The sequence below is a fragment of the Cibotium barometz genome, chromosome 55, assembly GCF_041138505.1.
Source record: "Cibotium barometz isolate CiBa-2024 chromosome 55, ASM4113850v1, whole genome shotgun sequence".
Taxonomy (NCBI): domain Eukaryota; kingdom Viridiplantae; phylum Streptophyta; class Polypodiopsida; order Cyatheales; family Cibotiaceae; genus Cibotium; species Cibotium barometz.
In genome coordinates, this window is record NC_141100.1 from 10,158,565 (window position 1) to 10,302,743 (window position 144,179).

Below are 144,179 nucleotides of genomic sequence, written 5' to 3' on the forward strand. Positions count from 1 at the left end.
CCTCTTCTCCGATAGCTCTCTCCTCTTTTTTAAGGCTCATTTCCCATTTTTAAATATAGAATATATAAAAGCCATATTTTTGGTGACCACCACCCACCCCTAGATCCCCTATTAAACATTTTTTAGACAATCACCATATGTAAAAAGATTGGGAATCTTAGAAAAATATTTCCTCTAATTTTTTATAACCTTTTTTTTTTCTAAATTTAGCCAAATAAAAAACCAGTGATGTGAAGGTGGAAGTGATCATCCCTCAATGTATCATAATTTATTTAGCTTGGTAAATCATATGTAACTTAGATTTACTTTGACCTACTTAACCACATTGTGTTTAAAAACTTTACAAGTAGATCATACAAAACCTTTTGTTAGTACAATGTCCTTATAAAGATGATCACTTATGAATTATCACCTTTTTGTGGCATGTGATGTCTTCTTGAAGTACTTATAATTTGGCAAAGGAACATGGCCTTGTTGCATCCACCTTATAGATACAAAGGTCCACATGGGACCCTCACATTGGTTTTCATGCATGCATTGGAATGTGATAAAGAAAAACACATTTCCACATATAATCCACTAAGAAAAACATAGAAAACCCAAGTACATCAATGATGCACAATAAGTGGATCATGAATAACCTCAATTTATGCAAGGATAAATTAAGTGGGTTGTGGATAACCACAACATGTGCATGAATAATTATTAGACACCTTTTTCATCATTGCATATGTTAAGGTTATGATGTGTGTTGCAATCCTTAGTGATAAATAGAATAGTTTGACACACTATCTCAAAAGAAGTAAAACAAAAATATAATCACTCTCCATGATTCGGTTTTCATTTGTTCAAAGTAAAGGAAATTCTCCACATGCGGGAGGTCAAAGTGGAATCAATAAGATGCTCTCTTTATCAATAAGATGCTCTCTTTATCATTTGTGAAGTAATGATGATGCATATGCTTACCTTCATGCTTAAAATGATGATGCATATGCTTACCTTTGTGCTTGAAATTGCTTGAGAGAGACCAACCCTTATAATGGTTGACTTTGACAATGAGTGAAATCTAGATCTAAGAAGCATCTAAGGAGCCTTGACAAAAAAACCAAAAGGGAGGGATGTTGTTAGTTTTTTTGGAAAGTGCAACGAGCCTAGGAATATCTTACCTTTGTCAAAAAGATTTTACTAAGGGGTTCACTTTGCTAGCGGAGAATATATGGGGTGGTCAAAGATAAGGTAAAGCAATACAACTCATGTGGATGAGCTTGCTTCTTGCAAGCATTAGTTTCATAAGTGGTTAAAAAAAGATACATGTGTCATGTTGAACTTAAAGGTGTTATGTGTCTAACAAATCTATCAAGTATGCATGAAGTCTTACACTTCACGTTTAGAATGGTCTTCAACATAATCTCATATGATGGTAGCAATCAACATCATAATTTTGACCTTAATGGTGTGACCATCAAATTAAAAGCATAGAATACACGGTCTTTCCTTGAGGAACCAAAAATGTGAACACTTGTTTATCTACAAAAGGTCTATCTAGAAACTAAGGTGTTACATCAAATGAAGGAGATGGTATGGAAATAACATAACGTTATAAGACATATGCATGTTTCAAACGGTCTATCTAGAAACTAAGGTGTTACATCAAATGAAGGAAATGGTATGGAATAACATAACATTATAAAACATATGCATGTTTCAAAAGTGGTTGTAGATGGATTGTTTCAAGGCCTTGCTCTTCTAGGCTTTCCTACTTGGAAAAGAATCCCTAAGAGGTGTAAATATTGAAGCATCCTTGCAGTGTTCAATCTTCACATAAATTCACACTCTATGTTCATAAAGTACTCTTCATGTGCTTTTTTCTTGGATGCATTGGAGTTGCCACTAAAATTAAACATTGAAACACCCTCATACTATTCAAGCTTGACACAACTTGATACTCTATGTTCCTTAGAAAATTCATAAAATTCTCCTCATGCTTTTTGCTTGGATGCACTTGGGGTTGCCATGTGGTTTAAAACCACTATATGTTCCCAACAACCTTGCAAAACAACGCCAACAGAAAACGGTGCCCATCTTAACTATATCATTATTTTTATACCAATTCTATTGATTTCTACTTTTTCTCGAAAGAAAAGAAGTGCAAATTTGTTCAAAAAATTTTAACAAGAGAAGGATTCTCTCCTTATCTTAAGAGAGAAGGATTATTTTTCAGAAGGCTTAGAGAGAGAGAGAATCATAAAAGTTGGAGGAGGACAAAAAGGAGAATGCTAATTTGTAATCTATTGCTATAATAATTTCCTTTTTTGATTAAGACTTGTTTCTTAAGCAAAACAACGATCGCTTTTTAGAGTAGGTAAAAAAAACGATTGCTTTTTTATTAAGACTTGTTCCTTAAGCAAAAAAATGATCGCTTTTTAGAGTAGGCCAAAATTTAAATAGGGTTAGTGAAGAGAACCCGTTTAGCCCAATGGAGATACAAAATGGAGATACAAGGTGTGTGTGATATAGTTAGCATAGTAGAAAGGCTTCCGGAGACGTAGAATAAAGTTGGTATAGTAGAAAGGCTTACGAACAGTGCTCGAAAAAAACATATTTTTCAACCAATCAAAATAAGGAGAACTCTTAAATCTATTCGATTTTTGTTTTCGAAATCTCTACTGGATGCCGGTTTTGCAACTAAAATGTATGAATAGCACTACTTATGAAGACTTAGAGTAAGCTGTTCTCGTTTGTCGGTTAGTTCATGGACGACTTCGAAAGTATGGGTGAGACTTATCGAGTCTTGCTAGAACTAACCAATGTGAGAGATGAGCATGTAATTCATCTCCTTTAGTTTCCATACGATCCTAGCACCTACTCTACGCAGGCGGAGCGGAGGTGGAGAGTGTGCATACCATATTTTGAATAAAATTGTCCACTTGTGTTCGAATGCAGCAACAAGTTTGTCTCCGGGAAGATGTATATATAAATCGGCTCACAACACAGTACCCCCGTCGCGCAGCTCGATGGCATTAAACTCGGGTCCTCGCAATGGGACCCAACCGTTCTACCGGCAACAAGTTTGTATGATATATACCCACATCAATACTTTGAATAGAAATTGTCCACTAGGATTTGAATGTAGCAACAGTTTATATGATAATCTCCACACACCAATGGTAGAGCAGGGGCCTATAGTAGTCTAAAACGGTAGGACACCCTGCTAACCAGGTCAATATAATTTAATTGGGAAAATTTGAGATTTAAAAGGGACTTTAATTTTTTTAAAGCACATTTTTCTTTTATGTGGGCTTCTCTCGCTCGTTGCTTTTTTCCTCGAAAGAAGCTTCGGTTTTCTTGTTAGCTTTTTTGACCTTGCCCGCCCCCCCTCCCTTGCTTTCTCCATCAAATGGCCTGCAGAAAAATCGAAGAAAATGCGCAGAGACAGAGAGAGAGAGAGAGAGAAAATTAGCAGCCCACGACTTCAATCGGTGAGATCCTGCCCCCCTTCTCTATCCCTGCACCTGCTTTTTATATATATTTATTTGGGCGCTTCCCTGTTCACCTTCATTTACCTCGATCGCCATCTCTGCGCTGTCTTTTTGCCCATAGCTTATTTGGGCGCTTCTCTGCTTATCGCCATCTCTTTACCTGCACTTCATTTTCTGTGCTTTTCTGATAAAAAGTTCCCAATTTACCTTTTCTTCGCCGCCATCGCCATTTCTTTGCTGCTTAATTGGGTGCTTCCTTTTTCGGTGCTTTTTTCATGCAGTGTCCCCTCCTCTCCCTTTCCCCTTTTTCCGTTTTTCCCACTTTACAGGACAAGTCAGGCCTGTCAAACAGACATATGGTAGCTTACCAAAAAATGGGCAGGGGCGTTGTGGAATTCTGGTAAGAGTCTTCTTCCATCACCATCGCCATCTCTGCACGATTTAAGTTTTTTTTCTTTTTCTTTTTCCCGTTGGGCCTGCCCTGATTTCGTTTGAAAAAAATGCAGGGAGTCAGGCAAATTCTTAACAATCAGTTGGTAAACTTGCGAGATCTAGATTAGGCTTGGCTTATCAAAGAATACAGTGCCTTTGCTAATTCGTTTGCAAGCACGTCCAGTGGGTTCTCGCAGGCAGGGGCTTTTGCCCAGTGGATCCTTGCAGGTAGGGGTTTTGCCCAGTGGCTATTTCTAGGCAGAGTGTTCAAGCCACAGATTCAAGGTTTTTTTTGCCCAGTTTGGCTAATCGTTTTGCCCACTGGATCTTTCCTCATATCAAACAAGGTCTTCTTGAACACCATGGGTTCAGGAAGAGGAAGCAGTGTAGAGACCATAAAAAGGGCCTTTAGAACGGTTTTTTTCATGGTGATCATGGTATTATCCTTGCTGGTGTCGTCGGCGCCGCTTCTTGTATCCATCATGGACGTGATTACACCATGCATCTTGCTTTCAACATTTGCATGTTGTAGCTCTTGCTTCAGGGTGAACCGAGATTGGGTGGCCTACAGTTTCCGAACATCCCTAATGGATATCCCCCTTTTGTCTCTGATCAGGTCTTTGGCAATCTTCTGTAAGTACTTGAGCACCCACCTAGTTCTGATATATTTTTGCACAGTGGTTATGAGCCTTGTATAATTGTGAAGGTTCTTGTTTTTGTAGGTGTCTATTCAGTATGTGGCATACCTAGCTTGACATACGGACCTTATTTGAGCGCCACTGCCATTTGTGGGGTGGCCTCTGCAATTGTCCTGGTCGTGAAAGCATGTGTATTTGCCGACCACGACCTGAGAGTTTTCCATATGAAACATGTATCCATGGATGCTCTTCACATAAAACATGCATGGGGGATCTTCTCTCTGTTCTCTTGTTCAATGGCTTTGGCTCTAGGGCACATCATTGTTGCATATAAAGTAAAGTGCCAGGCGCAACGGAAGATGCATCTCTACCGCTTGGATCCCGAAGCAGTAAATGGTCTGAATGCATTTTTGTACACACGGGTAAACGAGAGATACCGCAGGCTGCCAATTGAAGGTGGATGGGAAGATTCTCCAACTCAGAAAGACTTGAGTCTAAAGTTTCTGGCTAATCAGGCAAAAGTGTAAGCGCCTTGAGGTTATCATGTGGTTCGCCTATATAAGTCACAGCTCCTGAAAAGAGAAACCAATACGATGCATGGTGATAACACATGAGCTCTTGCTAAAAGGCTAACCATTGTTGATCAGCTGAGCCCCTTGCCAACAAGGTCTTCTTCTACAAATCAAAAAGGTTGATGTTTTCTGGTTGGCCTTTTTGCATATACAGTGATTGCAACCTTTTGCAGGGAAAGAAGGCCTTGGAATGCGTTTCAAGGAGTCTGCGCTGCACACGTTGCCTTCAGACTTTGAAACTTTCCAGGCATGAGCTGAACATTTGGAGGAGCATAACAAGAGCTTTTATACGGCCTCAAGGCCTCTGGCTGGCAGATGTATGTGGAAGGAGGTGTGCTTGGTACATGGCTGCTGCAATAGTCAGAATTGTGACTGCATGTTATCCTTGCAAGCAAATGTACGGTTAATTGTAGCCAGTCACAATCGGTCAGCCTGTCTATTGTGAAAGCAGTGTGACCAGATGCTTGAGGTTGAATGAGTTGTAGTTGGTGTATGGTCTCATCCAAGAGTGCAGCACCAGACCCTGCAGGGGCACTTGGTTCCAATTGCAATGTACTACAGTAGGGAATTCAAAGAAAAATATTATTTTATAATTATTGTTATTATTTGTTGGGAGTTACAATGCCAGACGCAATTTGACCTGGTCCAAAGGCATTTGGGTGGCTTGAGGCCATCTAGTCCCTCTAAGGCTCCCCCACATGCCTGAGATCATCCAGCTTTCCCAATTCTGCAATAGTACTTGTATGCATACGACTGATTTCATATGTCATAAATAGAACTCAAATTGTCACGCATTTATCATACATATTCATTTTGTATGTGTATATTTGAATCTTATGTTAGACATCTCAAAGTGTATGTTGTACATATACATGAAAAACAAAAACTTGCATATACCAAGTTTTTTAGATGTAGAGTGCCTTACAAGTGCTCTAAAATACTTGAGCTTTGTGAGTGGGAGAGGTTCTCTATATACAGGTGGCAAGGGCTCTTTGGTGGGTCTTTGGTGTATCTCATTTTCTTAGCTACAAAGCTTGAGGTGTGCCTCTTGGTTTTTCTTCTCAACTTGTTCATGGCCTTCTTAGTTTAGAGCTAGCTATCCACCCTCGTTGTCTTGAAGTCTAGTTGACTCTGTTGTAGCTCTCTTAATAAATATTTGTTCACTTAACTTGGTCTTTCAATTGCTTTGTTTTTACTCAAGCTCTCTTCTTATGCCTTGGCTTTGATCCTCACCGAGTCTTGCAAAGATGGGGCAAAAGAGGAAGCGGAAGACTATGAAGAGTGCTTCATCAAGTGATATGCTCATATTACCGCTCCTCTTATCGACAAGCTTAAGAAAGAGGCTTTCTTTTGGGATGCCATAGCCGATCAGAACTTCCAAGAGCTGAAGGGAATGCTCACAACAACCCCATACTTGTATGCTCGGACTTCACAAAGGCATTTTACAGTTCAAGCCAATGCACATGGAAGAGGCATTGGGGTCGTTTTGTTTCAAGATCATGGAGTAATTGCATTTAGGAGCTAAAAGCTTGATGAGAAAGAGATGGTTATGCATTTTATGATCAAGTGGCATCACTACTTGTATGGGAGTCACTTCTTTGTGAAGAGTGATCATAGAGTGCTCCAATATTTTTTTCTCTCCCAAGCAAAGAAGATGGGTGGCTACATTACAAAACTATGATTTTAAAATCTCTTACATAAAGGGAAAGAGAATGTTGTGGCGGATGCATTGTCATGTATATGGGCATGTACATGCATGGAAATTTCAAACGTATATAAAGATTGGATGTTGGATATCCAAGAGGAGTGCTTATTGGATGACAAAATGGTGCCAATATGGCAAAAATTACAGCCCATGATGATTTACTGCAATTTGAGTTTCGCAAATGGACTCGTTCACAACAAAGACAAAGTCTACCTTGTGTCTAAATCGAGCTACAAGAAGAGGGTGTTAGAAGAGATGCATTCTTATCCGTTATCGAGCACATGGGGCTGTTCAAGACCTTTGAGAAGGTGCATAAGAGTTTTTATTAGAAGGAAATGTGAAAAGATGTGTATGGTTTTGCTTACCTTGCCAACAAAACAAGGATCCCACACATAAGCCCGATGGTTTGCTTTAGTGTTGTAAGAGTGTATCAAACTTTTCCATCTTCTCTTTTGCATTAGGATTCTCCCCTTCTTGCTTTTGAACCATCATTGGCATATTTACTTTGTACCCATAGAGTGCCTCAAAAGGTAGCCCCGTGATGAAATCCATAGAAATATGTGTCCATTTGCCATCGGGTATGGACAATGCAAGGCTAACATGTGGAAATCTCAAGAAATAATGAGGCATTATGAAAATGCCTCATAGGAGGCCACTGGAGTTCGATGTGGGATATGTTACTCTCAAGGGAAAAACAAATACCAAGTTAGCTAAACGCTACTATGGGCCATACAAGGTGGTGAGGCGTGTTGGTGAAGTTTTTTATCGATTGGCACTTCCATCAACCTCAAAGATTCATGATGTGTTCCATGTGTCGCATCATCTCAAAGCTTACCTTAGGCCGAAGGTATTTGTGCAAGATGAGCTACCTCTAGTGAATGAGGAGGGCATGATTGAGTATGTGCCGGAAGCAATTTTGGGAACGAGGGCAAGAGTTCTTCACAACCGTACATTAGTGTAAGGATTACCTCTAAGGAAGAAGCTTCTTGGCAACTCGCCTCTACATTTGAAGGGTTTGAAGCTTGTTGGATGCATTTGGGAAGTCTAACGAGGGTCAAGAACAATGAATTATCTTGCTAGAAATTCCTGTAAATTCACTTGGGACTGCCCTCTACCCTTTGGTATTGGATGCATATTGTGCGGGGGCTTCACGAGGCTCATGTGGCACTATGGAGTGGATGTTATGGCATGTTTTGAAGGTATTTGGAGCAATTTGTAGCTATATACATGCAATTTTGGCTTCCCATACATGATATGAGCATGAGCTTGAAGTTTGTCATTAACATAAACTCCATCCATGTTAATTGTGGTTGTACATATCAATGGTTCCGAAGACGAAACCTCTTGGATGGGGATGGTTTATAACAAAGTGTGGTCTCATGTATAATAGTGGGCTGAAGACTAATAGAACATGCCCATGGACAATATCAACCATAGTGTGAAAAGGGTGGTCATGGATATATACCAAAATAAGCCATAACACTTGGATAATGAGAAATTACTCTTTTCTTCCCTAAACTTTACACTAGTCCTTGTTAATCTTTCCTAATCCATGTTTTCTAGACAATCCTAGATTAATCTAAGATAATGAGGCTAATCTACTCTCTTTCAAATAAGAAGATTTTGAACTGAAGCAAGTATGGGGCCATGATGTGGTTGATGAGGGTAAGGGTATCCACAGGAGACCGGCTCATGGTTGGCAATGTGTTGAGGTCAGTAGCCTATGAGAGAAGCATGTCTAGCTTCCATTGGTCGTCAAGCCCTGCCAATGGGGCAAGGGTCTGCATGTGATGAATTTTGGCATGTGCCTCGGCAATCAAGGTTTCTTTGTGGAGAAGAAGCTCTTGGTAGGTTGCTTCCCTAGCACTCGCTTTGCTCCCTGTGGCAATGTGTTGCAGTCAATAGCCCATGAGAGAAGCATGTCGGTAATCAAGGTTTCTTTGTGGAGCAGCAGTTAGTAGGCTGTTTCCCTAGCACTCGCTTTGCTCCCTGTGGGGTTGTGTGCTCCTCTTAGAAATCAATGAGAATTTTGGTGGCTGTATGTGTTTTGGCGAGGGTAACATCACACTCCTTTTGGTGAATTGTTTAGCCGCATGGACCGCTTGGGCCTCTTTTGTTTTGACTTGCTTGAGCTCATCGAGGCGTTGGTCTCTTTTGGCTTTATGTGCCTCTTGTTTGCTGGTGCCACCTTAGCAGTCTCGAAGCCTTGGCCTTGATGGTGGCAAATGGCATTCATGTCATGCTCGTGTGTGTGGTTAAGCTCCTCCTGGGTGTCTTCTATGTCATAAGCTCATGTTGGAGACGATGGATTTCACACGTGGCCTTCTTGAATTTAGCTTTAAGCATGGCACTCTTCTGATCATGGGCAGCTTGAAACAGTTGTTGGGCATGGGTAATTTTCTGGCCCTCTTTCTGAGATGTAGGCATCCCAGATCTTAAGCTCTTATTATGTTGCCATAGGATGTGGCACTTGGAAGTTTCGACGACATGGCCCAATAAGCTCAACCCACTATTGAGTGTCAACATTGATGAATGGGAGGGGGGTGGGGGGGCCTGCAAAATCTTGGGCCGGTGTTCTAGGGGAAATACATGGTTCGTGAGAGACCAATGAATCGCATCCTTGAGAGTGTCACAAAGGTGGGTAGGGGGGGATATGTCCACGGGTAGAAGGTCGACCAAAGAGGGATGTGGTGGAGGTTGGGATGAAGTGGGAGATGAGTGATGGATTTGGGGAGGGTGGTGGGAGCTATTTCATAGGTCATTGGGTGACTCTCTTCATGGGTATCAATAGCTTGGGTTCCACATGTCCCCCTGGTGGATGTGGGTTAAGGGTGAAGAAGTCTTACGACTAGAACCAAGAGGAGCTTCTTTGACTGGGGTGGGCTTGGGAAAATGGAAGGTGTAGCGACAGGAGGTTGAGGTTGTGGTTGGGTTTGGTTGGAAGCTAATGGTGGGGCGATGACTGGCCAATCGAGAGTTCCTCCATTTTGTGGGCCTTGGGAAAGAAATAATGGATTATGAGATGGTGCCCATTTGGGTTTCTTTGAAAGAGGATGGAGCTTGGGGGTATTAGTGGAATGAGGCATGACTAGGCGCAAACATGCTGGGCAAGGCACAGAGGCAAGAAGCTCTTTTTGCCTATGGGTAGGTGACCCTAAAAAGGTTACCGAGGGGGGGGATTTGACCTGGGCATGGAGGGGAAACCTTGGATCGAAGCATTTTCAAGTCTAGAGAGCAAGAGTTGTCCTGAATGGTGAGGGACATTTTGGCGAGAATGGATTGGAAAGATCCAAAGGCCTCTTTCGGGGCTCTCGAGATGATGAAGGGGTGGATGAGGTGGATGTAGCATCTTCCAACCATGATGTGTGCACAAAAATTCCTTGTGCTCAATAAGGCCTTATGTTTTGGGTAAGTGTGTGGTCATTATGTAGTGACTGCATGTTTGGGAGGTGTTTTGGATTGTTTGGGAAGATGCGTTTGGACTTTCTGGGAGGGTACTTGCAAACAACCACAGCTATACCAAATCTACCCTCTGTGGTGGGGAGCGCTCAACCCACTGAGTTAGGGAGCGCTCAACCCACTAAGTTGGGGAGCCCATATAAGCAATAAAAGGAGGGTGAAGGAATTACTTATACTTACCAATTTTTGAAAAGACATGGACATTGACATTGCATTAATTGTTACTTATCAGCTGGATGACGGCATTGTAGCATCGGTTGCTTCATGCCATTGGTAGTGTCGCCTTGTTTGTCGATATCGGTTTTGGTATGCTTCCCCTTATGCTAGCATCTTGATCTTCTTATCGGGGTGCTTGTAGGTCATCCGGTTTCTTTTTTAGGAAGCCGAGTGTGCGCTTTTTAGTTCTTGCCGATGACAGATATGTCTGTCTCAATAAAGTTGCCGATGGGATGGGGCATGGCAGTGATGGTGTTAAAGAGGTTGGTTGGCTAGTGTTGGTATGTTGGTGGAGGGTGTGGGGTGTGGGGAGGTTGTTCTTGCTCTCACATACACAATCACCCCCTACCTTTTAGCCACTTCTTTCATGCTCTGCTAGGCACTCTTCACTTACCCTCAACCTCTCTTACTCTCACTCAAGATCTCTCTCACGAGATTGGTCACTTGTTCTTTGCCTCGTGGCACAACATCTAAACGAGTTACATTATGATTGTCTGGGCTCAACCTCTCATAGGGGAAAACCTGATATTGAAATGATCAAAAGTAGTAGGCAAGATATTTACGCTAGATGTAACATTCCTAGTTCATGCAAAGAGTTTCATGTTATGGTTCAAACCATGATAGGTAGAAGAATCAAGGTCCTCAGGTCAAACAATGGAGTTCCTTAGGTCAAAAGACTTCAACAAATACCTTCTTGAGCATGGCATAAGAAGGTAGCTAACCTGCAGCTATACACCTCATCAAAATGGAATTGTTGAGAGGAAGAACAGAGTCGTGTTTGCCAGATGTATGCTAAAGGAGAAAAACCTCTCCAACACCTATTAGGCTGAAGCTATCAGCACAGCATGCTACCTTATGATGAAAAGATCCCCAATTGAAGCACTCCACGGCATCACCTCATATGAAGCTTTTCACGGACTCAAGCCTCATGTACATTATCTTAGAATATTTGGCTATTTATCTTTTTCTCATATTCCAGATGCAAATAGGAAGAAGCTTGACGAGTCAAGAAAGTGTGTGCTTATTGGATATAGTAGTGAGCAGAAGGCGTACAAACTCTATGATCTAATTAAAAAGGAAACATTTGCATCAAGGGATCACATATTTGATGAGACAGCCAACTAGACATCAACTCGTCCATTAGATGCAGACACCCCTTCTTCATCAGCTATCCTCAAAGGGGAGATAACACCTTCGAAGGACTCCATTGAAGAACTAGAGGAAGAAGATGATGACCACCAAGCAGCCCTCAAGAGGTCTACCAGAGACAGAAGGTAGTCTCAAAGGTTAACATATCATAGAGGTAACAATTCATACTTTGACCAAATAAATTATGCTCTCTTAACATCACTGATGCACCATGATGAACCCCTCTTCTATGAGGATGCCTATGATAATAAAGTATGGATAGATGCAATGGACAAAGAGGAGATGACTGCATTGCACAAGAATCACACAAGGGATTTGTGTCAGCTTCCACCCAACAAGAAAGCCATAGGTTGCAAATGGATCTACAAGCTGCAGTACAACAAGGAAAGATAGACAGGTACAAAGCAAGACTTGTGGCTAAAAGTTTTACTCAAAAACGGACTTACTCTAGTAGCCAAGATGAATTCCATCAAGCTAGTCCTTTCTCTAGCCTCTCTTCATAACTCGAAATTGTGGAAAATGGATGTCAACAATGCCTTTCTCAATGGCCAAGGGGTTGATTGTGAAGAGACCTTTACACTAGTTAGCCAAGATGATTTCCACAATCAGGTTAGTCCTTTCTCTAGCCTCTCTTCATAAGTAGAAATTGTGGCAAATAGATGTCAACACTACCTTCCTCAATGGCCAAGGGGTTGATTATGAAGAGACCTTTACGCTAATAGCCAAGATGAATTCCATCAGGTTAGTCCTTTCTCTAGCCTCACTTCATCATAAGTGGAAATTGTGGCAAATAGATGTCAACAATGCCTTCCTCGATGGGCCAGCTTGAGGAAGAAGTCTACAAGCAACAACCTACAGGTTGTGTAAAAATAGGCATGAAGCATAGTTTGAAATGAAAGACCTTATATACCTACACTATATCCTTGGGATTGAATTAGCTAGGACCACTATCTTCATCTCTCAGCAAAAGTACATGCAGACTATTCTCAAGAATTTTGATATGGAGACGTGCAAGCCATTGTCTACACCAATAAAATCCACTCTGAAGCTGACAAAGGATGAAATAGGTCATCCTTGTGATACTACTTTGTACAGGAAACTCATTGATTCATTCATTTATTTGACTATAACTAGGCCTGACCTCCTTTGTTTTGTAGTAAATAGTTTTGCTCAGTTTATGCAAACCCCCAACTTATCTCATTGGATTGTAGCCACATTCTTTCTTGGTGCAGGAGCTATTTCATGGTGTTCTAAGAAGCAGAATACAGTTAGCCTTTCCTCCACAAGGCTAAATGCAAAGTCTTAACCACCTCAACCTCTGAAGCTATATGGCTAAAAAGATGTTTGCAGGAACTTGGTCTTTATAAAGTTGATGATCCTACTCCTATTCTTTGTGTAACATATCAGCTCAAGACTTAGCCAAGAATCCAGTCATGCATCAAAGAACCAAGCATATTGAAGTCAGAGAACACTTCGTCAACAGCAGGAAGAAGGTACACTTAGGTGACATAGTGTTGCAGCATTGTAATACCAAAGAGAATGTTGTAGACAACTTCATTAAATCCCTAGGCAGCAATGAGATCTTTTTCAAGCATAGAGCAAGCCTTGGCATGATGGAGTTTCCCTTAAGAGAAGGTGTTTAAAGACAACTTCATTAAATTTCTAGGCACAGCAATGAGATCTTTTTCAAGCATAGAGCAAGCCTTGGCATGATGGAGTTTCCCTTAAGAGAAGGTGTTTGAAGACTAAGGGAAGGCTCCACAGTTGCTCCATGCTTGGAGCAAGGGAAGGCTCAATAGTCTTCTACAAAATAAACATGTTTTAGATTTTTTAATTTTTCATTTTTTAGGTCTGAATCAGCTATTTGAATTAGCTGACTGAATCATCCATCAAAGCCAATAACTAATTGAATCAGCTGTTGTTTGAATCAGCTATCAAAGTCAACTAATTGAATCACCTGACTAAAGAAGATGCTGGAGTCAGATTCTGACCTATGGAGTCTATTAGAGTCAGCTTTTTGAATTAACTAACTAAATTAGCTAACTGAACCAGCCTATCGGGGCTAGATTTTGACCTACAGAGTCAGCTATTTAAACAAAGGTTTAGAGATGTTGCTGATCTTGAGGGAAGGTGTTAAAAGATGCAAGATTCACACTATCTAAGGTTTGCAAAGCCTTGGAGAAATATGACGCCTAGTTGGTGAATAGAACTCCTACATCAAAGGAGGAATTGCAGGTCGTTGTCTTCTCGAGAGAACTATTGCGAGTTAGCTGAATGAAGCTACAGAATTACCAGTCACACCTACCTGATTACATCAGTGGCAGTAATATTTTAGAGATGAAACTGCAATCACGACTCGTCTATCTACCATCGACGAGGACTTGGATCATTATAAAAGCTTGTCTTGTATACAGCTGTGCTGATTGTCAACATAGTGAACTGAAGTGAACAAGACAGTGAACACAAGCCACCTACTAAGTGTAGCACTCTGAGCCTGACACTCATAGTAATGTATGAATTGTCAGATCTAAGTTGTTTGAGCTCCTTATTAGTACTAGGATTTGGGTTTTTGGGATTAGTCCATCCACATATTAGAGTCAGAATTCATCACTCTTGTATCTTATATGTTTCAAAAATATAAACAGTGTTGATTCAGTTTTAACTTGTTCATTCAATAAGATGTGTTGGTCGTTGTGTTGCATTTCCTCTTGTCCTCGCAATTTTAACACCTTTGCTCCTTGAACCAAGAAGATATGCACCACTAAACCCGAGCACTCAAACTTATGCTACTGTGGAGGCCACAAGTCTTACATCCTAGATCAACAAGAATCACTTCTGATGACCATATCCTTCCTAAGGCATGAACACTCCAGGTTTGCACTAGATTCTTGTGATGCATACGTCTAGAACAAATGTGTTGAGATGTCAAGCTTAACATGAGCTGACACTCAACACGTGCCTAGGTGACCATTCCACCTTTACACCACTGGCATGTTTGGACAAATCTTCACCATTGATTCTACAGTTGGGGACTACACCTACCTATCCAATTGATTTATGGCATACGTATCTTGCCAGCTTACCTACTTAGCGTGCACATTATGGACCACTTGTACATAGTAATCTAGTACTTATGTTGGTTTTCACTTATCTTTTGTAGACCTCTTTTTGAGAGCAACAAGTAGAAGAAGATTTTAGCCTTCCATCTCTGTGTGTGTCCTCTCCATTGTTGTGTGAGTGTGTGTGTGCTTGCAAGAGTTCAAGCTTTCTCTCCTACCCCAATCTTTTTATGGTATCAAAGCCTAGTTTAGGCTATAAGGAGCTGAATGAAAAGTAAACTAAACTATGAAGGCAAAGAAATGAGAGCTCAAGCTTTCTTTCTCCTTTCCCAATCTTTTTATGGTATCAAAGCCTAGTTTAGGCTAAGGAGATGAGCAGCAAGCAAAGGAAGCTATGAAGGTAAATGAAGTAGTACACAGGTAAGAGCATCATTGTCATCTCTTCCCCTTCTTGTCTTGGTAAGACACCCCCTTCGTAGCTCTTGGAGCTACATGTCCCCGATTAAAGAGCTATCTTCGCAAGGTGTGGAGGTACTTGTATTGTGCGTAATACTTTGCATTGAATGTCTTGTGGTAAAATTCATGTTGTTTCAAGTGGGTTCCAGCCTCAGTTTAGCCACTGTAAGGTGTTTTCATGCACTTTTGGAAAGTTTTTGTTTGAAACTATCTATGTCCACCAAACTTTGGGTGTTGTTGCAGTGCAACAATGCATTTTGGGTGGGCAAATAGTGATTGTACATGTATTATGGGTGTATGTACGTGTACTCTGGTCATGTGTTGTGACATACAGATTGTGTAGAAGTACTACTACAAGAGTTACAACAGATACTACTATGCTGCAGTTGCATATAGAAATTATCTGTTTGTAGATTTTTGGTGGTTGTTTTGCAAGCAAAGATTTATGGCAACACATCAACCAATTTTTTAGTAAGAAGCTTGACAAGAACAACTTCCATGCATGGAAGTTCAAATAACCAATTTCCTCATGAGAAAAGGATATTGGGACTATGTAAGGAGACAATGAGGAGTCTAAAATTGCCTAAAGAGAACGTAGAGATAAAGGTGTTCAAAGATTGGAACTAGGGTGTAAGGAAAGTCATATATTGGCTTTCAATTTTTGTGTGACACACTACGATAGGGCATATACAAGATTCTAACACTCTAGTAGTTGTATGGCAAAACCTGGGGATGGTCTAGACAAACACACAAAGGCAAGGAAGTTGTAGCTAAAACAAGAGCTGAAGAAGAACATGTCTATCAATGAGTATAAGTTGAAGATAAGGGTATCGTTGAATCCCTTGGATGTATTAATGTCTCAGTGGAAGATGATAACTTGGTGAGTGTCTATTTAAATGGGGTTGGTAAAGAATACAAGCCATTCAAGACCTCTATTGTTGTAAGGAAGAATGTCTCCAACTTTCAAGATTTGGTATCTATATTAATCATAGAAGAGAAGTCTTTGGGTAAAGACTCTTCCTCCCAAAGTAAGAACACTTTAGAACAACCCTTCTACTTAAATTTAGATAGAGATAGAGGTCACATAGTTGAGGCCAAGGTGATGGCCATTTTGAAAATCAAAATTATGGGTAGCAACAATCCAAATAGATGTATGGGGGCCAACAAAGACGACATCAATGGGAGGATATCATTACTATGTATCATCTCACCTCACTTACACACACTCACTAGCATGCATTAGGGAGATAGATTAGCAAGAGGATTAGCAAGAGCAAGAGTCAATTGCACAATGGGAGAGTATCTTGTATTATGAGAGAGATTCACTTATATATGTGGCCATAAGTGTTTACACACTTAAACTATGGCCAACTGGGCACTTTAAGCTCATAAGAGGCCTAATGCTATTACAATGACTACTCTCATAATATATCTATGAAGTACATCACTTAGGACTTCATCCTAACTTGCTACCACACGCTTTTGAAGCGGGAATCGCCATAAATACTCCGTCACACCATTAACGGGTGCCCGTACAAGTTGTAGCTTTAGACACCATTGCTTTATATCTTGAATGTATGACCCTTTGGTGTATCTATTGTGACTCCTTGATGTAAGATAATGGTGGTAGCTCTTGTTAACCCTAGAATTAGGTTAACATCCCCCCTTCTTGGGGCGATTGTGTCCTCATGATCGCGTTAAAGACCTTTGTGTGACAAGCTTTGTTGATGGCTTTGATGTTGAGTGACGTTCAATGGTCTTTGTCCCTGCGGAAGGAATAAGAAAATCTAGTTAGTGAATGAAAAGGTTAGTGGTTTATGGGGAGTTCCTAACAGGGTGGGAGGTGGGGTTTTTTTGCGAATGATTGCATATTTGTGTGAGAAAAAAAAAGGCTTTTTGCTCACTTTGCTCACTTTTTGCTCACTTTGTTACATGAGATTTGTGTTAGTGGGGATGCTAAGAGATGTTAATAATGGAAGAGAAGAGAGGGAAGGATCCAGAGGAACGTAGACTTAATCTTCAGAAACGAGATGGTGATTCTCAGTTCCTCATTTGATTTAATAAAGCGACATTCATCATTATTATGCATCTTTCTATGCATAGAAATTAAATTTAATAAGAAAAACACTTTTATAATACAAAATTTTCATTATGCATCTTTCTATGCATAAAAATGAAATTTAATGCGAATAACACTTTTATAATAAAAAAATTCCATTGTGCATCTTTCTATGCATAGAAATTAAATTTGATAAGAATAACACTTTTATAATAAAAAATTTCCATTATGCATCTTTCTATGCATAGAAATTAAATTTAATAAGAATAACACTTTTGTAATAAAAAAAATCTATTATGCATCTTTCTATGCATAGAAATCAATTTTAATAAGAATAACACTTTTATAATTAAAAAAAATTCCATTATGCATCTTTCTATGCATAGAAATCAAATTTAATAGGAGTTACTCTTTTGGAATAACATAAAAATAAACTTTCTTTTTCATAAAATTTTAGAAAATTTTGCCATAACCTTCTTTGTATGGCTGACCATTTCTCATTTTTATCATTCTTTATTTAACTTAAATTAACCCAAATTAGATTTATAGAACTCTAATCTACATAATTTTCTAAATTCAAGAGAGTAAACAATAAGAAGATTTTAATTAATCCTTTAGTTAATCTTTCTAGGATTAAGAAAGGCTGGAATGTAAAGAAAGAAGGGGTGGCCTTTTCCTCAAAGGCATAGCATTAGAATTTAATTCAATCAACTGCAAAACATAAAAATCAAGAAAACCATAGATTTAAAATTCATAAATAAGTAAAAAAATTAGCTTACATGAAGCTTGTAAGCTCTCCTTTGGCTTGAGCGATTGAGGGTTCTACTCTTGTTTGAAGCAAGAGTGGCCACCAATTCACTTTGTAGAGGATTAGGCCAAAAATAATTGAATTATTAAGAAATTCAATGTAGATGGCTCAAGACAGGAGTAGAGTAACAGTGCATAAATACCATTAAGCTTTTACAAAGGGGAAGGTTTCTTTTTATAGGAAAAAGTGAGCCTCTAACCAAGCAAACTGATTCTAGAATTTTTCAGATCAGTTTGGTCAAATTTTGATCATTTTTGGGTCAGTTCAGCTTATTTTTTGGATCTAGTTTTGAAACATGAGAGAGGAGAGATGAAAATATCTCATTTTTTTAATTAAGAATTGGGGGTAATGATGAGAAAAAAGGTGCCTCCTTCATAAGGGAAGATCCCCACTCTGAGGTGTCAAAATTCAGTTTTTTAATTGTTTTCTTTGGTCCTTAGTCCACTCTTCTCTTATGTGAGTATTTACTCATTTTTGGGGGCCTTTTCTTTTATTCTTCAATTTATCTCCTCCCTACATTTGGATTAATCTTATTGGTCCATAAGAACCTTAATGCAAAGTTTTCAAAAAATCTTGACCCTTAGGCTAAGGTCTTTTGTGCACATTAGAATTTATTTCTAATGCACCTTAGGAATTTCTTTTTAAACTTCTGTTTCGGGAAAATTTATTTTAATAAGAAGGGAAATTTTTGCATCCAAAGATATCTAAAAGCTGAATTATCTCTCTCTAGAATATTTTCTCTCTCTAGGCCAAAACCAGGTAGAAACAAGATCTTTTATTATTCTGAAAAGGGGATTGATTACAGGAGATGAAATTGGACATCTTGAGGGGTTGGGGAGGAATCTTACAATTCTATCCAATCCGGAAACATTCGATCAATGTTGTAACGAAGCAATATGTTTAGATGACAACATGTTGAAAGATGATCATGCTACGAGGTGTTCCTCATCTAAACCAAGTGAAGCAATGGCAAAAGAAAAATCGATCCTCTCAGAATTGACATTCCTAGAATTCTATGCAGCCTTGCTTAAAACCTTTCCATCGACATCTCTAAGAGAGGATGAACTCCTTCAAAACCAGACATCCTTAATGCCTCTATAAGTGAGGAACAAAATGCCTTGTGTTAAGTGCAATCATTACGACCATCCCAATCCCCATCTCTAAGAGAGGATGAACTCCTTCAAAACCAGACATCCTTAATGCCTCTATAAGTGAGGAACAAAATGCCTTGTGTTAAGTGCAATCATTACGACCATCCCAATCCCCATTGTGCATTTAAGGCACCTGTTCAACCTTCTATCTATAACAAGGAACTCAAAGGAAAAGCCCTAGAGCCTATGCATCTTCCTCGACAAACCTCACCAAAGGAGACAACCACATGCTCAAAGGCCTCGTCATCAATAGCCACTCCATAAGAGACTCTAGCCTCATCATCATCAACAATCCCATGAGTCTCAAACCTGTAGCCTCCATGCCAACCAAAGTCAAGGAGGGCTCCAAACCTTCCACATCAACCCAAAAGAAAACTCCACCAAGACAACTCACAATCAAGGTATCTTAATAGAATCAAGATGTGGGTGGAGAAGCAGCTACTTGTAGCTCAAGGCTACTATGAAGGTGCCAATCAAGTTTGGGTGCCTCGACAGTCAAAGCCTCTTCCTCAACGCAGCACTCAGAGGCCAAGGAAAAAGAAACATCCTCCACAATACCGTCCACAAAAGCCTATGCGAGCTCCTCATAGAACTCCACCAAGTCAACAAGTGTGGGTAGCAAAAACACTACTGCAAGCACAAGGGTACTCCGAAAGAAATACTGAAGCTTGGATCCCCAAGCACATCACAAAGTCTCCTAAGCTTGCACAAAGACGGAAGCCTTAGCACCAAGCACATCTGCCACCTGTTTATAATGTTCATCAAAGATGGGTGCCTGTGCATGTACTTCAATAACAAGGATACTATGATGGTAATCCCCTCATATGGTTGCCAAAATCGAACAATGTGAAGAAAGCCTCACCACCGACTTCAACCCCAATAGCTTCACCTAAAGTTCGACAAGAATGGAGACCCAAGCAACAACAAGCAAAATCACTCAACCACTCTCATGCATTCAACACCAACACAAGAGCTTGTGTGTTCAAGCAAATAACCAGCAGTCTTACCTACTGTCTCATAAACATTTGAGCAACAAATTCAAGAATCAATACCCACGTTTACAAAAACGGAGACTTATGAGCGCATCAAGGACAAATTAATAATGCTCTTGTCACCCCTTTGGATGTGAAAAATAAGTGGACAAAAACCTATTGCTCTCAAGTCATGCCCTAGCTGACCCATAAAATCAATTAAAATAAAAAACCATCGAGGTCAAAACCTGTAATTTCACGGAATTCAATCTCACGGAACTACACTACGGAATTCCATCTCATGGAATTACCTCTCACGGAATTTCATTTCATGGAATTTCATTGCATGGCCTGCACTTTCACGGAAACACCATTGCATGGGAGTAACTTTCACGGGATTAGGCCCTTTCATGGAATATCCCTTCATGCAGCCAAAAAACCTGCAATCTCACGGGATTGGCCATTTCACGGAATACGGCCAAAAAACCTACAATCTCACTAGTTCAAGTCTTGCACGAGTTCACAGTTTCATGGCTTAAGAACCTACACACTTTCATGATTTATGCCATATCACGGATTAAGAAATCTCTTCCAGATAATCTTCAACCACCATTATATATTGTTAAGCTTTTTTCTTACTATTCTTTTGGCTAAATTAATGTAGCAGCTGCTTCATGAGAGTACATATCCATACTCATGCACTGGAGAACATTTGCACCAAAGCCTCACCATCCACAACTTCCAAGTAAATCTCTGGATGGGGGGGCCATGGTGGACGAAAGCCTGGTCAATGGTACAACCCATCACCTGGAATTTTCCTTCGAATTACAAACCTCTCCAAATGATGGTACCATCTACACAAATCAATGATCTTCAATCCTTAGTGAAGATATTTATATCAGCCAAGACGACGTAATTCTTTCAATCCTCACCAATAGGTGGCTACTTCAACACAAAGTAGTTTAATAGGAGTCTATATGACTCAATTCTTGTTCTTCATGTATATCTGCTTCATAAGAGCACTTAAATATACATAAAAAAAATAAAAAGCACATGGAAAAAAGAAAGTAGGAGAACAGGTCCTACTCGACAATATTTGACAAGAATCATGCCACACGAGGGGCCATCATCGAAGGCCAATTCCAGTGGTTGGTGGGTGTTTGCTAACCCATGGGCCACTGGAATCAGTGGAGTTTTAATAATTAAATTGAAATAATAGGAATACGCTTAGAATTTGAGTAGTTAAATAAAAACCTGAAGAATTTCTCAAATGAGTAGATCAACGGCGGCTGTGCCTAATTTCGGTTAGGAAAAAAGCCTTAATTTCCTCAAATGATTAGATCAACGGCTATGCCTGATTTTGGTTAGGAAAAAAACGTTGATTTTTTCAATTTAAGTCAGTGATAGTTTTCCTTCTATTTGGTTTAATCAGGTGAAGGATAGCTTAGTCTCTTGACCCCGTTAGAAAATTCGTTAAGAAAATCAAAAAGGTGGAATCGCCCTCGTTTTTTGGGCAAGGAAAATTTTTTCGGTTTCAGTTTCAGAATGACCACCAAATTAGTCTCGTGTCCAGACATTTGAGGGCGAGGCCCTGAGTGGGAAACCCTGCCCCGTGCAAGAGGAAGTTACTTCCGCTGTGCTAGCAACCGGGAATCCGGGTGCGCAGAGGGGGCAAAGGGTTCCCACAGTTGGTATAAGAGCACTATTGTAAACTTATGAAACTGCAGCAGAAATTGCCTAAAATTTTGAAGTAAATCTGGGAAATAATGTTTTCACTTGTTAAGATTATATTGAAATGAACTTCATAAATTAAAAACTCGTAAATTGAACTGGATTTTTAGATGGATACCCCAAATCTGTCTAGCATTCCTGGACTCTCCCAGAGTTAGGATATGATCGCCTTTGCCTTCAAAAATCTCATCAACTCTGCTACAACCCGAGAAAGCAGAGTGAGACTTACTCGTCACTTTGAGGATCTATACTTTCCTGATCCAGTAGAGCAACGTCAGTGTATGTGGTTCTCTGGGAGGGTGAAGTATTCGTGTCAATACCAATTAACGAGAGATACTCAGACATTGGACTTTTGGAGAATGTGAAACTCAAAATCTTTACGTTTTGCTACCATCATACATTTGTGGTAATGGACTTCCTACACCAACCTAACTCATAGGACATAATATTGGGGAGACCCTTCATGAGAGAATCCAAATTGGTGCATGATTGGGCATTAGATCACGTGTATGTGTATAGGGATTCGTAAAATTTAAAGATAGATCAGAGAACGTGGAGAGCACACCCCATGGAAGGGAGGCTATTTGGTAATGATTCGATCACAATGGAGTGAACCACATCGGTACAAATATCCCACGCCATAGTAGAAAATTCCAAGGAAGAAGAGGAAATGAAAATGTATGCATGACTTCCTCCTCTGGACTTCAGTGAAAACTAGATGTATATGCTAGCTACCATAGATGTGATGCAACCTAGGGGGACCCAATATGTGGAATCTGGAAGTGTCCCTATGACCTCTATCCATATGGTTAATTGGCAAACCATTGATGAAGAATCAGAAGAGGAGGCCTCTAGCATAGAAGAGACCGTAACACAAGGCCGTACCAACGCTCAACGCCTCAGAAGATGGCGAAAATAAAAATGATATATTTCCCGACGAAATGCCCTATTTACGAAGAGAACCCACGCATGCCCAGTGGTGGTTGAGATACTTTAAAGCCACTAAGGTACACGATGAGTTTTCTAAGGATTGGGGTGAGGAATTGAGTAAGATATCACTATAGGGGAAACACAAGGAGAAAGTCACCCTTCTCAAGAGCCAGAATCACCTAAGTGTACGAAAGCTGGGTCGAAAACGGAACAAAGCTTTGGTAGAAGCCGAGCGTGAGGCTAGAAAATCCATGGATAAAACAAAAAGTGAGAATGAGGATAAATCAGACTTGCTCTTAGTACCAGACCACTTCATAACTTACACTGTTGTTGACGAACGGAAAGTGGTCCACCCGACTGACAACAACAAGGGTTAAGGAGGATGGGCTGTCCACATCATACGATGGCCTGGTAGAAGTCAAGGAAGTTGATATTATAGGACCAGGGGGGGAAGCCAGACCCATATATATTACTAAGGACTTGACTTCAACTGAAGAAGATGAGCTCGTTGCCCTCCTTAAGGAATTTAAGGACTATCTCGCCTGGAACTACAAGGAGATGAAGAGTGTACCACCTGAGGTAGTGTAGCATATGATTCCAATCATGGAAGGATCAAGACCAACCAGGAAGAAACCATACCAAATGAATCCTGAGTATGCGGCAATTGTAAAGGAGGAAATAGATAAACTCATTTGCTGTGGATTTCATCTATGAGATAGAACACATGGATTGTTTGTCACCAATCATAATAGTGCCAAAAAATAATGAAAAACTTAGGGTGGTATGTGTCGATCTTAAAAAGGTCAACACAGCTACTAGGAAATACCATTATTCACCATTACCCTATATACAGAACATGGAGAGGGTGGTTGGTGAAGAAGCTTACAGCTTCTTGGACGGATTTTCAAGCTGCACTAGAAGACCAGCATAAGACAGCTTTCAATACAATGTGGGGGATTTTTGCATATAAAGTGATGCCCTTCAGTCTCACCACCCAGCAACATTCCAATGATTGATGTGCGCAGCCTTCAAAGATTACTTGTTGAAGTGGTTGGAGGTGTTCATTGATGATCTGTGTGCACACTCTCGATGGTGGACTATCCAGCTTGCTTAAGAAAGGTGTTTGAGTGATGTTGATTATATCATATATCCCTAAACCCTTTAAAGTGCCAATTTTGGGTTAAACATGGCGTGATATTGGAACACATTGTCTCAAAGAATGGTATATCCACGGATAATAGCAAAGTTAAGTTGATAATTGAGCTACCACCGCCCACTAATTACAAGGGTGTGCAAAGATTTATGGGCCACATTGGGTATTACCGCCGCTTTATAATTTTCTATGCTGAAATCGCCAGGCCATTATACAAGCTACTCATTGTCTTTGAATGGACTGAGGGATGCCAGACAACATATGATCGATTGAAGCAGGCATTGGCTAGCGCGCCAATTCTACGACCCCCCAATTGGGACCTCATATTTCATGTGTATATTGATACATCAAACTTTGTTATTGGATACGTACTAGCCCACCCCGATGAGTTCAAATTGGATTATCTAGTCTGCTTCCCTAGTCGTCGTCAATTGAATGATGCAGAGGTGAAGTACACCACCACACAGAAAGAGAAGAGTTGGACATGGTTTACAGTGTCAAGAAGTATCGACATTACCTATTAGCCAACAAATTCGTATTCTTTGTGGACCATCAAGCCTTATTATACTCAGTGAATAAGCCTTGCACCACGGGAAAAATCACATGCTGGTTGCTATTACTATTAGATTTTGACTTTACAGTAATGGTAAGAAAAGGGACATAGCATGTGTTAGCCAATCATATGTCAAGAATTCCAAATGGGAACCAGCAACTAGTGTTGATTATGACCTCCTTGATACTTGTTTGTTCAAACTGGACATGGTACCCGAATGGAGCGAGAAGATATTTGATTATCTAGCTCATGGTTTTCCGCAGGAAACACCCTTGAACAAAGATAAAATGCGGCGGCTTATTAAGCTTGTTGCACCTTATCAATTAATTATGGGAGAACTATATAAGCTAGGTAAAGACAATGTTCTAATAAGATGTGTGAGAGAAGATGATTTCGTCAACGATATTAGATGCAGCTCATTCAGGGATAGCAGGAGAGCATTTTGCTGGAGAGATCACGGCTCGCAAGGTACTTCAGGCAAGATTATGGTGGCCTACATTGTTCGGAGATGCCATAGAATTTGTGAAAGGTGAGAAGAATGTCAGCGATTTGCTATCCCCCACAACAAAGGGACAAAATACCGCTCACCCTATTATTGTAAGACAACCCTTCGAAAAATAGGGGTAAGATTTTGTTGGACCTATTAGTCCAGCGGCACATCCATCACAAGCCCAATATATGATCGTGGTGGCCATGGAATATTTCACCAATTGGGCAGAAGCCAAAGCCTTGAAGAAAGCTGATGCACGAAAACAACAAAATTCTTATATGAGCAAATAATCTCGAGATTCGGTTGTCCCATTAGAATTAATTAGTGATCGCAGCTCACATTTTATTAAATGAGGTGATTGATCATTTACTTGCTAGATTCTTAGTAGTCCATCGGAAATCATCACCTTATTATCCACAAGCTAATGGTCAAGCAGAGAGCACAAACAAAATTTTGTGTACTATCTTGACGAAAACCTTGGAAGCAAGTCGAACGGACTGGGAACATAAGTTGACAACAGCGGCCCTATGGGCATACCGAACATCATATAAGGTAGTGATGACGGGTTACACTCCCTTCTGTCTAGCTTATGATGGTGAGGCGGTGATGCCTATGGAATACCTAGTTCCGAGCTTAAGGATTGTGGTGTTGAGGCAGTAATGCCTATGAAATACCTAGTTCCGAGCTTAAGGATTGTAGTGCAAGAATGTCTGACGATGAATGCATTAGCTGAAAGGCTAATCGATTTAGAGAAGCTTGATGAGACCAAGCTAATTGCATCCCATGGAATCGTGGTCGAGAAACTACGTAGAAAGCATTGGTTTGATAAAAATTTGAAATAAAAAGAACTGGAAATGGGGGACCTTGTCCTCATGTATGGTATAAGAAGCACCAAGAAAAAGAAACTCAAATACTACAGAGGCCTAGGACCCTTCCGAGTGTCTAAGATCACACCTTAGGGGTCGATTAGAACTGGAAATGGGGGACCTTGTCCTCATGTATGGTGTAGGAAGCACCAAGAAAAAGAAACTCAAATACTACAGAGGCCTAGGACCCTTCCGAGTGTCTAAGATCACACCTTAGGGGTCGATTAGAATTGAGACAATTGACACGTACAGATGGAGGGTTACGTCAATGGAAGCAAACTCAAAAAATATTTTGGACCATTGACCCAAGAGATGCTCTTGCAAGAACATCTCTTAAAACAACAAAAACAGCTCACAAAGGAAAAATCCAGCAGGCTCAAGAAGAGGCTAAGGCAAGGGAGGCCAAAGCTAAACAATTACTCCAGAAGAGAATGTTACTACATGTGAACAAGGCTTCCTTGACTCTCCTGGACAAAGAGGAACTCAACATTGAGCCAGTAGCACGACTCAGGGTGGAACTCTCTACAGCTAAATGCCATGCAACAAGCATTGCACTAATAGACACGGGATCAAGTCATAACCTGATCTCATTTGAGACATGGGTAGCCTTAGATAGACTGCACCTTGAATCCACCAATGCACAAGTACATAGCATGCACTTGATAACTACGAAAGCTGAGGGATTTTTAAGTTTTAACATTTCCATCAGAAATAATTCCTTGGTTGGAAAGATGTTTGTCATGTCTGCATGTTCCATGGAAGAGAAAATGATCCTAGGACGATCCTGGATTTGCTCTAGCAAATGTAATATCCAATGGGAGAAGAGGGCAGCACTATTGAACGGGGGCAACAATATCATGTCCGTACCCTAGTGGAGCCTGACAAACACAAGGAGACATGTCATGATTGAGGACATAACAACACCGAGCACGGTGACATCAACTCTTAAAACAAAAAAAGCATCAATTCCACAAACCCTACACAAACAATATCCAAAGTCACAGGGAACACAGAAATGGGTGCCCAAGGTTCAACTCAAAAACCAGCCCCACAAGGAGGAGGAGGAGGATAATACAGAGACAATAAGAAGGATTCAAAAAGGGCCAAAAATCAGAATTGGGCTTTACAAGTAGGTTGGCAATACTGCAGCCAAACAACCCAACACCCCAAAACGCACTCGTAAGCAATGGGTCCAAAAGGATTTACTATGGCACAAGGATACTACCAAGGTAATATGGCAGTGTGGGTGCCCAAGCCCCACCTAGTGGGGCCACCGTCACAAACTGCTCCGATAACAAAGGAAAGGGTAGTAAAAGCATGCAGCATCAAGTCCCAACTAAAACCAATGCTCAAACTGCACAAACATTGGTATGGAGGAAGAAGACAACTCAACAAGATGGGTTGAGGCTTGCCAAAAGCAATGTCACTAACCACTTCCATCAAGGAGCTAAACAAGGACCCTGAAGGTAGAAACAAAGAAGCAAAGAGACATGGATAAAAGCCCCCAACCACAGGACCCAGTAATAACATTGTTCAGTTGGGTGGAAGGAAGAATCAAAAACTCCCACATGGAGCTAAAACGCATGCAGCAACACCTACCAAGAAGTGCCAAGTTGTCACCTTGATTTTCATGGCAATAAAAGATGAAGGTATCCATTTGTTGCACAATGGATACAAAGTAAAACTGGGTATCATTCACTCATTTAATGCATGTTTGAATGACTGAGCATGAAGAAAAAAAATAGAAGGTATCAATCTTGCACACTCATGATCCGGAAAGGTTCACGCCGTGAACCAATCCAAAAAGGTTCACGCTATGAACCAATCCAAAAATGTTCACGCCATGAACCAATCCAAAAAGGTCCACGCCATGAACTCGTTCAAAACAGTTCACTTTGTGAACTGGTACAAAATGCTTCACGTCATGAAACAATCACTTCTCCAAGCCAATCGTAAGATGCCACATGGCATTCTTCATTAAGGCTGCTGCCCAATCCGATGGCTGCACTATAAATTAAAAAATTTTTCCTTTTTTGTCATTTTGCATCGTGTGCTCCAACGTAATTCGCCATCCATCTTGAGCTCCCGCATTCGATCATGCATCGCATTCCCGATTTCCTCTCCAACTCGAATCTACATTCACACATTAAGATGTCGACCTCAGACACCGAAGCCGTAGAGACCCCCGCAGTAACCCACGCCAGTCCAATAGGCTCTCCAGTGAGTCAGAAGAAGAAACCAATGTGGGGACCAAAGATGAACTACTTGGGCCCATATGCCCAAGCCTTCCATGGGGCCATCATCAGCAAGGAGATCCATACGGCCCATGGAAAGGTAGCATTGCAGTATCACAGCCCGGAGTGCCTCCAAATCCTAGAAGAAGCAGAAGTAAAAGAAAAGTTGGAGAAAGTGGGCCTAAGCAGAATGGCGTAGATTCTCCCAAAGAACATCGACACAGGGAGCTCTATGCTTAGTGCATCAAGACTTATGACAAAGCTACCAAGCGGGGCACAGTCAAACAAAGGCCGATGGTGTAATAAAGAAGATTCTAATTCACAGAGAAGGACTAATCGGTGAAACTCTGCAACTCCCACCAACAGTCAAAGTACACGCCCATGCCTTTGACAAGATGCCCTTGGACGCTATGCTAAAGAAGAGTTCATATAACTCCAATGGGGCAAAGTATGAGAATATCCGGGATGAGGCCACAGAGAAAGCATACAGAGCTATGTCACTGATCATGCAGGTGAAGCTAGTGGACTGCTATACAACAGGGTCCCACTAAACATAATTGCAAAAGTGCATGAAGAGAAGGAAGGGGACTGGGCATACTACATACATATGGAGATGGAAAACTATCTCAAGGCCCATTAGTCCAAGATATGAAACCCTTACTTGTTGACACAGGTCCTCAACCATTTGGCAAACAGGTCTCTTCTAGAACCCGACCAGCAGAGCAAATACAGTTAGCATTACTGCCAGAGCAACCAACGCTGACAGCTACAGAGATGCAAGAGGGCCAAGCCGTCCTAGTAGAAACACAAGCCATAATGAAGGAGATAAACAAAGGGAGGAAGAAGAAGACAAAAAGGAAGATGAGGAGCATCATCACGGACGTGGTTGCAAAATCATAGAGAATAGAGGCTGAGCCGGCACAAGAAATTAGATCATACCAGGAAGTACTGACACTAAAGGAAGCCACTATCAGTCAGGCAACTCAAGAACCACTGTAGTAGATTACCCCTCCTCTCAAAGCCCAGCATAGCTTATCTTCATGAACCTGTCCTCCCTACTCAAGTATTCTACCTTGGCAAACACACTTGCAAAGACAAAACCAAAGCCAGCAGCATCAATTCCAATGCCAAGTGAAGAATCACAAGAAATTGAGACAGCAGCAGCAACAACCCCAATGCAAGATCCAATAGCCCAATTGGATACAGGTGAAAGACCAAGGAGTGAAGATCCATCGAGCCCAAGCAAAAGAAGGCTTCTAAAGGATGAAGAAAGACTTCCCCAGCTATCCTTCCTACAAAATATTGATTATGAACAGTTCATGCAAGAAACTATGGAAGATTTGGATGGACTATTAACCATGCCGTATGCTGGTCTGGAAGGGGTTGCAAGTACAAGTGCACCACTATGGGAGAGCAAGAGCAAAGGGTATGGCGCTGTCATCTCCTCACTACACACATGCTGCATGATCGTAACACTACACTCTGGAAATAGGTTCACGAGTCAAATACACAAGTACAGACCTTAAAGGAATACTTGGCAGTAGTAGAGGCCACACATCGGGATATCATCGTGAAAATTTTGAAGGCCACTAAGGAACACGAGACCAGATGCAAGTCACTGGAAAGCAATAATTTGGTTTTAAGCCAAACTATTGTTCAAAGAATCAAAGAGAATACAGACCTTAAGGCAAAGCTAGAACATGCTAAGGAGCAACTCCAGAAGGAGGTTACCCACAACCACGAGCTCACAGCTATTCATGCCCAACAAGTATAAGAACTCCAGCACAAGTCCATGGCCAAAGAAGAAGAGCTGCAAAGCCAGATCTAGAGGTTATCCTCAAGTCTGAAGGAAGTAGAAAGTAAAGCCATTGCTAGTCAAGTTGAGATGCAAAGAATGATGATAGCACACCAAGAGGCAATGGCACAAGTCACCTAGCAGTTACAAGACAGTCAAAGGCTGACTGCCGAAAGACTTCAAATAATCACAGAAGCTCAAGAAAGAGAGGACATGCCCAAGAGGAAGCATCCTGGCAATTCGAGGAGTTGGATGCTGCAAGGATGATCCATGAAACCATAATATCAAACCTCCTCAGCACCAATGACTCCCGTCTACACGAGTTGGAATGCCAATGGCAATACAGGACCAAAGTCAACAGCAAGAGCCTATGGGATGACATGCGCCTACTCCTTGAGCGAGCCTCGAAATAGGTCAGTTGTTGCCAGTAACCCCTCAGGCCCCTCCTCAAACTCTTACTCTGTTTCTATCTACACTACCCCTCTCCTTACTTCAATAAGGTATAAATCTATCTAAGGACCTAGGCCTAGGTGAACTAACTCTCATTAAGCAGAATACTGAACGCGATGTTGACCCCACTATTATAATGGAAATTTTGTGGGGAGATATAGTATTAACTAATCCACATGATATCTACTTTTATCCATTACATCCTATTGTGTTAAACCTATGTAGTTGTTGTCGGGTACTACAAAATTCTAAAATTTTGGGCAACAGTGTCGAAAAATCAGACCTGCTTATTCCATATGACATTCTCGAGACACCAGCCAACTACGAGGTGGTAGCACAAGGCTATCAATGGATTATAAGCCATGGGTGGCTCGAAGTCTACAATACTCAACAGCATTTAAACTTATGTGAGTCTACCTTATATCACCTTTTGGAATTCTAAAACTATACTCTAATATCTACAAACACTTAGAATCCATGTTAACCAATGGACTCTACACTTTTGATGCCACCCATATTGAATATCCTGACATAAATCTTGAGGATATCCCTAACCTTGAAGAGTTTATGAAATCTTACAAACCTAGCCACCCACCCCCCAGCTCAGGTCATGGTCACAGGAAGAGGCATCATCTTCATCTTCTATCTCCACTTACCCCGTATATTCTAATGTTGCTAGTAAACTACTTAATCCCTATCCTAATGCCCCATCTACTAACCAATCTTAGGTCGACTACATCTTCTCTACTTTCACTCCTCAGATAGATTTTGCCACTAACCCTCTCGCCCCCAAGGAGATACTGGCACCTCACCTATCTCCCCAACGGCAACCTCAAGAGGTATGCTATATTGTTCCCAAAGATAATATTGAAGCTTTTACTGTGATGATACAGTTTTGGAGTCATTGTCTGGTGCAGAATATGAAGGCTTCATTCGAGCTAGCAATCCACTATTAAAGCCGAAGAAGCTGATGTTCAAAGGTGTTAATGCAAGTAACAACATTTGGGCTAACTCGAAGAATTCCACCAAAATCTTACTCTGAGGTCACACCAACAAAATAGCCTTATGTACCATACCCTCTACGAGCACCTCACCCAGATTTAGAAGAACTACTCCCTTTGGCTGGAGAGGGTACATTGTGGTCTAATGTGGCACAACATACAAAATTAGCAAATCCACAATTGGCCGACTTGTTGGAGATCTGAATTGTCACCTTCATGATCAGTTATTACTTTCGTAGGTGGAGAAAATCTCACCCAGTACACACACAAGGGGGCTATGCCACTTTTATCACAGATGATGCACATCCCAAATTAGAAGATTTTGGAATACAGCCGGATTGGAGAAAAGAATACTTAACAATTCCAGAATACATCCAAGTCTATATGTGCGCGCCACCAACTCAGCGAGTTGACCCATTATACATGCCACTAAAGAGAAGATGGACTCCACTCGAGTTTCAGGAGGACAAGCAGCGTGACTCCCATGTCTGTTTCCCAGTCTTCATGCCAGCAACCTTTACAGACATATGGGAGCAAAGAAAACAGATGCTCACTTGGATCCAGGTGTGGCGTTGTATCCCAGACCCAAAGATCGTGGCCAGTGTTTGATTTTTGAAATTGCTCATGGTCCTGATTGATCAACCCAAAGAGCCTTATAATGGATATATAGCTGAACAACTGCAATTCGACCATGAATCAAAGCCAATCTGTCAGGAGTATGATGCTATATTACCATCGTCTACGGTGTCTTCCAGCATACATGCATGTGAGGTGTGAGCGACTCTGGGTGATAGCATGGAGGTGGAGCTTAACAAGTGAGCTTGGAGGCCTCAAGGGACTCAAGTTCAAAGCATTAGTAAGTGCCCTACGACAGTTGTGTTCTATTGCTCTTCGCGTTTACACTCAGCATTCAGAAGAACCCTCAAAACGCTTCAATCATGCTGAAACTTCTACTCTCATGAGTTCGGTGACTAGGTCTTTAGACCTCGATAACAGGTTCTAAGGACAGAACCTACATCAGGTAGGGGGGGATGTTAATCCCATTTTGGATTAACAAGTATGCTCCTCCAATTGAGGACATTAATAAGTATCATGAAAAGGCACTAAAAAAGTTGTACATTATGAGATATTGGCTACCCAAGGCCTTAGTTAAGTAAGTTTTGGGCGCCCAAGTGTGAATAAGGGCCAATTGTATATAAGGCATTTTCTCATAATGAAAAGACACAATCCTCCTTTGTGCTATTGAGAGCTCTTCTTTGTCTTGAGAGATATTGAGGGAGAGAGCATTCTAGCATTTGTGCCTCTTCTATGCTTGTATGATTCATGCTTGTGTGGGAGAGTGAGAGAGAGTGATTGCCTTATGCGAGGTGTGAGCGACTCTATGGGTGATAGCATGGAGGTGGAGCTTAACAAGTGAGCTTGAGGCCTCAAGGGACTCAAGTTCGAAGCATTAGTAAGTGCCCTACGATAGTTGTGTTCTATTGCTCTTCCTTTAGGTGAATGCATTGAGTTCCCTCTCTTGGAGGTGTGGTAGCCCATAAACAGAATATCCCAATTCTTGTTGCATAGAAAGCCTGAGGAGAGACTTGATTTCCAACTCTATTGGTAAAATAGCTTCAAATCATAAGTTGGTTGAAAAGCAATAAAACCTAATGATCCTTTATGAGTGGTTCAATAAGCCCATAAAGTAAAAGGTAAACCATTAATCCTAATCATTCTTCTTCTCTTGGGTCAGTTTAGAGATGATTTTGGATTAGTTTAGAGATGATCCAGCATAAAAATGCCATGTGGTTATTTCAACTAGACCATTACATTGAGGATATTATGGTGAAGAATACCTTTGTTATACCTTGATTTGAGCCACTAATCCTTCCAAAACCTTTCCTCTAAATCCTAGCCCTTGATCAAAAAGGATTTATGTGTACATATTTTTGTTAAAAAAACTTAACTCATTGTTTCCTTCTTGGCGATTGAGATAGCTTTGGCTTCTACCCACTTGGTGGCATAATCCATGGCTACAAGAACATATACCCTCCTTGAAGAAGGTCTTGGTAAGGGACCAATGAAATCAAGCCCCCACTTAGGGCCGAAGGCTATGACAAGGTGTAGTTGTAACTAGATATGTCCTAAGCATTAACATGAGTGATAAGATTTACACCAAACCATAACATCCTTGTGCATACTAGGCCAAAAGTATCCTACAAGTGAAATCTTACTTAGGGTGGCTTCTTGTGCATAGTGACCTCCACAAGGCCCTCATGACAAGCTTCCATGGTGTTCCTAGCTTCCTCCTATTGACTACCCTTCTCAAAACACCATCAATACCTTGTTTATACATGACCTCATCTAGAATAGTGTAATTTTCCACCTTTTTAAGAAAATATTACTTTTGATATTTATCCAAACTAGATGGAAAACTTCCTTTGTTTAAGATATAAGCAATATTATCCATTTAAAAAGATGAGGACATCAGTACCTTGTTTATACATGACCTCATCTAGCATAGTGTAATTTTTCACCTTTTTAAGGAAATATTGGTTTTGAGATATATCCAAACCAGATGGCAAACTTCCTTCGTTTAAGATATAAGAAATATTATCCATTTCAAAAGATGAGGACTTGAACATAAATACCTAAGCATCCTCTTGTAAACTTGAGGTAGCTAAAAGGTTAGCTTATGTAGTGTCTTTCCTTAGTTTAAAGCAAATAATAACCTTAGCCTCTTTGACAAGTACCTTTAAATTTAAATCTTTGAGCACCACCCTAGTACTACCCTTACCTTTTGAAAAAGCCCCATCAAAATACAAAATATGTACACCTTCCATATGTTCTTCTTGGCTACTATTAGAAGCAAAAGTCTTACCTTTAGTCTTTTATTGCACTTCTTCTTGAACCTCCTTATTATGAGTAAGAAGATCAGCCAAAGTGGCACTAGTTATTTCTTCAAGGAAAAAAGAAAAATCATACAAGATGAGGACTTGACCATAAATACCTAAGCATCCTCTTGTAAACTTGAGGTAGCTAAAAGGTCAGCTTGTGCAATTTCTTTCCTTAGTATAAAGCAAATAATACAATGTGGAATTAGTGATGGTTTCACTATCACCTGATTATACAAATGCTTAAGTGTGTCCCTCCTTACCTACAACTATTGTACTACTAATAAGGCATCTTCTTTGATTACCAAGGATTGAACTCCAAAATCCAGACATCTTTAAAGTCCAACTAACAAGGCCATGTACTTGCCTTTATTGTTAGTGTGAATATCTTGTATAACCTTAGCCTCTTTGACAAGTACCTTTAAATTTGAATATTTGAGCACCACCCTAATACTATCCTTACCTTTTGCAAAAGCCTCATCAAAATACAAAACCTGTGCACCTTCCACATGTTCTTACCCTTACCCTTACCTTTTGCAAAAGCCCCGTCAAAATACAAAACATGCACACCTTCCATATGTTCTTCCTGGCTATTAGAAGTAGAAGTCTTACCTTTAGTCTTTGATTGCACTTCTTCTTGAACCTCGTTATGAGTAGAAGATCAACTAGAGTGGCTCTAGTTATTCCTTCAATGAGAAAAGAAAAATCATACTTGTGGAGCTCCACTAACCATTTGAACAACTGAGCTTTCTTAGCTAGAAAAGGCATGAGCTATGAAGAACTTAAGAAACTAAAGTGCTTAGGCAATAAGTAAGATCAAAATTTTCTTACTTGTAAGATCATTGACAACCCCACCTTCTCCACACCCATGTAGTGAAGCTCATGAGTCATCATGTTAGCAAAATATATAATATCCCCTTTCTCCCTTTTGAAGAAGAGTGGTACCAATAGCATATGTACCCACACAAACATCAACATAGAAATCATCTAGCCAATTAGGAGGGCTCAATACTAGAGTTTAAGAAACCAACTTCTTAGCTTCCTTGAAAGCAACCTATTGATGCTCCTCTCCCCCCCATAAAAAAACCTTTCCCTGATGAGTGAGTGATGAAGTGGATGGATCGCATGTGTGCTAGTGTCCTTGAAAGCAACCTACTAATGCTCCTCTCCTTGTACAAAAACCTTTCCCTGATGAGTGAGTGGTGAAGTAGATGGATTTCCTATGCTAGCTTCCTTGAAAGCAGATGGATTTCCTATGCTAGCTTCTGTTGGAATTAGGGTTGCAGGAATGCACACACAACTTCAAGAAGATGAGGAAGCTTGAGCACAACACAGTAGTGTATTATGAGTGCCAAAAATGAAAGATTACAAGCCCTAGAAGATAATGGGCGTATATACAATGCACGGGGGAAAAAACCTCCTAGTGAGGGAAAAAGTGCCCCGGCGGTCCTAAGTGTGTTCACACACATCACTACTATAATATGGTAACAAATCCCCCCTGGAGTGATGCGGTGAACAAGAGCTAGCACTCATGTATAGGGAAGTGTCTAGCTATGTGGACGAATCCACAAAAGGGAGTAAGCCCAAAGCTTTGCGAAAAGCTTCGAACTTCTCACGAGGCAGAGCCTTTGTGAAAAGGTCTGCAAGGTTATCCTGTGTTGGCACATAAGCCAAACTGATCTCTCCTGCAGAGAGTCTCTCCCTGACATAATGGTAGTGCACCTCAATGTGCTTCGTACGAGCATGGAACACTGGGTTCCGCGCAACTGCCAATGCGCTCTGACTGTCAGTGAAGATGGTGGTGGCAGATGGCTGCCCAACACCCAAATCAGCCATAAGGCGTCTGAGCCACACACACTCAACCGTAGCTGTGAAAGCTGCCCTGTACTCAGCTTCACAACTAGAAGTGGCCACAGTAGGCTGCTTCTTGCTCAACCATGATATGCATGAGCTTCCAAGCATGAAGCAAAAACCACTCGTGGACACGCGTGTGTCATAACAACCAGCCCAGTCAGAATCTGAAAAAACATGTAAATCTGGCGGCAATGATCCCCCCTTGGGATAAAACAACCCAAGATGCCGAGTACCACTCAAATAGCGAAAGATACGCTTCACTGCCTGCCAATGCTTAATGCCTGGGCTATGCATAAATCTGCTCACCTGTGAGACTGCAAACTGAATGTCTGGCCTCGTAATGCATACATAAATGAGGCAACCAACAGCTGTCTGATAGAGTGTGACATCAAAGTGATCTCCAGCATCATGAAGACTCAACTTCAAACCTGTCTCCATTGGAGTAGCAATAGGCTTGCAGTCTTCAAGGCCAAATCTCCGCAACAATGTTTCAATATACTTTGTCTGACACAAAGCAATACCTCCATCACACTGCTTAAATTGTATCCCCAAATAATGATGCAAATGCCCCAAATCTGACATCTCAAAAGAGGCATTCAAATCAGCCTTAAAATCAGCAATATGACTCTCATTTGGTCCTGTGAGCAGCATGTCATCGACATAGAGAGCAATGATTAGATGTACACCATCCACACGTTTAACATACAAAGTGCTTTCTGTTGGACTATTCTGAAACCCATGTGCAGTCAAATATGCATGTATTTTTTCATACCAAGCTCGTGGAGCTTGCTTTAAACCATATAAAGCCTTTTTTAACCTGCACACTTTGTTTTCTTGCCCTCTTTGAACAAAACCACGAGGCTGCGATACATACACCTCCTCATGCAAATCTCCATTTAAGAACGCAGTCTTTATGTCCAGCTGATGTACATTCCAACCATTATGAGCTGCTAATGCACAGATGCTACGAACAGTGGTCATACGACATGTGGGAGCAAAAGTCTCATCAAAATCAATGCCCTTCTCTTGAGCATAACCTTTTGCAACAAGCCTAGCCTTATGGCGATCCACTGTGCCATCAGGCTTACGCTTCAATTTGTATACCCACTTAGTGCCAATGGCCTTCTTGCCAGGGGGCAAGTCACATAAAGACCATGTACTATTCTTCATAATAGCATCGTATTCTGCTTGCATAGCAGCCATCCAATTTTCTGAACTTTGTGCCTCATCAAATGAAACAGGCTCACTTTCATCGCACATACTAGAAACAGCCAATGCATAACAATCTGACGCATAAGAGGCACCATGAGAGCCAGAACGAGTGCGACTAGACAAAGGGGCATCCAACTTGCTGTCACGCAAAGTCTGCACCAGCCATCTAGGCATATTCCTAGAGCCCTCAATCTCTTGTCTCTCATCCTCAAGTGCATCATGCACATCTGCATCAGATATAGGCTGATCTGTGCCATCATTTAAAACCTGCATAGGCTGAAAAACTGCCTCATGAGGTATTGCACTTGACTGTGCACCACTGAAAAGAGGCAACAATGTATCATAGACATCACGTGAGCTGATATCTGTCTCCTTAGTACATGAAACCAAGGGCTGAACTGCATCTTCCACAAATACAACATCACGGCTAACCAAAATGCGCTTTGTCTGTGGATGATACAAACGATAGCCTTTGCTCTCAGCACTATATCCAACAAAAATACATTTGACAGCTTTGTCATCCAATTTTCTGCGATGTTGCACAGGCACTAATGCATATGCCAGGCAACCAAAAACACGTAAATGGCCAACAGATGGCTTGCGGCCATGCCAAGCCTCATATGGAGTGACAACCTGTAATGCTTTGGTGGGACACCTGTTTAGTACATAAGTGGCACACATGACAGCCTCAAGCCAAAAACCATGTGGTAGACTTTGACTCTTAACCATACATCTTGCCATTTCCATGAGAGACCTGTTTTTTCTCTCAGCCACACCATTTTGCTGTGGTGTATACGGCACTGTACATTGGTGTTTTATCCCACGCTCAGCCAGAAATGCATTAAATTCTGAAGACATATACTCCCCCCCTCGATCTGAACGGAGGGTGCCCATCTTACTTTCTGACACATTTTCAGCCATAACCAAAAACTGTTTGAAGCACAAAAACACTTCGGACTTTGCCTTCAAAGGATATACCCATGCATGCCTGGTAAAATCATCAATGAAAGTCACGAAGTAAAGGTAGTTTCCAAATGATGGAGTTTGCATGGGTCCACAAACATCACTGTGAACAAGCTGCAATCTGCGTTCAGCTCTCACTGATCCATCTTTGGGAAAGGAAGCACGCTGCATTTTACCCAATATGCAGCCCTCACAAACATGCTTGACAGGTGCCTCAAGCTTAGGCAAAGAAGACACCATTTCAGATTTCTGCAGGCGCAGCAAACTTGCAAAATTCAGATGACCAAAACGTGCATGCCACAGTTTTGCATTTGAAATAGCCTGCGTATCCATAATAGCACATGCTGAATCCTCTACACATTTGCCATCCATATTGAGCTTATACAGCCCTCGACATAGTGAACCAGATGCTACAATGATGTCACCACAAGAGAGATCATGAACAGTACATCTGTCATCCACAAATTTTACAACCAAACCTGTTTTGGCAAATGCGGAGACTGACAGCAGATTCTTTTTGATCCCTGGCACATACAATGCATCAAAAAGTGTAAAGGTGTTGCCATTTGCAACATTCAGCACAATCTGTCCAACTCCTTCAACGGGATAAGAGGAGTTATTGGCACAAGTGACAGTATTCCCTGTGGGAGCAGACTCAAGGAAAGTGAATAAACTGCGCTGCGAGGTGATATGCTTAGTGGCACCACTGTCAAAGTACCATACATCTGAATCTACTGCAGACATACATGTGTCATGCAAAGATGGGTCATAACTGCACTGCGCATTGAATGCCCATTCTGTATCTAGCACAACATTAGCAGATTCATTGTTAGAAGGAGAGGCATCTGCAACAGCCATACCAGCCTCTTTCTTCTTAGCCTCTTTCGCAGCCAGCTTAGGACACGCTTTGATGACATGATCATTTCCCTTACAGTACTTGCAAAATGTCTTCTGTTTGTCACCCTTCTTCTCATCTTTGTCTTCCTTCTTTGGTTGCGCAGCATTTGCAGATTTCTGCTTACTAGAAGAAAAGCCAGCTTTACCTTTCCCGCTTCTCTGACTAGCAACGAAAGCTTGATCTGCGACACGCATATTATTCCTGTTTTGCCTTGACTGGTCTTCTTGCAGCAAAACAGAAACTAACTCCTCAAATGATAAGGCATTGGGATTGCCTTTCATCATCAAGCGAAGAGTGGAAGCAAAACCCTGATAAGAATCTGGTAGACCATTCAAAACAGTCTGCACAAGTGAACTGTCTGACAGGATTTCATCTGCAGAAATGAGCTGCTCTTTGAAATCCTTGATCTTTGTCAAAAAGCTATCCATAGAATCACCTTCGTTCATATGCTCATTCTCCAACTGTTTTCGGAGGTAAGCAACACGAGCCTCATTTCTTGCCTGATACAATGTGGCAAGTACATCCCAAGCATCCTTAGAAGTCCTGCAGGAGCGAATATGTGGGATAATGGTACGTTTGACAGACAGCGCAATCAAGGCATGAGCCTGCGCATCTCTACCATCCCAACGAATCTGCTCTGCTGAAAGTGGTGGTTCTCGAATAGCTGCTACAGCACTTGTGCCTGCACCATCATCTACAGTACCTGTTTCTGATGTGTTTGCAGCATTCCCAGCCACAATAGGACGTGCATCAATACCCTGCACAATGTTCCATAACCCCTTTGCTACCAATACATGTCGCATCATATATGCCCACAATGGATAGTTGGTGCCATCCAACTTATCCTCAGCAGCCAACATGCGGAATACATCATTGTTGTCAGCCATGGCCAATGACTGTACTACTAGATGTAAATGCTGTCTGTAAGAGGTAAACCTGTATAAAATCGACCTGTGCTATGCAGCACAGCCCAAAACAGACGAATGGGCACCTGTCCTGCAGATTTTAATCTTGACAGAAAATCTGCACAGTAGGACGATTTTGCCTGCGCAGTACTTGGAATGCAAAAACGGAGGGCGAAATGACTTCAGATCAAAATTCTGAAACGACCGAGCCCTACGGGCCTTCCCACGGCATATACTAACCTGCAGACGCTCGTGAAACCTCGTTGCAATCGGAGGAGATGAAGCGGCAGGTGCCGGTGATGCTGCCCGGGAGAAGGAAGCCTGCTCTGATACCAATTGTTGGAATTAGGGTTGCAGGAATGCACACACAACTTCAAGAAGATGAGGAAGCTTGAGCACAACACAGTAGTGTATTATGAGTGCCAAAAATGAAAGATTACAAGCCCTAGAAGATAATGGGCGTATATACAATGCACGGGGAAAAAAACCTCCTAGTGAGGGAAAAAGTGCCCCGGCGGTCCTAAGTGTGTTCACACACATCACTACTATAATATGGTAACAGCTTCCTTGAAAGTAACCTGTTGATGCTCCTCTCCCCATACAAAAACCTTTCCCTAATGAGTGAGTGGTGAAGTAGATGGATTTCCTATGCTAGCTTCCTTGAAAGCAACCTGTTGATGCTCCTCTCCCCGTACAAAAACCTTTCCCTAATGAGTGAGTGGTGAAATGCATGGATTGCCTATGCTAGCTCATATAAGAAACTACTAAGTTAACTAATATTTTGTAGCATTGACTTGAGTTGTTTTAGCTGTGGAGAGTGGTTCCAAAGCTAAAGTAGCTTGACTTTGTATGGATCCATTACTGTACCTTCTTGAGATACATGTCCTAACAAGGTAACCTTCTTCTCCCCTATATGACACTTCTTGGATCTAATGAACCCAAAGCATCATCTAACCTTTTCAAAGCTAGGTAAGCTTTTCCAACATGAGTTATGATTGGCCCAAAAACTTGGTTCATACAGATTTGGAAAGTGGCACTAAAATTAGAATTAAGATTTGCATCTAGAGTTGAATAGGGTGTATAGAAATGGATTAGAATCAACATCGTAGTAGCAAGCCAGAAATCAACAAAGAGATTTAACACTAATGACAATGCTAATGATAAAAATGAAGCATAATGACAAGGCAAGGGCTTTAGCTCAAAAGCTCATATGTTTTATCCATTAGATATAGTGCCTTTTTATAGGCTTGTTTACATCTCCATTAGGCATTAAACATGTCGCATAAGCTTGATTAAGCATCCCCTTAACTTTTCTAGAGTTAAGCACTTCTACCTTGAAGTTAGCACACCCATTTGGCATCTTTTCCCGCTTCTTCTAAAAGCGCCTACTTTTGGCCTCCACATGGACATTGTTTGGGCTCCCTTTGAACCATAGTCTATGACTTATATGAGCCTTACAAATGTTTGAGGGTCACATGCCACTTCCCCTTGCTCTAAACATTTAATCCACATCACTTGATTTTTTAACAATTGGTAATACCAGCATTACCCTATAAGCAAAGGTGCCCGATAGTATTAGAAAGGTGGTTTTTTTTCTTTTGTCTTCCTCAGCAATACGAATATGAAAATATCCACTAAATCCGTTACACATTGCATACCTTTTATGGCCAGCAACTTCATCTAGGATTTCATCTTGGAATGGTAGAGGAAAATGGTCTCTCTTTGTACAAACATTAAGTGGCTTGAAGCCAATACAAATTCTCTACTTCCATCCTTTCTTGGGTGAAACCATTGCTCTATTGAGACCCACTCAACATAGTTTCTTTCATTCTCGAGAAGATAAACCCTACATTCAAAAGCTTATCGACCTTGATCCTCAAAGCCTCTCCCTAACTGGCCCTAATATTGAACCACAAGTTTGGAGCCTTCCTTGAGATTGATGTGATGCTCCACCCCTTCAATACCTCTCAAATCCTCATATTTAGTAGCAAACAGTCTAGGAAAACATTCCAACACATTCACATACTCTTCTTTCTTTGACGAGAAAGATATTCAAACAACATCTTATCATACATCTTCTTCCTATCCTCAAAAGTTATCTTTAACTCTTCATTACGAGCATATAAAGAGATTCCAAGAACTTCCACAGAACTCATACCAAAGTCACGTTTAGATTCATCTTGTCATACATCTTCTTCCTATCCTCAAAAGTTATCTTTAACTCTTCATTACAAGCATACAAAGAGATGTCATAAACTTCCACAGAGCTCATACCAAAGTCGTGTTTAGATTCATCATACTCATTGGAAGAGGATGAGGTGTCATGATGTTGGATTGTTATTGTTAATCTTCTTATTACCAAACAATGAGGAATTCCCTTTGACTAGTGACATTGAATTGGATCAACCATGGCCTCCTACGTATAAGAGGGTAAGGCTTAACATGTCGAGACTTCAAAGCAAATACATGACTTCAAAGAAAATACATGAGAAGGGAGGTTACAAGTGAAACCACCTATCTCCACTGCCACCATTGACTTAACGTCTCCAAGAGTTTGAACCTTCTTAGTACCAAACTATCTAATTTGTTAACATCACGCTCTGAAACCAAACTCTCCATATTCTCTTTAGTCATGATATTTATTTTTTCTCCTCCATCTATTAATGCCCCTGACGCCCATATAGTCGTACACCATTTACATATACATCAACAATTTATTTGCTCCGCCATCTATTAGCGCCCCTGACACCCATACAGCCATACACCATTTACATACAAATCAACAATTGGAATACATCTGATTATCTTAACTTTACCTCCCCCCTTGTCCTAATCAATCACTTTTACCTCCACTTCTCTAACCCCCTCTTTCTTCTTCCTATGGACATCTCTCTCCTAAGGGAAGAAATCAAAACCAAAAGCCATGGTAATTTCATATTTACCCTCATGTTCCTCAAATTATCACATAGATCATATGGCTCCTTACCCAAGGAGAAATTTTGCATAGCTATGTACTCATGTTATACCTTATCCTCCCCTTTTTATGAGCCTTTTTCTTTATCCCAATCTTGTCTTTGTCTTCTTTAGAAGGGTGAACCCTCTTATTAGTTGAAACATCCACCTCTTTAATTTTTAGCTTTTCACTTATCCATCTTGGGTTTCGTAATCTCAAAGCAACTCTAGGTCTTTATTGATATGGATTCAATCTGGTAGGTGGATGTGGTATAATTTTTGGCCTCCTTAAAATTCCTAGAGTAGCATCAAGAGATTGAAAGTTTTTTGAACGATCTTCCCCCTTATAAGTTGGACGTGGTAGCCTTCTTGGGGACATTCATGTTGCATATGACCCAATTGGTCACAGTAATAATACTCTGCACCATGTTTCTTCTCAAAAGGAGGATGATAAACTGGATGAGGTTTGGGTCTTACCTGGCCTTGGAGTTGTACCAAGTGTAGTTTGAGATTGGAAAACTCCTGAGTAAGCATGTCAAGAGCATCTTCAATTGGAGTGACGTCATTGAGGCTGAACAAGGATTGTCGCAGCCTATTGACTTCTAGGAGAGTCTTCGAAGCAATCCCCATTAAAGCTTCTAATAAAATCTTATTCTCTACCAAATCCACAGTAGTTTCATAGGACATTGGATCCCTTGGTTTCACCTTGACTTGGAGATTAGGGTCTACGGAATCCAAAAATCTTTCTAGTTTTAAGTGCCTACTAAGAGCCTCCACCCAACCCTTGGTTTCACCTTGACTTAGAGATTAGGGTCTAAGGAATCCAATCAATTGAAGTTCTTAAAGGCTCCACTTGACCCTCATCTCCTTACTCACCTCAATAAGTCCTTCCTCACCTCAACCAAGCCTTCACATAATTAGCCCAAACTACATCAAGCTTAAGGTAGCCATCATCCCTCTCGAGAGTAAGCCTCTACCTTCTAAAGCCAAATCCCCACAGATTCTTGTCTTCCATACTTATGCAAGAGAACCCTCTTGAGCAGAGCCCAATCCTCTTTCACTTCCTAAACAAAAGCTTCAAACCATATTGAAGTTGAAACATTAAGATAGAGAGGCAAGATCTCACTCCATTCCTTCCTATCCCTAGTTTAGGCTCTATCAAACTGCTTCAAAAAGTCAGACACGTTCTCTGTTTCAAACCCTGAAAAATACTGAACAAACCATGTTGATTATATACAATAGCGCTTAAAGAAATAGAAGGATTAATGGTACCTCGCATCACCAAAAATGGATGTGTGGATTAATTTATATACTATTTGAGGAAGAAATACATCCATTTAAAAAGAGGCATTGAACCTTCCTGATTGTCTTATACAAGCGTTATGTTATGCAAGAAGGGTGGCACCAAACAAGCCCTTCTATAGAATGACATATTGCCAAGTGAAAGTACTTTATTAATTTATTAAAAGAACATTTTCGAACTGTACAATCTTTAAAAACTCCTTGAATCTTGTAATTGACACCTAAGTACTCTTTCTAGTGGAATGTGTGACTGCTTCTTTAGTGGTGTTTATAGGTTTAGAGCAAGTATTGGATTTATTTAAAGTTTTGTAATAAACCAATTTTGCATTGTAAACTTTTTGCATCTGAAACTACCCTCATTTTTGGCTTTCTTGAATGAGGCATGTGATGTATGTGCTCTCTCTCTTTCATAGTATATATACAATACAGACACACTTGGCCATAAAAAACCGCATTCTAGGAGAAGATCCTTCACAAACATACGTAAAAAGAACTATTGTGTATGACCGGTATTGATAATGAAGTTTACTCCATGATTAGACACACATTGCTTTTAAGATCTACCATTTGATTAAAATTTCACCTCCCTTTGGTTTTGTTGGGTTGTTTGTTCTCCTGTATTCTTCAATGTTCTTTTCTTCAATCTTCTTGGTACTTGTAGTTTGACTAGGTGGAACTAGCTCATTTGCACTTGAACATTATCAATTTTACACCTTCAATCTTCAATCTTCTAGTGTTTGTAGTCTGACTAGCTCCTTCAAACTTGTATCATCATGCTAATTGAAGCTGACATTTGAAGCCACCTGTATCTCCTCCACAACGAAGCGAAGCCACCTGTTGATGTCTCTAGCTCGTGATCGTCTATAGGTAGGTGGGGAGATGGGTGGGTGGCAGGCCATTCCAAAAGAGTATGGTGGTCACAAACAGGGAAGGTGACAAAGTTGATAACACAGGAGGCTAGTGATGTTGCCAGAGGGAGGTTACGCTTGCAGACGAGGACTTCCTGAGCATCAGAGAATAGCATGTCCAACATAAGGAAGGAAAGGTGACAGAATTACGAAAGCACTAGAGCACGGGGCGCATGAGAAGCTTCAAAGGTAGTAAAGGTGGTGATCAACTGAAAACAGCAGTGTGTGTATAGAGAAGGTCAGGCTTAGAGCGGTGAAGGGTAGATACTGTTGTCAAGACAAGGTGAGTAGGAGCATGGAGAGCAACACCAGCTCCAAGAAGCATGTAATAGGGGTGTCATGACTTTAAAAAATGGCCCCTACAGGTGGCTTGGTGTCACCCTTACATGTGTCAACAAAAGACAAATATGGGCGGTTGAAATGTATCCTTGATTGTGGGGGGGTCGTCGATGATGCTGAAGGTGGAAATGAAAAAGAAGCAGCATGCACTCTAGATGGTGCACATCATGATGGCACATAACATGATGAAGATGAGGATAATGACTCCTGAAGTAGTATGGCAAACATTTTGGATATGAAATACCCATCTATAGCCATATCCCATATGTATACACCTCCTAAATCCCTATCATCAAAATGTAAATCCTCCTAACTCCTCACCTTCAAGAAAACTGCAGTCAATTCAGCTAGAGTGTTGACCAATTTTCCATTTCTGGTAAGCTTAACTTTAAATTCAGTTTGCTGCTCAAACTTAGGCAAGAGGAGGAGACTCCCTGTCCATGAGAGAATGGTTAAGAGGGGGAGATCCCCCTCTTGCTTAAGTTTAAATTCACTGCTCAAACTTAGGCAAGTGGGGGCAATGAATTTAAAGTTAAGCTTACCAAAAATGGAAAATTGGCAAGCACTCTTTGACTTTAAATTGACCTTAATACTGTTGCTATTGCAGCTTGTGTATATTCTATTTGAGTTTGGCTTACAAGAACACAACTCTAGCTCCCTTGGAGAATTAAGATCCTTCCTTGCTACTTCATCTTGTGTTTACAACATGTCTACCTCCCCTTCGAGTGTTCAGAATCCTTTCTTGCTCAATGTACAAACCATACTGCTTGTTTAAAGGTAATCCTTTGAAGGGCTTGTTGGTATCTAGGGGATTTTAATTCTAAGAATTTGAGTTTCATTTTTTAGGTTTTGAATTTTACTTAGGGTTCGAGTAAGGTTTGTTGATTCAACTTAGTTAGGATTTTATGTGAATCAGGTTTTTGGATTCATAGGATCTCTTGATTATAAATCCATGTTAATCGTCTTGTACATGCTAATCTCTAGTAAACTCTTTATAGATGTTATAGATGGTGTGAGTATGAAGATTTTGATGTAAAGGTATTATTACTGGCAGTTGGGGTGCTTTTTCACCTCTCTTCCATTGCCTTGCTTGCATATCTCTCCACTACTTTGTTTATGATCACCTATGTGGATAAAAAGCATGATGTAGATCTTGTGCCACATGCAGTGCTTGAACCCCCCGTTCTCAATATGCAAATAAAGAGAAAAAAGGCACCCTGATAACTTATAGCAAGAGTCGATGGAAAACATGATCACTTTTTCTTATAGCTATTTTAATCTTGAACTATCTTAAATGTGCAAGTACAAAAAACTAAAATTATCAAATGAATTAAAGCCATAACTATAAGAAAGAGTCAATGGGAAACAAGATCACCTTTTCTTATAGCTATTTTAATCTTGAACTGTCTTAAATGTGCAAATACAATAAAATCATCAAATGAATTAGAGCCATAGCTATTTGAAATAATCACTTTGATCCTCATCTTCTAACACATAATAGAAGGGAATGGCATAACCACATGGCATTGAGACTAAGTGAAGATATATCTTACTAAACACATATGTCCTTCTCCTCCACAAAAAAAGGAGGACCAATAAATCACACCCAAAAACCAACATCAACACCATGTTTAACCTTTTAAGACATGGCTTATTCGCCAGGTTTACCTCGTTATAATAATAATTTTACATGTTGCTTAGAGCCCCATGTAAAATACATAGTTAGCCAATGTGAATTAGTTCTATAAGGTATAGAACCTTGCCTAATGTTTTTTATTATCTTAAAATCCTATTTATATTAACCTTAAAGTTGCTCTTTATAAGGTTTCTCATTTATTATAGACATTTAACACTTGGAGAGTTAATTCACTTACTCCTAATCTCAATCTCTAAATGTCCTACAGCATAACCCATGTGAAAGTACCTCTTTGTAATGTCGTCATTTTAAAACGATGCACCTTCTCTCCTTTTGCCAACCTCAACACAAACTTTATAAATGGGTCATATCTAGCAAAGAATGAGCTAGAATGTGATTTGGTAGTCCCTAGTAATCAAGTTAGAGAGGTAAATGATGACTGTGATATATCTTAGTCCCCAGTAATCTAGTCAAAGAGGTAAATGACTATGATGCACCTATGGACTCTTGCAAAAACACAGGCTACACGGAATGAGAGAGGAATGGCTCATGTTCACCTCCCAGCTGTAGAGCAAGAATGAGGGATCCCACCGAGCTATATGTAGGGGGGCCTTCCTGCCCACACTAGTCTAGACACCCGTGGTACTCCAACCTGGGCATCTCACCCCTGAGCCTTGGACCGACTCCTTACCCGCTCTCTAGCCTACGGTCTCGTAGTCTGATCATGCCCACGTACACGTTACGTGACATCCTCCCCCTTAAGAAGAGTTTTCATCCACAAAAACAAACTTTGGATAGTTCTTGGTAAGCATACTCAAGCGTTCCCATGTGAACACTTCATCCTCTCTATCCTTCCACTTAACAAGTGCCTCTCGATACACAATATGCCTCATCTTCCATTCTCTAAATTAAAAAATCTTCTCGGGTTTATGCAGAAGAGACAATGAATCAACAAGTTCCACCAAAACGTTACGAGTTAACTACATTCTCCTTATTGTTTTTTGAAGTCTACTGACATGAAAAATAGGATATACTCAAGAGCTCTTTGGCAACTCAAGTTTGTATGTACGCTATCAATCTTCTTAAGGATTTTAAATGGACCACAATATCTGGGAGAAAGTTATTGACACTTTCCCATCTTGAGAGTCTTTGACTTCGCAAGGACTTTCAAAAAAACAAAGTCACCCACTTCAAAGGTCACTTCTCTTCGTTGGCTGCTCTGTACTTTACAGGGAAGCAAACTTTCAGCTCTACTTGGTAGCAGGACTCGGGTTGGTTTACATAATGCAAGAGAACACGCAAATGTTGCTTGCATAAGTACACTTTGTGATGCAGATGAGCCAGATTCATTCGAAGAGGCTCATGAGGATGAGCATTGGGATGCAAGCCATGCAAAATGAGATGAATTCTATCCATAAAAGTAGCACATGGGTATTGATTGGTAGACTTGCCGCTAGCAAGAAGCCCATTGGCACAAAGTGGGTTTACAAGTCAAAAAGAAAGTCTGATGGTACCATTGATGTGATAGGTACAAGGCCAGGATAGTGGCCAAAGGATATGCTCGGCAAAAAGGCATTGATTATGATAAGACTTTCGCACCTACTTCCTGTATGGCCACAATTATGTGTTGTTGCACTGGCTGCCCATCTTGGATGGAAAGTGCATCAGTTAGACAAAAAATCAGCTTTTCTCAATGGGGATTTGCAGAAAGAAGTGTATGTAAATTAGCCCATTGGTTTTGTGATACATGGTCATGAAAACAAAGTATGCAAGCTTCGAAAAGCTCTTTATGGTCTCAAACAAGCTCCTCAAGCTAGGTATGAGAAGATACATACTTATTTGACCACGCAGGGATTTTGCAATGGTCCAACGGAGAGCACCCTCTATGTGAAATAGGATCATGACACTTTGATTATGCTCATTCTTTATGTGGATGACATGTTGCTAACTGGGAATGATATAGATAAAATTTCAATATTCAAGCTGAATTGCAAACGTCATTTGAGATGACAGATTTGGGATTCTTGCATTATTATTTGGCCATACAATTTGTGCAGACAGATATGGGGATTTATGTACACCAATGAAAGTACATTCAAAAGCTGTTGCACAAATTTGGCTTCGAAGATTGTAAGCCCATCTCTACTCTGATGGAGCCAGGGCTGAAATTGAGCATGTATAATGTTGGAGAGCCTTTTGATATGAGTGTTTACAGCCAAGTAGTGGGCTGCCTCATATACTTATGCAACACACACTCGGATATTCATTTTGGGGTTTCCCAATGTAGCAAATTTATGCACATCCTAGGTACAAAGCATTGGCAAGCAGTGAAGCGGATCTTTCGCTATCTTCAGGGCTCCCTAGATCTTGCGTTGGTATATCCACGCTCAAAGCATGTCCTCTAACACTTAGTTGACTATGTTGGTCTAACCATCAGACTGCGCATGATCAGCCATACTCATACTTAGATTAGTGTCCAACTTTTTGAAGAATTCCCTCCAAAAGTGACTATCAAACTTTCTATCCCTATCCGAAACTATATCTGCGGGGCAGGCCATATAGCTTGTATAGAGATGTTCGATAAACAACCTAGCTAACTCAAGAGTTTTCACCTCCTTTTTAGTACGTATAAACTAAACCATCTTAGTCAACCTGTCAATCACTACCCAAACCAAATCATTCCCTCGATTCATTTTAGGTAAACCAATGATAAAATCCATGGAAATACTCTCCCATTTCCCTTTGGGAATATCCAACGGATGTAGCAAACCTCCAACCTTGTGGTGTTCATGTTTATTGACCTGACACTTCTTGCATTTAAGAACAAAGTCTCGAACTTCCTTAAACAAACTAGGCTAATAAAATTATCTTTTATCTAGTGCAGTATCCCAGGATGACCAACACTCGGGCTATTGTGACTTTCAATAAGAATTTGGGGCCAAGAGTCACCAATAGTTAGTACACAAACTCTACCCTTGTAGAGTAGGTACTCATCATTAATGGAATAGTGTCTATACTTTTCCCCTGATGAACTTTATCACACCCAAGTGAACCAATGTCAAGTGTTGTGAAGGGTCACCCCCGAGCTCTCCATCTTGGTACATACATTCGTGTTTATTGACCTGGCACTTATTGCATTTCAGCACATAAGTCTGGACGTCCTTAAACAAACTAGGCCAATAAAACTGTCTTTTTACTAGTGCATAGGTCTTCTGAATCCCGGGATGACCCGCACTTGGACTATCATGACTTTCTTTAAGAATTTGGGCCCGAAAGTCACCAATAGTTGGTACACATACTGTACCCTTGTAGAGTAAGTACCCGTCATCAATGGAGTAATTAGCATATTTCTCCCCCCGACAAAGTTTATCACCCCCCTTTGAAGCCGTGGCAATCAAAGGTGATGAAGGGCCTACGTCAAAGCTCTCTGGCTCCAAACTATACCCGAAAGACACGGCTAGTCCCTCCAGACTAACTCTCGCTTCCCTTCCCATTGCACCTTTGGCCGGTCTCTCCAGACTAGCAATCCGTGCCAACGAGGGAGGTGGTCGCATCTGTGAAGAAGTGCGTATCCGTACAGCGCGCTAGACCTCTGTAAAAGATGGATCGTGCACACATAAACCACATAGTGACTCCAAGAAATCATTCTTGAAGACTGTGAAACTAAGTTCATTAATTTGTGGCATGCGACTAAGTGCATCTGCCACCATGTTATACTTACCTTTCTGGTAACGTATCTGAAGGTCAAACTCCTATAGAATCTCCGCCCACCGAGCTTTTCTACCCTTCAGTTCACTTTGACTTGAAAGCCATTTCAGACTTTTATGGTTCGTCTGGACCTCAAAAGAAGCACCATATAAATAGTGTCTCCACTTTTTCAGTGCATGAACTATCGCTAGTAACTCTCGCTAGTAACTCTCACTCGTAAGCCGAGTAGTTACGCTGCGCACGATCTAACTTTTTACTCTCAAATGCAATTGGGCGTCCCCTTTGCATAAGTACGGCCCAATTGGCCTCATTACTAGTGTCTGTTTCCAAGACAAACAGCTCATTTGGATCGACAATAGTCAAAACAGGTTCAGCTGCTACGGTCACCTTGAGCTTATCAAAGCTCTTCTGTTGGGCTTCCCCCCAACTAATGTTTTTAGTTTTTGACCATAATTGGGCAGTCAACGGGACTGCGATCTTCGCGTAGTCCTTCACATACTGTCGATAGAATCTCAACATGCCAAGAAATATCTGCAATTCCTCGAGATTCTTTGGCGCTGGCCATTTAAGAATAGTTTCTACTTTTTCTGGCTCCATCCGCGTACCATCGGCGGATATAATATGGCCAAGGTAGTGAATTTCTGTTATAAAAAATTCACATTTGCTCTTCTTTGCAAATAGTTTGTGCTCTCGCAACAACTCGAACACTAGATGCAAATGCTCTATGTGTTCTTTCTGTGTCTTATTGTACACAAGAATATCATCTAGGAAAACTACTATGAATTTTCCCAGATATGGACGTAAAATGCTGTCCATCAGCGTCATAAACATCGCTGGAGCATTGGTTAGCCCAAATGGCATAACCAAAAACTCAAAATGCCCGAAACGGGTCCTAAATGCTGTCTTCGCAACATCTTCTGCTTTAATTCTAACCTGATGATACCCTGATCTCAGGTCTACTTTTGTAAAGTATCTTGATCCATAGAGTTGATCAAACAACTCATCCATGCGTGGCATTGAATACTTGTTCTTAATCGAAGAGCCCTATAGTCTATGCACATCCGCATAGATCCGTCTTTCTTCTTTACCAGAAGAATAGGCGATGCCTTGAACTAGGCCGAATGAAGCCTTTGTTCAAATATTCCGTCAATTGTTTTTCCACCTCCTGAGCCTCAGAGTGGCTTAATCTATAAGCAGGTTTGCTTATAGGTTTTGATCCTGGCATAACTTCGATGCCATGGTCTACTTCTCTAGATAGTGGTAAGCCATATGACAAATCATCAGGAAAAACATCCTAAAATTCATCTAATAAATTCATTAAAGTATCTATGTACTTTTTCTTTAATGTCTCTTTCGTCTTGGATTTTTTCTTTAATGTCTCTTTCGCCTTGGATTTTTTCTTGTTTGAATCGCATGCATGCCAAACAAGGTTTTCTTTAATGTCTCTTTCGCCTTGAATTTTTTCTTGTTTGAATTGCATGCATGCCAAACAGGGTTTTCAAACAGTGGGTCTCGTCCAAGGCTATTTTGTTTTCCTTGTTTGTCTACGCAAACATCATCTATAGTTTCATCTACGGAAACAAAATTTAAAAGAGGGTAACAAGCATATACCTCTGCTATCTGGCCTCTGCGGACTGCTGTGCACAGCTCCATGGGGAAAATAAGTGGTGTGGCGGGGACAGTACGGTCGCCCTACAGGGTAATGACTCTACCTCCATGCTCAAAACGTAGTGAATTATGTAGGTAACTCCGAGCTAGACTAGCGCCCACAAGCCATACAGCCACTCCCTACCTAGATATACGTCTGCTCTAGTTAAGTGCATGACCTGAAAGTCAAGTGGAGCCTCGTAGTCCTGCTGCATAGATAATGGGACCCCCAATACTACGGTATTCCATACCGTTTTGTCATACCCGTTGGCTAGGCCAACAGTATACTCATGATCGCTCTGGCCCCAACTTCTTGACTAACAAGTAGTTCAAGAAGTTGTGGCTAGCTCCATCATCGATAAAAACTGTGACCCTACGGCCACCTATGATGCCGTACATGCGCACCATGTCATGCGGACCTACAGTATGCTGCCACATCGCTGGTGTCACTGAACAAGCATGATGCTCATCACAATGACACACTGTCACCTCTCTGAACTCTGCGGAACTGAGAGGGAGTCTCTACACTGTATGCAACTGTCTAGAGGATTTACCGTCTCTTTTGGGCTCGTTGCCGCTCGTGCTGGCTTTAAGCTTTGGACACTCAGCCTTGTGTGCCCTACATCGTTGCAATTAAAGCAGCGATTTTCCTTTCGCGCTTTAATATACTCCTCTTTTTTTGGACTTCGCTGTCTTTTTTCTTTTTGGATGGTCGCGGTTTTTTAGACCAATGACCACCCTATCCTCCCTGGTCCATTCTATCCCCCTGCTTATCACTGCTGCTGCGGAACCCTTTTCTCTTAAGGCTTGACCTCCTCTTCTCAACCCTCGGCCCTGCTCGAACCACCACGTGCATCGAATATCTGCGCATACTTAATTGCCTCTGCTAAGTCTTTAGGCTGTAAGGGCTCTACGTACTCAAGGTAATCATCTTTGAGGCCTCTTTTAAAGCCTCGCAATGTCTGAAATTCATTGATCCCCTTTAGCTTGAGTACTATCTCCCTATAATCTGAGATGTACTGAGTCAGGGATTTGTTCTCCATCGAGCACTTGTCCCATAACTCCCAGCTTCTCTCCACCTCATTAACAGGCAAAAACTCTTTTCGAAACATCGTTTCAAACTCTGTCCAAGTGGCAGGACGAGTTGTCAAACTCATCCATCACTTGTACGCTTTGCCGATTAATGAGAGGCTAGCCTCTACGGGCTGCATCCGGCTAGGCTGCTGTCGTCGCAGCGTGTGCAAGTCTGACCACTTCGCTAGAAATATGTTGACCGAGTCCTTGTTTCTCTCCTTTTCCTCACCACCAAAACTAGGCGGCTTCAAGTCTTTCAATAACGACGACGAGTCTGTCTCTATGAACGGCCCCGCAGGCGTATTGGTCTGTACTCCTGCAACCACTGGCGAGGCTACGCTCATCCGTGCCACAGGAGCTCGTCTATCACGAGGAGTCGGAGTACTAGCCGAGGCGGTTGTCAGTGCGTCTAACCGTGTGGAGATGCTCTGTAGCATCGTGACTAAGTCAGCCTGGACGTTACCCATATTGTTCAGTTTTGCATTAAGATATTTAAAAAGTCCACTAGAGAGCTCCGTCTCTGTCAGGACGTCGGCAGGGTCCAATAGGTCATAATTGTCGTCGTCATATTCCAAGAGGTCCTCCTCGGTCCCCTCGGCGACGTTGGTGTTCATGTCATCTGGCTCATCGGCCCAGAAAGGGGTCATCTGCTACTGCGGGCGGCCGCTGCGGGCTCGCTGGGTCCTAAGGCGGGGTCAACGGACGAGGAGGGCGCTGGCGGATCACGCATGATCGACGAGCGCACTCCGGACCGGCCTGACAATTCGGTTGGGGTCAAATCCACGACCGAGGACAAGAGACCTGAAAACCCTAGAGAAGTAGAAGGCGGTGGGGACACACTACACCTAGCAGACATACTTTAATTCTTGCACAAATAAAAATGCAAGAACTCGAAAATTACAAAAAAAACGCTTGTAAAATGAGCAGTGGAGAGAGAATAGTCACCCTCCTTACGGTCACCTGTCGACTATCGTCGATTGCCGATTTGTGTTGCACTGCGAGCCTCTACAAGTGTTGCACTGCGAGCCTCTACAAGTGTTGCTACTCCGTGATGCTCCGATCCGAGAGAAAGGTGCCTGCAACTCATTAAAAAAATTATTCCCCACGGGAACCTGTGAACCACCCCAGATTATCCCTCCATCGCCGGGAGAGAGGTGTTCGTTGGATTTTAAAAAAAACAAAAAAAACAAAAAATCATGGCTGGCCGCCGGCACTAGTTTGGCTGGCTGCGCTGGCCTGCTGCTGACTGGCCGCCTGTGGGCTGGCCGCCGCCGCCCCCACTGGTGCTGGCCTGGCTAGCCGCTTGTGGGCTGGCCATCGGCAGCATCAGCAGGCAGACAGGCCTCCCGCTGGGCAGGCCGTCGGTTCCCTCCACACAGTCGACAGCACCAGACAGCCGCCATTACAAGGTTCCCTCCACATACGACCTCTTCTCCCCCTGCAGACAAGCTCCAAAGCCAAAAAAAACAAAAAAACAAAAATTGCTTACGTGCAATGGAGAGCTTGGGTGTGTGCAACGGAGAGAGAGCGAGAGAGAGAGCTTCCTTCCAGCTATGGCCGCCTCCCTCTACACAGTCAATTGTACCCTGTAGAGAGATAAGGATAAGATTTTTATTGAATGGTTGAAAACCATTGAGTGGGCTCTAGTCCCCGGTCACGCACGGACCCTGACCAAATGGAATTGACACTCTGATACCAATGTTAGATCATCGTAACACCACTACGGGTGCTACCACAAGAGGGGACGGTCGGCCTTTGGCTCATCACCACCTAGCAATAGAGGAAGAATGAGGATTGCCCCTCATCCCCCAGGCTATATAGTGTGTGGCCTACCGTCCACACTAGCCTGGCCGCCCATGACTCCGCATGGGCGTCCTCTCTCACTGAACCCCGGATGGCCACGTCCTCGGCGCTCCGACCGAGGCATTGACACTAAACCCGTCTGGCCATCCGGTTTGCCGTCGTCGGTCATTCACAGGCGTTACAGCCTACGTGACAAAACCCCTCTCATTTGGTGCATAATTCTCATCCTCCAAAACACGAGTTTTTTGCTTATCTTTTTAAGGGGTTTGATTGCTTCGCCCATTTGCATACGATTGTGAAGCCACCCTCGAACACATCCGAAGACAAGTTTTAACATGGTGATGAACTTGTTATTGTTGTCTAGAGTATATTAACGTAGAGGCATTTGTTGGAATTAAGGTTTGGAGAGCTTAGGGTGGAAAGATGTGGTGATTAACCATGGTGATCATTGCTAATGAGTATGATTAACACTTAATGCTACTAGTAGAAGATGTGAACACACATAAAGGATAGAAGTGAGAATGAGCCAAGAACCACAAGAGTGTTTTCTCTATTAGTGGTTAAGCCTTATAGACAATAAAACTACATAAAAGTACGGCACTCAAGAATATTCCTCAGGATGCCCGAAACCTTCAAAGCTTTTGCACACACTCTATTTGTTGAGGATGATTATTTGCTTATTTCTAACACTCCCCTTCAAATGATTATTAGTCCCCTTCAAATGATTATTAGTCACCGTAGACACTTGTGGATTTACAAAGCAATCTCCAACTTTAGTTTCACCACCTTAGCCTTTGACATGTTTGGATTTACCTAGCCATCTTTGGCTTAGGTTTCACCAACTTAGTCATGGTGAGGCTTTACAAAAGACTAAGGATATTATGTGAGTGGTTTTGGGTCAAGAAAGCCTTTTAGAAGGCCGATTCATAAATTTTTGATGAGATTGACCTCTTCTTTGAAGGCCGGTTCTTCTTCATTGCTTGCATTGCTAGAGCTGATGATGATAGCTAGGTGATGATCTCCTTTTGATGGAGCAATCATTTTCTTCATGATTAGGCTTTATTCTTGTAAAGCCCTTTGTTGATGCTTTTGTTAGAGCAGAAGACTTTATCTTCATTTGGCAAGTCTAGAGAGCATTGCCATCAAAGCTATCCAAAATTAAATAACGAGGTATTGTTTTTTTATATGGGAAGGGTCTTACCAATTGAGATTAACTTCACTGGTAGTGTCTAATCCCTTACAATAGAGGCTCAAGGCTTAATGACACACCTTAATGATGATTAGTTCAAATCTCCCCCCTGGTCCACTTTGGACATATGCAAGTGTTTGTCGACCCCCCATGGTATACTTTTGTCTTTATTTGTGTTATCACTGAATGCTAGTGGGACATGTGGTTAGAACACATCTTCTACTAGTAGCATTAAGTGTTAATCATACTCATTAGCAATGATCACCATGGCTAATGACCACTTCTTTCCACCCTAAACTCTCCAAACCTTAATTCCAACAAATTCCTCTATGTTAATATACTCTGGACAATAATAACAAGTTCATCACCATGTTAAAACTTGTCTTCCCATGTGTTCAAGGGTGGCTTCACAGCTGTATGCAGATGGGTGAACCAACCAAACCCCTTATCCACTTTGGACATATGCAGGTGTTTGTCGACCCATGCTATAGTTTTGTCTTTATGAGTGTTATCACACTGAATGATCACACTGAATGCTAGTGGGACATGTGGTTAGAACACATTTACTTGGAGTGGACGCTGAAGGTTTCAATCCCACATTGGCCCAGTCTTTTGCATGTTTGGAGTGAAAGTTAAAGGTTTGTATCCCACATTGGCCCAAAAGGTCTTCGACGCTTTCTTACCGGACAAGGTTTTTGAAAAAGCTGGCCGTGACTTTTTGACTCGTGGTGGACCTCCCTTCGGTGTGTGTGCTAATATGGGTGCCAAATTTTCCTTGGCAGCATTAATTAATTACTTGAGAGAAGAGAACCTTAGAAAAACCACGTGAATATGGGGGCCAAAACCTTGGAAATTAGAGTGAATATGGGTTTGATGTGTGGCCAGTGAGGAGCCCCTCGAATGGGTGCCGTGTAAAACGTGTAAGAGAGGGAGAGAGCGTGAAGAAAGAGAGATGCTGCCCGACCTTTAGAGAGGGGAGATGAGCGCGGGAGCGAGCCTGAGAGACGGGGGGAGAGAGATGACCGCGGAGGGAGAGATGGCGAATAAGCTCGAGAGAGAGGGAGAGAGCGTGCGAATGGAGAGATGCTGGGAGAGAATGCGCAAATGGAGAGATGTTGGGCGAGCTTGAGAGAGGGGTAGTTGAGCGCGAGAAAGAGCATGGGGACGGGCAGGTGAGCCAGACTAGCGCACTTGAAAGAGAGGGGGGCCTGAGAGAGCGGAGAGAGAGAGAGAGAGAGAGAGAAGCGAAGGAAGGTTTTGACCTTCGCTTCTCATATTGATTAATTAATCAGGCCTGATTAAGTAATTAATAGATCTATAGACTGAATAATAGTGCGTGGAGAGGAAAAGTGTCCATCAAAGGGAGGTTGTTATCCATGCATGATTTCAAAAAGTGCAAATTTTATTACATTAATTTCTTGCTCCAGATTTATTTTTCGATTTCAAAAAAGTGCAAATTTTATTACATTACATTGAGGTATAATTAATTGCCTTCTATCTGTTTGCCACGTGGTGGTCGATAAACCGTGACAAGCACTGTTTCATTGTGGCTGCAAGCCATGGCTCATGTTCAACTCCCCCAGAGCCATGGTCTTTACAACCTTCACCGTTCCCCTTTTCTTCCTCTTACGCACAGGTTCGCTTGCTTCAGAAGCAGAAGCAGAAGCAGCAGCAGCAGCAGCAGCAGCAGCAGGAGGGTACTTCGCAGCTCTAACGCTCGCATTTTCTCCATCTTAGCGTCTTCATCTGCAGTGGCCAATCCGATCCAACAAGCGGAGTCTGACCTGATCGATGCTCTCATCGGCATTCAGGGCCGAGGCCGCGGAGTTTCGTCCACTAAACTTGAGGTAGGCTATGGCCCTTTTCCACATCAAACATCTCGCAGTTGTGAAAGGGATTGTGCAGAAGGTTTTGCAAACCCTATATATTTTTTGAACGGAAGTGTGCAGAGAAATTTTCGCCCTAGCTAACGTGACTGCTGTATACCCTAAAAGTTTCTGCAAAACCTAGCTTGCATAGCTTTATGGGGTAGGTAATGGTCTCTGGGAGGCCAGTTTTCGAGACGTGGGTGGTCGGTGAAGCCAGGAGCCCTTTTCTGGGAACCGGATGAACCAGGGCTGTTTCCAGCAGTCACGGATGCCACGTCAATGTACAGGCAGGCTGATGGTGGTAGGCGAGAAAGTCAGTGTACACCATGTAAGATTCTGGACAGAATAGCAGGATTGGCAGAGAATAATTCTGCAGACCAAATGTCCGTGATGGTTTTTTCCACATCAAGTAGCTTGGAGGAGGACTGTATGCAAAGAGATCTGCAAACCCTCGAAATTCAAACTCTTGTTTCTGACACAACTCAAAGTAGGCAATGGTTTTTTCACCTCAAATAGCTTGCACTTGTGGAGAGAACTGTCTACAGCAAACACTTAAAACTCTTGATTAGAAATGGCCTTCATTGCATCTGTGAGGAGAAGTGTGCATATACAGTTCTTAACAATACTCAAGGTAGGTAATGGTCTTTGTTTACACCAAATAGCCTGCATTTGTGAAGAAAATTGTGCAGAGGCCTGCTTAAATACTAACAAACACAAGCCTCATTGGTTCATCAAGTGCAGGACATCTCTGATGCTGTGAAGTCCCTCGAAGCCATTGGTGGCATCGAGGAACCTGTAAGTTTGTCTTCATCTCCTTCTGTTTCATCAGGAAGAGTCAAAGTCTGTTTCTGATATCTGAATTTTAATGTCCTGATTTGGAGCAGACAAGCTCTATCTTGATAGAGGGGACATGGCGCCTGATGTTCACCACTCGGCCTGGCACTGCATCGCCTATTCAGGCAAGCTTTATGTTTCTTAACAATGTGTGACTAGTGGATTTCGTCAGATTTTTGAACTGTTGTGGTTTGCAGAGGGCATTTGTGGGAGTGGACACATTCAGCGTCTTTCAGGAGATCACTTTAAAAGGAACAGATGACCCCCGCGTTTGCAACATTGTCAGGTTTTCGGAGGCAATAGGGGAACTGAAAGTGGAGGTATTTGGCGACCTCACTTTTACTCTCAAAAGACGTTATACATTATCTCCATTGGCAAGTTACGTGTGTAACAGCCTAAATGTGTGGTGTAGAACATTGCTTTGGCATCGTTGTGTATCTAGGAGTGTTTCACAAAACACTTGACTATTAATGCAATTAAACACTTTAATTGGCCACAACCTTAAACATATGCCACTTAATTCCATAAAATTGTAAAAGAGAGATGTGCACATCATGAAAGTTCCAGGAATATGCCACTTAATTCCACAAAACTGTAAAAGAGAGATGTAATAAAAAAGCTCCATGAAAAAGCTAGGAATATGTTTATTCCGTGTGGATACCGGCCAACATAGCCTACATAGCTGTCCATAAACCCGTATGGTTGATTCATAAGTCCATAAAGTTGTCCATAAACCAATATGGCTGAATCATAAGCCCATAAAGCTGTCCATAAACCAATAAGGCTCATCCATAGACCCATAAAGCTGTCCATAAGTCAATATGTCTGAGATACAATACCCCATATCAATAGCAAGTGCCCAATGGCTCAATTTCATGCCCAATGGCAATAACAAGCGTCCAATGGCTGTCCATATATAACCAATTTGTAACATGCGGAAGCTTCGTGGAAGAATCGGTAACTTCAATGCTCAGAATTCAGCAATCGTTCGCGAACGAAGATAACGCACAACATAGAAGAAGATGTGCAGAAATAGAGAGAGAGGAGGAGAAGAGGACATACTATTGGGTCCCGAATACCGTCTGTAGGGCCTCCACCACGAATGGTGTATTTGCTTTATTAGAATGATGTAAATGTGTAAATAAAGACTGGTTCTTCTTGACCTACACTTCTTCACCTTGGCTGAGCACTTCCCCTTGGTTGTCGTGGGCCTTGGAACGCAGCAACCCTTTGTGAATAATGAGATGAATCGGTATTTATACCCTTTTCATGAGCAAGTCGGCTGGTTCTAAAGTCTCTCCACGACTTGGTCTTTTTGCAATTAAATGCTTTTACTATAGCGTTTTCATATTGTAGTCCCTGGCTGGCTACATTGCGCATTTATGGCTGCTGGGCAGCCCCCTAGCCCTGGCCGAGTGGGTGCTGGGCAGCACCTAGGCCTGGCCGTCTGGCTGGGCTGGCCCATAGACTGTCGGCTGCCTAGCCAGGCCCCTTGGGCTAGTCGATAGCCCTTCTTTGGGCTGAGGGACAAAGCTTGGTTTGTGGCTCCTTGGGGTGGCACAGAGCTTGTCCCATGCCCAATGCAAGAGTATAACACTCTCTTATGGGGTAGCCTTATGGGTTGGATCCCATCCTATATGCAATTCGTACATGCTTCTGTGATAAAGTCTGCAATCATTCAAATACCTTACGTAAGCAAGATAAGTGCTCCTTCCATGACGAATGAATGTAAAAATCATCCAAGAAAGCTTCCAAGAACTTTCTTAGAAAATCTTTAAATGTAGTGTTTTTCGTTAGGCAAAATGGCATAGCACGATAGGCATGCACACCATCTTTAATGTGATAAAAGAAGTTCTAGCTTGATCCTCAGGTGCAATAGAGATCTGATTGTAGCCTCATTAACCATCTCCAGTCGCAAACCCAACACAGATCATCTGACATCATTCTAGAGGGAGACTCACAGTATGGTTGGCTTGGCACTGCTTCATGTTTAGGACAATGCACACCTGACCTCGGACGCGTAGAGTGGAACCTTGGCTGACTTGTCCCGGACTTGGCTGACGGACCAATTTCGACTCCAGGTCTTGCATATTCTTGTTGAGATATGTCCACGTGGCATCCAAGTGTTGGATGCACGTGAGATCCCCTTCTGCTTAACTTGATGGAAGCTGCATAGCCTCCAAATAGTTCGTCAATAAAGCCAGATAGTCTTCGAAGAATTCTTTGTCAAGCCAAACCGCTTCGTGAGTCCCTCGGTCTTGAAACCTCGTGAGAAATTGAATTGTCTTTGTCTTCGGCTTGAGCCATGCTTGAAGCGGTGCAAAAGGATGTGTTCTGGAGCCATCACTTCAGCTTCATCCACTATATCTGGTTCCGCTTTGTCTTTCACTTTTGAAGGGATTGGACTTGCATATGGTTTTAGCCAATTGACATGGAACACATTATGCATAGTCTAGCTTGGAGATAGCTTTAACTTCATTGAAACCTCGTTGATCTTTCTCTGGATAGGAAAAGGTCTGAAGCTTTTGAACGATAACTTTGGGCATCACTTGCCCACCTGTTTCAGTCTTTGCTTCATAATCCGAAGATAAACCCAATCTCCTTTCGAGAACTTCACATCCCTTCGGTCTTTGTTGGCATGTTGAGTGTAGGCCTCCTGTGCTTTAGTCATCTTGTCCTTAACTCATTCCAAAATCTCTTGGTAAGACTCTGTCATTCTGTTCGCTTCAGGTACTAAAGACGAGGTTCTGGTCAATAGCGATTCGAATGGTCTTCCCTGGTTGGTGACCAAGGGTTTGCTGTCTTTATTGAGCAGTTGGTGACTGCTTTGCTCTGGTTGGTGACTGAAAGCTTGTCTTGCTTTGTTTTTTCACAGATTTAGATAAATCTGGTGCTGTCAGAGGGGTGGAACTCCCGGGCACCCGCATCTTGTACAAGAGAATACTCTGTTGGTAATAAAGATACCTCGGGGGGGCTGGCCCAACTTCAGCCCCTAGTGCTATGTCATGTGCAAGATTATCTTATGTGATTCTTTCAAGATGTATATGTTTATGATGCTTGTGATGACAGATGTATTGATTCATGCTCATGTTGTGATGGATGTTGAATGTATGCTATGATTTGAGGCACTGGTTTTCTGTATTCACGTGTCGGCCTGTGACATTGGTATCAGAGCAAAGGTTTCTTTCTCTGCTTGAGAAAGGACGATTTTTGGTCCAAGTCGATGTCGATATCTAGGCACGAGATCTCTGTTGCCGAGCACACCACGAGGATATCCAAGTCGATGTCAATGTCTAGGCACGAGATCTCTGTTGCCGAGCACACCACGAGGATGATCCACAAGTCTCTCTCACTGGGCTAGTACCAAATCCAATATCCAAATCCAATTTGGAAAAGCGGCTTTTAGCTTTTTGGTTTGGCTCAATCTCCTCTTGCCAGTGGGGTGCCCTTGGCTCACGGTCAACCCAGTTTGACTTTTTGCTTTTTCTTGCTTTTGGACAAAACATGGTGCTTTTTCAAAAGCAAACCTTATGGTCCATGTCCCCATGCCTTCTTCTACGTGTCTGGTGTTCGGGCAAGGGTTCCATCATGTGAAATAGAGCTAGGAGGGTCAAATAGTTACACCTTTCTCGAGCAAGTCATTTACCTATGCCATAATCTCTTCTTGTTGGCTAGCACTTACCTTGTATGAAGGCCCGTTGGACGGATCACATCAATACGCTGATCTTCGGGACACTCAGGTGGTAATTTACCAGGTAGCACATCTTGAAAACAATCACTATAGCGGTGCATGAAATCTACTCGCTCTCGAGTTAGTTGATCAACATTCACTCTATCATGCTCAGTACTCTCTCTTACAAAAACCAAGTAAGAACAAGTGAATTTCTTTATTACCTTATTGACTTGTACATGGCTAACAATAGGTATGGTACTTCCTAGAGTACCAGCATCTATAACAATCTCTCTATCTCTATAAGAGCATGCCAAGGCATTCCCAGCAAAAAATCACAGCCAGTGAGAGAAGCAACCATAAAGCTCTCATGATCAAGATAGCCATGTATGTGAATGCGGAGCTTGCGAATGATTGGTGTTACATTCACTCCTTTACCCTGAAAAGCTACATTTGCATCCATTTGAGTGCCATAATCTGATACATCCAACCCTATGGTAGCAGCCATATGCACAAAAATGAAATTGTTCGTGGATACCTCATCAAAAGGAAATAGTGCGGGTTGATCTTTTAGTTGTCCCCATGCTTTACATATGAGTCTTTCAGTTGAAGTATGTCTTGTGTTTCCCAGTACATCTGGCACAGCATTTACATGAGGCTTTTCGGTGCCACTATCTGCATTTTTCGGGTTTCGTGGGCACCCATAATACAAGTGATCTTTACTTCCACATCCAAAACATTTTCGATCATGTGCATACTCAATCCTCTACTGTTTTGATAGTCCCATGATCATTGCGTTTGCCCCACAGCTTCTTGAATGAATGTTCCTTTGTACCCTGGGCATCTTTTTGATCACTTTTTAAGGGCTGTTCGCTCTTTTTGTGGTCATATCCAGCCCACTTCTTAGCCTTGGAAAAATCTGAAATTGGCTTAGATTTGTCATGTTTTATGTGCAACGTCTCCGCTACTGTAGCCAAATGCGTTAACTACTGAAGGGTTTAATTTGGGTACACTTCAAGGCTCTCTTGAATGATCTGATGCAACCCAGACTCAAACTTTCTTTTCTTCTCTTCATCAGAGAGTGTCATGAAAAGGGCAACTTTTAGGAGTACCTTCCAATATTTGACGATGTAAGTTTGCACTGACTCCCCTTCTTCCTGTTTCAACCAATCCCATTCTTTACGAACATTTTTAGTAAAATTTGGCGGTAAGAATTGGTCATAAAACTGAGTTTTAAATTCAGCCCATGTGCGGGCAGCATTGTGATCCAAGAGTTTGGCCATCCACCAATCACTAGCTGTATCTCTTAGATGCATACCCACATGCCTCAGTTTTGACTTCTCTGAGAAATCTTCATTGCAAAAAGCTATCTCAAATTGCCAAATAAAAGCAAGAGCTTTGGTAGCTTCCATCTTCCCAAAGAAGGTCTCAAATTTGATGTCCTTATCCCTTGATTTAAACTCTTTGGCTTTCTTCTTTGAATGAGATTTGCCATGCCCATCAGTTTTAGCCATAGGAGACTCATGTCGAGCTCTCTTTCCACTATCTTGAGCGGAACTCGTAGATCAAGTGGAATCAGCATGATGAGAACCCTCTCGGCGTGGAACAGTATGATGAGGATGAGATATGGCCTCTTGTGAATCATCAAAATGTGCATGTGCTTCCCAGCGAGAAACCTTTCTTCCACTGAAATCCTCATATACATCCTTTTGTCCTCTCAGATAAGACTTGGCCGATTCACGAGGATCTTTATATCCCCATCTCTGCTGCCATGGCCTCAAAGGCTACATCATCTAGAGAAACTTTCCTTTTTGTACTGGACTTTTTACACATCAAGATTCTTTATCAAAGATCTCCATTGCATTGTCTCATTAGAGAATCGTCTAACTTGGCGCCTCAAGGCCTCCAACTCAAACCTTACATCAACAAGATCTGAATGTGCAGTACCAGCAGTCTCTCCTGCATATGCCCTCTCTTGCTCAAGAGGAGTATGAGCAATTCCAACAGATCCCTCGAAATGTGCACTCTCCTACTTAAGAGACTCAGCTTGAGTGCTCATGTTATCTCTTCTGTATGCTTAGCTGAAAATTCTACATCAGCATATCTGTTTGTTTTGTATTCATTGATTGTATTGATCCTTGCCAGCGTGCGTGTGGATTGCACATTCTTGACAAGCTGGAAGGTGCAACTTTCGTAAGTCGAATTGATCTCAATCAAGTACGAGTGGCATCGCAGGATGTACATAAAACCACTTTTTGAACGCAGTTTGGGCTCTCTGAGTTCTTGGCAGTGCCGTTTGGGCTTACCAATGCATTGGTACGTTCAGTCGGATGATGAACATGATTTTTAGAAAGCAGAGACAATTTATTGGGACCTTCTTTGATGATATCATTGTGTTTTCCAAAGATGAAGAACAGCACCGCGAGCACTTGGCTAGTGTGTTCGAAGAGCTTTTTAGTCACAAGCTCTACATTAATGGTAAGAAGAGTGAATTCTTCTTATCAGAACTTCACTATCTTGGTTACATTGTATCAAAGGACAAGGTACGCATGGACCTGGTCAAATTGCAGGCAACCGCATCTATCGATCAGTATCTTACGCATGTGAAGGACCTACGAGAGCAACTCATTAACATTGATGAGGTTTTGATAGATAGCTATCTTGTTCAGACAGTTTTGCGCAACTTGCTTGACTCTTATCAGACATTTGGCACCACTTTGCGGTTGTTGGCTGGCAATGCACCTAATGCGGTCACTTTTGACAACCTTGTGACTCTCTTGCTTAGTGAAGAGCAATCTCGTTCCAACAGGAACAACATGATGTCTGTTGAGTCAGCAATGGCTGCTCCTTTTCGTGGGAATAAATTTGGGCCTAAACCTAGCCCATTGAATCCTCCCAAGACAGAGGACAAGCCTGAAAAGAAAATTGCAGGAAAACAGGGCACACCATAGAGGAATGCAGGAAGCGTATTGAGAGTGAAAAAAAGAAGAAGCTGGCATCTTCTTCCACAGTGCAGATCAGGCCAATTTGGCTACACGTGTCAGCCTTGACACTTAATCTTCATTGCTTGCAGAGATGTCTTCTGATGCCATTGTGATCCGTTTACCCAGTGGCCACGTGCTAGGCGCGTGACCGCATGTTTCTTGGGGCACCTTGAGCATGGGACAAGTCAGGTCTCTTGGAGATTGGATCGCCCACAGGCAGTTAGCCCTGGAGGTGTAGGAGAGAGGCCTTACAGGGATCCGGGGTAGAGATAGGCTTAGCATCGACATTGACTTAGCTATCCCTCAGGAGTGGTTGACTCCCCTAGACCCGAACCCCCCCCCCCCCCCCCCCCTGTGCGGCTAGCCGTGTTTACCAGACACAATATCCTTGTGGCGGTCCACGGAGCAAATGAGGACAGTTGTCTGCTCACTTTCTCTATTGGATCCCATGGCAGTCTAGAGAGATTTGAGCTTACCTTGGAGGATTTTAATGGCTGCACCTCGCAAAGGGTGAGGGTGATTGGTTTTCGGGCACGAGAATGGCATATTGATCCAGCACCGGCCAAGGTGGCCAGGGAGAGATTATGGCAGCTATGGATATGGGAGTGCCGACCTCTCACGTGCCTTCAGTGGGACCCGGGAGAGTGGACTTGGCATGATCTAGGGGATCGGGAGGAGACTCTGGATGCCCCCTTCTTTGCATATTCTGCGCGGCTAGGCCGCATGATCCAGATGTGTGAGATAGATGGCACACCGGCAGCAGCACATTGGCAGACTCAGGGCCTCTCACAGCGTTTCCTTTCAGACTTCTGGAAGGGACTGCAGGGCAGCTTTGTCTTCTGACATATTTTATTGCATGTGAACATGTGGTAAGTGTGGCATATTCATTTATTTTAAATGTTGCTATTCTAACCTTTATATTTATATAGTCATGTATTCACATTTATTAAAGTTATGGGCCTTGGGCAACAATAAGTGTGGGTGCCCAAAACCCATTTCAAGTAAGTTATGTATTTGCCTTAAAAAGAACACATGGGATGGAGTATGTGGAGGGGAGAAACGCTGCCAACCCGATGCTCTCTCTCTCTCTCTCTCTCTCTCTCTCGTATGCAAAAGTATGCAAAATGCAGGATACTGACATTGAGCACCTACAAAAGAAGCTCGGGGAGAACAAGGATAGTGATGACCTTGGGCATGAGTTGCGTGCCTCCATGCAAGAGGAGATGGATAGGTGGAAGGCAGACATGCAGGCATACATGGCAACTCAGCTAAGCAAGATGCAGGAGGAAATGGTCCAAATGTTGCACGCAAAGACCAGCCACCACACCTCACTAATCACGGAGCTGGAGGCCCAAGTTGCCATCCTTAGAGTGGAAAACGAGACCTTGAGGGCACATACTCAATTCGAAGAAGGAGAGATTCAACTATCCCTCAATGATGAGCTGAATACACTTAGAGTGCAATTGAAGACCCTCCAGGAACAAGAGGAGAAGAAGGCAAACGAGGCAACCACATGGAATGAGGTGATTAAGAAGACACAGAAACACGTGGAAGAAGCAGGCAGCTGGATTGAGGTTGCCAAGAAGCAACGGAACCCACCATCATCCCTAAACATCATCAATGACACACTTGAAGAGGAGAAAAGAAGGAAGATTAGGGCATTGAATGTCAGAGTGGTGGGATGGAAGGTAGGAGCCTCGCCGAAAGATAACGCCATAGCACTATGCAGAAAGCTGGAAATCGCTGATACCCCCTTCGTCGAGACATGGCGGGTGGGCAAAGACACCACCAAGGAACGCGCACTCGTCGTCAAGTTTGCGGGGTTGGAGGCGAGGCAAGCATTCCTTACCAAAAGGAGAAAAGACTTACCTCGAAGACGATCTCACACTAGCACAGGTGGCACACAGGAGGGAATGCATGCCACGCATCTTGGATGCACGGAAGGTGTCACCAGCCTGGACATTTCCCAGTATGAAAGGAGTCTGGTGGACTCCAGGATGTCTAAATATTTGGAAAGTACAAGCTTAGGGAATGGGGGATTATCCTAGAATACAAAGGACCACACTCCTAAAATTTAGGAGAGTTGCTATTTTTGGCCCGATTCCGATGGAAATTTCGTTCGCGTCATTACATCTGGAATTGAGCAGATACCAAGAGTTGGCAAAGTGCCTATGACAGAATGTCTACCAGTTGGGATATTTTTAGAGATAAAGTTTATGGAAGGACCCATCTCTTAGATTGGGACATGTGGCAAGAAAGTGGACCAAAGTGAGACAAGTGGCCTGACACTTGTTAGAAAGTGGATCAAAGTGAGACAAGTGGCCTCACACTTGTCACTTCAGCTATTGTGTGGCTCTCCACTTGTCATTGTAGCCTTCTCTTGCCATTTTAGCTCATGGTAGGCCCAAATCTATAAATTGGAGCCCTCTCTCTTCATTAATAGAGGCTCTCTTGCTGCACACTAGCCTCTACCACCGTTACAAGGTGCCCTAATGATGGCTACTCTCTTTCTCTCTCTCTTGAAGGCTGCCCATGAAGAATACCGGCTGTTGGGGACTGTTTTGGAGGCTTCCATCGCGAAGAAATACTGAAGGCAAGGGTATTTAATCATTTATTATGATTTCTAGCCATTGTACTTGTTGTACCAGCCTTTGTACCTGCTATACCAATCCTTGTACTTATTGTACTTGTTGTACCACCCATTGTATCGATTGTACCAGCTTTTGTACTTGTTGTACCAGCCACTATACCTACTGTACTAGTCACTGTACATGCTGTACCAGCATTTGTACTTGCTACACTTGTTGTACCAGCCACTGTACCGGTTGTACCGGCCATTGTACCTGTTGTACCGACTGAATGGAGAGTTGTACTTGCTGTACCAGCTCTATTGCATGAAGACCCGTGGTTTTTTGGGAAGAATCAGTACCCACATGGAGGTATATGGATTATGTTGTTGGCTCGGCATTTCTACAGCCTATGTTCCGGCTTGGTTGCCTCGTGTTGGGCTGTGTTATGGCATTTGTATATGGATAATCCGGCATCTCTTGTGGGAAGAGTAAGGCCCTCAAAGCTTGTACATGATATTATTCTCCGTGGGTAATAAAATACTCCAAGGGGGGGGTTGGCCCATTCCGGCCTCTATGTGGTGTCACATGGGCAAGCTTCATTTTCAGCATTTGTGGATGTTTTGTCCAGCTTTTATGTTTAAATGTTTTAAAATGCATTGATGGTATCAACAAGTGTGTCAAAGGCCCTAGTCCCCCGGGCGGCGCCGCGAGTTACAGAAGGTAGGGAAATGGGCAGTGTACAGTGATGGGAGGGTGATTATCACCGAGCGACGTGCCCAATGACAGTGCGAGACCTATGAGACCAAGCTAGAGATTGCGGTTTGGAACTGCAATGGCACCTTGAGGACAGATGCAGGTCTGTTCAAGGAGACATTTAGAGGGAGAGACTTGGTCTACCGTCTTATACACAGAGACTCATCAGTGCCAGGGGAGTCAGCTTCCAAAGGTGAGAGGATACAGATGGGAGTTTGTTCACCGCCCACACCCACGCACAATAGGGGGTACCCGGGGGTTGGGAGGGGTGGCTTTATTATACAGGGAGGAGCTTCAACATGTGATACAGGTGGTCGGATGGGATGAGGCCACACGGTTTTTGTGGGTGAGGATCCAGACAGAGAGGGCCTGAGACATCTATGTTGCAGTGTGTTACTTTGCACCCTCCAATTCTAAATATGCCACCCATGGAGAGTCCCCGTACCTGCCCCTTTATGGTGACATTATGAAGTTTTCCAGTCTAGGGGACATCCTCTTGGCTGGAGACTTCAATGCCTGCATGCAGCACCGCAGGTGCACAGGTACACTTCTTTGAGACAAATGATCCCATGTACCAGGAGATTGACACGATGGGTACAGATTTGGAGCGGACATCACAGGATACAGCAGCCCGCACAGACTATGAGGAGTATCTCTTAGCCCTCGGTGGGGCTCATAGGCTAGCCATTTATAATGGCATGGCTAGATGGCCTAGATCCAACTCCTTCACCTCCTACCCCTTCGGACATGGAGCTAGTACAGTGGACTACCTAATGGGATCCCTCTCTGTGATCCCACTCATTTCGGAGTTTACCATCTCTCTGTTAGAAGTCATCTCCTGTCTACTTTTATACACTACGGCCTTTGTTGTGGGTGTGCCCGCCCTTATGAGGTGTTTTATCATTTTTCCTCACTCCCTGTATTTTTTCCCTATTTTTCCCCATTTTTCCGTGGTGTGGAGGGATGCCAGATGTTGGCAGAAGTCTCTGGTGGTTGGCGGACTGCCCATTCAGCAGTCGTGTGGCTGGCCGACTGCCCAAACAGCAGTCGTGGAATTTCCTCTGCTGGCCGACTGCTTTATTCAGTCGTGGAGGCATTTAACTGCTGGCCGACTGCCTTATGCAGTCGTGGAGAGCCTCTAGAGCAGGCCGACTGCTCGCATGGGGCATATAAATAGGCCCCATGCCCCCCACCACTTTCTCATTTAGTTATTTGCGGGATCTTGTGTATAGAGAAGAGTTTACACACCTATCTCTCTGTGTTTCTTGTGCTGTCTATTTTCTGCATTCTACTTGCTCTTGTCAACCCAAGTTTGGTTATCATTTCCGCTGCATATTCTGACATGGTATCAGAGCCCTAGGCTCGTGATAGATCTTGGGAGTTTTCTGAGCAAGAGGGGGATCGTTAGGTTGTTGATTGGTGGACTGTTTTGGACTGTTTGGGAAGAGAAGGTGCAAGAGAAAGGCGGGCTAAGGTGCTGGACAGCCACTTGAAGGTTTTAGAGATTTTTTTTCCCACCCACCCACCCTTTTAGTTTACTCCCCGCGATGGCAGATTTACTAGAGATGGCTGAGAAGCACGTGAAGATTCCGACTCTCCCCACGTTCCCAGTGGACCGTCAGTTGGACGGGTCCAATTACGGCATCTGGAAGGTCATGATGGAGTCTGTGCTGGAGTCATATGACCTTGCTGATTTCATCATCATCGGGGTTCCACGGCCGGAAGCAGAGGAAGGGGAGTTACTGTTGATGAGGAAGGACCGAGAGGCACAGGCACACATGTGGGATCGTGTCAACGCCAGGGTCCGGTCATTTATTTTCCTCAACTGCACACCACAAGTGATCAATCATGTAAAGCACATGACGCTGGCGAGAGGCATATGGGAGCACTTGGCTTCTCTTTATAACAGGGTATCACCCATGAAACGGATCTCCTTGGAAGTGTAGATGCGGGTTATGAACCCTGCAAAGTCCTCGACGATGCGGGAACACATTAACAAGCTGCAGGCCCTTCAGCAGGAAGTCCTACAAGCTGGGAAAGAGATATCATCTGAAGACATGGCCATCACTTTGCTATCCCACTTGCCTGCTCAGTATTCTGCTTTCTATTCCTCGTTGATTACGAGTGGCAGGCTCAGCACCATTATGTAACGGGAGGCGGATGCGTGTATTGGAATCGTATAAATGTGAACAAGATTCTGAGCACTTAACACTTGAGCATTACAACCACAAAGCTGAAATTGACAGTACACCACATAAAGGGGCGGATGATAGGCTGACCCCCCCCCCCCCCCCCCCCCCTTTAGGTTATATTACCAAAAGAGTCTGCAAAGTACAAGATTACGAGTGCCTGGGGATTCACCACTAGCCTGCACCTGATTCTTCCAAATACATCATGTATGAATACATTTCAAACAAGAGAATCTGTAGGTACATCCGCCCTACACACAGGTACATCCGCCCTGCACAAGCCTCTTCACAGGTACATCCGCCCTGCACAAGAGTATCACAATCCTCACAGGTACTCCGCCTTGCACAAGATGTAAATGGATCTTTAGGCCCTGTTTCCACGCGAGAAACTGATCCAGAAACCTGTGTTCTCCGCGAGCAAGTGTCCCCAATGCTTGCCCTAAGTACCTGTTATACCAGGAAACCTTGAGACACATCCATGCTCACATATTCCATTGCTGTCCGGCCTGTTTTGTGCAATAACCAGTCCAAAACAGCAACTTTCTATCGCGAGAATTGCACCTGTAAAGGGTCCTACAGCCCTGTGGAGGTCCCTAGAGCTGTCCTGTACTGTCCAAGTTGACTTTGGACACCTGTAAACCAGCCCAAAACTCGCAATAACCAGAAATTGCAGGTCTGAAATTTACCAACCAGCCCTTTAGAAGAGTGTGGGGATCGTTATCCAAGCTTGTGTGAGTCCGGGAAGCAAGCAACCAGCCCTGTAGCAACTCCCAAAGCTCCAACCAGCTCTCCAATGTGTTGAGTAATGAATAAAACAGCCCAAAAGGCCTCTTGAGGGAGGCGCCTTTTTCCAGTGCCACCTAAGGGGCTTGGTGGGTACACATACAGGCTGACATGTGTCCCCATAAGGTGTCCAGGTAGGTGTCCAGCCCATAGTGCTCCATTTGTCCTGTTTGTATAAGTTTAGGTCCAACCAAATGGGAAATGGCCATAAGCTGTCCGGACTTCATTAATTTTGGTCCAACCAAATGCGAACGCATTATAAGTTGTCCAGCCACTTATTAATGAGTGTGGACCTGCAAACCAATAAACTTTAGTAGTAAATGAAATAAGCTGTAAATTGAGTGTGGACGCAGCAAAACCCATAAGCCCACAGTTTTAGGCCCAAACAGGAGTGCACACACGTGTCCACAAGGTGCCCGGGCGTCCCCGGTCCCTCGGACTTCACAAGCCAAAATAACAAGCATTGTCCAGGCAACAAGACAATGTCACACAAAGTAAAATAAAGTTATGGCATGCATCATTTATGCATTGTGCACATGTAAACTTGGAGAACCACCTATCATCATTCTTGTACTTGAAAATATTCCGCCTGCCATCATAACACACCATGTGTGCATGGCCGGAATCCACATGGGCACCGCCCGAAAGTCCACAAATGTCCTGCCATGTCCTTGGACTCATATGCATCCACTCATATGATCCATACACATGCCCAGGTATAATACATACATGCATCCGCATGTTTCTAGGCCTGACACGCATCCGCATGTCCCTAGAATATAGGGGTTTGTGACACATTACCTGGGAGGAGCTTGTGCCAATGGTCTTGGACCAGGAGGAACGTTTCACGAACCCTCCTCACAGCGGCGGTTCGGAGGCCTTAACTGGCCAACGGTCGAAAGGCCGGAATAACAATAAGGGCAAAGGGAAGGCTTCACCGGAGATGTCTTCTGAGAAGAAGCCTGACTCAGAACGAGAGGAGCTGAAGGCCGAAAGATTCTGCAATGATTGTGGCGAGAAAGGCCACTATTGGAGGAAGTGTCCTAAGCGGACAGGGAAGAGTGCTGATTCCTCAGCCTCAACTGCAAAGACTCCGGCATTTGTGCACTTAGAGATGATGGACTCCGACGCTTCATCATCTTCGAGCGAGGAGGCAGTTGGCTTCACCGCGAAGGATACCCGGGAATGGATTCTTGGCAGTGGTGCTTCCAGGCACACGACTCCATCCCGTGACTTCTTTTTGGATCTGAAACGGCAGTCAGGTCGCATCTTTATTGGCAACAACTCCACTATTCCGATGCATAGTGAGGGCCGGATGGAGATTATTCCCGACGGCAAGGGAGGCAAGCATGCTTCCCGTGTTCTTTATGTCCCTGCTCTGGGTTTTCATCTTCTGTCAGTGCATGAAGTATGCAAGACTGGCTTTCGGGTGGAATTTGAGGAGCATTCAGTTGCTCTCGGGACCGTTAGACTGGCCAGGTTGTTTGGGAAGGCGGTGTGGAGAATGGTATCTACAAGCTCTCTGCACTCTCCTCGTTGACAGGTTCTCAGGTCGGAGATTTGTGGCACTTTCGTTTTGGCCACTTAAATGTGGATGCATTGAGGCGAGCTTTCCGAGACCAGATGGTGGTTGGCTTGCCAGATGTTGGTAGTAGGCAAGGGCGTTGCAGTTCTTGCATACGTGGTAAGCAGCACAGGGAATCCTTTCCGAAGCAGTCTTCTAGGCGGGCTTCGAAACCATTGGAGTTGATTCACACCGACTTGTGTGGACCTCAGCAGACACCATCTTTGGGAGGATCTCTCTACTTTATGCTGCTTGTTGATGATTGTACCAGATTCACGTGGGTCTACTTTCTTTACGAGAAGGACCAAGCTTTTGCTCGGTTCAAGGATTGGCACGTGATGGTGGAGAAAGAGTCTGGATTTCAGGTCAAGACTCTCAGGGCTGATAAAGGAGGTGAATTCTCCTCGACTGTATTTTTCAGATTTTGTGCAGATCATGGCAGCAAAAGGGAATTGGCCAATACAGGATCGCCTTCGGAGAATGGAGTCGTCGAACGCAAGAACAGGACTGTGGTGGAGATGGCGAGGACCATGCTGGAGTATCGTGATCTTCCTCGTCCACTTTGGGGAGAGGTTGTGGCAACGGCTGTCCATACCCTCAACCGAACTCCGACGACTTCAGTACCCCATATGACTCCATTTGAGGCATATTTTGGCAGGAAACCTGATGTCTCGCACTTCCGTGTCTTTGGGAGTGACGCATATGTACATATTCCGAAGAAGCAGAGGGGGAAGCTTGACTCCAAGTCCCGCAAGCTTGTATTTGTGGGGTATAATTCTCTTTCCAAGGGATACAGATTGTATGATCCAGATAGGAACGAGATTGTTGTTAGCCGGGATGTGGTCTTTGACGAGCATGTTTCAGTATCCACTCTCGAGGAGCCGCCACTTCTTGGAGATCCAGAGGAGTCTGATGATGATTCCCAGACCATCATTCCAGTTGATCAACCTCAGTCAGTACAGGAGGTTGAGCCCGCAGCTGGAGTAGAGTCCCCGCGACCACAGGAGGCTCCACGAGCTGTTCGAGTATCTAGGTGGTTGTTAGACACCCTTCGGGAGTCAGGTGTCACGGAGTTACCCTCCGAGTGGACCACAGAGGACGGCCCTCGAAGATCACACAGAGTCCGAGATAAAAGCAATACAGCGGAGCTTCTTCAGGAGAACTATGCTTTGATGTCTCGTATTATGCGGGATAAGGAGCCCACTTTTGTCAAAGAAGCCCTTTCACAGGATACTTGGAAGAAAGCCATGCAGGTGGAACTTGATGCCATCGAGAAGAACAACACTTGGGAGTTGGTTCCAAGGCCGTCGAAGCGGTCAGTCATTGGTGTCAAATGGGTCTTTAAGACCAAATATGCGTCTGATGGGTCAGTGGACAAACACAAAGCCAGACTTGTCTCTAGGCCCGACGAGCTATCCGCAAGGGAGCGGAAGGAGCATTGATTTATGTTCGTGCTCAGACAGCTTCTACCTCTTCGATAGTGGCTATATCATCTTCATCTCTTGTCCCACAGTTAGCAAACCTCCTGTCTCGACACCAAGACATTATGCTTAGGGACAATCTCCCAACCAGCCTCCCTCCATCTTGTCCCGAGGACTATCATATCGATTTGGTCCCTGGATCAGAACCTCCTAGCAAGTTCTCCTATCGTCTTTCCAAGACTTTAGAGGGCGAGCTAGAAAAGCAGTTATTTGAGCTCCTCCGAGCCGGATTCGTTCGACCATCTTCCTCATCATTTGCTGCACTTATTCTATTTGTCCAAAAGAAGGACAAGTCTGCACGCCTTTGTATAGACTACGGGGCATTAAACAAACTCACCATTAAGAATAAATTTCCTTTGCCAAGGATTGAGTACATTTTGGAGCGTTTAGACGGTGCAAAAATTTTCACTAAGATTAATCTCAAGAGTGGTCACCATCAAGTCTGCATTTTTGAAACTGACATTCCAAAAATAGCTTTCTGAATAGAGCGGGGTCACTACGAGTTTGTAGTTATGCTCTTTGGGCTTACCAATGCACCTGCAACTTTCAATAAAATGATGTCCAGGATTTTTGCAGTCCTCGTTGGTAAGTGTGTTTTCATATTTCTTGATGACATGCTTATATTCTTAGCCACTGTGGAGCAGCATGAGAAAGATGTGGAGAAAGTCTTGCAACTTTTGTGAGATAATAGGCTCCACATAAATGCCAAAAAGTCTATCTTCAACGTTACAGAGGTTCAATACTTGGGCTATATCATTGGTTTGTTGGGATTCGATTAGACTCCTCAAAGGTTCAAGAGATCTTGGATTGGGATATTCCTAAGACCGCTCAAGAGATCCGTTCATTCGTAGGTCTTTGTCAAGCCTACAACACTCATGTTCACCAGTTTTCTAACCTTGTAGCACCTCTCACCGACTTGCTCAAGGGGGTGAAAACTCGTAGACAAAAAGTCACAGTTATAGGCAAGGCACTTGATGCATTCCGTGCACTCCAGAAAGCAGTCTCAGAAGCGTTTGAAGTTAGCATCTTGGGATGAACCTTTCGAGGTCATTACCAATGTAACAATGTAGCCATAGGTGTAGTTCTTCAGCAGGATAATAAACCCGTGACCTACTACAATAGAAAGTTGGATGTCGTTGAAAAGAATTATTCGGTCTATGACAAAGAGCTTTTGGGTGGGATCACAACGCTCAAACTTGGAAGTCTTTCCTTAATGGATAATTTTCACAGTCAAAACAGACTACCAAGCACTTAAGTGGCTTTAGACCATGCCAAGTGTCCAGTGGAGTGATCGGCAAGCTAGATGGAGTCAAGTCTTCCAACAATTTGGAGGAATGATCAAGTACATCCCTTGTAAGCATAACCTAGTTGCAAATGCTCTTAGTCGAAAGACCAGCATCTAGATCATGCATGAGTCTATCATTCTCGAAATCACTGGAAAAGACTTGGATAGCATGAAAGATCAATATGTCAATTCCGCAGAGTTTGGTACTCAGTATACTTTGGTGCTCAATTCTGAGGCTGGCCATTACTCAGTGCGGAACGGTTGGTTGTTCTACAAGAACCATCTCTGTGTCATTCGGAAAAAGTGAGCAGCTCTTCTCCATGATGTTCACGACTCCTTAGTTGGAGGTCATAGAGGTATCAATAGTACCCTTGAGAAATTGAAACAGTGCTTTTATTGGCAAAAAATGAGGTGTGATGTTTATTCATATATTCAAGTCTTTAAGATTTGTCAAAAAGTTAAGGTTCCAATACGAAAAAGGCTGGGTTACTTTAACCTTTGCCTATCCCTCACGGACCTTACATTTCTATGGACTTTGTAGGGCCTCTATCAGCATCCACCGGATCTCGTGATACAATGTTTTACCATTGTGGATCGCTTTAGTAAGTTCTGCATGCGCATCGGCACACATCAGCAAAACGCATCATCTCCAGCATTCAGTCGAGGAAAGCGCTACAGAACCTTTTGCGTTTTTCAGCATACAACAGAATTCAGCACTCATACACATCATCGTTTTGCTACAGCCACTTCGGTGAAGGTAAAATGCATCATATTCATTCATTCATAGTGCATATCACAACCTAGAATAGTCCCAAACAGCCCCTTCTCTCAGCCTCGGATTTGCAGCCTTCCTACATTCCATTGGAAGAGTGCATAGGCATTGAGATTGGTCATCATTGGTGCTTCTATAGTTGTGTACAGTTCAGCCTGACTCTTGGTCTTTCAAAGGTCTTGTGTGTGGCTTATCTACAGTCCCGAGTCAGTCTTATTCTTTTTTTTTTTTCCCGAGAAAAGATCCTTTCATTAGTTATATAAAGACGCTCATAGGGCTACAAAAGATCCTCTCCTGCTCACAAGAAAAACAGAGCAGTGGACAAAGCAAGGCAGCCCGGGAGACTCTCCCTAGGTGCTGAAAAGTACAAGCATCAGTACAAAGAACTGAGGGGCTAAATCATACAATAGGAGGGGGGAACAGCCAAACAGGTGGCCTGTAATGCCAACGGGGGACCCCGCGTGTAGGGTATAGAAGGGGCCGCTGCGCCAGGTGGTGTGGAAGGCCTGGCGCCGCAAGATCGCCTCATCCGAGTCACCCTGGATGCGGTCATACTGTCCTCGCAGGGTGTGGATCAACTCCTGCCAAATCCCCCGTACAGTCTCTGTTGGTGGCTCCAATCTCCCCTCAAAGGCCCTGAAACATCGGGCCCTCCAGGTGAACCAGATGGTGAGGCTGCTGAGGAGCTCTCATCGTAGCTCCCTCTCCTGTGTCCAGCTGGCGGACGAGAAATCCGGTGAAGGAACAAGGCGAGGCTGGCCCCTAATGAATCTGATGGCCTAGCTGTCCTGCTCCGTCTCATAGCCCATAGCAGGCCCTGACGAAGTCGACCAAGCAGCGGCACCCCACGTATACAAACCCTCTGGAGAGAGAGGGGCCGGCCAGAATACGCAGCATCCGCAGCCAAATCTGCTGCGCCTGAGGGCTATCCCAAAGGCAATGTCTCTGTGTCTCCATAGGGTGGCCGCATTGGACGTAGGCTGCCGAAAGACTGCTGTAGACAAGCCAAGTGCCAACTGCTGATCCCTTGTGGGCGACCAGCCCACTGAAAAGTCGAGATCGTGCGGGCCTGTCGACTAGCCCAGAGCCGGGCCCAAAAATCCTCCAGGAACTCCTGTGAAAGTCCCTGTAGCCGCCAATGCCCCGCTGCAACTGGAGAGACCATCCTCCTCGCCGTCAAAATATGCCGCCCCAGCCGAACAATATACTGGAAAAAGGTGATCTCTGTGGCCTCAAGGGCTGCATAAGGATCATGCCACTCGTACTCGCCAGGGTCCCACTGTAGCCGGGTCAAGGGGCGCGCTGCATATGCCCATATGCGCCAATCCGGGAGCACATCTGCAAGGTCTGGGTCGATATGCCACTTCCGAGAAGCGGCGGCCACTACCCGTATCCTCTGAAAGGTGCACTCTGCAACCAAAGGCGACTCCACCTCCACTCTCTGAAGTCTGCCCTCATCCTGAATCTCATAGTAGAGGCAACTGCCATCCTCAGTGCAAGCTCTGACAGCAATCAGGATCTCCAACTGTGTAAAGGCTCCCATCCACCGTGGGGCCACTAGCTCGAGAGGCGTAAACCACTCCTCTGTGAGTGCCTCCTGAATGTCATCCCTCATAATCAACCCCCCTCTGAAGTGACTCAGCCTCTCCACCTGTATCTCCTCTGGGAGACTGCAGAAGGCCTGCCAGTCTCCAAAGCTACGTGCTGGGCCTGCCGCCAAAGGTCCCTAGGCTAGACGAGGCCGAGAACCCAGCATATGACCCTGCTCTGTGCGAACCGCAGGGCTCCAGATGAGCGGCTGTCTGGCCCGCTCCTCAACACAAGGAGGAGGTCGCTGAGAGAGCCCCGATCTCAGCAGCTCCCAAGCTCTCAGGATGCTCAAAGCAAATCTGTCCTCCCATCCTCTACTGAGGCCTGTCCTCCTCATCTCTATGAAGATCCATCGAATCTCTGGTGCCCAAGTGCCCCCTGCTGGGGGAGCACGAGCCTACAGCCGCTGCAAGAGAAGCTCTTTCCAAGGCTCAGCGCCTGGAAGCAGTCCCCGAACAATAAGCTTCCCCAATAAGGCTCTACTCTAATCGACTGGATCTATAATGCCCAAGACTCCCTGGGCCAGCGGAAGTGTAATAACTGCCCAAGCAACCTTTGCCCAAGCTGGCTGACCGTCCCTCCCGGACCAAAGAAAGTTCCTAATCAGCCTCTGTACCTGGCTGATGCAAGAACTCGAGAAGATCCAGCAAGACGTAATGTACCACATGGTCGCTAAAAGCACCTGATTTGCCACCACCACCCTCCCAGCCAAGGATAGCCGAGCTGTACTCCAATACAAAAGCTTCTTCCGAATGCTCAGAAGAAGCGGGGCAATCTGCTGCTCAAGTGACAAATCTAGTCCAATCTGGCATCCCAAATATCGCACTGCTGTGCCAGGAGGAATCCATCTAAAACCGGGGTCTGGGCTCCATGCCGGAGTGGGAGCGCTACTGATCCAAAAGGCCACTGTCTTGCGCCAATTGATCAATGCTCCCGAAGCTGCACTAAAAACCTGGAGCGACTGCTCTGCCCGAAGAAGATTGGCCTCATGGCCATGCAAAAATAAGCCCGTGTCGTCAGCAAACTCAGCATCGAGCAGGTCCTCCCCCCGGACTGGAAACTGGAGTCCTCTCAAACCAACCTCCTCTGCCGTCAAATACATGCTCATAGCCTCAGCAAAGAAGAGAAATAGAAACGGGGTGCTAGGACATCCCTGTCGGACCGATCTAGTCAGCTCAAAACTTGGCCCCCGTCCTCCTGCAATCAACACTTGGCTACGAGCTGTGGAATACAGAGCCGCCACCCCTCTAATCCAACCTGGCTCAAAGCCCATGCGAAGCATAGTGCCCTCTAAGAAACCCCAATCGACTCTATCATATGCCTTCTCAAAATCGAGAAGCATCACGACCAATCATATGCCTTCTCAAAATCGAGAAGCATCACGACCAAGTCCTCTCCAAGAAATCTATCTTGGGCCGTCGCCTCCCAGAAGGTGAAAATGTTGTCAAGGATACTACGCTTCTTGACGAATCTTGTCTGGGTAGCATGAATCAACTCCCCTAGGAAGGGCTGGATCCTCAAACTCAAGGCCTTTGCTAAGACCTTGTAGACAGTATTGAGGATCGTAATAGGTCTCCAATGCCGAATATCATGTGATACTCCCTCCCCCTTGGCGATAAGAAAGATCAAGCCCTCTAAAAAGCTCTGTGGCATCACCCCAGTGTCCAAAACATACTGAAAGCCCCTGCGGAGGCCTGGCCCCAAAAGGTCCCAATAGCGCATAAAAAAGGCAGGCGTCAATCCGTCCTCCCCTGGGCAACTATGGCGCGGCAAGACCCTCAAGGCCTCAGCAAGCTCAACCTCTGAAAGAGGCTCACCCAGAACTGTACGCATACGATCTGTGACCCTCCTCTGCACATGGGCCCACACAGTCTGTCTGCAAGCATCCCGAGCCTCAGTGGCTGGCTCCGCTGAAAGTAGGTCTCTATAGAACCCAGTGGCAATGGCTCTGATCTCCCCGGGCTCAATAGCTACCGATCCGTCCGGCCTCCCAAGCTGACGGACTCCTGCTCGAGCATGGCGGGGTCCAGTGATCTCAAAAAACTCCCCAGTGTGTGGGAGTATGAATTAGGGTTTAGAGATTCATGTGGGAGACATACACAGAGAAGAACAAGGGAGAGAGAGAGAGAGAGTTGTGGGGATAAGTCAACTCACCAATAGCATGAGTGTGTGACTCCCCTATCACACATGTATATTGCACTAGTACACATAGTGCACTTAGTACATTAAAAGTACTAAGTGTACTATGTACTATAACTTATGGGCTTGTACACACTATAAGGGTGGGCATAACGCCTTTACCCCAACAACCTCCCACTTAAAGGCAAAGTGCCCTTAAATGAAGGAAAAGAAAAATCAGCATGTACATGATAATATACAAGGCCATATCAAGGCTGAAATTGGCCTCATCCAATGCCCATCAAGTGTCTGCAATGAGCAAACCGCTCCGGAGGCAAACTCTTTGTCAACAGATCAGCCGGGTTGTCATCCGTATGAATCTTAACAAGCTGAATTTGCTTGTTCTCTATCACCTCTCTGATGAAGTGATACTTCACATCCACATGCTTCGTCTTTGCATGAAAGACAGGGTTCTTTGCCAACTGGATGGCACTCTGACTGTCACAATGCAACAATGGAATATCCCCTGTATAACCCAAATCAACTACTAACCGAGATAGCCATAATGCCTCCTTGCAAGCCTCTGTGGCTGCAATATACTCGGCCTCTGTAGTAGATAAGGCTGTGCACTTTTGCATCCTGGATATCCATGACACAGCACCTCCTGTGAATGTAAACACATAACCGGTAGTAGACTTCCGGTTATCTGGATGACCGGCATAATCCGAATCCATGTAACCATGCACTAATGCATCCTGTTTGCCAAAGCAAATGCACATATCCTGTGTGCCCTTCAGGTATCTCATGACACCTTTCACTGCTTCCCAATGCTTCTTGCCAGGGTTGGCCATGTATCTAGAAACCACTCCCACTGCAAATGCAATGTCCGGCCTAGTAGCAACCATGGCATACATGAGACTGCCACAAGCTGAAGCATACGGAATCTTGGCCATATCAGCCCTGTCTCTATCTGACTGTGGGCTGTCCATAGCACTGAGTTTCACATATGGAGGCAAAGGAGTACTAGTTTTCTTCCCCCCGTCCATATTGAACCTTTGCAAGACTTTGCCAATGTATTCCTTCTGAGACAAATACAACACATGCTGATTTCTGTCCCGAAGTATCCGCATACCCAAGATGTGATTTGCATCACCCAAATCCTTCATATCAAAGGTTTGATGCAGCCTCTGCTTCAAGGCATCCATCTCTTTACGAGATTTCCTGGCAATCAACATATCATCAACATACAAGATGAGGATCAATAGACTGCCATCCAAAGCTTTCTTGGTGTACAAGCAGTGATCTATGTCACTTCTCCTGAATTTCTGTGATTTCATGAATGTATCAAATTTATGATACCATTCTCTTGGTGCCTGTTTGAGCCCATAAAGACTCTTTTTCAGCTTGCATACAAGCTTTTCCTTTCCACTTATTGCATAACCCTCTGGCTGCTGCATATATATCTCCTCATGGAGATCACCGTGAAGAAAAGCAGTCTTCACATCCATCTGAATCAAGTCCAGATCATCATGTGCAACCAAAGCTAACACAGCTCTAAGTGTGGTCATTTTGACCACTGGAGAGAAGATTTCATCAAAGTCCACACCATATTCCTGCTTGAAGCCCTTAGCCACTAACCTGGCTTTTGTATCTTGGCTTTGCATCAGGTGAAACTTTGAGCCTGTAAACCCACTTGCATGGCAAAACCTTCTTGCCTGCAGGCAAATGCACCAACTTCCAAGTTCCATTTTTATGCAGAGAATCCATCTCTGACTTCATGGCACGCTCCCATAGAGCTTTGTCTGCCCTCTGTAAAGCCTCTTTATAACATGAGGGCTCCCCACAGTCAGTGAGCATCAAGTAGTCAACCCCTGGAACAAACCTGTCAGGGGCTCTGGAGGGTCTTGTGGACCTCCGTACCCAATGACCATCATTTGCAGGTTGCTGTCCAGCCTGCATATCACCCATTGGTGGCTCTTGTTCCATGCCATAAGGCTGAAATATCATGCCCGGTATTTCTTCTAACTGTGGTATATCCATAGGGATATCTTCTGCCATTTCTGGCTGTCCATTTGGACCATTTTCAGCACCATTTAAGGGCTGGTTTTCCTGCTGTAATGGCTGATTTACAGCCCTTTGTTGTTGTCCATGATGTCCATCATCATCAAAGATGACTCTGCCAGGCTCCTGTTGCCTTGCAGGCTCCTTATACATGCATGTTTCATCAAAAATGACATCATTGCTGCGTATGATCTTTCTATTCATGGGATCCCAAAGTCTATACCCCATTTCACCTCTATCACCATATCCTAGGAATATGCATTTGTGAGACTTAGGATCAAGTTTGGTGCGCATTTCCCTGCGTATGTGCACGTACGCAACGCAACCAAACACTCTCAAGTGCTTGTATGACAGAGGCTTCCTTGTCCATACTTCCTCTGGCACTTTCCCACCAAGCCTCGTGTTAGGTGAACCGTGACCTGTTTATAAGGTGAACGGCTGTCATAACAGCTTCAGCCCAAAAACCATGAGGTAACGCAGCATGTGACAACATAGAACGGACCTTCTCCTGTATGGTCCTGTTCATCCTCTCTGCTGTCCCGTTTTGTGGAGGATCATAAGGAGTAGAGAGCTCCCTCTTGATGCCTTTAGCATCACAAAAGTCCTGAAACTGTTTGGACATGTACTCTCCACCATTGTCGGAACGCAAAGCTTTCAGTGTTTTGCCAGTTTGATTCTCAACAAGAGCGACAAACTTCTGAAACACTGAGAATGTATCACTCTTCAAACGAAGAGGATAGACCCACACCTTGCGTGTGGCATCATCTATAAAAGACACAAAGTATTTTGCCCCTCCCAAAGAAAGCTGAGGCATCTCACATACATCTGTATGCACAAGCTCTAACTGAGCATCTTTCTGTCCAAGAGCTTTCTTGTGGGGGCACTGTAGTTGCCTACCATATATACAATGCTCACAAAACTGAAAACTTGAAAACTTTAGAGAAGGCAAGTAACCCAAACGAGACAATTGCTCCATTCCTTTGACACTCATGTGTCCCAACCGGCTATGCCACATAGAAATTTCCGGCAGCTCGGTTGCATTTACATTAGCATGGTGACAAACACCTGCATGCATGAAGTAAAGAGTGTCCACCTTAGAGCCTCTGGCAACAACCAGTGAGCCCTTACTAATTTTCCACTTTCCACTACCAAATGTGGTAACATAATCAGCATCATCAAGCTGTCCAGTAGAAAGCAGATTCTTCTTGATCTCAGGCACATGCCTGACATCATGGAGCATAAGCTGTGAGCCATCTGAAAACACAAGCCTCACATCACCTCTGCCAAGAATCTTGCATGCATGGTTATCACCCAAATAAACCACTCCTTCATTGCCAGCAGTATACCTGACAAACAAGTCTCTGCAACCTGTGACATGAAAGGAGGCACCTGAATCAATGATCCATGAGTGCATACCATGACCACCTGTAAGAAGTGAATGGGCATCAAGTGAAGACGTAAAGAGGACCTCATCCTCACTGCCACCTGCATGTGACACATTGATTTCTTCAATCTTGACTCCACTTTTGCCCTTTGGCTTTACATCTTTGGCTTCATCTTTCTCTTTGTCTTTGCCTTTTCCCTTTTCCTTTTGATCATTTTTCCATTTGTAGCATTGCTTTTTAATGTGTCCCTTCTTGCCACAATAATGGCATTCCAAATCCATTTTGGAGCGAGACTTGCTCCTTCCCCGTTCTTGGCTTTTTCCCCTTTGTTGGGATCTCCCACGTGCATTCATTGCATTGGACTTTCCAACAGAGTTGTTTTTCCTGTTCATCTCTTCTTGAAGAAGAGCACCCTCAACATCTGCATATGACAGCATAGCATGCGAATTGCTAGTGGCTGTCCTGAATGTGTCCCAACTCTCTGGCAAAGTGCATAACAAAAAAGTGGCTTTGAACTCATCGTCCATTGCCAACTTTTGATTAATGACCTGGCTGACAATACCATTAAACTCATTTAGATGGGCTGTCATAGACGCCCCTTCCTTCATCTGAAGACCTATGAGTTTCTTCAACCAATACACTTTGCTTGAGGCACTTTGTTGGGCATACAAGTCCTGCAATCTCTGCCACATTCCCCAAGCTGTCTTCTCTTCACGAATGCTGAAAAGTAATGAGTCTGACACAGACAACATGATAGTAGATCTTGCCAGCTCATCCATATCTTCCCACTCTTCAGCAGTAAGAGAAGCGGGCATTACACCCCTTTCTTTGATAGGCTTGTGCTGCTTTTTCTGGAGCAACACATTGTAGCACTGGGTTTGCCAAATATCATAGGTATGCGAGCCTTCAAGCTTCTTGATATGAAGCAATGAAGAGCTCTCACCTGTGGTTGCCATAGCAATATGCAACCTGTCAATGCCTGACTCCCTGCAAAAATGTGCAAACACTGCACCAAAAGCACACAAAGTGCTCACAGTTGTTCTCCCAAGCTTTATCTCCCACTGCGGAAGCAAGAATGCAACTTTTCTCCCACTTTATGTGATGAAATCACCAAAATCTGGTTGCTGCAGATTTTGGACAGCACCTTAAATGTGCTCTATTGCCCTTCCAAAGTACTGTATAACAGTACCAAGTGCTCATAAATGATGTACCAAACCTGTACCGGCAAGTACAGCAGCTGAAATTGATCCTTTTCCTCACTCAAATCAGTGTACAGCCATGCCAAAACTTGCACAAAGCTGTGCCAAATCTGTACCAGCAGGTACAGTAGCAATAAATGCTCTCCTGGCTGTCCAAAAGAGTGAAAATCAGACTTTTACAGTCCCGAACACTGCATACAACAGTCCCGAACAGAAATTGGGCAAAAGCCCCTTGACTGCAAGCTGATTTTTGAGGATTCAAGGCATAAATGTCTTGCCTGCTGCTTTGCCAAGCTTAACAAGCATACGAACTTGAAAAGCCCCTTGATTTAAGATCAATTTCTGATCATACATGGTACATTGACGCACATGAAGGCATCCTGAGTGTTCACGATGCTTCCCCCTGGCCACATATACATCAAATACATGAAAGCCCCTTGATTTACAGGCACATTGAGTGCTTGTAAGGCATCAACACATTATCCACAGCATCAAATGCGATTGCCTGCATGCAAATCAACCAAATCGGCACAAAAGCCCCTTGATTTGCACTGCAATTTGCTGCAATTTTGCCCAAATGTGCAATTTTTCACATCATACAGCATGTATGAGTGCTTAATTGCACAATTACATCAAAAGCCCCAAATTTCGACATTCAATTTCCTGCAAATTGATCCTGATTGTGACCAATTTCCTGCAAATTGATCCTGATTGTAACCAATGTCACCCAATTTTGCCAATTTTGCTCAAAAATTGAGCAATTCGACACCTGTATTTGCTCAATTGTTGGTTGTACCTGCTCAATTGCAAGTCCCAAAAAAAATGAGGAAAATACCTTGTAATTTTCTGATTTTTTCTCTGATTTGCAGGCGGGTTTTGTTGTTGCAGGAAAAGTGGGGTTGATGCTGTGCAGAAGGGGGATGATGAAGCTGCTGTAGCTGATGTACGGTTGGCTAGCTGCTATGAAGCTCTCCTCAGCAGGCAGCGAAGTGCAGGAGGCAGCTCTCCACACCGCCTTATTGACATCCCAACAAGGGTGATATTGCAGAGCTAGTTTTCGATAAGCTCGCTTGATGTCGGCTTCGGTAGCGGAAGAAGGTACGCCCAGAATGTCGTGGGGAGACTCCAAGGCCGCCTGCACGTGCACTTGTCTTCTCGTGTCTATGCGCTCGCTGCTGAACGCCACTCGCTTCGCATAGCGCTCTTTGCTGTGTAGTGCTACGTCGCCTAGTGCCAGCCTTTGCTCAACGCTTCTCGCCTATGGCGCTGCTTTCGCTTCAGTGGTGCTATCGCCTGAGTTCGCCTCTTCGCTCGCCTAGCTTCGTCTAGCGCCACTCGCCTAGGTGGCCAACCTTCGCCGTGTAGCGCTTGTTGACGTATTCGCCTAGCGCCTACACGATTAGAGCCTGTTGTATTACGCCTTGTAGCCTACGCTTGACTCTACCGACTGCCTAGTCTCCCGCTTCACCAGCTCCACGCCCACCATCGTGTTGGAAGAATACTGCACATGCAGAGAGCTGCAGATTGGCTCTGATACCAGTTGTGTGGGAGTATGAATTAGGGTTTAGAGATTCATGTGGGAGACATACATAGAGAAGAACAAGGGAGAGAGAGAGAGAGAGTTGTGGGGATACGTCAACTCACCAATAGCATGAGTGTGTGACTCCCCTATCACACATGTATATTGCACTAGTACACATAGTGCACTTAGTACATTAAAAGTACTAAGTGTACTATGTACTATAACTTATGGGCTTGTACACACTATAAGGGTGGGCATAACGCCTTTACCCCAACACCCAGTCACTCTATCACCAAGCTGCGTCCATTGAGAGGCCTGGCGGCGATAGTAAAACTGATGTCTCTGCTCCTCTGCCTCTCTAACCTCCTGGCGTGCCTGGCTCAGCTGGGACGCCACCCACTCACATGCAGGCTGCTGCTCCTGAAGGCGCTGGAGCGAAGCGAGGCTGCGTCTCAGCAGATGCTCCCGCTCGCGAGTCTCTCTCAGCCGTGTCAAAGCTGCCGCGTGCAGAAAAGAGCTAAGCTCGATGAGTCCCTGGGCACACTGGCCTGCTGCATCCTGGTCAGAGCACTGACTATCATGCTAGATCCTCTCAATGTCCTCAGCGAGACTAGGATCTGTAAGTACCCTCTCTGGGATTCTCAACTGCAGGCTGGGCTCTCGTGTCCTCTCCTCAAGTGTCAAAATAACTGGCGCATGGTCTGAAAATGAGGTGCCAGCGAGAATGCCAACGGAGCCGCCTCGCTCCACTAACTAGTCGCCCACATAAAAGCGATCAATCCGTGATAGATTAGTCCCTCCCTGCCGGCGATCCGACCGAGAGAAACTAAGACTGTCTTGAGAGCGGGAGAAGGCCCCATGCTGCCATGCATCAGTGATCCTCAGTGACATGCAAAATCGCTCGCAAGCTGCAAGCTCCGTGCCGTGCACTGTAACATGATTGCCTCCCACCCTATCGGCCGGGTCCTCAAGCATGTTGAAGTCTCCCCCGACACACCAATGTGCGGCCTCTGGCAATGCATCCGTAACCTGGGTCCAGAACTCTGCTCTGGCACTAGCATGGTTGGGCGCATAGACGTTAAGCACGCCCAAGAGCTCATCATGCATCCTCAGAATGACATACTGTGCTCTACCACGAACAATGATCCCTCGATCCACAATGGCCTGCCGCCATACATCTGCAATGACCATGCATACTCCTCCCTGTCCACCCAAAGGGCCGAACCCTGCAGACCAAAAGGTGTCCCATCTACCAGGCATCATTGAACCATATCTCCGGATCCTGCTCTCACCCAAGTGGTGCTCCCGCATCATCAAAATATCAATACTGCCACCAACCAGGCATCTCTGCAGCTCCTGCCTCAAGCAACCACGATAGTGTATGTAATGTGCTCCGCCGAGGCCCTGTACATTCCATGAGATGATCCTCATGGATGACCTGCTGAGGTGGATGCTGTCTCAGCCGTACGGCGGGCCTTCGCAAGCGGCTTGGATGGAGAATAGTCCCCATCCGAGCGGCTACGAATCTGCCCACCCGGTGTGCTGCAAGAATCACGGATCAGGCGCCAGTGGCTATGTCCCATGGCGATTGCCTCTCGCTCAGACAGAGCAACCTCGTGTATGCATACATATCCAGGGTCGCGTACTAAGTGTGTCACTATGCGAACGACCAAATGGCGAATCCCTGAGGCATCCACACTCCCGGGATCCAAGAAAAAATGAGCCAACTCCCATAGTCGGCCTATCACATCTATCACCTCCAGATCGCTCACATGGTGGGAAAACTCAACTGCCTGAGTCTTCAGAGTGCTAAGAGCGAGCTCCAGAGTCCACTCTCGGTCGCATGGGCCACAGAGAGGGAACGAGAAGGCCACCGTTGAGTTAAGTGCCTCCTCCCCGCGGGCCGGAGGTATCACTACATGAACTCGGATGGGTGTTGGCTTGTGGGGGCCCTCTGCTCCAAAAAGCCGTGTGAAGGAGTAATCAAAAGCCTCCGAGCGCTGTCTAGTGCCGAGGCGACTCAGCCGACTGCGGATAGATGATATCCGTGAAGCCCGAATCGGCATGGTAAGTCTCCTCTGCGGTGCTCGATCAAGATCGGAGCTCAGAGCTCTCCGGACTGCAGGTGAACGCCAGGGGACTGCCCGGGCCTCTCGGGGAGCTGAGGGGGCGGGCGGGGGGGGTGGAGAAGGAGCCGCTGCCAAAACCGGAGCGGGGACGGGAGGCGGCGAAGGTGGAAGCGAGGCGGTAGGGGGGGATGGGGGTGGGGGGGGGTGAAGGAGGGGGTGCTAGCATCTCCTGGTCCTCAGTCGTCGCAGGGGTCTCCTCCTGTAGGGGAGCAAAGCTATTCCTCATGGGAACCCAGTGGTGCTGAGACTGAGGCTGTGGCTGCATCGGTCTCTGGGCGTGCTGCTGTGGCTGTCTCCCTCGACGGCGCCCTTGTCCAGGCTGCCACTCCGAGGTCTCTGTGGCCTGAGCAGGTGTCCCGGAGGCTGCCTGCCGAGCCGCATCTATGGGCGGGCCATCAGGGGCCTGCTGTTGCGGTGAGGGTTGGGGTCTCCTGCGAGGACAGGCCTTGGCCAGATGGCCGACCTGCCTGCAAATAAAGCACTGGTTCGGGAGCCCCGAGAACTCCACTCTCTGATCAATCCATCCCCCCCCTATCCTCGGTAGCTGAATGACCTTCGGAAGGGAGGAGATGTCCGGAACCAAAACTCTGACGGAAGGTAGCCCAGCTCCTCTGGCCACCACTGAAGCTGCTACGGGGCCAGTCTCTAGCACCGAACCCACCAATGCTCCCAGCCTAGAAAGGAGCGGCAAGTACTCATGGCGGAGTCCACCACTGAAGCTGCTGCGGGGCCAGTCTCTAGCACCGAACCCACCAATGCTCCCAGCCTAGAAAGGAGCGGCAAGTACTCATGGCGGAGTCCAGGGAAGCAAACTGTAACGTGGAAGAGGCGCTCTCCCTGCTCGGCCGCTGCTGGGTCAAAGCCATGCCGCCAAGGTCTGAAGAATGCCCGAGCACCCTTGATGTCTAGGGGGCTCATGGCTAGGACCTTGGCCACGCTCTGGGCAGTCTCGAACTCGATCTGGTAGTGACCACGGCCCAGTAGCTGAACGTCCAGGATCTTGCCCACATTTGCAAGAAGGCGGGCCTGGAGAAGATCCCGGATCTCCCCTCTGGTGGGGCGAGTGCCGACTATACGACAGATGGTGGAATGTGCCTGGAGGCGTTCCACCTCTGCGGTGAGGCTCGCTTCCTCTTCTGGCGAAAGAGAAAGCCTGATGGGGGTATCCTCAGGGGCGGGCGAGGGGGCTGCGGGAGAGTCCCTCTGAGGTGGCGCGGGAGGAGCCTCCATCAGAGTTTGAAGCTAAGTCGAAGGCGGAGCGAAGCGGAGAGTCCTGCAAGAGCCGAGCTGCACACAAGGGCGGAGGGGGGGGGGGGGGGGGGGGGCGGAAGGCAAAAAACAAAAAAAGGGAAAAGCCCAGGGGACGGAAAAATCAGAAAAAAAAATGGAGTGAGGAAAGGCGGCGAAGAGAACAAAACCCCAAGGGGGGAGGCGGAAACAGCACGCAAGAGGGGGCGGGGGGGAAGATAAGGCGATGGAAAAAAAGGGGGGGGTGGGGCGCTGAAGAAAAACGCGAAGGAGAGGAGAAGCAGGGCGCTGCAGCGCTGGGGCACGCTGGACAGCCAGGCGGGGGAGGGGGGCAGACGCGAGAGCAGGCTGGGGGGAGGGGGGGGTGAGCAGGCGCGATGGCGGGAGAGGGGGAAGGGTGCAGTCAAGCGCGAGCGGGGGGGGGAGCTTCAGCGAGCCAAGAAAAAGCGTCATACATTTATTCTCTTCTAAGATAATAAAGAAAATACTTCTAGTAATAGGAGGGGGCCCTTCAGTGGTGGGTAATTTGGGACCACAGGCTAGTGTAGTAGCTCGGCCGAGAGGTGTGACACTCGACAGAGCCACTGAGTTATGCAGAGCTCGACGCCCCAGACCCTATGGCCCTCGCCCACGGCCACGTTACCACAGGAAGATCCAGGCCATCATCTCTCATCATCGCAGGACCTTCTCGCGCCAGCTCAGTTTTACCACCTTGAGCACCATTGCATAGCGGCCCATGAGGGATGTATTAGGGTGATATGAGAGCTCTCTGCTCATGTACCTAGATCAGATTTTAAAGTTCTAGATTTTTGTTATCTTTCTTTATTACTACACAAAAATGGAACATGGAAGTTGGTGCATTTGCTTGCAAGCAAGAAGGTTTTGCCTTGCAAGTGGGTTTACAGGCTCAAAGTTGCACCAGATGCTGAGCCAAGATACAAAGCCAGGTTAGTGGCTAAGGGCTTCAAGCAGGAATATGGTGTGGACTTTGATGAGATCTTCTCTCCAGTGGTCAAAATGACCACACTTAGAGCTGTGTTAGCTTTGGTTGCACATGATGATCTGGACTTGATTCAGATGGATGTGAAGACTGCTTTTCTTCACGGTGATCTCCATGAGGAGATATATATGCAACAGCCAGAGGGGGCAGTAATGGCTGATTTTCAGCCCCCTTCTATGGAAGAAGTTGAAGATCTTGTCAAGGAAGAGTGTCAAGGAAGAGCAAACGGCCATAGACACAGCCAAGTTGGTGCCAAAATGGTTGCTAAAAACTTTGCAAGATAGCAAATTTACAGTACCAATGATAGGTAGAACAAGGGCTAGCTCTAGCCATGCATTGAATATGCATGATGGGGAGTCTGCATTAGCCATGGGTGGTCTCTTTGATTCAAAAGAGCCTTCTTCTTATGAAGAAGCACGTGAGAATGCATTGGGTGCAAGCCATGCAGGATGAAATCTCTTCTATCATGAAGAACAATACTTGGGATCTTGTGGACTTGCCGAAAGGCAAGAATGTCATTGGAACAAAGTGGGTGTACAAAGTCAAAAGGAAGTCTGAAACAAAGTGGGTGTACAAAGTCAGAAGGAAATCTGATGGTACTGTTGACAGGTACAAAGCAAGACTTGTGGCTAAAGGCTATTCTCATGAAAAGGGAATAGATTATGAGGAGACTTTTGCTCCTACTTCAAGGATGACTGCAATCCGATTAGTGATTGCATTGGTTGCACATAAAGGATGGAACGTGCATCAGTTGGACGTTGATTTCTGTGCTAATTCTTTCTATCTTCAGTGGTGCATTTGCCCTGTCAACTACTTATTTGCTGTACTAATTCTTTCTATTTGCTACTTCCCTTAGTGCTAGGCTTCATTATGACTGAGTCTGCCCTGCATCTTTGGAGGTTTGACAGAAACTCAGTACGAAGGGCTTTGTGTGAATATATGCTCTTATGTGTGTGTATGTGTGGAGTGCGTGTGTGAGAGCATATCTTGATACAGAGTTCTACACCCAGTGATGACGTTAGTGGGGATGTCGTAGTATCTAGTCCATACTATGCATAATGGAGTTGATAGTTATATAGTGTTGTGGGTTGACTACCATGAGTATATAACATGCACGTCCCTAAAAGGTGCATTTGGGCATGTTCCTGGATTTATCTAGGTATATATATTAAAACTGCATTCTTAAATGGGGATTTATAGGAGGAAGTATATGTAAAATCAGCTCATTGGTTTTGTAGTTCCTGGCGAGGAACATAAAGTATGCAGGTTACACAAAGCATTGTATGGGTTAAAGCAAGCTCGAAGAGCTTGGTATGAAAAAATCCATGCTCATCTAACTAGCTAGGGTTATGTGAATAGTCCGGCTGAAAGCACTATGTGAAGAAAATTGGTGCCGATATTCTCATAGTCATCTTGTATGTAGATGACATGCTCATAACAGGGACTAGCAAAGAACAAATTTCAGATTTCAAGGCTGATTTGAAAGCCGAATTTGGTATGTCAGATTTGGGGACTTTACACTACTATCTGGGCATATAGTTTATGCATAGAGATGATCGCATTGTTATGCAACAAACTAAGTACATAAAAAGTTTGCTAAAAATGTTTCACATGGAAGAATGTAAGCCAATTTCTACTCCAATAGAACTAGGTGTACGGCTTACTATGCTTGATATTGGTGAGCCTTTTGAGGCGGGCATTTACAGCCAGGCAGTGGGATGCCTCCTTTACTTGTGTAACACGAGCCTTGACATATCTTTTGGGGTGTCTCTATTGAGCAAATTCATGCACAGCCCAAGCAGAAAGCATTGGCAAATAGTCAAACGCATTTTCCGTTATCTTCAAGTATCCTGGATCTTGGTTTGCTCTATCCCAGGGGGGGCAGCTTGCAGCTTTATGCATACATCGATTTAGATTGGGCTGGTGATTATGATACCATGCAATCCACCAGTGGGAATTGTTTTTTCCTTGGCAGTTCATGCACATCTTGGTTGAGCAAAAAGCAACCCATTGTTGCCACATCTACTTGTTGCGAGGCCGAGTACAGGGCAGTCTTCACAGCTACAATAGATTGTGTATGGTTGAGGAAATTATTGGCTGATCTTCATGAGTGACAGCAGACATCCACCACCATTCTCACTAATAGTCAGAGTGCTATGGCCGTGGCACGGAATCCCGTATTTCATGCACGTACCAAGCACATTGAGATCATAGTTACCGCGGAACGGGAACGTTCCGGGAACGCCGGATGCTGGAACAGGAGCGGGAACGGGAACGGGAACGGGAGCGGATCGGGAACGTCGGGGAACACCACGTCATATGACATGTCAGCATATGACATAAAATGACAAAACATTTAAAATATCCAAGATTAAACTTTAAAGTCTTAAACATTAAAAATTTAAAGAGTCCAGACTCCAAATAGAAACTGAAAAGAAAGTACATCGCATGAGGATATATAGAAACTGAAAAAGAAAGTACATCGCATGACAAGTACAAAACTAGCCTCAAGGGCCAAGGTAACTGGTGAGTCAAAGACTAGTCATCAGCAAGTGGGATCTCATCCTTCTGTCCAGGCTGTCCCTCAATCTGCTCATCCTCATGCTGCTCCACATCATCCTCTCCCTCTAGCTGATCCTCACCATCATTGTCATCAAGATCAAGGCAAAATCCAATAAATGGCTCTGGAGTACACTCAGCCCTGAACTTGTTAAGCAAATGCAAGTTCGCATTAACAAATACAAGGTCATTTGCCTTCTAGACACCAAGCCTGTTCCTCTTCTTGCTTGCAATGTTCCCAAAACTGCTCCATAAGCGCTCACATGGCGAGGAGCTAGCACCCTGGCTAAGCACTCGAATGACCAATCTTTGCAGCAATAGTGTATCTGCCCCATAATCCTCCCACCACCGTGCACTGGATATCTTGAACCTATCATTTTGTGCATCCTGCAAAGCGAAGAGGCTGTCGATAGAAGGAAAGGTCTTCACGAACCCTCCTATCATCTGCACTGGGTACAAGCTTCCTCAAGATATCCTCCCAACCCTGCACAACCTCTGCATCTATCTCTTGTCCTTTGCCTTGAAATTCTGGATCCACCACAAATGCAGCAGCCTCTAATGCAGAGTGATACTCTGTCCACCTGCCTGTCGCAAGACGAGATAGCTCCTGTCTCCTACCCCCATCCAAAGTCTGTAGAGATAGGATTCTCTCAATCATCCTGTCCATCCCCTCGTACACCTTGCCAATGCAAGGCTCATCTCCATCAAGAAGTCTCAACATAAGAATGATTGGCCGCATAACCTGCAACAATACCTCAACAGTGTCCCAAAAAGTGTCATCAAGAACTATGGACCTGCATCGAATACCTGCCATTGAGGTACGCTCTCGCCATGCATCCCACTCCTCACAAACTACGAGCTGCCTCAAATGATTCTTCACTTCAAAAAGACGCTTTAGCATAAGGAAATTATATGCAAAGCGTGTATCTGAATACTTTAAGAGATCCTTTGGGGATCTCTGTCGAAATACAGCCAAAATGTAGTGGTGGCGAGTGATAAATGAAACAATGTGATTGCCCATTTCAATAAAAGGCTCCACCCACTTCATCTTACCAATATCTTTGAGGAGATTGTTGAGCCCATGTGACATGCAAGGAGTGAAGCAAATATGTGGGTACCTATCCTCAATGATCCTCCCTGTTGCCCTGTTTGAGTTCTCTCCATCAGAAACAAACTGGATGACATTATTGGGACCCACGTAATCAATGGCTTCACTCCAAATATTTGCCAATCTCTCTGCAGTTTTGCCCGCCTCTGAATTGTCAATAGCTTTAATAAAAAAGCTACATCCTCTTGAGTACGCAAGGATACCCTGAATGGAGCGGCTCCTAGTGTCACTCCAACCATCACCCATGATAGTGACGCCACATCTATGCCATACATCCTGAATGGGTCCCAAGGCATCCTCTATGGCCGTCCTCTCTGTGGCTAGAAGTGTAGTGCGCAATGCCTCGGATGAGGGTGGAGCATAGCCAGGTCTGAAAGAAGCAATCTCCTTCACCATATCTGCAAAGTATGGGTTGCGGGCCTTTACCAAAGGAACATCTGCAGCATAAAAAAACCGTGCCACTGCTGCATCTACTTGTGCCCTCCTCCCAGGGTGCCATGATGCCACAAGACTAGCCTGCACTGGACCTCGTGAAGCTTGGGTCTGGGAAGCATTTGTTCCATGTGCGGATGGCTGTGGAGCAGCCCCAAATAATGGGGTAGATGCACTCGCTGAAGATGCCGCGCCTGCAGGTGTAGCTGATGATGATGTACCTCGAGGATCAAGAACAGAGGGCCGACTCCCTGCTGCATCAAGTCTATCTGCAAGTGCCTGCAATCGTATGATATCTGCTCTTGACACTGTAGGGCAAACAGAAATGCCTTTGCCTCTAACCCCCAACAAATGGGCTCGCACACGATCCGTGCCTCCAGTCTTAATGGATCCACAAAAGTGGCACTTCCACTTGCGTGACCCTCCTCCTCTTGCACTATCATATCTGGACACAAGATCCACCTCATTCCACCAAGGGGATCTGTTTTCTGCATCTATGCCACGAGGAGGTGCCATTGAAATTGATAAATGGCTGAAAATTAAAAAAACATGCAAAATGCCCTTGCATGAGACATAAGTAAAGTGTCCACAAAGTGGAAAAAAACGCAGCAAACTAGAATCTCCAAAATCCAATGTTCATTGCGTCAAATTTTAAATTTTACCTGCCCAAGACACGAGCCACCCGAGCAAAAGAAGGGGCCAACTTGCCAAGGCCCAAGAGGAGGGGCCAAGAGGAGGTAGGGAGAGTGTGGGGCAGCCAAGGCTCAAGCCTCAACGTGGTAGGGAGAGTGTGGGGCAATTGAGATTCATTATCACTATGTCAGAGGGAGGTTACATGGAGGGGAGATTAGTTTATCTTACTTCCCTACATAGGATAATGTTGCAGATTTGTTCACAAAGGCTTTACCTCGAGAGAAGTTTGAAGCTTTCTGCAAAGCTTTGAACTTCCTCTCATACAGAGAGTGATATGCCTCCTTGTGCAGGTTCACACTTACACTACATGGGGGATTTGTAGGTATATGCTCACTTATAGTAGTGCTTCGTGTGAACAAGGCTTAACCATGGGCACTTTTTTTCATGTGGTTTTTCCCCTTGGATATCAAGTGTGAAAGGACACTCTATCCATTCAACTTTTGTACTTGGATATTATATGGATGTGACTCACATGCAAGAGTTGACTTGCATTTGTGATCAACCACACACTCAGAGCTGATGTTGCTCCCATGTTTTTATGTTCTTAGTTTTCCATGACGAGTTCCCATGGACAGTTTTGTATCACCCCGGTGAGATAGCTATATTTATGTTTTCATTCTGTTTTATTTTCCATTCCATGATGAGATATGCCATGGACATTATTGTACCACTTTGGTCTCATAGGCCCATTGGGTCTTTAGTAGACGCTTAATATATCTTTCTTTCTTTGTGTGAGCTTCCTGTTTCTGTAGCTAACCCTAATATGTAGGAAACCCTATTTTGTGTGTGAGTGTGTGAGTCTAACACCCTGCTCATGCCCTATTACCTTTTAGAGGATAGCACTGAAATCTACATGTCCATGTGCATGCACATGACTTCCCCTTCTGGTAAACTTGATGACGAGATTCCAACTTTGATCCTTGATGACTGTCATCATCCCTTTGTCACCATATGAACTCCCCAACTTGTCATCCTTCCCTTCATGCCAGCTGGAGGAAACCCTATTTTGTGTGTGAGTGTGTGAGTCCAACACCCTGCTCATGCCCTAATGCGTATGTTTTTGTATTGCCTTTTAGAGGATAACATTGGGATCTGCATGTCCATGTGCATGCACATGACTTCCCCTTTTGATAAACTTGATGACGGGATTCCAACTTTGACCCTTGATGACTGTCATCATCCCTTTGTCACCACATGGACTCCCCAACTCATCATCCTTCCCTTCCTACCAACCTTTTCAGTGAAAACCCTGCCCAATCTTTGTCTCCATTCCAAATCTGATGATCTGTTCCACTTTGTCCCCTTACCTTCTTGCCTTGTCCCTGAACACTTGGAACCATTTTCTTGAAAGCCTTTCCTGGTATGCCCCAAGTGGCATCTGACTCACAGGGCTGCCATTCCCCTTGGGTCTTGTGGAACACCACCAACTAATCTCCTGGGAACTTTCAAACACGATACATCATGAGACTCGATGATTGAAGGAGAAGAAGATGAAAGTGATGAGGAGGAGGAACACACTGCTCACTGTTGTGTATGGCCTATGAGAAGGAATCAAGGACGGCTTGTGAACTTTGAAGGAGTTGGAGTCTCTCTTCAATCCCAGGGAGGGCGGCCAATGCACATAAAGTAGCAGCCCGTTGTTTTCATTCAGCCCTTATCAACAGGGCAAGTACCCATTTGAAGGTATTTTAGTACCTTAGGTACCATATTAGGTACCTTTGGTACTCTTAAATCACAACATGACGACCGTTGCATGCCAAGCCATCACATAAGACGGCCGTTCTAGAAGCTGGAACGCTGTTCCCGACACGACACAAACCGTTCCGAAATGCATGCCAAGTCAGCAACCGTTCTGAGCCATTCTGGCGTTCCTCTTGAAAGGGAAACGTCATTCCGCCATTCCAGACCACAGGGAACGACGTTTCTTGTGACTATGGGAAGGAGAGTTGTTTGAGTATGTACCAAGAAGTAGATATTTTGATAACTTCTTGATTTGTATGCGCTTGTAATTTCTTAACTAAACAACTTGGACCAGAATTCTCCTTGATTACCCGGACTCATGGTAGACTGATCTGAGGTAGTAGATCCGGACCATTGCAGGGGTGATATGAGGGAGGGGACCCAAGAGTGGTTGATCTTTTGGGAGGTTCAAATGGAGATACACACCTTGGAGACATATACCTTGTGATAGTTGATTGATTAATTCAATGAAGTACAAGTACCTTTATAGGTTACAAAGGTTGGCCTTTTGACATCATTGCTTATGTCATAGCACCCGAATATCTCGATATTATTTGTTGGGTTTTATGCTGTGTATGCACCCAGAGGAGTGCTAGTGATCATCAGTAGATTACTGGGGTACTTTTTACTTCAGTTAGTGGAGGTTTTTTCCCCAGTTTAGCTCTGTTTCACTTATATGCAGTTTATAAGTGTTTTGGTCCACCCGGCACATTTTATGGCCGGACATGTGAACACTTATCTTTAGGGTCACTATTATGTGACTATTGTACTTTACTTTTTCATCAAGCATTATACAAAAGTCGTGTTCTCTCTCTCTTTTGGTTTCCACGCCTGCTTGAAGCTTCTGTAAACCCTAACCCTAACACTTCATTGCCTTCATTTGGTATCAGAGCATTGAAGGTTGTCTTACCCTGCCCGTACACTGCCAGTGCTGCTGCCCGTACACCTGTGCGCCGTACATTACTGTTGCTGCCTGTACACCTGTGCGCCGTACTGCAACTTCCGTACTTGACAGCGCTGCCGTACTGTAGCTTCTGTTCCTGTTTGCGCACATGTACCAGCTTCGAACAACTGACCTGGAAGCGCCTTCAGGTACTGTACCTGCCCGTACACAAACTGTGCCGCCTTCAGGTACTGTACCTGCCCCGTACACCTATCAGCGCCGACTTCAGCATCTGCCGTGCAGCATTCAGTGCTGCGTACCTTCTGCTGTACCAGTCGACTGTACTTTCTGTACATTCGACTGAAGCTTCAGTACTGTACCTGCTTCGACTGTACCTGTTGTGCCCAATACGACTTCCAGACCTGTAGAGTACCTGTTCGCACTGTTCAGTACAGTGCTTCGTCAGAGTACATCAACTGTACTTCAACAGTACCTGCAGTCTGCTCCGTACAGTAAACTGTACCTGCACAGTACAACAGTCATTTGCATTGAAGTCAACTTGTACCTGCTAACATCACACTGTGGTAAGCATTACAAGTTTTGAATATTGGGCATTTTTATTTTCTCTGTGAAAATCTACAGGCAGACTTTCTAGCAAAGAACTATACAGGCTTTTTGCACAGTTTGGGAGTTTGGGTGCAGCAAATTTGGGCATTTTTGGGGCATTTTGGCATTGTGTACGCCATTTGCTGCTCTACTCAGTCATTGGTGCATTGAGCTGCACATTCAGAGGATTGAGAGTGCAGGCTTATTTGGGTGAACTGTATTCAGTGGAGTACAGTTATTTTCAGGGTTTCTGCTATTGGGTTTTTTGATAAACAGGTACAACATTGTGCGTAGGCATAATGGCAAATCAACAGCAAAGTGATGTATTCACGTATTTGTCTAAGGAAGACAAATTGGATGGCACGAACTACTCCTTGTGGAGTTTTATGCTGAAAAATGTGCTTGTGGCAAAAGGTCTTTGGGATTTTGTTAGCGGTGATGAACCACGTCCAGGTCCATTGGCTCCAGAGACTCCTCCCCAAGGGGGTGCTCGTGGACGAGGACAACAGGTACAGGCTCCAGGACAGCCATTGCCTGTTCAAAGAACAAATGCTCAAAAGACATGGGATGCCAGGGATGCACAAGCTTTGTCACTCATTGCATTGTCAGTACAGAGGTCCATTATACCTCATATTCGTTCAGCTGGCTCTTCACAGAATGCATGGGTGACTTTGGAGCAGATGTATGCTGCTCGTAATGAGGCTAGGATCTCATTTTTGAAAAGAGAGCTGGAAAATCAGAAAATGAATGAAGGAGATGATATGTCTAGCCACTTAAACAAGCTGCAGGATTTGAGAGAGCAACTCATCAATGTGGATGAGATTATTCTTGAGACACAGCTTGTGTCCACCATCTTGCACTCTTTGCCAAGATCTTACTTGGCTTTTCATACCTCTTTGAACCTCAGCATGAGGAATGCTGTTGAACCCCTCAAATATCAGGAACTTGTTGCTCTCTTACTACAAGAGGAGCAAATGAGGAAGAATATGAATATGAACACAAATGCTGAACAAGCATTTACTACAGGTCAAAAGGGGAAAGGAAAAACTCAGCCAAAGAGTTCAAATCAAAATTCAGGTGATGGTGGTTCTTCACAGGATACCAAGAAAGGTGATGGACAGCCCAAGAAGAAGGGCAAATGTCATTACTGTAAGAAGCCAGGTCACTACATCACGGAATGTAGGAAGAGGATTGCCAAAGAGAAGGCAAAGGAAGCTGGGATGTCTGTTAATGATGCTTCTAAAGCTCCTCCAGAGACTGCTTCTTTTGTTGAGGACAGGGATTACTGTTTTTATACATGCAGCTATGATGCCTCTTGGTCTTCACAGGCACTCAGTTTGACAGAGCATGCATGTACTTGGTATTTTGATAGTGGTACATCAAAGCATATCACATCTCGCAGGGATTTGTTTAGTCATGTTGGCCCTGCCCCTGTTGGCAAAACTGTTCAGTGTGCCAACAATGCTTCATATCCAGCTCGTGGCATTGGGGAGATTCAGCTCACAGCCATTGATGGCTCCATTCTCCGCCTTACAGATGCCTTATATGTACCAGGGATAAAGAAGAATTTGTTGTCCATTTCTTCTTTAGCACATTGTGGTATGCAAGTCCATTTTGATGATGATAAATGCATGGTCAGAGACAAAGCTAATGCCTTGACCTTAGCCAGCAAATGATGTAGGTGGTGCAGAAATTCAGCAGCAAAATGAGCCAGAAGCTGAACCAAATATGGGGCAGCAGGCACCACAGGTCAGACACATACCTAGATGGTATTTGAGGACATTACATGACAGCCATTTAGAGGGTCCTCTTGCTGGTCGTACTCGTAGGGAGACAAGGACCAATGAGCATGCACACATCATGGATTTGAATCTGGTAGTTTATAGGATGATGATGAGCCTGATTCATTTGTGGATGCACGAGATAATGTGCATTGGAATAAAGCCATGCAGGATGAGCTTGATTCTATTAAAAGGAATCAAACATGGGATTTGGTTGATCTGCCCAAAGGCAAGAAAGCAATTGATACTAAATGGGTCTATAAGTTGAAAAGACATGCAGATGGATCCATTGACAGGTACAAAGCCCGTCTAGTTGCAAAGGGCTATGCACAGAAGAAGGGCATTGATTATGAGGAGACATTTGCTCCTACATCCCGTATATCGACACTTAGGTGTGTCATTGCATTGGCTGCACATCGTGGTTGGGTTGTTCACCAGTTGGACATAAAGACTGCATTCCTACATGGAGACCTCGAGGAGGAAGTTTATGTATTTCAACCCATGGGATTTGCAGAACATGGTCATGAGGGAAAGTTTGCAGGCTGAAAAAGGCTTTGTATGGTTTGAAACAAGCTCCACGAGCTTGGTATGCAAAAATAGATGCTTTTCTACTCACTCAGGGATTTGTGAACAGTCCATCAGAAGCCACTCTGTATGTAAAGAAAGAAGAGACAGATCTGCTGGTCATCAGTCTTTATGTGGATGATCTCTTGCTCATGGGATCAAATGATGACAAAATTGCAGCTTTTAAGGAGATACTGCAAAACAGACATTTGACATGTCTGACTTGGGGCTTGTACATTACTATTTGGGCATACAATTTGTGCAGGATAACAGAGGCATTGGGTTGTTGCAATCACGTTATGTTGCTAAACTTCTGGAGAAGTTTAAATTTCAGGATTGCAAGCCTATTAGTACTCCTATGGAGCCTGGGATGAAACTGTCACTACAAGATGACAGTATTTCCTTTGATGCCACTACATATGCTCAGGCTGTTGGGTGCCTTATTTACTTGTGTAATACAAGGTCAGATATTCAGTATGCAGTCTCTCAGTTGAGCAGATTTATGCACAGCCCGCGGTTGTCACATTGGCAAGCTGTGAAGCGTGTATTCCGTTATTTGCAGGGTACCTTGTCTCTTGGATTGCTTTATCCTGAGGGAGGTGACATGCAGTTATACGCTTACAGTGATTCAGATTGGGCTGGTGATTTTGATACCAGACATTCCACTAGTGGAAATTGTTTCTTTCTTGGCTCTTCATGCATTTCTTGGCTAAGCAAGAAACAGACCACAATGGCCACTTCGTCTTGTGAGGCAGAGTACAGAGCAGCCTACACTACTACTGTTGAGTGTGTTTGGCTGCGTCGTCTCATGACTGATATGGATATTTCAGTGGAGGAGCCTACACCTATCTATACTGATAGTCAGAGTGCCATTGCTGTGGCCAGGAATCCTGTGTTTCATGCTCGCATGAAACACATTGAGATTGACTATCATTTTGTTCGGGAGAGACTCCAGGCAGGAGATATCAGTCTGATCTACTGTCCTACAGATTAGAATGTGGCAGACATCTTCACCAAGGCATTACCACGTCCGAAATTTGAAGCATTCCGCAGTGCTTTGAATTTGTTTCCTTTTGGTGGATGATGTACAGTGATCACATATCACTCCAGGGGGGTTTGTTGGGTTTTATGCTGTGTATGCACCCAGAGGAGTGCTAGTGATCATCAGTAGATTACTGGGGCACTTTTTACTTCAGTTAGTGGAGGTTTTCCCCCCCAGTTTAGCTCAGTTTCACTTATATGCAGTTTATAAGTGTTTTGGTCCACCCGGCACATTTTATGGCCGGACATGTGAACACTTATCTTTAGGGTCACTATTATGTGGCTATTGTACTTTACTTTTTCATCAAGCATTATACAAAAGTCGTGTTCTCTCTCTCTCTTGGTTTCCACGCCTGCTTGAAGCTTCTGTAAACCCTAACCCTAACACTTCATTGCCTTCATTATTGATACCCCTCTAAGAGGTGGTTCACACACAAACACACTATCTCACTCATAAGAGTGGGTTCACACATAGGTAAGACCTTGATTCCCAACAACTTTATCTCCTGGTTTGTATTTTTCAAATAACCAATGTTATGTGATCTCGTGTGCTTGTGGACTTCAGGCTGCTGCATCAATTGCTACAGGAAGGAAAATTTTGTTTCAGTTTGACAAAGCAGCTTTCTCTTTCAAGTTTCTTCCTTTCAAAGTTCCATACCCTGTGCCCTTCCGATTGCTTGGTGATGAAGCAAAGGGTTGGCTGGAAACTTCTTATCTTTCCCCTTCTGGCAACATCCGAATCTCCAGAGGCAACAAGGTTTCTTGATCCTTGTTTTGTTTCATTTCAAGGTCTGATACTTTTATGTGCACGCGATGGTATTTTTTTAAAGACTTATAAATCAGAGTGCTGCTGTGACTCAATACAGGGAACCACCTTTGTGTTACAAAAAGAGATTGAACCACGGCAACGGTTGCTACAAGCTATCTCAATTGGACAAGGAGTTGAAGAGGTAATTGGCTGATTGATGCATCGCCTGTCAAATTATGAAGGGCTTATATTGGAGTATGCCTTTCTTTGTTGGCTTTCCTTTGTAAAAGCAACTTCAAGTGATGTGTCTTTATTTGATTAGCAGTGATCCCCCCCCCCCCCCCCCCCCCCCCCCCCCCCCCCCCCCCCCCCCCTGCGCGGCCAAAAAAAGAAAAAACAAAAAAACAAAAAAAGAATTCAACTTAGAAAATGCTCTCTCTCTCTCTCTCTCTCTCTCTCAGTCATGAGAGCTTTGAAGTTAGTTTCTTTTTGATCCCACATGCACTTTTCTTTAACCGATACCCCGAAGTGGATTGTAACCAAAGATGTATTCTGATCTGTCCTATAGGTCAGCTTTGGCCTCGACAGGACGTTAATATATCTTTCTTTCTTTCTTTCTTTCTTTCTCTCTCTTTTTTTTCCATGATTTTGTCACTTTATGGACACATTGTAACACTTTTGGTCTCATTGACCCTTTGGTCTTCTTTAATCATGTTTTTTTTTCCATGTTTTTGGTCTCATAGACCCTTTGGTCTTTTGTAGACGTTAATAGGACTCTCTCTTTCTCTCTCTATACACTCATAGATGTCCAGGACCCACTTTGATCCCCTCACATTGTATCATTGTAGCATTGTAACATTGGCACTTACAGGGTGGTGGTTTTTTTCTCTCAGCTTTAGTTGGGTTTTTTATCATGTTTTTTTTCATCATTCTGTCATTTCATAGACACATTGTAACACTTTTGGTCTCATAGACCCTTTGGTTTTTTGTAGACGTTAATGGAACTCTCTCTTTCTCTCTCATGTTGCTCTCATGCTTCTATGTTCTTAGTATTCCATGATGAGTTTCCATGGACAGTTTTGTATCACCCCAGTGATCACCCCAGTGAGATAGCTATGTTTATGTTTTCTTTCTGTTTTATTTTCCATTCCATGATGAGATATGCAATGAACATTATTGTATCACTTTGGTCTCATAGGTCCATTGGGTCTTTAGTAGACGCTCTCTCTCTCTCTCTCTCTCTCTCTCTCTCTCTCTCTCTCTCTGCTCGCTCTTCGCTGTTTTGCCAGCTTGCTCGCCGCTGCTCTCCCCTGCTCGCTCCCCGCCTGTTCGCTACCCCCTGTTCGCTCCCCCCTGCTCGCCGCCTGTTGTCGCCTCCCTCTCTCTCTCTCTCTCTCTCTCTCTCTCTATCTCTCTCTCTCTCTCTCTCCGCTGTTCGCCCGCCCAACCCGCTTCAAATCCCCCCTTCGCTTCTGCGCCGCCCTGCTCTCTCTCTCTCCCTCTTCGCTGTTTCGCCCGTTGGGGCTGGCCCGTTCCTCCGCCTCCCTCTTCCCATCCACCCTTCCTCAGGCCCTCAAGGCAGCAACATAACTCTCTCTCTCTGCTGAATCTCTTCTCTCTTCTCTCTTTCCCCTACATGGCTTGACCCCCCCTCCCCCCCCCCCCCCCCCCAATCCATTGGCTGTGGGGAATTCTGCAAAAAGTCATGGCCAAGACCGGGTTTAAAGAGGAGCTCGTGAAGGTGGAGGACAAGCTCGGCACAATTATCAAAGAAAACAAGAAGATGGTCGACTCTTCCGTTACCGCAAACTCGAGAAGGGATTTGACAAAATCCAAGAGCTCGAAGAGAGAGCATCCAAGCAAGAGGATGAGATTTCAGCCTTAAAGGAGGAACTAGTGGAGGCCAAATTGCATGCTAAAAGTCAAGCGGCTGAAATCTCAGCCCTCAAAAAGGAGTTGGAAGCCACTTCAAAAAGCAACCTTGAGGATGGAAAATTTCAGCCCTCCTTTATTGAAGAGCTGAATACCATCAAGGAACAAATGAGGATCATTCGAGAGGAGGAGGAGCAACATAAAGAGAAGACATCTTCATGGGTGGAGGTGATCACAAAGACACAAAAGAAAATGGACGAGGCGGAGAAATGGATCGAGGTCGCCAAGAAAGGGAAAGGTAAAGAATCGCCACCCATCCCCACTCCCACCATCATCAACATGACCCTTGAAGAGGAGCAAAGAAGGAAGACCCGGGCCTTACATGTACGAGTGTCCGGTCTAAAAGACCGTGATGATGCGGAAGGGGAAACCAAGGAGCTCTTCTCTATGATGGGCATTGAAGCCACGCACACAAAGGCATGCAGAGTGGGAAAGAAGAGAGAAGGTAGTGGCGAATCTTCTAAGGAGAGAGCACTTATCATTCATTTCCCCTCCATGGAAGCGAAGGAGGACTTCTTGAAGAGACGTCCTACACTCAAGAAGACGGGAATATTTCTTGGAGATGACCTCACACTCTCGCCACTTGCCCACATGAAAGAAGTTATGCCCGAGAGAAAGGGAAAGTGGCCTTCTATAGAGATGGTAGAGTGGTGATTATGGAGAGGCGCTCTTCATGACGGCGCGAGACCTATGGGACTACACTCAAAGTTGCTACTTGGAATTGTAATGGATCTCTACGCCTTGATGTAGGGGCTTTTGAGGATAGTTTCACTGGGAGGGACATCATCTTCTACTATGAGACGCATCAGGCTCCTGGACAGTCCATGCCACATGTTAGTGGATACCGATGGGAGACAGCTTGTAGACAGGAGACTCGTTCAGAGCATAGAGGACGGGGCTCAGGAGGAGTGGCAGTATTGTTTAGAGAGGAGCTACAACGACTGATACATATAGTCCGCAGAGATGAGCAGGCTAGGTACATGTGGGTTAGACTGAGGGCAGAGACGGGCAGCTCTCTCTCACACACACACACACACACACACACACACACACACACACACAAAAAAAAAAGGAATCAGCGTATAGGGATGAGACTTGTGAGTGTAGAGGACTACATGGATCTGATTTAGTGACCATACTTTTTCGGTCACACTTCAAAGCGTGGGTAACATTATCAAGAGAGATGAGTATGCAATGTTTATCTGGGTCCATGTTAAATGGGCAGAGTGACCATACTTTCTCGGTCACACTTCAAAGCATGGGTAACATTATCAAGAGAGATGAGTATGCAATGTTTATCTGGGTCCATGTTAAATGGGATAGTGCCTCTGCCCACACATTGTTGTATGCCATTTTCCTCCCGAGGAATTTCCATACTCCAAAGAGCTTGACAACAACCAAGGTCACCTTACCATTGTTCTCTTGCTAGGTGGAGATTCTGTTGTTGGGGGATTCTTTAATGCAAGGATAACAAAGAAACAAGCTGATATTGTGAGATGTTTTATAGACCACACAAGAGTGAGTTTAGGCTGTGCTCAAAGCAGCTCTAAAGGTGTTGAATTTGTGGAAGGATCGGTACTTATTGGGACAACAGTGCTGCTCAAAGGATGTTTAAGTCCAATACAGAATTACATCTTTCCAACTACATTTAAAGGTGATAGTGACGATAATATGACCTATTGCATTACTTTTATCATCTGGATAAGGCCAAATATATCTGTGATGTCATATGGTTTGACAAGTATGGACAAGCCCTTCTGCGATATGGCATCCTTTGTATAGTTATTTTTGACATATGAATTTTTTTCCAAAGAAAACTAAATAAAAGAAACCCTATGGTAATTTTTATCAAGTGTAATAAGATTTTTGATTGGTGTTACTTGCATACAGGTTATTGAAGACCTTGTACCTACCAATCCAATAAAGAATTCTGCAGACTTGAAACACCTTGCAGGAAAATGGCGATTAGTATGGGAGCTCACAGGTTAATTTTTTAAAAGCTGCTTCTTGCCTTGATGTCTCACATAAACAAAAGACGGTCCAATTTTTGTTACCTTCAGAGATTTAGTATCTTTCACATGCCAAATACAGCATGTAATGTGCTCTGGTTCAGGCAGCTGATGCAAACTGGTTGCAAAAGGCCACAACAGGTTTTCCCAGCTGGCAGGTATGTAATTTTGATGGTTTTTATTGTCTGTGAAAACATGCCTCCATGTTATTGTTTGATTTAAGAAGCAATTGCAAACCGGTCAAGCCCAAGTAATGTGATTTGTCTGTTAAAAATCTTAACGAGAGATGCATGGATGTGGGTGACCGAGAGACAGAATTTGTGACACTCTCTCCCACCTGCTGTTGGTATAGGTTGTGGCATTCTAAAGGCTGCTACAAATACCTGGTAGGGAAGGATTTGAATCTCTCCTTAGCTCCATGTGAATTGTAATAGTCCAATGACTATCTTCCCAATGTCCTATATTGTTATGAAACTTCCATGTGCCATGAATACCATAGTCTAGCTTTTTCGAGTGCTGAATCAAAGGCCATGACAAATCAATGAGTTTGCCAACTGAAGAAGACCACTGGCTGGTGACTAGATTGATATCAGCCTTAGGGCACCAATGAATGGCTGTCAAAGAAGGGTGGTTGCAAATGGGCTGCTAGGCTGTGTCACATGCTTACATTGAGGATTGTGAAGATGGTGCACTTGAATAGTTAATAGCTTCCCCATGAGGAGATAATTATTTGTTTGAATGGAGGATGGGATTATCTTTGATGATTGGGTGCTACGTGATGTTTGGTTGAAACTAGAGCCCCTTAATGCAATGGGCCTCACCCCTCTGGCCATCTGATTGTAAGTATGTGCAATTTATTTAGTACTTTCATCGTTATTTTGTAAATCCACTATGTTTGATTGATAGGCATGGTGTGAAGGCTTGGAATTGAGTGTTTTGGCAAGGCCATTGTAAGTATGTGCAATTTATTTAGTACTTTCATCGTTATTTTGTAAATCCACTATGTTTGATTGATAGGCATGGTGTGAAGGCTTGGAATTGAGTGTTTTGGCAAGGCCATTGGGAAGCGCTTGTAGAAGAGCTCTAAGACTGGCGGAGTAGGGCAGGAGACATCAAACCCGTGAATTGGGCACACTTAGGATTTCTGATTTTGAGATCACTGGAGAGGCACTGCATAGTTTTGTTTTTGGATGAGTGCAGTGTCGATTTGAGCCAGGCTCTGCCTTGTTATGGGTTGAACATTTTAGGTAGCATGAAAGTTTTTTTTGGGGCTGATTGATGGATGAGACACGCTACCAGCACGTAAAATAACAAGACAAGTGATTGGTGCCTTTTGTTGCTGTTATTTGCAATACTCAATAAAGCACTGACTATGTTGAGAATGGAGGACACTAGGCTTTCAAACCACTATCACCGATAGGCTGTAGGGTCTTCAAACAGGAAAACCCTAACCCTAGCTCTAATATAGGGAAACGGGTGACATGACACTTCGTCACTAACTATTAGATATTAATCACTATGATTCAAAAAACATGTCACATCCATTATCCTTGGGAAAAGATAAATGTGTCTTGGCTACTTGGGAATACTATGGTTAGGATTTAGCAGTGTGTGCTGGCTGTTGTGAGCCCTACTTGTACAAAGGGACAAAGACCTTAGATTGACAGTAGGATTAGAGATGCACATGGTAAATTCAGGTGCACACATGTGAATGGAACAATCCTGTTTTTGAGTGCTATATCACAGAAATTTTCAGGTTCAGGTTGGGTATGTCCCTCGAGAGAGAATTCTTGAATTACTTTTCTAGGAGATCAAGATTGAAATTAGGCCATGACCAAGCTCTAGATACACACTTGGATAGTGGGCTGTGATGGTGTGGGACAATGGGGTTTGGGCGATGTGCACGGTTTGTATAGGTCTAGCCTCAAACTTGGGGGTGCTCTGGACAGAGCTGCGGTTGGGTGGTGAGCTTGTCAGCAACCCCTTGATTGGTCTTTCACCCCCATAAGATCATGTAGTGTTTATTTTAAAGGAGATTTTCCAAGGAAATAAATGCACAACAAACAATTCAAATAAAGTTTTATTTGTTTAATTCTTTAGAGGTGTGATATGAAACATAACAAAGAAGACTTGATAAATTTACTCTCATGCAACAGTCGAGGCATTGGTTGATGCCATTGCAGTATTTGGAAAGTGAATACCCTCTTTGCCAATGAGATCTTCTCTCTGTTGAGGAGCTTGTTAGGATTGAGAAGTACTTTGGTCTGATATGATAAGCAGATTTTAAAAGATGTAGCAGATGCAATGGTAGCATCCAAGGGGACGGTTGTTACACTGTTTTTTGATGGTGGTCTCTATTAAGGGAGAAAATTGCTGTTGAAAGCAACCTTAATTATAGCTGAGTCTGAAGAAGTGCTTCTTGTCTGGTCTGTGACAAGACTAGCCAAAGATCATGTGCAGAGTCTGTTGAGCTCATCAGTTGTATGGGATGCAAGAAATCATCATGTTATTTACAAAAGCTTAGGCTGCGTTCACAAGAGTCCAACAGAGTCCGCAGAAACCAGTGACATGGTGCAATGCCATTGTCAATTCTTCATTGAACAACCTCCTGACAGATTCTCTTTTTATCTTTTGTCTGCTTGTGAATGGTCTTTGTCATTGCAGGATTCCGCAGCCCTCATCTGACCCCCACTTATATTGCTTTTGTTCTGTTATGTTGCTCATTGAATCAATGAGATTGGTAATACATGCTGTGCAATGTTGGTGATACTTGTTGGCTTGTCAATCACTGGATTAATGCTACTTTTCATCAATGTTACTTTTTTCCTGTGCCTTTACTGTGCAGATAGTTAAAGCAGAGAGTGGAAGACTCGAGAACCTGGTTGAGTTCTTTCCTGGACTAAGACTGAGAGCTCGAGCCAGATCTGAGTAAGTGATATGGGAGTCACTCTTACTGATCCATGAAATTCAAATGGCTGTTGCAAATCTGATTTCTTGAGCTTGCAACCTTCTATTTGTGTGTCTATGTGCAGGGCAAGTTCAACACAGCGTCGTGACGTCAACATTGAAGGAGCCACTTTGGAGGTGGGATCTTTAGAGCTGCCTTTGAACATTACGGGTTCAGGCTTTACCGAAGTGCAGTAAGTGGCCGTGTTGGATGCTCTTCCTTTCCAAGATATTAATGGCTAATCACTAATAAAACATGTATATTTGAATCTCATCAAATTTGATATTTTTCATGTTAATTGTGTCAATATGTTTTTCCTTTATCTGTGGTATGGCCAGGTATTTAGACAAGAAAATTCGCATAACCCGTGGTAACAAAGGCAGCACATTTGTACATGTTCGAGATGAGTAAAACATTTAAGAAATTCCATGGAATGCATTTTTAATATGTGAAAATATATATATTAGGTCAATGTTGTACTTTTACAAGTAATTCTTTGCCTATTGTATATTACACTTTACAAGACTATCATTTAGTCAACCTCCTTATGATCATATGTTAGATAATGGAAAACTGGTTACTGAACAATTATCAACAGTTTACAGTCCCTCCCCCCCCCCCCTCTCCCCCCCCCAAAAAAAAAAAAAGGAAAAGGCCCGGGGCCTCACCCCTCTCTTTGCGGAGTGCTTCCTTTATACAAAAGGGTGTGGCTAGAAACTGCCAAGTTTATCTCATTAGGGCGCTTTGTGCAGTAACAAACTCGGTTGTGGGCAGTCCTTGATTTTTCTTAGTCTAAAAAGTGGAGCCAAATTTGGTTGGAGCTGCTACTGTATTGTATGGAATGTCAAGTTGTTCTTAAACATGTTTAGCAAGAACACTTGCTTCTTGAGTCTGACAAGACGCGAGTATCCCTTCTTAGTTTGGCTGGGTGCGCATGTGCAGAGGCAGGAGAGAGAGAGAGAGAGAGAGAGAGAGGTATTAACGTCGGTAGAATGCAACATGAGGGCATATACGACCAACGGTGGGACTTGAACTCGGGTGGATCATGGCCTTTATAAGGGGGGGCCCTCGCACTAGCCAATCTGCCCCACTTGTGGGTGGCAGAAGGGTAGTGCGAGGGTCCTCTTTTATTACACACACACACACACACTTAGGGAGAGAGAGGTATTAACGTCGGTAGAATGCAACACGAGGGCATATACGACCAACGGTGGGACTTGAACTCTAGTGGATCATGGCCTTTATAAGGGCCCTCGCACTAGCCAATCTGCCCCACTTGTGGGTGGCAGAAAGGTAGTGCGAGGGTCCTCTTTTATTACACAACACACTGGGAGAGAGAGGTATTAACGTCGGTAGAATGCAACACGAGGGCATATACGACCAACGGTGGGACTTGAACTCGGGTGGATCATGGCCTTTATAAGGGCCCTCGCACTAGCCAATCTGCCCCACTTGTGGGTGGCAGAAAGGTAGTGCGAGGGTCCTCTTTTATTACACAACACACTGGGAGAGAGAGGTATTAACGTCGGTAGAATGCAACACGAGGGCATATACGACCAACGGTGGGACTTGAACTCGGGTGGATCATGGCCTTTATAAGGGCCCTCGCACTAGCCAATCTGCCCCACTTTTGGGTGGCAGAAAGGTAGAGAGAGAGAGAGAGAGAGAGAGAGAGAGAGAGAGAGAGAGAGAGAGACTATTTTACAAGATACAAGGTTAATACTAATAACAACTCTTTTGATCAATTGATAGTTTGTATTGAAAATTTAAAAGGCTTAGTAGATTGGTTCAGAAATCATAAGGAAGCCAACAAATGCTTAAAATCTTACGTTGGTTGGGGAAATTGTTTCTTTTGTTTATCCTCTAGGTAGAAGAAACTTGTTATTTATGGTAAAAATTCTCTCATAAGACATGGCATCATGCTCCCCTGTTGTATGCTTGTTGACAGTTCTATCTTACCTCGCCCCTCCACATGGTCTTTTTTGGCTTTCACTAAATGCATTAGAGGTAAGGTTGCTAAGGGTCTCAAGATTGAGAATGCACTTTTGTGATAGATTTTTTCATGATTATCGTTATGTCTTAGGATAGAAAAAACGAAGGTAGGCTTTTGGGCAAGGACTATAAACTCGGAACGGTCGCCTGCGCGCATCCCGAGCTCCCCCCGTCGCCTGCATCTACCTGCGCCCTCCCCATCGCAAGCTTCACCTCCCCTTCCTTCTCTTCTGTGCGCCCTCCTCTCTTGCTGTGCTGCTGTGTGTCGCCCCTCTGCCTCTGCCCGCCTTCTTTCTTCTGTTGCGCAGATCTCCCTCCGCCTGCCCTTTCCTTCGCCCCCTCGCCTGCCCCGCCAGTCCATCTCCCTCCCTTTGCACCCCCCTCCGCCTGCCTGCCCATGCTGCTCGGTTAAACTGAAGCCACTCCCTCTCCTTCGCCCCCCCTCGCCAGCTCCCCCCTCTCCATCTCTTTCTCCCCCTTCCTGCCTGCCCTGACAGCGCCACCCCACCCCACCCCCCCCCCCTTCGGCCCTCAGCCTTTTTCCCTTTCCTCGCAGGTTTTTTCAGTGCTTCGGGGTTCCTCTGTTTTCTGAAAGTTTTGGCTTCCTTCTGGTCTATTCCCTCGGGAGGACTTCATGGCAGCTGCTCTGTCTTCCCTACCAAAGCCGCCGTTGCTTGCTTTTCCTTCTCTGAAGTGGATTTTCAGGTTCTCGCCACGACAATTGCCTCTCTTGAGGCCTCCACCCTGGTCTGCAAAATTGTAGGTAGCCGCCCTGCGCGTGGACAGCTTAGGGATCTCTTTCAGGCCAGCCTCATTGGCGAACCTGCGAAGATCACCGATATTCACCATCTGGGGCGCGGATACTACTAGGTGGAATTCGACTCGCCAGTGGCGTCAGACCGGGTCATGCAGCTGAGTCCCCTTGCACTGCGTATGGGGCAGGCCTTCTTTGCATGGTGGTAGCATGGCTTTGATCCAGCGTTTGACCCACTTGCTGGCGTCTTGGGCTTCCTAGTGACAGTTTGTTCTCCAGGCCTTAGGAAGGAGTACCTTCCTCTTCTCCTGGTGATTGGTGGTGCCATCGAGTTAGTGATGGAGCAGCCCCCCCCCCCCCCCCCCCCCCCCGCGCGGGCGCCTCGGCCCTGATGCGGGCAGCTAGTATTCCATCTCTCCGCATTTGTGTGGCCTCACCGAAGTCTGTACCTCATTGTATATCTCTTCCTAGCCTCCGGGGCGACCCCATACAACAGCGCGTGGAGTATTTAGGCCTCCCAGGCCAATGTTCCATTTGCAGGCAGATGGGCCATCTAGCAGAGCTTGCCCTTGGTGGCAAGCCAGGAGGCCGCCCCTAGTGTTCCCCCCCCCCCCCCCCCCCCCCCCCCCGTTTCTCGTGCTGATCCTCATCAGGGGGCAGGGAGAGAGGCTGGCCCTCAGGCAGCAGAGCCCCAGGTGCTGACGTCGGATGAGCGAGCTATTGGAGAGTGGTGGACGTCTGGCCAGCGCCCGGGCCGCCAGACAACCACCGAGCTGAGCATTGCCGTCACGCGTGCCAGGCTGGCAGATCTCAAGAGGATTCGGTTCTGTGAGAGAGCATTATGAGCATTTATGTCCCTCACCAGTCCCGGAGAGGGCCCCTCTTGCCCCACCAGTATGGCGACCCCCCCCCCCCCCCCCCCCCCCCCCCCCCCCCCCCGTGTTTTGAGAGGCCGACCGGCCTCTCTGAGCCCCTGATGAGCCCATCTCTGCAGCTGTCCTCTCCGATAGATCTCTCCTAGCAGCACCCTTCCCCTGCCTCTCCTCTCCGCCCTCCCTCACTGCCTTCCCCCCCTCCTCTCCCTGCTTTGTCACCCACTTTACCCGCCGTGGTCCCCCCCGCCCCACCGTTATCTTCCGAGCTCTCCTTCTCTCCCTTCTGCCTCTCCAAAGCACTCTCGTCGCCCCCCACAGCAGCCCCGGAGTCAGAGCGGAGACAACCAGTTAGATCCGTCCGTTGCTTGATACACCAGTTCTCTGAGCCGGTAGAGATGACCATTGCCACACTCCCCCCCCCCCCCCGCCCCCATGGGAGATTTGCATAGCATCACATCTTGGCACATTTGGTGTGCTAGATGTAGCGAGGCCATTGAGGGTACCCACACTTTGCCGACTGAGACCATGAGGAGCATATGGCTTGGTTCTAACTGCATGCAGAAGCGGCGGGAAGCCTTTTTGAGACTTTGGAGGCCTGGCCTTTTCCTCACAGATAGAGGCGGTGACCTCATCTGGCATTATAGACAACCTGTGGTTGTTTCCCTCCCCTCCCCTTGTATGAGATAGCCTTCTCCTCACAGAGTGGCTAGCCAGAGGAGAAGCATCTCTTCCCCTTATGATCACTTGTCTCCCGCCCTTATATGAGGTGAGTTTGTATCTAGCCCGTCGTGGTTGTACTTAGCTCTTTGTGGCTTTTTTTCATTAACTAATTGAAGGATACTTTTCTCGAGAAAAAAAGAAGGTAGGTTTCCTACTTTTGGGGGAAGGGAATGAAGAAGGTGTTTGTGTAAGGACTTGAAAATATGTGAATGTATCACGGGAGTTTCCTAGAAGGTATTTTTTAATCCACTTTTTTTGGGAAAATTTCTGAAATGTACTCAAACAAGGGTTTTTTAAATGGATATTGAAAAAAAAAAAGGTTAAGTTCGGATATCCAAAAATCACAAATAAGGGATTTTCAATACACCCCTTGAACCCATGTGATATACTGGTTTTCTATAGAGTGAGCCCTTCGAGAGACTCTCTTGGTGTCATTATACTTTGTTTTGAGTTGACTACATCCTTGAGGTGGTACTGTTTCTTCTAGATATCATGTGGCTCATTGAGTGCAAAGGGATGTAGATTGTGAAGACTTTACCTTACACAAATTATCCTAGAGCTTGTCTTTACTGCATGTGGCTCGATTGATGGTCTTATCAAAGTGAGGTTTCTTTTGTGTTAAGACTTGAGAATGTCAATACCAATTAGGAGCGCTCTCATTGATCAATCTTTTGCATTGTTTGTAGTACAAAGGTGGTGGAGACATAAAGGTTAGTGCCACGTTGACTCTAACTTGATTTATTAAGTATCATTTAATTGCTTTCTTTCATTGATCTTGTGCACCCATCACATAAATAGAAAAGGTTTTGCCTTTTTGCTCTTGCATACCTCTCTATGCATGCTTTGCAAATGTTTTTAGAAGTTTTTTAGTAGTGGTCAAAAGCTTCTACTATTGAGGGTTTTAATTTGAAGAATCGATCATTCCTTTGAGAAAAGCAAAACTCGTGATGCCTTGTGGGCTAATTGTGTCACTAAAAAGAAGATTTTTAACATGGGTAGTTTTTCCCTCTTCTAGCTATCACCTAAAAAAGCTAGGACTTTGACTAATGTGGTTGGTGGAACACCATGAATCTACCTACACATATTGTTGTTCTCTCTGTCACTCCCACGCCTACCTACTCTAACCTTGGTAATAATCTGTCTACTTGGAGTCATTCAGCCTAAGTGCTCTCACTACCCTTTTAGGGAATTTCAAGATTTAAGTTTCATAGACGTTACTTGCTTTTCTTAAGTTCCATAGACTTAACTTGTTTCTTTTTTGACACTTGAAATGAAGCAATGTGAGGTGGGGCTAGGAATCAAGGATTTTGAGCAATGCCACTTTTGTAGAAAAGCAAGTATCTAGTGTCTAGTCTCATTGGTTCAAATTGTATGGTTCTCATGATTCACTCAATGTGAATCAAGGAAATTTGTAGAATGGACAAGTGTTTTTATTTTCCTATTCGAATTTGGATTAAAAAAGGCTGACACAATGATTGATTATTAATGCCAAAACTGAAACTTGTAAAATAGATTGAGTGTCCATTTATTCACATCTCTACCGTGTGTGTATGTAACTAGCTCTTGGAGACTTGACTATGCAATTATGTTCTATTTCAAATCTCTATCATTTTTGTATGTGACTAGCTCTTGGAGACTTGATTTTGGTATAATTTTCTTTGATATTAGTTACATAAGTCAATGTTAAAAATAAACAAGCCAAGCTTGCCTATATAATCTTGAGAACCAAGAGTCTGAAGCTATCTACCAAGATCATGTTCATTTGAGTGCCATCCTTTGTAGGGGGTTATGTTGTATGGGACATGCCAGATTTATCATCTCACAACTTGATGATAGATGCAATGTTGTATTTGTCTCTACAATGGGTGTGAGCATGTGTGCCATTTCCATTAAGGTTTGTAGGTGAATTTTAAGGAATGACTCCTACCCATTCCATTGATGGATTCTTATGCATCACACACTTGCTTTGAGTTGATCTTGGGGTTGAGTCTTGGTTCTCGTAGTCAATAGTTGCTGCTTAAGCTAGGCCTAGGATTCTTACTTGAAAATGCATATTGAGATTACTACATGAAGAGTTGTATTGGTCTACTTGGGTTAATTGCATGAAATCAGCTTTAGAGTTGAAGAATTGTATTGGTCTACTTGGGTTATCTGCATGAAATGACCTTTAGAGTTGGTTTATGCAAGTACAAAGTACAAGAAAATTAGTTGGGAATAGATATAGAATGCAAAGAGTGATTTAGACATTGTAGATACAAAAGTCCAACTACATTAGAAATGGCAGAGCATAAAATGAATACTTTGCTCAATGCATAGACTCAAAGAAGCAAAGTACAAAATGACACCTTATGGCCTTTTGCTTTGAGCCCTCCTGGCTCAAAGCAAAGTACAAAATGACACCTTATGGCCTTTTGCTTTGAGCCCTCCTGGCTCAAACTGAGTAGAAGAAGGTGCCTTCACAGAAGGTGCTCATAGCTACCTCAAGACCCTGGCAACTACATGCTTCAACAATGGGTACTGTGAGCAAAAGATGAGAGAAACATTTCCTCCCCAAGGTACCTTGCAAGAATGTTCTAGGACAAGGCCACCCTGGTGGCATCTACATCAGCTTCTTCCTCCCTTGAGATGAGTTCTCCAAGCTAAGGAAGGAGCTAGAGGACATCAAGAGGTCTCCACATGGAGATGTAGCTATGGTCACAGGAGATCAAAGAGCTAAAGTCAAAGGATCTCAAGGTTAGCTTGCTCGTGGTGTGCTTCATGTCTCTCTTAAGGCCACACCCTTAGTAAATTGTTATGATTTCCTCAAAGAAGTCAAGGGACCAATGCATCTTTAAAGTAGCTCCTACTTTGCAAGATGTTCTTGTGTCTCTACCTACTGAAACAAAGTAGATTACACATACTTACTTGGAGTGCGACACAAGTCTTTCTTTTTTGGAGGTTGGGTCGGTCAAGATTTTGTTACCTTTATCAACAAGCATTCCACACATAATTAAATTCTCAATGGGTTGGAGATGGCACTTGCTACTTCCTTAGTTTATATTTCTTAGTTGGTGGGGATTCCTAGTTGCTTGGGCACCCATTAAGATTGAGGTGGTTGTTATGTGGGTTTTGGTAGAGTTGCCAAATCCTTTTTAGGCAAGGTTGTGGTGGGTTGGTTGTAATCTTAGGTAATAGCCATAACAAGGTGTTTCAATCATAGTAGTTTTATGCTCTAAGTAAGAAATTAAGTAGCACCTCTAAGCAAGGAGTTAAGTACCATTGTGCTCACCCATGCTGAGATAAGAATCACTACTAGGTGGATAGTATGGATATGTGGCTCAAAACGAGATCCTTGTTTAAATTTAATTATGAAGCGCATTGCATAGTTAAGTACCGACCATGCTCACCTATGATGAGATAACAATCCACTACTAGCTGGATAGTATGGATATATGTTAACTATCTTGGCTAACATTACTCAATTGCGCAGTAGCATTTTCTAGTCATGTGTTTTGTACCATGCAATGCGCTTCATGTAAAATGATTGAGAAATCTTCGAGCTTACGACTTGTGTAATGCCGAAAAATAGTCAAAAGCTGAGCTTATGACTTGTGTAATGCCGGTAATGTATACTTAGACTAGGAAAACTGAGCTCATGACTTGTGTAATGCCGATAATGTATAGTTAGACTAGGAAATTAGCCTAGACTAGCTTTTGGACACCCAGATGACACCCAGACGTAACTTGGGCGATCGGACATTGTACATATGAGTCTTGTATATAAGACATTTTGACTAATGAGAAAAGACAATCCCATTCTCACATTTGAGTTTGAGTTTCTTGCTCTAATGAATGAAGCTTGCTTGTATGCTTTCTCTTGTTTGTTGCATGCACACTTAAGGATCGTGTGGATGAGTGATGGTGTGTTACTTCAAGTTCTCCTCTCCCTCTCTCCTTCTCTCCCATACTCTCACTCACCATGGCATCAAAGTGGAGGTTGAGCTTTCCATAGCTTGCTCTCTCTCTTTTCTCCCTATTCATTTGCTAAGCTCCCTTGTAGTGATAACAAGGTAGGCAAGGGTGAGGAACCTAGCTCTCCACAATAGAGGGTTGCTCTACTAAGAGTGGCCATAGGTGCAAGCCGGTGAGACCCTTACATTCTTCCTCTTCTTCTCTCTATCTTACAAGGCTTGAGTGTTCTCAAATCTCTCAAATCAGGGAATATTTTCAACGTCGTTGAGCACCTTGGCTTAGGACTCCCTTGCTACAGTTTGCATTTGGAGTATTGATATAGCTCGGTTGGAGTGTAAATCCATTAGTTGGTAGTGTTTAACTCTTGCTTGGTTGTTTGTTTTTTGGTTTAATTGGAGGATGGAGCAACCCTCAAGCTCAAGTTGCATGATTACAAGTAAGTGTTCTATTCTATTTCCTTTGATTCATGGTCCTTCCTTCTTGCATTTGTAATTTTTTGAGTTTTTTTTCCATTTTAGGTACTAATATCACCATTAATTCTTGTAGAAATACCATTAGGTTATATTGAGCATATCATAGGTTAGAAAAAGCTAAAGTATCCTCTATCAAATCAAAAATCCTAAAAATATGAACCATTAAGTAGGAATTAGAGGACAAAACCTAGATGTTTAAAATTACTCTCTGGTTTGTTTGCGTACGGGCTCGATTAATTGCAAATGTAGGTTCGTAAGTAGGAACACACATTTCTAAGTCTGATAGGGAAAATTTGTATAATATTCTCACTAAGGAAAGATATAAAATATTCCTCCCATAAAGGACCATAATGAAAAAGACCGTTAGAAAACTGACCATAACACATGGTCTAGACTTTCACCACTACAAGCGGCAAACCTCTCAGATTTACGTATGCACGTGCCAAAGTGGGAATGCATGTTCCCACACATTCATAAGGCCAACTCACTTGGCCACGCACGTTCACAAGAATTGGCTACACACTTTGCTATCTTTTTTAGTAAGGCACATTCATTCACACAATTCCCACGTATGTTCACACAATGCCCACATTTGTAGTTTTCCACATGTCCGCTGGTTACAGCGGCACACTTGGCTAGATTTAGACTCAGTCTGGCCCTCCTTCCTTTTGCCAGGCACATTGTGAGGTGTGTAATGTATTCTTCTTTTTTCCCGAACACACTAAAGTCATCCACAAACACCCTCATGAAGGTGGTCAGATATTCATAGAATATTTCCTAAACCATGCTTTGGAATGTAGCAAGAGCATTTTTTTGCCCGAATGTCATCACATTTGAGGCAATTGCCACCCGTTTTGTCACAAAAGCAGTCTTTTCTTTATCTTCCTGGGCCATTCGCACCTAATTGTACCCACTAAATCCATCCAGAAAAGAGTATGTTTCATGCCCCACTATTGCATCTAGCAAGGAATCAATGAACGATAATGGGAATGGGTCAAATATGGTGGAAGCATTCAGCTTGCGGTAGTCTATATAGACCCTCAGCTTCACATTCTTTTTTGGAACAATGACTATCGGTGACAACCATTCTGCCCTATCTATAGGATAAATGAACCCTACCTTTAATAATTTGTTAATCTTTTCCTTGACCTGTTTGGCATAGTTTGGGTTCATTCTATATCTGCTCTTCTTGATTGGGGTTGCATCCTCTTCCAAGTTAATTTTATGTTGGTAGAAACTGGGATCGATCCCCTTTATGTCAAAATAGTTCTAGGCAATACATACTTGTAGGAATTAAGCAATTCCAAAATTCTTCTTCTGAATTCGTGATTCAGTTTGGCACTAATTTTGATTGTCTTGGGATGTTGATCATCTCCCTAGATTCACCTCTTCGAGCTCATCTTCTTGAAATCTGATATTCCTTTTCCTGAGCTTAGATCCCTCTTGCTTTAGGGATACCATGGATTTTTCCTGTTCTTCTTGCAATTCTTCCGTATTATCTCAAGTGTCCCCTTCCTCTTTACGAGTGCTTTCTTCATTCAATATCACTTTAGGATAAGCTGCCATAACCTTTGGAGCATACGTTTGCACAATCCTTTCTATCTCCACTTCAAAAAATGATAGTAGCATATCCGGATTCTCCTTCAAGATTCGCTCTTCTTCATCATCTTCTACCCCTTCTAGGTAATTTAGGCCCTGTGCGTGCATTGGTCGGCTTGTCGGGTTTAGCCTGCCTTTTCTTGCAACTGAAATGTAGACGTTCTTTTTGCCTCTCCAGATCGTGATGTTGTCCTTCTCCCACTCCCAGTTGTGCTTTATCCTTCTGCTCTTGAGCCACGGCCTTCCTAAGACCATGGGATATGCACATGCTATTTCAGTCATCTTGAGAACAATGAACACAACAGTGAACATACATCCTGCTACTTCTTTCTGCTCTCCTCTGATTATCGTGATAGGTTGGACCGTTCTTTGGCCAGCCATGCAAATCTGAACAGAGTGGGCTGCATGCCAGTAATCCCTAGCTTTTAGCCAAGATATTTGATATTATATTTACCCTTGACCCTCCATCCAGAATGACTCATGTGTCTGTCTCACCTCTGATCCTGATGGTTACTTCTGGAACAGACGTATCACAATCTTGGAGTGTCTCCACATTTCTACATTTAGGTGCATGGTGTTCCAGATCGTGCAATGGCATCTGCATCAAATTCTCAGTTGGCACTATAGCTTGAAACAGCTTTCGCCTATAATTCGGTACTAGATTTAGCATTTGATCTAATGTGATGTTCAATTTCATCTTGCTGAGATCCTCCCACAGGTCATATTCCAACTGTTTTTCTCTTCATCAGCTGGTGCCTTGACTTTTGTACATTCTTCTTTCTTTCTCTTTTTCTTCTCTTTCCCGTTTTGTCTCCCTCTTGTATGTATTCGTGTCTAGATTTCCTCCATATTTCCTTCCTTTTCTTCTCTCAGGATGCTTTTACTGCTTTGGGCTGTATTTGGGCCCTAGTTGGCGTTTCGGCATTGTTGCTAGATAATCAACACTTAATGCTTTTACTTTAACTATAGAGATATCATTACATATTGAAAGAACTACACAGCAAAACATAGATAAGCACTGAAATGTCATATTATATTAAGATAATGACTAGTCATACAAGTGTTAATCATTGCTGTTCATGAACATTGCGTGTCTAGCATGACTATTTTATAGGAATACAATGATGGATGTGAAGCGGAACCTACTGATTGGAGTAACATCCCTTCGACTAAATACTTTAAATGGAAATACAACTCATGCATTAACACTTGGTACACTGGGTGAGTCAGTTGCCATGACGAAGAGAACCCACATCAGCTATCTGCAACAAGTGCATCTTCATCGGCATCCATGTAACCAAGGCCTCTTTTATTTTTTGGTGTGCAATAAAAGTCCCTCTCAGAGGAGTCGCTTGGGGATACTTCTCCTTGTAACACAAAAAGGTGTCAATAGAATAGGAAGAATGAAAAGACCACCAGTGCGAAATGGTGTCGATGCATGTAGGAGCATGGAGCCAATAATGATCCGAAGTGACTGTGCCATCTGACCCTACATGCATGCCCTCTAGTCATTTGATGGGGCGAGAAGAATCCCCTCCGGGAGTATGTCGGGGTGAAGGAGATCTTTCGGGAGGGCCTCGTTGAGAAGCACGAGCAGCAATAGATCCTCTAGCAGCAGCACATGTAGAATACTTTAAAAGGAATGAATTAATGTCATTCCAATTAGCCAACAAAAACCGGGCAAAAGTTGGTTAATAATATCCACAAAAGAAGTAATATATTCGGCTGCGCGAACACAATCTCCATGAAGTTCTGCAGCACCCGAGCCTGGTGCAACTGGTGGGATATGTCTGGTCAACATGAGGTTATGAGAGCTACGCTCCTTGTCGAGCAAATCAGCAAGCTGTTTAGATCGCTCTCTCTTCCTGTTGTTACCAGTGCACCGGTGTGTCATCTCCAATAGATTTATTCATTGCCTGGGCTAGAGAGTTTGTAAGGGCCTCTTGGATTAACTTTTGATTAGGAATGAACCAATGGGAAGAGGGTTGGGTGCATATTTTTGACTTCTTTGACCCTAGGGGACCTAGGCTTTGGTTTGCTAATGGGGCCTAATTACTACTCTTGTCCTCCTACCTCCTGGGCCCAAACTTAGAGGTCCCTCCACCTAGAATTGCGCAGATTAAAAACCCTAAAAATTAAAAAAATTTAATTTTTCCCAAAAGTGTGTTTTCCCTCTCAAACTTTCCCCCAACATACTCGGTTTGGAAAGCTCATTTTGAACCTCTTTCTTTCTCTTCTAAGCTCTCCATTGTTGCAGAAACTCCATACCTCTCAAGCTCTCCCTCCTTCTCAAGCTCCCTCAATCTCAAGCTCTCTCTCCCTCTTTCTTCCTTCACCATGGATTCAGCAAAGCCAGAGCTAGATTGACACGGGGATATGCACCTCTCAAGCTCTCCCTCTCCCTCTCCCTCTCAAGCTCTCCCTCCTTCTCAAGCTCCCTCTCCCTCTTTCTTCCTTCACCATGGGTTCAGCAGTAGCCAGAGCTAGATTGACCACACGGGGATATGCAGCATTGGCTATGCTAGAGAGACAGTGCCACCAAGCGCATTTTCAGGAGCCCTGGATGAAGGGGTGGCTATTTGACACATTAGTCACACCGGCATTGATGTATGGAGCAGCGGTATGGGCGCCAGGCCTTGCTACCCATTGGTGGACACAGATAGAGAGACCACAGGCCCTCATGATGGCATACATGATACGCAACAAACCGTCAGTACCTCCTGACATTATCCGAGCAGAGTTTGCTGCGCCTCCTATGATGGTAGAGGCCATATTTCAGACTATATGCCTGCTAGACAGATTCAGAGAGATGCCACAAGACAGATTGTCATACAGAGCTTTTGAGGCATCGAGACAGCTGGCTAAGGCAGGAGACAAAGGATCATGGTATGCACAAGTCACACATTGGTTCTCATAGCATGGCGTAGACATGGATCATCTACCACCATTCCAGTATGACAGGGATGCACCACATATCCGTCTCTCTCATATAGTGAGAGGAACAGAGTATTGAGACAGGACCTATGGCAGCTCTATACACGAGAGACATGGATATCGCCTACACAGCCTCTTCTACCAAAGATGCTATACTACAGAGATCACTTCATGAGTATCACTGATGATGGATTTATAGAGAGGCCTAGATACATGGAGGGCTTTTTACCACATGGCTCCCGAGTGGCTATTGGTCAGCTTAGAGTTTCATCACACCGATTGGAGATTGAGACTGGCAGAGCAGCACGGATCCCCCGAGAGGAGAGGGTATGCAGATTGTGCAGAGAGGTGGTGGAGAGTGAGGAGCATTATGTATGCAGATGCAGAGCATATACAGCCATCAGAGAGAGATATCCCATTTTATTCAGAGAGCCACATTCCCTACGCCAGATCTTTCAGGCACCAGACCAGCGCATACTGGGGAGATTCATTCTAGACATACAGCGCCACAAAGAGACATCATTACAGGCTCAGACAGCTCCAAAGGGGGGACGACAGACACAGATTACTACATTTTTTCAGAGATCCATCCTACTCCCAGCCCCTACACGACAGAGAATTACTCTCTAGAGAGCAGAGACACTCAGAGCCTGTAGGGGAGACAGAGGACACCTGGCTTTCGGACACCACGCCTATACCAGAGAGAGATGACAGAGGTCAGAGCTCAGTTTCACAAGGAGGGTGTGGAGCAACTGGCTTGCTTTAGAGCACACCCAGGCATGTTCTTTAGGGAGCTGTGGACACCCCCTTCATTGATGTATACCATTTTATACCCCCAGTATGGTATAGGATGGATCTAGCTAGGTTGCATATCATGGTTGTATACTCCATGCATATAGCTTTGCATTCTCCTAGTAGTAGAGCTCCATCCCCTCCCCCACTCATTGTACTTATTGCACACCCAGATTCAGCTTTTTAGTTCAGTACTTTTTCATTTTGTTTTGGGATGACAGAGAATACCCCCATACAGGTACACCGATTTGTCTCATAGGCCGAGTTCGGTCTTTTGAAAGACGTTAATAAAATCTTTCTTTCTTTCTTTCTTTCTCTCTCTCTCTCTCAAGCTCCCTTCCTCTCTATTGTTGTGCAGAAACTCTATCCCTCTTTAGTCTACTCTAGGTTTAGGAAACCTAGTTTCAAACTTTAACCCTCCTTTAAGCGTTCCATTTGCTGCACTGAAAACCCCGACTTTCTCTCCTCTCCACTCCTCTGTTTTGTAACAAGCTTTTCTTTTCTCTTCTTCTCTTTTCTTATCACCATGGCCTCTTCCAGTAATGTGAGAAGACCTAGGGAGAAGGTGGAAGAGCTTGTGCTGCATAACACAAGAGATGAGCATGGAGTTTGGGCTCCAACAAGATTCAGGGTTGGGGCTTGGGTCTACATGCAGCCAAGCTCTAAGGGACCACATTGAGTGCATCAACTGGCGAATATGCTACATCATTAGAAGGGGCGGCTGCAAGGCTTCAAGCATACTAAGAAGGAAGGACTGGTTGCCATAGTGCAACATGTGTATACCCTTGGAGACCTTTACATTCAAGGCCAACGACCAAGGTGTTAGTGTAATATAAACACAGCTTTAACATGTTAATATTGGATTTTTTGTTTCAAATTTTTTTACGATTCTCGATTTTCTTATGTCTCTATATGCAGATATTACCCCCTCTAATTATGTTGAGCTACAACCACTCCAAAGTCTCATTGGAGTTTTCTATGCTATACATGCATCCATTGGAGAGGCAATGTTCATATCTCAAAGCCCAAGTGATCTTGTACAGAACAATATCTTTTTCTTTTCTCACTCATATTTTGTAGATAAAAAACCAGGTTTATTTGGCAAGTTGGAAGAGATCCCCAACCCCCCTCTTAACAATCCCAAATGGCCCAAACCTGATGCTTGGACCATCTTATGCTTAAAGTTTAAGATGGTAAGTGATATCAAGACATCACTGAAGTTTTCAAAGGCATCTATGTCAGTAGGGCTAAATTGGTTTTGTCCTTTACATGTTTTTGTGCACATGTTCAATTCCATGCTAATGCACCAAACAAAAACAATGTATATTTGTAAGGAGGTACGGTCTGACCTCATTCAAGGATTACTAGGAGAGGGTTGGGAGGTTAATGAGGGGTCACATCAAGGTGATGTGTTCAAGTGCAATGTAGTAGATTCTAGAGTGTCTTTCAGGTTCTTGAAGTCACGCTCTATTTTGTACATGCGTCTGTACTACCAAAGATGGATGCAAAAGCACGGGACATGGATCCCACTTCAAGCCTCGGCGGAAAGAAGAAATTGTGCCTATTGAGGTAGCTGTGATGAAGCAAAATGGATAGATTGAGCGAGTGGCAGCAAGCAAGCATTGGAGCCTAGCAGTCCTGCATCAACACTTTAGCGTCATGGGCTTTGACAATGTGGAAGAGTCAAGTTTCTAGTTGATGAGAAGAAAGGTATATCTGATTCCACTACGTGTCTAGAATCAACCCTTACACTTTCTGGTTATTGTGCCACTTTCTATATTTTTACAGATTGGGAAGCGTAAGGAGGGGACAACTATGGTCTCAGAATCATGGCAAATGGGGGACCTTGAATTTCAGCAGCAGCAAGGTGCATAGCCTTACCAACACATAGTAGGCATGTGGAAGAGCTTGAAGATGAACTGGATATATGAGAAAATAGCCTCTGTTCTGATGCACATGAGAGGAAAGAGTTTCAGGATCGAGGTGAAGGCAATGACGAGCTTTCAAGTCAACAAGGAGATGGAGATCAACATGAAGTAAATGTCACAAGAGAGGCAAAAAATGAAGACATTATAACAATTTTAGATTAGATGACATGCTTGTAATTTTATAGCAGGCTCTTTTTTAACCAATCTTTATTTTATTGAAATCTGAATATTTTTGCAAACTGTGAATTTTTTGTCTAGTGGTCTAGTGTGAAAAGGCCAAACTTTAAATTTTAACTATAAATAGGCCAAAGGTGCCTTCTTTCTCATTTTCATACAATAGAAACCAAGCACGAGCTCATACTATCTCTTTGCATTCACATGGCTATCCACTTTGACAACTTCTGTGAGTTCCTCTCCACCACCCCGTGGGCGGGCAAGAGCGAGCTCTTTGCCATGTTCGCTAGTGAAGTCGACTTTGAAAAGTCTCTCGTCCTTGCGTCCCAACATTGTGAGACGCAGATTGCATACATGGAGCAATACTTGGCTCCCCACTCCATCTCCTTTCCCCATTGCTCCAATGATCAATGGGTGCCTGTTGAGCTGCTTAAGTACATTCAACAATATGCTCGTCCCTACATCCAACGCCTTGAACGCTTTCATCGATATCTGCATCCCCGCAGGAGCTTACTGTATCTTCAATAAGCAGGAGTGAAGAGGTTGGGGAAGGAAAATTTAGGAACTAGGTTTCTCTCATGGCTCGCCAGTTTTGCGTTCCTCTCATCAGCGCGACGAGGATTCGGATGAGGAGGTAAAGATGCCTGCATTGCAGTTGGCAAGGTATTAGAGGGATGACAAGGAAGTGAAGGCACTAGGTACTAGTGCTAGTGTGGAAGAGCAGCTTGCATCATAGCACTTTCCAGAGAGTGCACAATTTGCAGAGCTGAACAGCCCGTTGTAGTGGAAAATGCGTGGCCATCTTCCCCACACGAGGAGAGTAAGGTGCTGCCAGAGCTTGAGATCAATCTCTTGAGCACCATTGTGGTGGAAGGTGAAGAATACTTATTTTTTCATGACCTTGAAAAGGCAGCTGGCTTGAGAATGGATGAATGCTTTGGGCATTATATGCATGCGATGTGAGGTGGACCTTGATACATCCACCAACCACCACGGTCCTCACCTAGATAGGTTCATATTACCCCTTGGAGAATCTATCGCGTAGAGACAGTTGCTTTGGTCAAGGAAACTGTGGTTGAAATCGCGGAGCAAGCCCTAGTTCCAAAGGAGGAATTCACAACCTTACAAGACAAGCTAGAGGGGTTGAAAAGGATACCCTTGCTGTACTGGAGTGATGGAGGAGACCAAAGCACCTAAAAAGGATGAGGCTAAGTCCTTAATTGACCTCTCCGTCCCCTCCAGCACTTTGGCAAAAGAAGACATTGAGCAAGAGGTAATAATCGACCTTTTACAACTTAGAAACATTTGTAATTATGTATAGAAAAATATTTTGATTTTTCCTTTAATTGCAGATGGTGGTTGAAATTGACGCATTTGCTGGGAGAGGCGGTCGGCAGAGCAAAGACCAGGCCAAGGTCCATGGACATAATGCTGCGTTGGCGTACTATTTTGGTCGGCTTCTTATGGATGGCATCACCATTATCCACAGGGATCAATCTGCCTTCACTCTCTTCTTTTTGAAAGCTCTCTCTAAGGTGCTCTGTGTAGCCTCTATGGCGCAGAGCACCAAATGTTTAGTTTTGATTAAACAATCCCTTGCCTTTGATGTTTTTGGTTCTGGATTTAGGGGTAAGGTTCTTGCTCGTATAGGTATAGCCAAAAGCATAGGCACAGAGGATCCTCAAGAAATAGCCCAATCACTCCCTTGAGCACACTATACCCCAATAACAAGAGAAGGAAGCTCAATATTATAAGAAAGCTTTTGTAAAGATGATGTATCACTTCTTATTATTATGAATACAATACAGTTTTTGCAAACTTATTTTCAAGTATATCATTGTTTTTTCTAGTTTGTAACATCAATTTTTTTGTAAATGCATCAGAAATGACCCTGGGGCGGCCTGGGGGAGCAGTGCCAGAACAGTGTGAATTTTGAGCCTGCACCGCTCTCCTGCACTGCTGCTGTAGAGCCCAAATTCGCACTATTCTGGCACATCTTTCCCACCCCTTCAAGAGTAATTCTGATGCATTGGATGACAAATGCAATGTATTTTTACACATGATTAAAGATGTTTTATCTTATAAATTACTGTTTTTCATAATCAATGTACTCAACTTCATTATAAATGCATCAGAAATAATCTTGAGTGACTGGGGGAGCAGTGTCAGAACAGTGCGAATTTTGAGCCTGCACGGTCGCTGTAGAGCCTAAATTCGCACTGTTCTGGCATAGCTTTCCCAGTCCTCCAGGAGAAATTCTAATGCATTGGATGTTAACTTTATTATAAATACATCAATGTACTCAACTTCATTATAAATGCATTAGAAATGATCCTGAGTGGCTAGGAGAGAAGTGCCAAAACAGTGCGAATTTTTAGTCTACATCGCCGTTTTTTTCAGAGGTCAAATTTGCACTGTTCTGGCACAGCTTCCTCAGTCCCCTCTAGGAGCATTTTTGATGCCTTGGGTGACAAACTGGCACATGATAGATACTCCATGTTAAGAGAAACTGAAAATTTAAATTATTAGAAGGTTACAAATGAAAGCCAAATAGGCTTGTTACAAAGGGGGGTTTGAAACAAAAGAGTTGCTTCAAAAAGCAGGTTAACATCTAAGATCTCTAGCTCGTGTCTTACTCGCCTCGAATACGCTGAGCTAGTTGCATGTCCTTGGCAAAAATGGTAATCCTCTTTGCATGTATTGCAAGGAGGTTGGTGTCTTCAAAAAGCTCAACAAGGTAAGCCTCGGCGGCTTCTTGCAATGTTTCAAGGGCAATCCCCTGCACACAGAACTCTAATCTATATCGTTGGAAAATCTCCTTCACTATGCGAGCGAAAAGGGCTCTTGTTATCAGCAACTCAGTGTTCCTTTGATAAAACTTGATTTCTTGTAGAGAGTATACCCTTGGTGCATCCTTCTCCTTGGAGCTCTCTATGTTGTGTTGGTGCGTTGGCGAGGTTGAGACTTCCTTGGCTTAAAGATCTTGACCTTTCTACACATGTGCACTTGCAGGAACCTCCCCTTGGTCTCTCTCATAGTCTGAATCCTCCTCCTGCTGCTGTGGTACCTGTGTATCAAGTTCCTCTCGGGTAGGTAGGGGACCCTGTCCTAGTAGTAGTAGAGTCTTGCTACCTGTGGTGTTGCGCAATGTAGGAATGTTTTCACCGACCCAGTCGAATTGCTCATCATCGGCCTCTCTGTCTTGATCTCTCTGGGGTGGCTACATTGTGGTGTCTTCTTCACGCGCTTGCTCCCACTAGAAGGGCCTGCATGTGTGTGCGTTGGTGTTGTTGTGGGAGTAGGGTTGGACTCTGGTGATCCCATTGGGCGTATCCTATAATCCAAGGAGTCACTCTCTTCCATGGTGTTGCCAGTATGTGGTCGTTGGGTGCCTTGGATTGTGTTTTGTGAAGGCATGGTAACATGTGCGGTGTTCTTGGTGCGTGCCATATCCATGTACGACTATGCCTATTGTGATAACGTGGTGATATGTTGGTGTCCTTTACGTGGGTGCCTACGTAGATCTTGAGCTCAGGCTCTCAAAAAAAGTGAAATGAAAATGAAGAGAAGGAACTATTAATAGTTTTTTTAAGGGCAAAAAAACAACGTAACTAAACTTATTTTCTTAGCCTTATTACATCTAGATTTGTGCTGGTGCATGCACAACCCAAGCCTCTCTTGTCTTCTCATTCGTACACGCCAAGCACCATGCCTATGGGGAGCATTGGTCTGCAACCATTCAAGCCGAGCATGACTTTTTGGCAGCCTTGCGTGCCTCTTGCGCAAGCTTTGATTATTAGGCCCGCTCCCTAGCCGATACCCTTCCAAAGGTTGTGCGCGTTAAAACCAATTGAACATCTCTTGTAGATAGTTTGTACATGTTTCTCCTCTGCAGAAGCTCCACCTCCATGTCTTGTATTTTTGAAATAAACCCGTCTTGCTTTATAATGTGATTTCTCCATCCCTTGGGTACTCCACATGTCGAGCGATCCATACCAGTTGAAGGGAGAGAGAGTTAGTGTACGAGAGAGTTTTTCTATTTTGTACATAGAAAAATGTTTCTCAAGTGAAATTTTGTGATTCACATTTTTTCATATATGTTTAGTGACTCCAAAGTGGGTTTTGAGTGGTTTTGTGTTAAAAATGTGCCTAGATTCTCGTGTTGAGACATTGCAGGTCCTAAACGGAGGTCAAGAACAAAGATTTAGCCTTGGACGAAGACATACAAAAAGTCAAAGAGAAGGAGGGAATGGTTTCATGTGGGAGACATACACAGAGAAGAAGGGAGAGAGAGAGACATATGTGGGGATAAGTCAACTCACAGTATATGAGTGTGTGACTCCCCTATCACACGTATATTTGCTCTAGTACACATAGTGCACTTAGTACATTAAAAGTACTAAGTGTACTATGTACTAAAAAACTTATGGGCTAGTACACACTATAAGGGTGGGCATAATGCCTTTACCCCAACAACCTCCCACTTAAAGGCAAAGTGCCCTTCAATGAAGGAAAAGAAAAAATCAGCATGTTACATGATAATATACAAGGCCATATCAAGGCTGAAACTGGCCTCATCCAATGCCCAAGTGTCTGCAATGAACAAATCGCTCTGGAGGCAAACTCTTTGTCAACAGATCAGCCGGGTTGTCATCCGTATGAATCTTGACAAGTTGAATTTGCTTGTTCTCTATCACCTCTCTGATGAAGTGATACTTCACATCCACATGCTTCGTCTTTGCATGAAAGACAGGGTTCTTTGCCAACTGGATGGCACTCTGACTGTCACAATGCAACAATGGAATATCCCCTGTATAACCCAAATCAACCACTAATCGAGATAGCCATAATGCCTCCTTGCAAGCCTCTGGGCTGCAATATACTCGGCCTCTGTAGTAGATAAGGCAGTGCACTTCTGCATCCTGGATATCCATGACACAGCACCTCCTGTGAATGTAAACACATAACCGGTAGTAGACTTCTGGTTATCTGGATGACTGGCATAATCCGAATCCGTGTAACCATGCACTAATGCATCCTGTTTGCCAAAGCAAATGCACATATCCTGTGTGCCCTTCAGGTATCTCATGACACCTTTCACTGCTTCCCAATGCTTCTTGCCAGGGTTGGCCATGTATCTAGAAACCACTCCCACTGCAAATGCAATGTCCGGCCTGGTAGCAACCATGGCATACATGAGACTGCCACAAGCTGAAGCATACAGAATCTTGGCCATATCAGCCCTGCCACTATCTGACTGTCCATAGCACTGAGTTTCACATATGGAGGCAAAGGAGTACTAGTCTTCTTTCCCCCGTCTATATTGAACCTCTGCAAAACTTTGCCAATGTATTCCTTCTGAGACAAATACAACACATGCTGATTTTTGTCCCGAAGTATCCGCATACCCAAAATGCGATTTGCATCACCTAAATCCTTCATATCAAAGGTCTGATGCAGCCTCTTCTTCAAGGCATCGATCTCTTTACGAGATTTCCCGGCAATCAACATATCATCAACATACAAGATGAGGATCAATAGACTGCCAAAGCTTTCTTGGTGTATAAGCAGTGATCTATGTCACTCCTCTTGAAATCCTGGGATTTCATGAATGTATCAAATTTATGATACCATTCCCTTGGTGCCTATTTGAGTCCATAAAGACTCTTTTTCAGCTTGCATACAAGCTTCTCCTTTCCATTCACTGCATAACCCTCTGGCTGTTGCATATATATCTCCTCATGGAGATCACCGTGAAGAAAAGCAGTCTTCACATCCATTTGAATCAAATCCATCATGAGCAACCAAAGCTAATACAGCTCTAAGTGTGGTCATTTTGACCACTGGAGAGAAGATCTCATCAAAGTCCACACCATATTCCTGCTTGAAGCCCTTAGCCACTAACCTGGCTTTGTATCTTGGCATCAGGTGCAACTTTGAGCCTGTAAACCCACTTGCATGGCAAAACCTTCTTGCCTGTAGGCAAATGCACCAACTTCCATGTTCCATTTTTGTGCAGAGAATCCATCTCTGACTTCATAGCACGCTCCCAAAGAGCCTAAAGAGCCTTGTCTGCCCTCTGTAAAGCCTCCTTATAACATGAGGGCTCCCCACAGTCAGTGAGCATCAGTCATCAGGGGCTCTGGAGGGTCTTGTGGACCTCCGTACACCCAATGACCATCATTTGCAGGTTGCTGTCCAGCCTGCATATCACCTATTGGTGGCTCCTGTTCCATGCCATAAGGTTGAAAGATCATGCCCGGTATCTCCTCTAACTGTGGGATATCCATAGGGATATCTTCTGCCATCTCTGGTTGTCCATTTGGACCATTTTCAGCACCATTTAAGGGCTAGTTTTGATGCTGTAATGGCTGATTTACAGCCCTTTGTTGTTGTCCATGATGTCCATCATCATCAAAGATGACTTTGCCAGGCTCCTGTTGCCTTGCAGGCTCCTTATACATGCATGTTTCATAAAAAATGACATCATTGCTACGTATAATCTTTCTATTCACTGGATCCCAAAGTCTATACCCCATTTCACCTCTGTCACCATATCCTAGGAATATGCATTTGTGAGACTTAGGATCAAGTTTGGTGCGTATTTCCCTGCATATGTGCACGTACGCAACGCAACCAAACACTCTCAAGTGCTTGTATGATGGAGGCTTCCCTGTCCATACTTCCTCTGGCACTTTCCCACCAAGCCTCGTGTTAGGTGACCTGTTTATAAGATGAACGGCTGTCATAACAGCTTCAGCCCAAAAACCATGAGGTAACGCAACATGTGACAACATAGAACGGACCTTCTCCTGAATGGTCCTGTTCATCCTCTTTGCTGTCCCGTTTTGTGGAGGATCATAAGGAGTAGAGAGCTCCCTCTTGATGCCTTTAGCATCACAAAAGTCCTGAAACTGTTTGGACATATACTATCCACCATTGTCGGAACGCAAAGCCTTCAGTGTTTTGCCTGTTTGATTCTCAACATGAGCAACAAACTTCTCAAACACTGAGAATGTATCACTCTTCAAACGAAGAGGATAAACCCACACCTTGCGTGTGGCATCATCAATAAAGGACACAAAATATTTTGCCCCTCCCAAAGAAAGCTGAGGCATCTCACATACATCTGTATGCACAAGCTCTAACTGAGCATCTTTCTGTCCAAGAGCTTTCTTGTGGGGGCACTGGAGCCTGCCATATATACAATGCTCACAAAACTGAAAACTTGAGAACTTTAGAGAAGGCAAGTAACCAAAACGAGACAATTGCTCCATTCCTTTGATACTCATGTGTCCCAACCGGCTATGCCACATAGAGATTTCCGGCAGCTCGGTTGCATTTACATTAGCATGGTGACAAACATTAGCATGCATGAAGTAAAGAGTGTCCACCTTAGAGTCTCCGGCAACAACCAGCGAGCCCTTACTAATCTTCCTCTTTCCATGACCAAATGTGGTAACGTAATCAGCATCATCAAGCTGTCCAGTAGAAAGCAGGTTCTTCCTGATCTCAGGCACATGCCTGACATCATGGAGCATAAGCTGTGAGCCATCTGAAAACACAAGCCTCACATCACCTCTGCCAAGAATCTGGCATGCATGGTTGTCACCCAAATAAACTACTCCTTCATTACCAGCAGTATACCTGACAAACAAGTCTCTGCAACCTGTGATATGAAAGGAGGCACCTGAATCAATGATCCATGAGTGCATACCATGACCATCTCCTGCAAGGAGTGAATGGGCATCAAGTGAAGACATGAATAGGACTTCATCCTCACCGTCACCTGCATGTGACACATTGACTTCTTCAATCTTGACTCCACTTTTTCCCTTTGGCTTTGCATCTTTGGCTTCATCTTTGTCTTTGTCTTTTCCTTTGCCCTTTTCCTTTTGATCATTCTTCCATTTGTAGCATTGCTTTTTGATATGTCCCTTCTTGCCACAATAATGGCATTCCAAGTCCTTTTTGGAGCGGGACTTGCTCCTTCCCCATTCTTGGCTTTTACCCCTTTGCTGGGATCTCCCACGTGCATTCATTGCATTGGACTTTCCAACAGAGTTGTTCTTCCTATTCATCTCCTCTTGAAGGAGAGCACCCTTCACATCTGCATATGACAGCATAGCATTTGAATTGCTAGTGGCTGTCCTGAATGTGTCCCAACTCTCTGGCAAAGTGCATAAGAGAAAAGTGGCTTTGAACTCATCGTCCATTGCCAACTTTTGATTGATGACCTGGCTGACAACACCATTAAACTCATTTAGATGGGCTGTCTCATAGACGCCCCTTCCTTCATTTGAAGACCTATGAGTTTCTTCAACCAATACACTTTGCTTGAGGCACTTTGCTGGGCATACAAGTCCTGCAATCTTTGCCACATTCCCCAAGCTGTCTTCTCTTCACGTATGCTGAAAAGTAAAGTGTCTGACACAGACAACATGATAGTGGATCTTGCTAGCTCATCCATATCTTCCCATTCTTCAGCAGTAAGAGAAGCGGGCTTGTGCTGCTTCTTCTGGAGCAACACATTATAGCACTGGGTTTGCCAAATGTCATAATTATGTGAGCCTTCAAGCTTTTTGATGTGAAGCAATGAAGAGCTCTCACCTGTGGTTGCCATAGCAATATGCAACCTTTGTCAATGCTGCCTGACTCCTTGCAAGATGTGCAAACACTGCACCAAAAGCACACAATGTGCTCACAGTTGTTCTCCCAAAGTTTATCTCCCACTGTGGAAGCACGAATGCAACTCTCCTCCCACTGTGAATGTGATAAAATCACCAAAATCTGGTTGCTGCAGATTTATGACAACACCTTAAATGTGCTCTGTTGCCCTTCCAAAGTACTGTACAACAGGACTAAGTGCTCACCAATGATGTACCAAATCTATACCGACAAGTACAGCAACTGAAAATGAACCTTTTCCTCACTCAAATCAATGTGCAGCCATGCCAAAACTTGTACAAAGTTGTACCAAATTTGTACCAACAAGTACAGTAGCAATAAATGCTCTCCTGGCTGTCCAAATGAGTGAAAATCAGACCTTGACAGTCCCCACCACTGCATAGAACAGTCCCGAACAGAAATTAGGCAAAAGCCCCTTGATTGCAAGTGGGTTTCTGAGGATTCAAGGCATAAAAGTCTTCCCTGCTGCTTTGCCAAGCTCAACAAGCACAAAATCTTGAAAAGCCCCTTGATTCAAGATCAATTTCTGATCATGCATGGTACATTAATGCACATGAAGGCATCCAGAGTCTTCACAATGCTTCCCCCTGGCCACATATACATCCAATACATAAAAGCCCCTTGATTTACTGGCACATTGAGTGCTTGACAGGCATCAACACATTGCCCAAAACATCAAATGCCAATGCCTGCATGCAAATCAACCCAATTGGCACAAAAGCCCTTTGATTTACACTGTACTTTCCTGCAATTTTGGCCCCAAATGTGAGATTGCTCACATCATACAGCATGTTTGAATGCCCAATGGCACAATTACATCAAAAGCCCCAAATGTTGACACCCAATTTCCTGCAAATTGATGGAATGTGACCAATGTCACCCAATTGTTGCCAATTGTGCTCAAATCTGAGCAATTTAGCACCTGTACTACCTGCTCAATTGATGAAAATTGACATGCAAATCCCAAAAAATTGAAACAAGTACCTCTGAAAATTTCTGTTTTTGCAGGAAAGGGAGGGAGTCGTGCTGGCCTTTGAAGGTCGCAGGGGGAGAGATCGTCTTTGGAGCATTCGGAGCAAAGCGCAGGGGCACACACTGGTTTTCCCACACAGATGGCGCCAAGGGCACACACTGATTCAACGTAGGGACACACAGTCACTGCCCAACGCTTCTTCTCCAGGCGGAACAGGCGTGCAACACAGTAGACGGCGGGAAGCTGTGACACTCGTAGCTCTACAGGTTGAAGACGATGATTACAGACGGTCAGAGTCGAATTGCAGGCAGGTGTGCGTGCCTAAAGGCGAGAGCTTATCTCTCAAGCGCAGGTTGAGACAGAGATGGAGTCAGATTGGCTTGCGACAGGCAAGCGAACTAATCGACATGCGTGGTCGAAGCTGGTACGTCGACGGAGGGAACTGCAAGCTAGCGGCGTTTCGCTATAGGTGGCTCACCTGCTGCTGCGAGCGCTGCCCCAGCGAGTCGGGAAGAAGGCGAGGGCTTGAGGGTGGCTCGCCAAGTGGAGTCGTCTTCAGTGATCTTCACAACGCGCTCCACCTCCTTCTTGTGGCCAGGCGTCTGACGCCCAACGCCTTGCTGCAACGCACTACTGTCCACTCCCTCTCACTGTCTTGCTGAGCACCAAAAAGCTCCAAACAATCTCCTCTGCTCGTGCCAAGCTCAAGGCTCCATAGCCGAGCTTCTTCTTCACGATGAAGACGACTCAGCACACCCGCACACACACGGACACAACCGTGGCTCTGATACTAGTTGAAGGGAGAGAGAGTTAGGGTTTCATGTGGGAGACATACGCAGAGAAGAAGGGAGAGAGAGAGACATATTTGGGGATAAGTCAACTCACAGTATATGAGTGTGTGACTCCCCTATCACACATGTATATTTGCTCTAGTACACATAGTGCACTTAGTACATTAAAAGTACACATAGTGCACTATAAAACTTATGGGCTAGTACACACTATAAGGGTGGGCATAATGCCTTTACCCCAACAACTTGTTTATGAAATACGCACCATGCGCATAAACTATGTGCTGTACACATGATGACAATAGAATTTAATTATAAAAAGTGCAGGTTAAAGCATCAGTTTATTTTTTAATTGTACAACTTACCATATAGTGTGTTACTTTACTCTCTCCCCAAGCACCTAGCACACTTTGATATGTTGGTGAATTCTACGATATGTTGTTGGAATGATGCTCGTTCTTGGGCAGTTATGCTACTTTGATTCATAATGTGAACCATGTTATTGAAATTTATCCAAAGCTGTTTGCGCATATTTACAAGAGCTGGCATTGGACAATCTATATTTATGGTGATTGCACACAGGTCTCTCCAGAGTTCCCAAGTCTTCTTTGAATTCTCTATGTTTGCTGGCTTCTCTAAAAATCTCCTTGTCTTTGCTCCAGTCATGGAAGAAAGATTTTATTAATGTCTTCCAACGAACTCGGCTTATGAGACAAATCAGTGTACCTGTGTGGGGTATCCTCTGTCATCCCAACAAAATGAAAAAGTACTGAACTAAAAAGCTGAATCTGGGTGTGCAATAAGTACAATGAGTGGGGGAGGTGATGGAGCTCTACTACTAGGAGAATGCAAAGCTATATGCATGGAGTATACAATCATGATATGCAACCTAGCTAGCTCCATCCTCTACCATACTGGGGGTATAGAATGGTATACATCAATGAAGGGGGTGTCCACAGCTCTCTGAAGAACATGCGTGGGTCTGCTCTGAAGCGAGCCAGTCGCTCCGCACCCTCTCTAAGTAGTAATGATATTTTTGATATACAAATATACTAACATGGAGTTTTTCATCCATATATTACATTTATGAGAAAAATTAAAAAATAATAGTTTTTGGGGTCCCCACAATTTGGGGATCTCATGGATATAGTGGTTCCTAACAAGTTAGTTATGTTTATGGGGTTGTAGGGACGTGACAGTTAGTTATGGATGTATTGGCTTTTGACAGGCTTGTGTTGTGGTCCTTGAATTACAAGCTTTTTGGAGAGAAAAAAGTATTTTTATCATACATATTGGTTGGGTGGTGTTTTTTCCACCTCAAAATCTAAAAAATGAAAAATGAAAAATTTTCAATTTTTGGGACCCACCTAAATACGAGAATGTTTTGTTGATGTGGAAGGGAGATATGGTGGGAGTTAATGAGGAAGGAGATTTCAAACTGACAAGAAAGATTCAATTTGTAGAGAGTGAAGATAAAAAAATTCAAAAGTATGAGAGTGAGAAAAGTCAAAAAGTAAGAGAGAGAGTATGAGAATATTCCCTTTAAAAAGTGAAACTAAGGGAGTATGGCTGACATGGCAAGGTAAAAAATAGGGGTCATCATAGTCTTTGTCTCCCTTAAGCCCATCTTTTTAAGCTCTAATCCCTTAAAATTAGGAATCCTTAGGAGACCCTTTTGGTCCAAAAAATTCCTAATGCTCTGTTAATTATCGTTGAAGCACAGTAAGCTCCTTAAGGACCAGAGGCTTGCACATCTCTACACCTCTACTAGTACTAGCACCACCATCCAAATTTTTTCGAAGTGACCTATGAAGTATCAAAGCTAAACAATGTATGGGTGGGCTCTCCAAGGCCGCCAGTAGTCGCTGAGTCATGTCTTCATATAGCTTCTACATGTCTGCTAGGCCTCTCAACTACCATTCATCCTATTCAGCTGGTGTAACCTCACAAAAGTCTTCCTACCTGCTGCACATGAATATCTTCCTTTGTTAGGCGATCAAAGGCTGTCTGGAGTTCCATCTGCAAATCAGTAATAAGTCCAGGGCTTTCAATTGTAGTTTGTCCTTCTAAGCCTTGAGTGTTGTAAGCTTGGCCTCCTTAATGTCCATCACCGCCTGGAAATCAGCATGTTGAAGGGCGAGATCAGCGTTTGTAGCATTGGTAGCAGCCAGGCTATTCTCCATGTGTCATCCGTAAAACTGACTTGACACTATCTAGTTCCACTTGTTGCTCTAGCTGTTTGCTTTGCTCAGCGTGCACGTTGTACCACACCGAGTGTATCTAGCAGAGAGATCACAGCTCCTATGACATAGTGATCTCCTTATTTTGGAGACGTAAGGCGATTGCACCCACAGAATAAAGATAGTCCAGAGTGGTACCTATCCAATCTTGTTGGGGCTTAGCAGGGAATGGTGGGGGAGCCACTACTTCTTGAAGATTAGTTGAAGCTGGTTTAGCCCTTATCTCTGCCTTGGGAAACAGGTTTAGGGGAATAGGCTCTCCCGCTTCTTTCTCCTAGTCGAAAGTTTTGGCCACCACAACTTCAGAGGGAAGGGTAGGAGGATCAGCAGTTGTTGAAGTAAGCATTGTTGCTATATTCTAATGTTCCTTCTTGGTGGATTGTTCAGCATCTTTCACCATCTTCTCAATATCAAAGTCTGAGAGGCCTCCAGATGATTGGATGGTAACCTGTCGAGCCTGCTCACTGGCCAAGGGAAGCAACACACCCAAATCAGACCTCTTGTTGCTTCTTCCCAGTGGCTTTGTCTTCCTCTAGATTGATGACGAGAGGCACCACTCCACTGCCACCCTCACTTACTTCAGAGCTTGATGCAGATGCCTCAGAAACCATGATGAGTGTGCCCCATGGAAAAACACTTTCGATTTTCGCAGCAAACATCCACTCAACGATGCATTTTCGGTATTTGAGGTGTGGAGGAACGTGCCCGTCGGGTCATTTTACCGAGGCGAGGATTGTCGTTGGGCGCTGGCGTAAAGGGCTCTTCATCTTGATAATTATGTGAGTGTCTTCTCTTGTCAAATCTGTCCCTTTCTCGAGAAGCCATGCATAAGAATAGAAATGGTGTATTAATCCCCTCCAGCACATGATTGACACGTGCACCGAACACATCGCCTCGACCGCAGTGGTACATACTATTGGCGCAACTACCCAAGAGGCCCATGTAAGCCACCAGAAGCATGACATGGCAAAAGATGCTGACGTGGAAGGGACTGCGAATATGTCATTGGAATCTGCCACCATGCTGTCCGCTTCATTTGGGAAACCTTGGACCTTGCAAGACGCCAGACCATTCCGGACCAAGCAGTGATTTGGATCATTGGTTTGCGTGTTTCCCCTAGATACAACTTCCTCCCATTCATGAGAATCCGGCATAGGCCTATAATAAGGCTTGAGCCGAAATGCATCAATTGGCTTTGGAAGGGTCATGCCATCAATGGTGGTGACCAAAATAAATGTACCACTGTCCAACTTTGCCGCAACCCGATAAGGACCGATCCAACGTAATTTGAGTTTTCCAAGCTGGGGTGCCATCCGAGAGTGAAAAAGCAAGACCGGATCACCTATATCAAAGATTTTGTATTTCGTATTATGATCCACCCATAGCTTCCGTCTATGCTGGATAACTTCGGCACTAGAGGAGCTCTACATCCAACGGCATAAGCTGATCTAGCCAATGAGCCAAGGAGTCTTCTGGAGCAAGGTGTTCCTAGATTGCCACCCACACAGATTGGGGACAATGAACTCCATGGGTACAACTGCCTCCAAGCCCATTTATGAGAGAAGGGTGTAAGACCTGTAGTCACCTTAAAGGCTGTCCGAAAAGGCCACAACGTCGAGTGCTGTTTTTGATCCCAATCGGTGCTCATTCACCACCTTCTTCATATATTTTCTATAACACCTTGTTAGTGGATTTCGGCCGACCGTTAGCTTGGGGGTAGTATACTATGGACTTCTTATGAATAATCATATGGTGCTCTATTAGACTTCGGGTAACTTTATTCAAAAAGTGTCCCCATTGGTCCCTAACCAGCTCAATAGGGCATCCAAAGCAGGTCATGATCATCTCGTACAGAACCTTCACTACTGATTCTGCTCGATTGTCACGAAGAGCTTGTGCTTCCACTCGCTTTGTACAATAATCCATCTCCACAATGATGTATCCATTTTCGGTAAACCGGGCTACTAGCTTGAAGGGTCCCACAAAATCTAGCCTCCACTTCTAGAAAGGCTCTAAGGGAAGCACTGGGGTGGTATGAGGCATTCAATCCATTACTGTAAGCTAGCCAAGTTATTGGCAGACATCACATTCCCGAGCGAACTTCTATATGAATCCTTAAGAACGGTGGGCCACCACAGTCTGGCTTGAAAAATCTTCCTGCCTATGATTTCACCGAAGAAATGGCCACCCATGATGCCCTGATGTGCTTCTTGTAGCACTGCCGCCTGCTCATGGGCCAGTACAAAAACGGCGAAGAATCTGATCTACCCCCATTTTATAAAGTTGTTTGGCTATCACCGTAAACATCCTACTCCTTAAGGCCAGCTTCTTGCGCTGGTCTTTTATGAATGTCGCCCCGGAAAGGTGCCTTCGACCAAGAATATGAGCATGTTGTCATACCACACAATGGAGGTGTCAATCTTGAACAAATCGACATCTTGGAACTAATCTGGAACACCAACCGACGCTTCGCCGGATTCTAGCCAAGATAAGAAATCAGCTACTACTGCATGCTCTTTCCCTAGAGTGTGCTAGATACGGAAAGTAAACTCCTGTAGTAATAGCATCCCAGTGTGCCAATTTCCCTGTTAGATTGGGCTTATTCACCAGGTACAACATAGCTTGATGATCCACATCGAATGTGAATTCATTACCCAATAAATAGTGCTAGAATTTATTTACTGAGTAAATCATGCCTAGAGCCTCCCGCTCGTTGGTGGAATAATTTTTTTCGGCTTTCGGCTGACATAGTAGATAGGCAGGTACCACCCGTCTTCGAGGCCTGCATCAAGGCGCACCCAACGGCGACATCAAAAGCATCCACAAAGACATGAAAAGGCCTCGACCATTTCGGGACCACCAAAATGGGTGCCATGCTGAGCATCTTCTTCGACCAGCTATACACATTCTTTCGACCACACAAAAACAACCCCCTGCTTCATGAGGGTATGTAAATGGGTGAGCTACATCCGTAAGATATCGTAGAAGCCAGTTGTGCCACCACATCTACCCTAAAAACTGAGACAATTGTTTCGCATTAGTTGGGGTTGGCAACTTGGATGACCTCCATCTTCTTTGGATCAACCGCCAAACCATCCTTGGACATGACATGGCCCAATAAAATTCCTCTTGTGACTGCAAAGGCACACTTTGTCGGATTCAAACTAAGTCGGGCCTTCCTACATTTTGCCAAATAGAGCCGCAAAACTGATGCAGTTGCTCTGCCTCCGTCCCAAAGACAGTGAAATCATCCAGGAACACTCTCATGAAGGTGGTTAGATATTCATCAAAAATCTCCTATATCATACATTGAAATGTCGTCGGAGCGTTCTTTAAGCCAAATGTCATCATGTTGGAGGCAAAAACCCCCCATTTAGTGAGATGAATGCCATTTTCTCCCGATCTTCCAAAGCCACTAAACCCATCAAGGAAGGAATACATCTCGTGGCCCACCACAACATCGAGGAGAGAACCTGTAAAACGGTAAGGGAAATGGATCAGTAATAGTGGCGGCATTCAATTTTTTGTAATCCACACATACCCATAGCTTCCTATTCCTCTTTGGCATGATCATGATAGGGGACAACCATTCTAGGGGACAACCCTCATCTGGTGTCCCTATTCGAGTTAGACGTGGAGGCGTAGATAGGGTATGCCATGCCAGGGCTTTACCCTTTGAGGTTGTGATTTCACCAATTGGTGTTAAACTAGACTTATGCTTGGACCTCGTTATAAGAGCCGGATCATCCTAGAACTGCTAGTCTTGCTTGATATCCACCACATTGGCTGTTGGTTGTGGTGTCTCTTTCCTTTGTCCAGTAATCTCCTGCTGATGCTTCTGCCATAAAGGGTAGTTTGTCTTGTGGGCTCAATGCATTGGCAATAAAAACACTACTAGCCACTACGTGGAGGAACACCCCGTCCCTAGCATGCAAACTATCTTGGTGGTGGAGGCTGCATCGGCGGAGGAGTTGGTGTCGCCGTCTGAACTAATATTGTTGGTTGGATCGTTGTCACCAAGTGTGGGAATTGTCCTTAAGGTGTCCTCGCTTCCCACATTTCACACAAAAGATTTTGCCTTTGGTGCCGACCCCGGAGCTTCCGGCACTTCCCCCTAGATTTTGGGTCAAGCTGCGAGATCAGTTTATCTTCTACTAATTCTGCAGTCTTCCGGCTCTTCTGGGACTTGCAATTCTCCTCCAGATCAGAATCACTCTCCGAATCATCGTCTGCTGAAGTGGTAGCATCATCTTCCTCAATGGAAGATTCCAAATCACTTTGCTGTTTCTTCTTCGTTGACTTCTTAGTGTTTTGTTTAGCCTTCACCGACAACATGCGTTTTGCTTGAACTGCTGCCATTACAAGATCATCAAACATCATGTTGGCCAAATCCACAGACGCCAAGGCTTGTCATAATTTTGATTGAAGGCCTTTCACAAACCATTCCCCGGTGACCTCGAGTGCTAGGGCAGATTAGCGGGTGTCACCTAACTTTGCAGTGTGTGAAAGTGGGCTGCATAATCGTCCACTGTGTCCTTCGTTTGCCGGAGCGTCCAAAGGCACTCCAAAACTTCGGAGGTGGTCTTAGTAGTACGGTAGCGCTGCAGAAAGGCATCTCGGAGGA

The 144,179-nt window shown here is 44.0% G+C and overlaps 2 protein-coding genes across 2 annotated transcripts; both read left to right on the forward strand.

Annotated features, from left to right (window-relative positions):
* Positions 1-3,372: 3,372 nt before the first annotated feature.
* On the forward strand, positions 3,373-5,712 carry LOC147607357 (uncharacterized). Its single transcript, XM_086790530.1, has 4 exons — positions 3,373-3,479; positions 3,761-3,879; positions 3,986-4,544; positions 4,634-5,712. Exons 3-4 carry the CDS (start codon positions 4,274-4,276, stop codon positions 5,074-5,076), a joined length of 714 nt encoding a protein of 237 aa, XP_086646656.1. The 5' UTR covers positions 3,373-3,479; positions 3,761-3,879; positions 3,986-4,273; the 3' UTR covers positions 5,077-5,712.
* A 52,403-nt stretch (positions 5,713-58,115) lies between these two features.
* On the forward strand, positions 58,116-111,082 carry LOC147607358 (Plastid-lipid associated protein PAP / fibrillin family protein). The gene is made up of 12 exons (XM_086790457.1): positions 58,116-58,470; positions 59,233-59,286; positions 59,376-59,450; positions 59,523-59,645; positions 103,601-103,792; positions 103,902-103,985; positions 107,606-107,699; positions 107,807-107,882; positions 110,389-110,464; positions 110,570-110,652; positions 110,757-110,864; positions 111,010-111,082. The coding sequence occupies exons 1-12, from the start codon at positions 58,183-58,185 to the stop codon at positions 111,080-111,082; spliced, it is 1,326 nt and encodes a 441-aa protein (XP_086646583.1). The 5' UTR covers positions 58,116-58,182.
* The last annotated feature ends 33,097 nt before the right edge of the window (positions 111,083-144,179 follow it).

What these genes read in the sequence shown, in the direction of transcription:
- LOC147607357 (XM_086790530.1), top strand. Translation starts at nt 4,274, where the DNA reads ATGGGTTCAGGAAGAGGAAGCAGTGTAGAGACCATAAAAAGGGCCTTT. An exon ending in CAGGTCTTTGGCAATCTTCT is followed by an intron (nt 4,545 to 4,633) that starts GTAAGTACTTGA and finishes TTGTTTTTGTAG; the next exon opens with GTGTCTATTCAGTATGTGGC.
- LOC147607358 (XM_086790457.1), top strand. Translation starts at nt 58,183, where the DNA reads ATGGCTCATGTTCAACTCCCCCAGAGCCATGGTCTTTACAACCTTCAC. An exon ending in GCACTGCATCGCCTATTCAG is followed by an intron (nt 59,451 to 59,522) that starts GCAAGCTTTATG and finishes TGTGGTTTGCAG; the next exon opens with AGGGCATTTGTGGGAGTGGA. An exon ending in AGAGCTCGAGCCAGATCTGA is followed by an intron (nt 110,653 to 110,756) that starts GTAAGTGATATG and finishes GTCTATGTGCAG; the next exon opens with GGCAAGTTCAACACAGCGTC.